Source organism: Crinia signifera, chromosome 12, assembly GCF_055691185.1.
Source record: "Crinia signifera chromosome 12, ASM5569118v1, whole genome shotgun sequence".
Classification (NCBI taxonomy): domain Eukaryota; kingdom Metazoa; phylum Chordata; class Amphibia; order Anura; family Myobatrachidae; genus Crinia; species Crinia signifera.
The window spans coordinates 37,915,474-38,059,652 of NC_139228.1; the positions used below are offsets into that span (position 1 = coordinate 37,915,474).

A 144,179-nucleotide genomic window follows, 5' to 3' on the forward strand; every position below is an offset into this window, starting at 1 on the left:
ATGTGATGCAATCCAAGATGATGTCATCCATGTTTCAGGACAGCAGGAACTGGCAGAAGGAGAACGCCAGCCACATTAATAGATAAGGGGTCTATTTTCTAAGCCTTGGGAAGACATAAAGTGGATGCAGAAAAAGTACCAACCAGCTGGTGACTATAATTTTCCAAACACAGCTTGTAACATGACAGTAACGAGCTGATTGGTTGGTAATTTATCTAGGTCCATTTTATCACTCTCCAAGGCTTGGTAAATATATCCCTTTGGGGGTACCACAGGTGGCCAGTAGGAACACAAAGGGACACAAAATGACAGCAACAAACCCAGTAACGGTCTAGGAAGCCGATGTGTGTCAGATGCTAACTTTAACCTACAGTGTATAATACAAAAGTAAACAATATATTTATCAATATAGATAACTAAATCAATAATATAAAGTGTGCTGTAAAAGTTCCAATTTATGAATGAAATTAATTAATTTAAGCCCTTCCCTTTTATGCTGGGTACACACCTAAAGATTTATCTGTCCAATCTGTCTGGTGGAAACAAAAATCTGGGTACAAATGGCAATCAAAATTTTGCTGGGAAACAGTCAGAAATGGTTGTTTGGATACATTTATTGAATCTAACGGATTTAAACAATTTGTTTGAATGGCCATTGTCTGTTTTCCATTGTTTGGGAGCAAATGGTTTATTAGCGTATGGTGTCATACATTACCATGTTTTTGTTCCCACCAGACACTGTAAATGCTTAATTAATTCATTAATGGGGGGGCTGGAGCCAGAATTCCAACTGCCATCATCACAAACGTAAGTTTACAGGGCAGGATAGCATTAGGCCAGTGGGGTGGGGGGAAAGGCTTAGCCACTAGCGGTGGACTTAGGGTTATGCACTAAAAGGGGGCTTAGGGTAAGGCTGCAGGGTGGTAGGTTTAGGTACTAGTAGGGGGGTAGGGTTAGCATGTGAAAGGTTTAGGTCTAGGCTGTAGGAAGGTTGGGGTAGGGGACAGTAATTATACTTACGGAACACCTGACGGGATTGTATCTATTGGTATGCTGGCGTCGGTAATCTGAGCATCCCATATTCCAGTCATCTGTATGTATTCCATATATTATGAAATTAAAATAAGAAAAAGCATGCTTACCAAACAGACACATATATTATGGTTTACCTAAGTGTTGGGATCCTGTGTTTTACACACCATATAGAGACAGGGTTCAAGAGACCAGCAGCCATCAGAGAATGGTACCATAACAATCCAGCTGATTGCACAGGCTGTAACTAGGGGCTGGACAGGAGGACACTCTGCAAGTGACCTACTGTGCTGAAATGGGGTGCTGCAGAAATGCTAACTGGCAGATTTACACACTGGCAACAAGATAATCTGTTATAGGATGGTATGTACAAATGACCACATCATATATACCTATTTGCTCTTCACCGGTGACCTTTGTAGGCTTGAGATAATGGAAGGTAAATTACAGAACTATTGCATTGCAGCAGGCACTACCAATGAGCCCATAGTCCGGCATTTCTTGGACATGGCCAACAGGCAACAACCCTTAGGAACATGGTCATTGACTAGCAGCCCCCACTAACTAGCGGAGGAAACCTTGACAGAAACGAGTATTCAAATAAATCCATAGGTTGGATAACATCATGCATGAGATCTCAATAAGCACAACTGCTTTAATATTTTTTTGCAATAAAGATTTAATTATATTGATTTGATGGATGGATGTCTGGATAATTATCAGTTTATTGTCAATGTGATGGACTGCCTTCTGTCCGTTACCATCTTGATGAACATTTTTGAATGGACCCAAGTCACTGGGGTTTATGCCCATATGTCCTGTATGTATGGATAATTACTGATATCTATGACTTACAGTATAAGGCTATAATTAGGCTATAGGTAACCAAAGTTTAGTGACAGGGCATGGTAAATTGAAGTTGATGTATATAGGTACTATTATTTGGGGGCATTTTTTCCTGTTGCTACGCATACCTTTACATTGTCCTTTATGTGTTTGATCATTTCTTGAACTGTTTTGATTGTGTTTACTCATAGCTTTATCAAGGTTTATCAACACACCTTGATAAAGCTGTGAGTAAACACAGCGAAACGCGTTGGTGTTGCTTGACCTGACTTTGGAGAACTAACATCCACTACCATCTGGAGAAGAGGTTGACCACCTGCTTATTATTGGATCGCGTCCTTCAAACCTAAAGGCATTGCACCGTTTTCAAATACCTGACCTATTGGACTGCCGTGTATAGGTCCCCCCGGGCTGGCTATACAACATCTTTTGCCAACGGGTTCGGAACCAGGAGACCATAGGACACTCAGGATTACCATTTAACGGACTCATTGTACAACTGGACGTCATTCCCGATCCACGCAGGTTATATCAATCCCCCATTGGTGATTATTGATACTCCACAGGTCCTTAATCCTACCTAAACTAGGTCCTCTATTTTTAAATTGTGTTATATATGTATGTCTAAATGTGAATAAATTGTTATTATTATTTTTAAATTGATGCATACACCTTTTAAATTGGTATAGCGCTGCTCCTCTTTTTTCTTTCTTCTATATGTTTTCATTGGGGAACTGACCACCCCCGGTAGCAGCTGCTTATTAGAAACCAACCCATATTGAGGCGCTCTAAAAATTAACCTTGGTTAATTACTTGCATCTTTCTGATTCCCTTACCTCCTTCAAGCGCTCCCTCAAAACCCACTTTTTTCGACTAGCCTATCCCTCCTTCTAACCTTTTTTGAGCCTCCTATCCTGCCTCCGTTCCCATCCGTTCCTACTTATCCTATTGTTTTTCATTCGTCCACCCACCTCCTTTTATACCCCTTTCAGACAGAAAAAAAGACCCGGGAATTTCCCTGCTCTTGCCGTGTCGAACCGGGTTTTTCTTCTGTCTGAAAGGGTCAACACGGGTCTAAAGTTCCGGGACTTCGACCCAGGTATTTAACTGGGTTTTTCCCGGGTCTGTATTCCAAAAACCCGGGTCGCCGGCTGTCTGAACAGAAACGACCCGGGTTTTTGGGATTATTACACATTGTTAGGCACTGATTGGCTCTCCTGGTGGGGTGCTGGCTGATTGGTTGTGAGGATAGGCTTCTCTGATTGGCTGGGAGGGCATGGCAATGGAGCTGGCCTCTGAGGTCATTAGGGAGCTGAAAAAAGGATAGCATGGCCCACTGGTAGAAGCAAGAGGTGAGAGCTGCTGGCAGTGAGAGGGGAGGAGGATATCGGCAAACAGATGACTGGGACAGTCAAAGATGCCACAGTGTGCTCTCATTTCAAGAGCTTTCAGCTAAATAATCTTTACCAAATAGGGACTTTTTTATGTATTTGCAAATCAGACATTTTATTCAGTCAAAAGGAAACCCAATGATAGACACTGAAAGACAAGACATAATGCAGCAAGTATTTGCTTTAAGTTCTACTGGGCCATTCCGAATTAATAACGTGGTAGAATGGGGAGAGGGGGAAGCTAGGGGAGAACCCACGCACAAGTTACACCTTACAGTAATATAATTTATGTGGTATCAATTAATCAGTCAATATTTCAGTCCACAATACGAGAAGATTTATTTATTTAAATTGTTTGGTCACTCATATTTATTTAAATTGTTTGGTCACTCACTGACCTGCACAATTATATCTACCGCCGCCTGACGGTCACTTTGATCACCTTTTCTGCTGATTGTTGGTAATTATTCTCTATTTGTAGACGCAAACCCCCAACATCAATCTTGATTGTGGGCAGTATATAAATACTTATGCTTTCACTTGAACGCCAGACCTTTTCTATGCACTGAAACAATTTTGTTTGCAATACTATATAATTAGTACAACTATTATTAGTATATCAGTGCATTTTTCCCTATTTATTTTTCCCTTCTCCACATCTTTTATTCAAGAGATTCCCTACCCACCTCATGTGAAATTTGGCAAGACCCTGCACTGTCCACTGCGCAACAGGGCACCATATATTTGCATGAAGGGAAGGAGACATCCCTTTCTGTTATTTAACGCTATCTTGTGGTGTGTACCGCTCACTTCCCACCAATGCTGTAGCATATGGGAAGCAGCAGCCTACCAATCTACCTGATAGGGTGTATAGAGACGACTTCTATCTGGGCACTCTTGTCACATTTCCATATCATTAGCACTCTCATCTCTACCGAAAGGATTTCGGCTAGACCCTGCTCTGATATACTATCAACAGGGCACCTTATCCAGGGGCAAGAGACAGCAGATGCTTGTTCATTTTTTCACTCTCTAAACTCTACAATTCTGGCTTCATAGCACTGAAATATTGCCTCGACCCAGAACCATTACTAATTGGTCGGGACAACATCAGTGAAGGTAAAAATTTACCTTATTATACCTTGGCATAAGCTGATACAACAATCACTAGACTCTGTGGCTACCATCGCTTTCCTGTATGCTTAAATTTCAGATAAAAACTGTACCCAGAGAATTACTGCACTCTGAGATAAATTGTAAAATTTGAAAATTGTATGTGGGTACACACCATACAATTATTGGTGTTGATCAAATTGTAAAATCTGAAAATTGCATGTGGGTACCACACCATACAATCAGTGGTGTTGACCATATCTATAATACGTCTTTTTCATTTCGCTACAAAAATACCAGCAGTATACAATAGACTTATCCACTGGGATTAAATTGTTATATTAGTCTATTTAGTATACAAACCTGGTAACCTATTGCCTTAACGTCAGACATTTTTGACGAGACTCGAGTGAGTCACTATTGGTTACACCAACCAATCATATATGTTTTGTGTAGTTTGTCTGTGTCCTTGTCTTTCAACAATCTTTTATTAGTACCTAGATTAAAAGTTATGTTTTAAATTCTATCATACTACACAGAAATTTCTTTTTCTACAAAAGCGTGCCCCCAAACAAAGGAGAGTACTTTTTCTCCCCCTTTTTCCCATTCCGAATTAAGTATATATATGGCGATATACTACCAGTCACACCTGAAGCAATATGGCAAGCAATGGGGCTTAAGTGGCAGGCAGACATTCCGGGAGTGGGCTCGGGAGATATACTACATAAACACATGGAAAAAACATTGAAGGTGTTGCAGTCGGCCATGCTGCAGGAGGTGCACATAAAGACGCTACATAGAGCGTATATCTCACAAGCTCAGAGAAAGCACTTTGTCCCGGAAGAACTGGGGAAATGTCTTAAATGTAAAAGCTCAAACGCAACGTTCTTCCATCATTTGTGGGAATGCGGGAGAGTCAGAAAATTTTGGGACAAGGTGATGATGTATATAAATAATATATGTGGGTTGCGCCTAGTTAAAGATCCGTTGGCTATGTTATGTGCGAATTTCTCACAATGGAATCTTCACGGCAGGAAAACAGAATTGTTTCCATTTCTCACCATGATAGTGACAGTTGCGAAGAAAGTAATCTTACGCAACTGGACTACCTCAGCATCCCCATTATTACATGATGTTAAGTCTACGCTAACGCAACTGTTGTATTTTGATAGAAAAGCCACTCTGCCGATGGTGGAGGAAGGAGTCAAGAAATTTCATGCTAAATGGGGGGTATACATAGCGTCAATGGAGGAAAATGAAAACACGTTATGAAGGTGTTTGAAGGCACAACCTGGTACCTGCTTAGATCACTAACAGATAGTTGAGGCGCACCGAGTCTTAGTTGTGGGTGGGCAAGGGAGGGGGGGGGTAGTTAATGTTGTAGGGGTAGTTGATTGGTTGTTGAAATTCATAAAGGAATAAGTTGTATTAGACATGTAATAAGGCGAATGTATGTAGAGACGAGGAAACTAAAAGGGTTACTCTTTTGAACACACTTCTAAATAAGAAAGAGGGGTCAAATACTGAGAAGGGAAAGTGGTGCAATAGGAAAAGTGGGTTCTCAGGGATTGAAGAAAGGAAATGTTATACATCTGACATGAATACACCCATGGAAAGAAATACCAATTATGCACAGTTTTTATATGGTAATGTACTTTATTTGCTGAATGTTTTCATACAAGAGATTGATGTTTAGTTATGTACAACAACTATTACATGCAAAACTTTAATAAAAACGTTTTGAAAAAAAAAGATGCCACAGTGTACTCAAACATTGCAAATATACTGACAGCCATGTGAGGTAACATGTACCTTCCAGTATATAAAAACAATAAAACTTGTTTACAACATATCCTTGTGTCATGCCATGGTTAATGCAATGCAGTGAGCAGACACCTCCCACTTTTGATGACCTCATCTCTGTGTGCCTTTAAAACTGTCCTATTCTTATGACACACAGAGTTTTGCAGGAAAAATCCAGCTTCTGTGTGAAAGGGGTCGACACGGGAAATACCCGGGTTTTTGCTCCTGTGTGAAAGGGGGTTAGCCCCTTGCTGCCTAGTTGTACCTGGGTTTTTGTATCCGGGAAATACCTGGGTTTTGGGGATTTTTCTGTCTGAAAGGGGTATTAGTCTGTTAACTCTTATGAGTAGGGTCCTCCTTCCTCACGTACTCAGCCAACCTCTTTACCTCACCTGTGCTCCTGTCCTGTTCTTCCCTTCCTCTACTTCATCTTCAGTCTCCTCTACAATTTCGACACCTACTTCAGAACTGATGATGATTCTACTAGCTATACCCCTATTTATGCTGTATTTTATCAACACACCCTGTACGTTACCTTGTAATTTGTTTTTTTGTTTGCTATGTACGGCGCTGCGGACACTTTGTGGCGCCTTTATAAATAAACGTACTACTAGGACATGATGGATCCTGCTTGATGAGGGTGGTACACTAGGGTATGTTGGACCCTACCTGATGAAGGTACTACAGTAGGACATGAGGTACCTTGCCTGATGAAGGTGGTAAACTATGATATGTTAGTCCCTACCTGATGAATGTACTACAGTAGCAAATTATGGACCTTGCCAGATGAAGGTGGTACAGTAGGACATGATGGATCTTGCTTGATGAGGGGGACACATTAGGACATGATGGACCCTACCTGATGAAGGCAGCATACTAGGACATGTCCCACAGACCCTACTAGATGAAGGTGGTACTGACAGCATGGACCCTACCTGATGAAGGTGGTCTTTCCAGAGCTGTAATGTCCCACCATGAGAACCATGGGCACGTTCTTGAAGTCCGCTTCCTCCAGGGCCGGGGAGTGGAAGTCATGGAAGCGGTAGTATTTCTCCAGAGGCAGCAGGTTCCCGGAGTACAGAGTCTGCAGGCCGCCGGTCACTGTCTGCAGCACGTGGCGTGAGCCGCTCAATTTTCCGAGAAATCTGAGCATGTCTGTGGCTGGGATCCGGTGTCACGCTGTCAGCGCTGGCTGCTGGGACTCGGGAGAGTTGCGGCTTCCTCGCTGTCCTGTCAGGGCGGCTGAGCCTATTTCCCCTTGGACCAGGATGTGACAGTGGAAGGCAGAACCACGGTTCTAAGCAATTATGGAGCTGACCAATAACTCTGCTGTCTCCTGTGGTCCTGCATGAACACGTCACTCACCTCACCAGCGGTTTCCGGGCCTGTGATGTCACTCAGTGGTGACGCGGGATATCTCTTTTAGGGTGGCTCACAACTCACACCTGACACCCCACCCCAGTATTTACTAGAAATCCTGTACAGTCCGTGATAGCCCTAAAGTCCTTCCTTGTCTTCTCTGGAATATTTGGTGTATATAGCCGAGCAGTATTAGAATATATAACACACGTGACCTGCTATGTGCAATCACTGAGCAAAAACATTTCTAGGGTCCCTGGGAGGGGAGATGAGGGCAGGCAGCAGTGAGGACAGTGCTGGGGTCAGGAGGCAGCAGTAATGCTACCCATACACTTATGCGATCGGATTCGATGCAACATCGGAGTGCGATGTCCATCTAACCTGATTCCATCTTGTCGTGCAAAAAGTGCCCCCCTTACAACACCCGATGTCGCATGCCATCTTGAGTTGGCACATTGGGTGCTGGCAGAGGGCAGTAGCGCACGCAGGGGGGGTTTCTGGGTACCCAGAAACCCCCCCAGGAGTCTAAGGGCCCTAGCCTGAAAGCTGAGGGTCTCCTCTTTCCATGGGTACAAGAATTTTAAAAATCGGCCCTTGGGAACCGGAGATATCGGACTTCAAAGCAGTGGTCCCCATCCAAGCCTGTTAATTGCTCTTCCCAGTCAGATATTTCAGGTTCTGTCTCACTTAGAGTTTTTCTGAGGGTATATTCCAAAAGCTGGGACTCTCCCCCTTTGAAGGACACTAGTAGCTTGTCTCTTCTGTTCCCAGAACCATAGATGTCAGCCTTCTAGCAGATGGTTACTGCTCCAGCTCCACACACCTGGTATGTAGTTTTATACACTCATTGGCAGATTGCTCTGAAGTCTGATCCTCTAGTCTCCCCCTTGTAAAGTGCGGCTCCTGCTCCCACTGCTGCCCACCGTCTGTCCCAGTCCCCCCTGCTGCCGGATCCCTGAATCCCTTCTCCTTCTGAGGGGAGGAGAGCGCGCATCGCGCATCTCTCCTACCCCTTACTGTGCATCCTTGTGACTGGGCCGTCTGCCAATCAGAGCTTGGTGGCCAGCAGCCAATCAGGAGCCGGCCAGCGAGCTTTGAATGGTGGACGGCCCAGTCACAGGGAAGTAAGGGGGAAGGAGATGCGTGCTGTGCTGTGCTCTCCTCCCATCGGTGACATGACAGGAGGACTGCAGGGGGACACCAGACTGTCCTCTCCCCGCCCGGCAGCAGCAGCAACAATGGTGAGTGCTGCTGCTGGGGAATTTGCACTGTGGGGGCATAGCAGTTTGTGGCACTGTGGGGGCATAGCAGTTTGTGGCACTGTGGGGGCATAGCAGTTTGTGGCACTGTGGGGGCATACCAGCTTTCTTGCACCGTAGGGGCATACCAGCTTTCTTGCACCGTAGGGGCATACCAGCTTTCTGGCACCGTAGGGGCATACCCGGCACCGTGTGGTGTATACCTGGCACCGTGGGGGGCATATGTGTATCTGGCACTATTGGGGGCATATGTATATATGGCACTGCACTATTGGAGGCATATTTGTATCACACCCACCCAAGGGGTCAAAATAGACTACGCCCCCTTTTTTGGCACATGCACCTTCGGCGCGTGCATGATGTCGGCTCTTTAGCTTGACTACCGATATTTTTTGGCTCTTTACCTCTGACCGGTTGGCCACCCCTGCTCTAGTCTATTTTACCATTTGGTAGGTGGAATTCTCTAGTTTTTAATTCCATTAAAATCTAAGAAATCTATTTCCGGGAACTGGAGATATCTGCAGTCAAGCAAGCTGTCCTCCCACCAGAAAATTATGAATAATAAGCCCACTCCACTATACACCCCTCCTCTGCTTATTAAACATCCTCTACCACCCTGGAAGTTATGTGTCAGGGCCCCTTCATTCAGCCCAATGCCCCCTTCTCCCACCCCATCTCCCACCATCTGTGCAGTACAGGGGTAATTAGTGGAAATTACTGATCCAGGCCCTACATGCTGAGCGGTTGATATAATACCCCCTACCACCCGCGGGACATCAAAACTTCCCCCACCCCTACCACTGGAGGATCGGTAGGGGCCCCAATACATTGCTATTCCCAGGGGCCTACACTGTTGTTGATGCCCTTGTATGTATATATATATGTATGTATGTATATGAACAATAAATGGAAGAAAGAAACTGGCACTCCTGGGACTTGTGCTTAAATTTTGTATTCAAAAGTACAACAACCAATGTTTCGGGGCAGATGCCCCTTTGTCAAGGTGTAGGTGACAAAGTATACGTATATGTATATATATATATATATATATATATATTTTTTTTATTATTATTATTATTATTTATATACATTTGGTCTATCTATAATACTTTAACTGACCCGGCATATACTGGGTCACCTAAGTGTCCATCTCCGTGCTTTGCTCCGCCCCTTTGGAAACCCCCTTCTGAAAATCCTGCGTTTGCCACTGGAGGGGGGCGTTGTAGTGTAACGCTAGAAGTAGCGCTAGCAGGCGGCGGGGGTCGGTGGCGGCAGAAGTGTTTTAAACACTTCTGCCGCCACCGCTGACCAACCCCCGCCACCCGCTAGTGCAACACAGCTACAATGACGCCCTCTCCCACGCCACCTTCGGTCCCTCCGGCCCCCTCTCCCCAAACCCCTTGCCGCTGAAAAAGCGTTCCCTCCGCCCCCCACCCGCGGATTGCATTTGAGCATCGCATGTGGTTAAAAACCACATGTGATTGCTCCTGCAATTCCATAAATATTATGTGCAGCACGTAAGACGCGTCATTCGACCGGCGTGCCAGCGCATCGCGTCGAATGGTACACATTTTGTGCATACAATCATTCGATTTATCGGCCATATGTGGTCAAAATCAAATGATTGCATGCAATATCACACAGGTGTATGGGCAGCATAAGGGCAGTGATGGGGTCAGGTGGCAGCGGTGAAGGCAGTGCTGGGGTCAGGAGCAATGTTCCCTCTAATTTTACGAAGGCTGTGTGCGGCTAAAGATTTTGGCTGTGCAACTTTGGAATGAAATTTAAATTTTTGTGCGTCACTTATATATAACTGGAAAATGACGTTCAGCATTTGTGTTAACTTTACTTCAAAATTATATTAAACATTTAAACATTCAAAATACAGTACACAATGTAGTTAATGGGTGAAACACACATTGAGTCCACAACTGCAAAAAGGGTCCACTGCTGCTTTGTGCGCTCAGTTGTAATGTCTGTGCGCACGCTCGTCAAGGTGTGTGCGCGCGCACGTGCGCACAGCTTAGAGGGAACACTGGTCAGGAGGCAGCTGTGAGAGGACAGTGCTGGGGTCAGGTGGCAGCAGTGGGGACAGGTGGCAGCAGTGAGGAAACTACGTGGCCGTCCACTCACCCGACCGCCTCCTGGCTTCATCTCCCGGCCGCACCGCACATGTAAGTAAATTTGCAGGGCGGCCGGGTGGGTTTTTCAAATTAGGGAAACCAATCCCGGGATTGAAAAAATGCCCCGGAATTGGCAACCCTAGGTGGCAGCAGTGAGGACAGTGCCGAGGACAGGTGGCAGCAGTGAGGACAGTGTCAGGGTCAGGTGGTAGAAGCGGGGACAGGGCCAGGTGGCAGCAGTGAGGACAGTGCCGAGGACAGGTGGCAGCAGTGAGGACAGTGTCAGGGTCAGGTGGTAGAAGCGGGGACAGGGCCAGGTGACAGCAGTGGGGACAGTGCCGGGGTCAGGTGACAGCAGTGGGAACAGTGTCTGGGACAGATGGCAGCAGTGGGGACAGTGCCGGGGTCAGGTGACAGCAGTGAGGACAGTGCCGATGACAGGTGACAGCAGTGGGGACAGTGCTGGGGTCAGGTGGTAGAAGTGGGGACAGTGTCGGGGTCAGGTGACAGTAGGGGGACAGTGCCGAGGACAGGTGGCAGCAGTGGGGACAGTGCCGGGGACAGGTGGCAGCGGTGGGGACCATGGCCCTTATTCTGATTGACGCGGACTTTACCGCATACTTTCGGATCGCGTGTTTTCGGCGTCTGCGCATGCGTGGAGAACGCAACGCGCATGTGCCACGCCTTGACTCCGTACCAGTTCGGCCAAATCCCGTCCAAAACTGTTCCCCGCAATCAGTCGGGAAATATGGGCGTATTATGGGCGTCATGCGGAATGACACATGGGCGTAGTTTCAAAGTGGGCAAAACGGGGCGGAAACATGGGCGGATACGGGGGAGTACACTTATGTTGGGGGGCGTACATTCGGATAGCACTCCGAATGCACGCGATCAAAAAGGGCAGAAATGTGCGGTGTCCACAAGTGTACTATTGCTTAGCGGACACCACTCGTTCATGCGGTAGGCGAACGTACGCCTAATGACTACAAGCATTAACACCTGAACCCAATAGAATCGACTCCTTTACTCATTACTCACTAATAGGACGCTTGTCAGTGCTTTAATTGAAACCATTGCACTTCAATTGCTGTAAGGGTTAATGTGTGCAATGCATGTGTTAGGCATGCTTGTAAGGATATATTGGCATCTAATTGATTCCAATTCCAAATAAGAAGTTTTTTATGAGGATAGGTATTTGAATAAGTGGGTCATGTGATGTCTTGCAGAAGATACATAATAGTGGGTTGTTTGGCGTAAATACTCCGCTTACGTGCGGTAGCACCGCTTGGCTCCCGTTCGGATGCGGTATTCCCGAGCATACTCTGTAATACTCTGTAATACCGTGCAGAATCGGAGTGTTTCTCCCGCACACGCATGGTTTGTATGTCGTCCGTAAACACGCCCTGTTCTTAAAGAGTGAGTCCGTCCGAATGCGGAGGACCCGTGGGCGTTTCTACGGACGATGGCCGCACGCGGCAGAACACCGTGGCGTGCGGACCGCACCGTAAGAATGCGGGAATATCCGCACCGATCAGAATAAGGGCCCATGTCGGGGACAACTGTCAGTCCTGGATGAAAGCTGTGTCTGTTGAGGGGTGAAGTTTTTCAAGAGAGGTGGGATACACCCTCCTGATACGGCCTGACTCTGAGTTGGACACAGTTGCGGCCTTCCTTGCGTCTTTAGTTGCAGTTGCATACATAACATTATGCTAATGCCGCTACCAAGCCCTTCCTTGGTATCCAATTGTGTGTCTTAATATACAAGGTCTGAGACAAACACTTTCACACAGTTGTCCAATGGGGCCCCCTCTTCTCCCATTGGATTAAAAAAAAAAAAACCTCATGCACTCCCTCTTCTGGGGGCCTATGCTGTATCACACTAACATGCTCTCTCACCCTGAGGTTTACCTGGGACGGGTGCAAATGGGTAACACGGGTCAGGCAACCTGGGTCTTGTTTACACTATAGGGAGAAGGCCGCGTCAGCTCCAAGCGCTGACTCCTCCTCAGCCCCAACTGAGTTGAGCCGATGCTCCATCCCTCCCCCCAATGACATCAGTGACCCGGCTCATTGCCAGGTCGCTGAGGGGAGCTTCACCTCGCAAATGCTGGGTCTCTCCCTAGATGGACCCCTGTCCAAATCCTGGGTCCAACCCGGCATTTGCGAGGTGAAAGGGGTATTAGTAGATTCTGATTAGTTACCCATAGCAACATCCCATGTGAAATAGAACTCCCATCTAATACCGTGTTTTCACTGCCAGTGAGAAATACATGGCTTTTCCCCAGCATTAAAATGCCGGGGACTGCAGGGACAGACCCCCGTTCTCACTGCTAGGCAAATTCCTGATTGAAGAAGTTCTACCTGGTAATTTGCCTTTTAACACGGGTTTTTCTGCAGTGAGAATGGGTCAACCCGTGTCTGCATACCCGGATCTTAAACACGGGTAAAAAAGAAGGGTTTTACCCGTGTATGAGATCCGGGTATGCGACCCGTTCAAACTGCAGAAAAACCTGTGTTAAAAGGCAAATTTCCGGGTCGACATGCTCGACCCGGATATTTGCCTGCAGTGAGAATGGGGTATTAGTAAATTTACTCCTTAGAGTTAACTGCAATATGGTGTGGTTTTATTATTCTTATCTGATTACTAATACCCCTTTCACATCGCATAAATAACCCGAGTCAGACACGGGTTATTGCTGATTCGACCCGGGTCGATGTGCAATGTGAAAGTACCACAGTCAATAACCCGGTCGAATAACCCAGTATTTCAACACGGGAAAAAAAGAAGGGTTATACACGGCTTATTGTGCATTTAAAATGGCAGACCCAGGTTATTAGTAAAGAGTACTGATAGATTCAATTTCAGTGGCCAGTCAGCGGAGGCCTGCAGAGCACACAATACTTTTCTGCATTGCACAGTGAGGACGGGTGCCGGACGGGGTCCCGACAGTTATTTACCCGACGTTGGGATCCGGACTGTTAAAATACCAACGCACGGGTTCCCAATGACCACCGGCTATTCTCCCTCGTGGGGGTCCACGACCCCCATAGAGGGAGAATAGAATAGGTGTCGAGCGCAGCAAGCAGCAAGCACTGTGCCCGCAAGGGGCTTTGTTGCGCTCGCCACGCTGTCTGAGTCCGGCCAGTCAGGACATCGGGCTAATGACTATCGGGATCCCGACTGTCGGACCCCTGTACCACACCCGTGAGGACAAACTAAAATGTGGCAACCAGAAGTGTACTATACTGCAGGGGCGGATCCAGGAAAAAATGACAGGGGGGCACCACAATCAGTAAAGGGGGAGTCGTGTGAGCAGGTTTCTAGTGGGCTTGTGGCCTAATAAAACATGGTTGTTTCCTTAAAAGGGAATGAAGTAGGGCAATTAGAAATGATTTCATAGTGGTACTAACACATGGTCACGTGTTGTGATAAGGCATGGTTATATGAAACTAGAGGAGTGGTTACATCATAATAGGGGTTATGGCCACTTTACGCCACACACTGTAATGCCCATTACCATACCTTCCAACTTTGAGGAGGGAGGAGGAGGGACGTCCATGCGCGCCAAAGGCGTGCCGAAACTTTTGGGGTGTGGCCTAGCATGAAGGGGTGTGGCTTATACACATGCTGCTCCCGCAAGGCCATGCCCCATTTTCACCGCTGTGGAGCCATAAATAGATGCTGATGTACGTATATTTGCAGATGACAAGGGGAACTCCCAACAGACCCCCCCGCTGCGGTACTCTGCCGCCCCAGCGGAAAGCAGGACAGTTGGGAGGTATGCATTACACCAGGCATGTCCATCTATGGCCCTCCAGCTGTTGTGAAACTACAAGTCCCAGCATGCCTTGCTACAGTTTTGCTATTAGGGAATGCTAAAAGTATTGCAAGTCATTCTGGAATGTGTAGTTTCACAACAGCTGGAGGGCCACAGTTTGGACATGCGTGCATTACACATTATGCTACACGCCATAATGATTCTTACACATTATGCCCCACACCATTATGTCCATTACACTTTATGCCACAAACCTTTATGCCTATAACACTTTATGGCACATGCCATAATGCCCATTACACATTATGCCACAAGCCATAGTGCCCACTACACATTATGCCACAAGCTGTAATGCCCACTATACCTTATGTCACACTCCATAATGCCCCCTACACCTTATGGCACATGCCATAATGCCCACTATACATCCTAGTCCTCAAGGTTGCAAACAGACATGTACATGGAGGGAGCTCTCTAAATAAAACTTGCAGCTGAGCTCCTCCCATAAGATAATGTAGCATTCATCCTCATCCATATAGACCTCCTCATAGTCACTTAGTGCGTACTGCTGAGGCTCCTGGCTCCTAGCTCCTGCCTCTCCCTTTTCCAGCGCTGCTGCTGGCCAGTGCTGCAGCTCCCGGCTCCTGCCTCTCCCCTTTTACAGGGCTGCAGCTGCCTACCTCGCCTCCATCTCCTCCTGGCGCAATCCGCTCTTCCCTCTGCGGCAGACGCGTGGGCGGCGCAGCATCGTGATGTCAATAGCAAGCTGAGAAGCTGAGAGTCCCAGCGGCCGGGCCCCGCGGCAACATACAGTATTAGGTCTTAACTGCTGCAGCCCGCTTCCGCAGGCGGCTGCTGCGCCCGGCCCCGGCAATCTTTATAAATAGAAAAAAAACTATATGACAGGGGGGGCACGTGCCCCGGTGTGTCCCCCCCCTAAATCCGCCCATGCTGTACTGTACTGTACTTTTTACCTACTATACTGTACTGTACAGCAATGTCAAACTGGAAAGATGAAGAAATCATGGAGTTGCTGCAGCTCAGGGGTGTAGGCAAATCACGGGCACAGTCAGGGATGCGATAATTTATCACAATATCAGTAAAATCTGGCTCTATTAGGACCTAACATCAAACATTCCCCAGCCCCCTCCTTTGTAAAGCTATCACTTGGGGCGGATCTAGACTTTTCTTCTAGGGCGGGTGGTTTATGGTTTTATTTTGACCCTCCCCCGTCCAGTCCGACCACTCCCCTTCCCAGTCCAGACTCCACCCCTTCCCAGTCCGGACCCACAAACTGAACTTCCATAACAGTTGCAATTAACCAGGGCTATTCAAGATCCCAGAGATCACCCCTATACACTGAGCACAGCAGTGTACACTGCACATACCATCGCCCCCTCTGTAGCCGCACCTGCTTCCCTATCCTGTATCATACAATAAACATGACAAATCTATTCAACTACCCTGTATTAGTGAGCCGAAAATTCCTTCCTATCTCCAGCCTGCATCATGGGGATGCCTCCCCCCCCCCCCCCCCGGGCCCTCAATGGCTGATGGTAAAGGGAGGCTGGCTGACACCCAGCCACTGACACTCGTCACACGGTGTTGGGGCTGGCAGCTGCAAGCTTGTGTGCTGCCTGTCTGACACCTGACCGCTGACACTAACCACGTGGGGCTGGAGCTGGCCACTCCAGGGCACCGCTTGTGTGTGGCGGCTGCCTTTATGACACCCAGCCGCTGATGTCCTGAGGCTGCCTGGATGACACTCGCCGCGCAGGGCTGGGGCTGGCCACTCCGGGCCGCAGGAAACTCGTGTGCTGAACAGACATCTTGGGCGTATATAGACTTTTCCTAGGAGGGGACCCCCCTCTGTCGCCGCGCCTGGACATCACCCCCTCCTTTGTTCAGACCTCAGAGATCAATGATGTACTTTAAAAAATGACATCACGCTTGTTTTAACATGGGTGACCCGGGTTGAGTAAAAATGCACCAACGGATCAGTGTGGACAAGGGGGCGTGTGGCCGAAGACTGGAGTCGCACCCATGGGAAAGCCCAGCATTTCCTGGGCAACCCCATGAAAATGCTGGGCATTCCCATGGTAATTCGCCCATGACGCAGGGGGCTGTTGTTAGATTGCAGCGCTCAGCGCCTGTCTCCGCATACACTGCTTAGTGTAAGACTTACAGTCTTCCTTTTCCCCCTTGCAGCCAACGTAGTTAAGCGTCACCCTGAGTGACAAGTCGCTTAAGCGAATAGCAGGGCAGAGACCCCTGACCCTGCTGGCAGCGTTACTCTTTCCTGTGAGGAAGTCCCCGCGTTAGAGTGTGCCTCAGATCGTGTGTGACTCCGTCCATGCTGTTTGTAGCTCCACGTGCACCGGAGCGCATAGGAGCAAGCCCCCGCTGTAATCCCGTTACCAGCGTGACCTTTTGCACAGGGAGATCAGTCATCATTGGCAGCAGCGAGACTGGGAGAGATACCGCAGCGTAAACCAGCAGACTGTCATTTACCCTGCACGCGCCAAAACGCTACAGCTAAGTAACAACCAGAGACTGTCGTTACCAAATGTACAAGTTGTATTACTGCTTGAAGTTAACTCATGAAGTACTGTTGTAACCTACAAGCCTGCCACTTGAATAAACCCTTCAAACTGGTTATATCTTCTAAGTGTGAGGTCTAACAACCACACTGCACGTACTTATATACACTCTGCCAATAGGTTATGGGCCCAGCACGTCACGTGCGCGAAGATTAACCCCCTGAAGACAAAGTGCTAGCGCAGTACATAAAAGAACACAAAGGAATTATTTCTAAATTGCCATTTGTGGAAGAGTTAACGAGAATGCACAGTACAGGGCATAGCATGAACTTTCCAAAGCTCAAAGGCTCAGAGAATTACACTACATGGAAGTTCGCTATGGAAATGCAGCTTAAGAGGGAGAAGCTATGGAAAGTCACAATAGCCCCAGGAGAAAGTCCAAACCCAGAAGAGGTAGACAAGGCCATTGGCACAATAGGCCTGGCTGTGGAGCAGCATGTTTATTCTACTATCTGTGGGAAGGAGTCCGCTAAGGACATGTGGACAACTCTACAAGGTGCTTATGAAAATAAAGGCTTAATGAGAAGGATAAGTCTGAGACGCACACTGTATGGAACAAAATTGAATGCATGCAAGGACATGAACGATTATATTGATAAAATACTATCGATAGCTCAGCAATTGGCGTGTGTAGGAGCAAAAGTGGATGAGGAAGAAGTAGCAATGGTAATGCTGCAGAATTTGACAGAGGAATTTGACTTTCTGGTTGTCGCACTAGAGTCAAATGAGACCAAGCTTACAACTGAAGTTGTGAGAGCCAAACTACTACAGTTCCAAGAGAGAATCCACAAGGATGCCATAGCTGAAGGTTCTGCCTTAGTAGCAAAGGGTGCGAAACCCAAGAAATGCACATTCAAATGTTATGTGTGCCACAAAGTAGGGCACAAGGCTTCAGAATGCAGGCTGAAGAACACTAGTGGCATGCACAAGCGGCATGATAAAAAGAACGAGTCAGCACTGAATGTAACAGACAAGCCAAGGAGGGATCTCTGGTACATGGACTCGGGAGCCTCTAGACACTTCAGCTGCAACAAGGAGTGGTTCAATTCTTTAACACAGTGTAACCCCACAACAGTTACCGGGATTGGTGAAAAGATCCTTACTGCTTCAAGTGTTGGGACAATCACAGTGAGACTAAGAATTGAGGGACAGACAGTAGTCACAGATATCCAAGACGTCCTGTATGTACCAGAATTGGGAAGTAACCTCATCGCTATCAGCGTACTCGAGGCAAAAGGCTACAGAGTCCAGTTTGCAAAGGGCAAGTGCATGGTGCATAATGAAAGAGGGACTGTAATTGCTTCAGCAACCCGATGCAACCAACTATACGTCCTAGACACAGATGAATGTGTAGCTTTGGCAGCCTCTGCTGAAAATGAGTCCATGGAGCTCTGGCACAGACGTTTGGGACACTTAGGATATGATAATGTCCAGAAATTAGCTGATGGGATGGCAACAGGAATCACAGTGAAAGACACCGGAAGACCTGTGTGCGAGAGTTGCATAAAAGGCAAGCAGACCCGCAACCCATTTCCCAAGTCAGCAGGCAGAGCAGAAACACAACTAGCTCTGGTACACACAGATGTGTGCGGACCAATGGAAGAGGAGTCAACCAGTGGTTACAAATACTTCATGACTCTCATCGATGACGCCACAAGAATGACACACGTATACTTCATAAAGAAGAAAAGTGAGGTGGTCAAGAAAATTGTGGAGTACAAGAACCTAGTGGAAACTCAGACGGGCCTAAAACTAAAGGTCCTGAGATCCGACAATGGGGGAGAGTACGAAAATGAAGTACTAACCGACTTCCTAAAAGGGCATGGCATAAAGCATCAGCTGACGATGGCCTACACGCCTGAACAGAATGGCGTAAGTGAAAGGGCGAACAGAACAATCGTTGAAAGAGCACGAGCGATGGTGAACGATGCTGGCCTGGAGAAGAGTTTTTGGGCAGAAGCTGTATCTACTGCAGTATACCTGAAAAACAGAACACCTACAGTGGCCGTGAAGGGAAAAACCCCCTTAGAGGCCTGGTCTGGGAAGAAGCCAGACATCAGTCACCTCCGTGTCTTTGGGAGCAGAGCTTATGCACATATACCAAAGGAGAGAAGGAAGAAACTTGACCCAAAATCAAGACAGTGCATATTGCTAGGCTATTGTGAGGAGAGCAAAGGGTACAGGCTCTGGGATGCAGAGAACAGACGTCTCCTGAAATCAAGAGATGTGATATTTCAAGAAACAGCATCACCCACAAAAGCAAAAGAGCAAGAAAAGCAAGCACTAGTAGAGGTATGTGAAATAGAAAGCATACCTGCAACAGAAAATACTGAAGAAGGAAGCGAACCAACTAAAAGAGCTTCTGTGAGAAGAAACAAGGGCATACCAGCCAGAAGATATGAGGAAGAATATGCGAATATTGCTTTCAGTGAACCTCAGAGTATTCAAGAAGCGAAAGCGTGCAGTGATTGGGCGAAATGGAAATCTGCAATAGACACAGTACTGCTTGAAATGAATTTTATTAGATCAGAGACTGACCACTGCCTTTATCACAAAACTCTGGGAGAAAAGTTGTTCATCATAGCAGTCTATGTGGATGATATACTTATAGCAGGTCACGAAGATCACATCACAAGTGTAAGAGATCAACTGAAACAGAGATTCAAGTTGAAAGACTTAGGTCCAGCCAATCATCTGTTGGGCATGAGGATTGTTCAAAACTTGCAAAAGGGAACAGTCACAGTCGACCAACAAACGTACATCGAGGCAACAATCTTGAAGTATGGGATGGCAGACTCCAAGTCAGTGAATACACCAATTGACAAAAGCATCAAGATTACAAAAGGTATGTCACCAACCACACAAGAAGAAATAGAGGAAATGCAAGATGTTCCTTACAAGAACGTGGTTGGAAGTCTTATGTATGCAAGTATTGGAACTCGTCCAGACATCACTCATGCAGTCAGTCGGGTGAGCCAATTTGCAATAAATCCTGGAAGACAACACTGGATCGCAGTGAAGAGGATTCTGAGATACCTAAAAGGTACAAGTTCCTTGAAATTAAAATTCGCCAAGACAAGCAATTCAAATTTGAAAGTCTTCTGCGATGCCGACTGGGGAGCAGATGAAGATGATCGTCGTTCCCACACCGGTTACCTGTTCACACTGGCCGGAGCAGCAGTTAGTTGGGCGAGTAGAAAACAACCGACCGTTGCTCTCTCAACAACCGAGGCCGAATACATGGCTCTTACAGAGACATCAAAAGAAGCACTCTGGATCAAAGAGACTTTGTGTGAGTTAGGTCTACTTTATGAAGAAGAGACTATCAGTATCGCATGTGATAACAGGGGAGCAATAGATCTTTCCTGTACTACCAAGCACCATGGAAGGTCAAAGCACATCGCGATAAGACATCACTTCATCAGAGAACTAGTGGAGAACAAGTCCATCGATGTTGAATACATTGCAAGTGAACAGAATGTCGCTGACATGCTTACTAAAGGACTGTCGGGAAACTTGCTTACTAAGTTCGTGAAGGACTGTGGACTTGTCTAAGTTCAAAAATGTTGATTTGAAGTTTTTGATGTTCTGAATGTCTTTTTCTCTCTAACCATATTTTCGGTTACAGGTATTACAAAAGGACAAAGCATTGTATTGAGTTCTTTTATGTAGCCGAAGACAGCCTTAAGCGAGGGGGAGTGTTAGATTGCAGCGCTCAGCGCCTGTCTCCGCATACACTGCTTAGTGTAAGACTTACAGTCTTCCTTTTCCCCCTTGCAGCCAACGTAGTTAAGCGTCACCCTGAGTGACAAGTCGCTTAAGCGAATAGCAGGGCAGAGACCCCTGACCCTGCTGGCAGCGTTACTCTTTCCTGTGAGGAAGTCCCCGCGTTAGAGTGTGCCTCAGATCGTGTGTGACTCCGTCCATGCTGTTTGTAGCTCCACGTGCACCGGAGCGCATAGGAGCAAGCCCCCGCTGTAATCCCGTTACCAGCGTGACCTTTTGCACAGGGAGATCAGTCATCATTGGCAGCAGCGAGACTGGGAGAGATACCGCAGCGTAAACCAGCAGACTGTCATTTACCCTGCACGCGCCAAAACGCTACAGCTAAGTAACAACCAGAGACTGTCGTTACCAAATGTACAAGTTGTATTACTGCTTGAAGTTAACTCATGAAGTACTGTTGTAACCTACAAGCCTGCCACTTGAATAAACCCTTCAAACTGGTTATATCTTCTAAGTGTGAGGTCTAACAACCACACTGCACGTACTTATATACACTCTGCCAATAGCTGTCACCGGATGTCAGCTTGCCTGCCCTCTTCCCGTACCAAGACGCTGCATCCACACACACAAGCTGCGAATGGGTGTTTATGTAAAACATCCATTTGCAAGCGTGCAGGTGAAATTGGAGTGCGTGCAGCGGGCGAGAGTTCGTGTGGGTGGCGTTTACTTGACTTGCAAAGCTGCAAATTTTGAAGCTTTGCGAGTCAATCAGAATGACCTCCAGAGTGCATAGTGCGGCAGACAAATGTCCTGTATGCATATATGCCGACCAGACACTAACACATGTTAGAGCTCTAGGGCACAGACCAGAGCAAAGATAACATTAATAATATCGTGTTCTCACTGCCAGTGAGAAATATATGGCTTTTACCTGGCATTATAATGCTGGGGACTGCAGGGACGGACCCCCGTTCTCACTGCAAGGCAAATTCCCGGGTGAAGAAGTTCTACCCATTAATTTGCCTTTTAACACAGGTTTTTATACAATGAGAACGGGTCAAACCGTGTCTGCATACCCAGATCTCAAACACGGGTAAAAAAGGGTTTTACCCGTGTATGAGATCCGGCTATGCGACCCGTTCACACTGCAAAAAAACCTGTGTTAAAAGGCAAATTTCCAGGTCAACATGCTAGACCCGGGAATTTGCCTGCAGTGAGAATGGGGTATAATACATATATATTTGTTTAATTAGATCATTCTTGCAATACATTTTTAATTTACACATACAAACATACAAAGTATAACATCATGTGAGAAAAATATTTCTCATCATGTGAGAAAAATATGAGCACAGACCTGGAAGACGACAACTCAGAGACAGTGTGGGCAGAGATAACCGACAATAATAAGAAACCAAAAAACAAATTTATAATAGGGGTATGCTATAGACCACCAAATATAAATGAAAGGGAAGAGTCTCTTCTTTTAAACCAAATCAAACAAGCATCAAATCAGGGTCAGGTATTAATTATGGGGGATTTTAATTTACCCGACATTGATTGGGAAAACGAAACAGGTAAATCAGCAAGAAGCAATGGGTTCTTAAGCTTACTTAAATACCAGTTTATTACACAAACGGTAGAAACTCCAACTCGTGATGAGGCGCTCTTGGACTTAGTATTAACAAATAACACAGACTTAGTTTCAAACACAAAAGTAATTGAACAATTAGGGAATAGTGATCACAATATGGTTTCACTGGAAATCAACTTCAGTAAATTACATCAAAAAGGATCTGCAAAAATACTAAACTTCAGAAAAGCGAACTTTGAATTATTCAGGGAAGCCCTTACAGGAATTGGGTGGGAAACGGTTATGGAGGGAAAAAATGCAGAGGAAATGTGGGATACTCTAAAAAAGGTGCTTGATTCACTAACTATTGAATACATTCCTAAAGTAATTAAAGGTAAATTCAACAAAAAAAACCACCATGGTTGGACAAAGAAGTAAGGTCAGCTATCAACAATAAAACCAGAGCCTTTAAATTCTATAAAAATAACTTGAATGAGGAGGCGTTCGCAAAATACAAAGAATCAAACAAAACTTGTAAAGGGGTAATCAAAGCAGCTAAAATATTATATGAAGAGTGCATAGCCACTGAAAGCAAAACCAACCCAAAGAAGTTTTTAAATACATAAATAGTAAACGTTTAATTAAGGAAAACATAGGCCCACTAACTGATACTAGTGGAAAAAGTGTTACTGAGGACAAGGGAAAAGCAAAACTGTTAAATGAGTTCTTCTCATCAGTATTTACTAAGGGAGAGCAGACTGTGGAACGAACATTTACCACAAACGGGACAAATAAGCCAGATCTCATTGTGGATTTCACGCCGAAGGAAATAATACTGAGGCTAAGCAAACTCAAAACAAATAAGTCACCAGGGCCAGATGGGATTCATCCGAGGGTATTAATGGAATTAAGGGATGAACTAGCTACCCCCCTACATTATATCTTTAGCAAGTCACTATCATCAGGTATAGTACCAAAAGATTGGAGAATAGCAGAGGTAGTGCCAATATTCAAAAAAGGAAAAAAGGAAGATCCCGCTAATTACAGACCCGTTAGTTTAACATCAATTGTGGGTAAACTATTTGAAGGATTTTTAAGGGATGGTATCCAGGAATATTTAGATCATCACCGTCTACTCAGTACTAACCAACATGGGTTCGTGAAAATTCGTTCATGCCAAACTAATCTACTAGGGTTCTATGAAGAGGTTAGCAAAAACCTCGATAATGGAAATGCTGTAGATGTGATTTTCCTAGATTTCGCTAAAGCATTTGATACTGTCCCACACAAGAGATTGATTAATAAAATGGAGAACCTAGGATTGGGTGAAAATATCTGCAGATGGGTAGGGAATTGGCTATGTAATAGAGAACATTGGGCCTTATTCTGGTTGGAGCGTCCGGGCCGTACGCGTACGTCCCAGGGTTTTTTACGATCTGCGCATGTGCAGATACGCTAATGCGCCGGCGCGAACACTCCACAACGCTTACGGCCGGTGTCACAACGTGCGAAAAAACATGTACGCGAGCGTACGGGTAATGGGGCGGCATAGGGGCGTGTTGATGGGAGCGGCCGAAATAATGAGGGAAAATGGGCGTAAATATGGGCGTACACGGGGGTGTGCACCCAAAATGAGCGGTGCTACTACCGCACGATCGACTAAGGCACCGTTCGTTTCGGACACCAAACAGGCGGCCGCCAACCGCCAGCTAAAACCACCCCTACAGATACCGCTTGCCAGCGTGCGCCTGAGTTGGCTAATTAACGCTGATTACTACTCAAACACATACACCTGAATGTAATAAGCAATGCTGCAGTCTATTAACTCCAAACCATGATTTCACTGCCTGCAAGCCACACATGCAGCACGCAAACACATTGGAAGCTTATGTTTCTATACTTCTCCACATTTAAAGGTTTGTTTAATTTAAGGTAAGAATCTTTTTATATGCTAAGGTAGGTATTTGCTAAACAGACACATTCACTACCTGCTTTCATAGACTTTACGCAGTAGCACACTCAATATAAACAAGTCGACATGTGTCAACGTGTTCACTCCAATACTAACATAGGTTTTGTATTTAGGATACAATAACATAAACCACATCTAACACCTACAAAGGATGTTTCAGCAATGTTTGAAGCCCATGACCACTATTTATCTTTATTAAGGTAGACAATTGAGTTAATAGAAAACAATAAGTGAATAACAAATAGATTAATTAATCAATTGTCAGATTAGTAGTTGAGAGGCAAGATTTGCAGGTCCATATATGTGAAGGGTATGCCAGCGTGCACGGACGTACGCTCACTCTCACGAGCGGTGACATAAGCTGAGTTTTCCATTGAAAACAATAGGGACCCGTCCGTGCAAACTGGCGTACGCTCAGATCTCCGCAAGAAGGCGGTGGGGAGACGGAGGAAAGACGGCCGTAGACGGCGCCGTACGCTCAGTTGTACGCCTGTTGTCGGAGTGCAAGGGCTGGCCCGTCCGCGTACGTTGCCGTACGCTCATTTGTACGACACTCCCCTTCTACGGTATTTCTGGCCGTACGTAAGCGGCTGATTTGTGGGTGGACTTAACCCTAACGGCCGCGTACGGCTAGCGTGCGGTAATGGCGAACGTACGCACGTTTGGCCGCTCCGATCAGAATAACCTCCAAAGAGTGGTTGTGAATGGTGCCGTATCAGATATGATACCGGTACTAAGTGGAGTGCCCCAGGGCTCGGTTTTGGGGCCCATTTTGTTTAACATTTTTATTAACGATATTGGGATAGGGTTACTCAGCAATGTATCCATCTTTGCGGACGATACAAAACTTAGCAAAGTCATCAAATCACCAGAAGATGTCACCATGCTTCAAAATGATCTTGCAATTCTAGATGAGTGGGCTAAAAAATGGAAGATGAGGTTCAATGTAGATAAATGTAAGGTTATGCACCTTGGGAGACACAACCAGTGTGCAAGTTACAACCTTAGCGGAGAGGAACTGGGTAATTCCAAACTTGAAAAGGATCTAGGAGTCCAAATAGACAGCAATCTAGGATGTAGTGCCCATTGTAATGTAGCTACAAAAAAGGCCAACAAAATTCTGGCATGTATTAAGAGGGGAATGGAAACTAGGGACTCAAGGGTAATTATGCCACTATATAAAGCATTGGTGAGACCTCACCTAGAGTATGGAGTACAGTTCTGGGCCCCACACTATAAAAAGGACATCATAGAATTAGAAAAAGTCCAAAGGCGAGCAACAAAGCTTATTAGGGGAATGGAGAATTTAAGCTACGGGGAGAGATTAAGCAATTTGGGACTATTTACATTAGAAAAGAGACGTTTAAGGGGGGACATGCTCAACATGTACAAGTATATCAAGGGCCAATATAAGGAACGGTCACACACCCTATTTTCTACTAGAAAGGAATCTAGGACGCGAGGGCATGAGTATAGATTAGAAGAAAAAAGATTTCATTCAGCTAGTAGAAAGAATTTCTTTACGGTCAGAACAGTCAAACTCTGGAACTCTCTTCCCAGAGAGGTGGTAATGGCTGGCTCATTAAATGCGTTCAAGGCAAAGTTGGACAAACATTTACTGGAGAAAAACATCCATGGGTACAAATAAGAAATATAATTTGTCTGTAAAATACCAGAACCTACCAAATCAGCAATGGATATCTATACCAGGTTGAACTAGATGGACGCAAGTCTTTTTTCAGCCTTACCTACTATATAATGTAACAATAATAATAATAATACATATACAGGGAGTTTAGCTTTCACATCACATAAAACATTTTGAAACGTTTTGAAAAACTGTCATTTTAAATGGTATTTTAAACGGGTCTAGTGTTCATATTGCAGCAGATTACCATTTAAAAATACAGTTTAAGTACCATTCACATCACCAGTCAAGCCGTTTAACCTCTGAACACGTTTCTACCCACAGCTTATTTCCTGGTTCAGGGAAGGGACACAAGACAAGGGACAGCCTATCACAGTGCTCTAACCTTTATTTTTTACTAAATACCATTTCAGTGCCATTAATGCTGCTTTCAGACCGCATAACTGGCTTTGACCCTGTATTTGAAAACGTTTCCAAAAACGGGTCTGCCAGATAAAACCCCTTTCACACCGCAGCTCTTAAACGGTATATTACCGTTTAAGTGCCGATTTTTTGACACTGGTAGAACCGTTTTTGGAAACTTTCCAAATACAGGGTCAAAGCCAGTGCAGCCTTCAGCCCTCCCCTCCGTGCAGCTCCCCCCGCGTGTCGACCGCGCGCGTGTCGACCGTGCGAGTGTCGACACCCCTCCCCCGCGCGTGTCGACGCCCCCCCCCCCCCCCCCCCCCCGTGTCGACCTACCCCCCGTGCAGCCGGTACCTCCGTTGTGGATCCCGGCACTGCAGTTGAGTATGGTCGGAAGCACTTATGAAAAAAAGTGTCTTTCAGAAAATGTCTGCCCCATAGGAAAACCTGTTTAAAAAAACTGTCTTTCGTACGGGGGCAGCCATTTTTCAAAAGTCACTTTTCTTATAAGAAAGACAGGATTATATGCAACATAAAAAGCTTGAAATATGCATGAAAAGTGTTAAAATATGCTACATTAAATAATAAAAAAAGTAATTTTTTACTTATTTATTTAAAAATCAGCATAAAATTAGTTGCAAATAAACCTCAAAAATAGGCCCACAGCATCTGCAGATGTCTAGCGCTATACACAGGATTTTTTTCTTACTGGCTGCTACAGCAGACTGCAGCGTCCAAAGCTCTTCTTGCATCAACTACACGGACCCTCATCTCCAGCGCCGATGGATCAAATGTCAGCACAGCGTGTGACGACGGCGCAGTGGAAGGCTTCCTCCCTGCGCCGCCTACTCACTGTGACACGGCATTTCCTCCACGCCGTGTGATGTCACAGCCCTTCTGCCTGCCTCCTCTGCTGCAGAAGTCTGTCTCTTGGTGTATAGTCCCAGGCCAGGGGCACGCAAAGGTTCAGGAGCTTCGTAATGGCATCCGCCCTGACTGACTTTTATCAACATGGATTGGCAACCTAGAGCAGTGTCAGACATATCGTACATCCAAGGTTCCCCACACTGCGCACATATTGCACCAGCCTGCACACTCTAACACTACCTGGCCAGCAGCAGCAGGGCAAAGCAGTGCTGTGACTCGTGGGTGGGAAGAGGACGGGGCCTAAAATATACACCATCACTAGATTTTTGGTAAAATATGCAATATCCAGTGAGAGAATGGGTAAAATATGCAAATGCATATAATCCTGTCTCTATTGATGAGCCTTAGAGAAAAGCGCGGATGATGGTTCTGACTCAGAATCAGCGGGATGGGGTCATTAGGTCCACCCTATTAAGGTCAACATGTATCAGATCGACCACTGAAGGTCGACAGCGCTTAGGTGGACACCTGAAATAAGTCGACATGGCTAAATCTGTGTGTGGGCGGTGTTTAGATGACCCGCAAATCTGTGAATTCCGCATCTTTGCGGGTCAATCAGAATGAGGGCCAATGATTGTAGTTTGTAAATGACATTCCTACCTTTCACCTAATCTGGATGCAAACTAAAATCCATGTAGTAACTGCCACTGAGAAGTAATGCAAATTGAATATGGAAATGTCACAGCCACAACTTTGTAACACAAGGGTCAGGTTTATGGCTAATTGAATTCAGCCCTAAAAGTCTATTATGCTTTAAACCAATAGGAAGCTTCTATCGGAAGGCTTATAGCTTCCCATTGGTCTGCAGAGTCACGCCCCACTCCATAGGCGTGCGCAAGGGGGGTGCCGGGGGTGCACAGGCACCTCCTAATGACCCCCAGCACAATTGCAGGCAGCACCTCCTATGACCGGCAGTGCCCCCTCCCCTGGCCGGCTAGCAGTTGCTGCGTTGGGCTGGCCTGGCTGGCTGCGTTCCTTCAGGATTCAGCAGTCAGCACGAGTCTATTCAAAAGGGGGCGGGGCCACGGGGTCCGTGATTAGGCCACGCCCCCTGTATTTTCCTGTGCCCGGGTGGACTCGTGCAGCAGCTGCAGGCTTAGCTGGCTCCTGGTTGAAGATGTGTGCAGAGACTGGGGACCAGTGAGTAAGTGTGTGTGAGTGTGACATATATTGCGAGGGAGTGGACTGTGTGTGAGAATGTAGTGAGGGGAACAGGGGGCCTAATTCAGGATTGCTCACTAAGCAGCAATCTTTTGCTGCTTAGCAAGCAGAACACCGCCTGCCGAACCCCTGTGTAATGTGAATATGGGTCAGTATGCAGTGGCGTAGCTACGTTTTGGGCGCCCCCCCCCCCGTCGCCACCACGCCGAGCACCCCTACCCCGCCGCCCCGCCGAGCACCCCTACCCCGACGCCCCGCTGCCCATGCAAACCCCCCTCAATCCCCCACAGCCTTACCTATCGCGCTGGTCCCGGCGGCTCCGTTCTTCTGCTGAGGACCACCAGAAAATGGCCGCCCCCATACAGCAGACAGTTTCAGAGAACTGTGTGCTATATGGGGGCGGCCATTTTGTGGTGGTCCTCAGCAGAAGAACGGAGCCGCCGGGACCAGCGCGATAGGTAAGTCTGCGGGGGGATTGAGGGGGGGGTTTAACTATAGCACCGCAGCCCCCGGTGCCCCCACATGCACAGCGTCCCCCCGCGGTGGCGGGGGCTGCAGTGCTATAGTTACGCCCCTGTCAGTATGTGCTAATATTATTTACTACGCTCTGTGTAAAGTGAATATGGGTCACTATGTGCTAATATTAGTCACTATGGGCCTTATTTTGGTTCACTCATTCTGACAAAATCCTTCTTAGATGGACAAAACCATGTGCACTGAAGGGGAGCATATGCAAAATGTGCAGAGAGAGTTAGATTTGGTGGGATTTTACTTCAAAGTGAGATCTATATTGAAGTGTAAAAATAAAGCAGCCAGTATTTTCCCTGCACAGAAACAAAATTACTCACCCAAATCTAATTCTCTCTGCACATGTTACATCTGCCCCCCTGCAGTGCACATGGTTTTGTCCATCTAAGAAGTATTTTGTCAGAAAGAGTGAACCAAAATAAGGCCCTATGTGCTGTGTAATATGAATATGGGTCACTACGTGCGAATATTGGTCACTGCGCACTGTATAATGTAAATATGTGTCACTATGCGCAGTGTAATGTGAATATCGGTCACTATGTGCGAATATTGGTCATTACATGCTGTGTAATGTGAATATCGGTCAATATTGGTCACTGTGTAATGTGACTATGGGCCAAAGCGCTGTGTAATGTGACATTTACCGCTGCTCTGCCGGACCGATGATGAGGTGAGTAGAATTAAATGGGTGAACAGTGTACAGCGTGTGGGGCCCCCAGCGACATTTATGTGGTAGCATATGTAATAGCCATTACAGTGTGTGATATAATATGTAATGGGCATTATGGTGTGTGGCATAATGTGTAATGGGCATGGCATAATGTGTAATGGGCATCACGGTGTGAGGCGTAATGGGCATCACGTTATGAGGCATAATGTGTAATGGACATCACGGTGTGAGGCGTAATGGGCATCATGGTCTGAGTCATAATATGTAAGGGGCATCATGGTGTGAGGTGTAATGGGCATCACAGTGTGAGGTGCAACATGTAATGGGCATCACAGTGTGTGGTGCAACATGTAACGGGCATCACAGTGTGAGGTGTAATGGGCATCACGGTGTGAGGCGTAATATGTAATGGGCCTTACAGTGTGTGGCATAATGTGTAATGGGAATTACAGTGTTTGGTATGTGTATTGGGAATTACAGTGTGTGGCATAATGTGTATTGGGCATTATGGCATGTGGTATACTATGTAATGGGTGTGTGACGTGTAATAGGCATTACGTTGTAAATTTTTGGCACGCGCCTTCAGCACGCACTGTCCCTATTATCCCTATTTTACAAAAATTTGTCAACCCCTGGCATAATGTGGAATGTCCATTAATGTGTGTGGCATTATGTTTGATGGGCATTATGGTGTGTGGCATTATATGTAATGGGCATTATGCTGGGTAGCATTATGTGGAATGGGCATTACTGTGTGGCATTATGTGTGATAGGCATTATAGTGTGTGGCATTATGTGGAATGGGCATTACGGTGAGTGGCATTATGTGTAATGGGCATTACGGTGAGTGGCATTATGTGTAATGGGCGTTACAGTGTGTGGCATTATGTGTAATGGGCATTACTGTGATAGGCATTATGTGTGATAGGCATTATGGTGTGTGGCATTATGTGTAATGGGCATTACGGTGAGTGGCATTATGTGAAATGGGCAGTACAGATGGTGTAATGGTTAACATTACTGCCTCACAACCCTGAGATCATGGGTTCAATTCCTACAATGGCTCTAACTGTGCGGAGTTTGTTTACTCCGGGTATTCTGGTTTCCTCCCACAATCCAAAAATATACTGGTAGATTAATTGGCTCCCAACAAAATTTAACCCTAGAATGTCTGTGTGTGCGTGTATATGTGTTAGGGTGTTTCTGGTGGGAATGATTAATTCTGAAGCCCATATACATAAATAAGTCACCTTCTATTTAGTTTGCATTGGTGCCCAGTAGGCGGTGATGGACACGCCCAGTAGGCGTGATGTACACACCCCTCCAATGGTGCACCCCCTAATAAAATGGGCTGCCCACGCCTATGCCCAACTATTGGAGACTTGTTCGGCTGGCTAACCAACCAGCTGAATATTTACAGGAGTGTTGATCAATAATGCTGCAGCCCCTGGGGAAAACTGCTGGAGTATGTAATTCCCAGGGACCAGCACTGGCCAACCAGAGCATGACCCTGCTGAAATGAAATACTGAGCATGTATAGTGTGTAGTAGAGTGCAATATACATGCTCTACTCCAGGGATGGGGAACCTTCGGCCCTCCAGCTATTGTTGCACTGCACGCCCCAGCATGCCCTGCAAGAGATTTAGCATGGCCAAACAGCAAAACTGTAGCAGGGCATGCTGGGATGTGAAGTTTAACAACAGCTGGTGGGTGGAAGGTTCCCCATTCCTGCTCTACTCGGATGCACCAGGAACATGGCGCTTGTGTTATGCTGGGTCAGGTAGCTGGAGGTATATATATCAGGGACATTACTGAACTGTGAGCGCAATTTGTTTTATAAATGTAGACTTTCGGCTGCACAAGGTTATTATGTTATTAATTATTAAAGTTATTTAGTCATAATTAATTTCTTAATAATGAATAAATAATTCATTATTTAATAACTATTAAAGTTATTATACATTGCAGTCAGCCATCGATATCACAGAGTCGGTATGCGGTCAGTAGGCCGACAGAGTCTAGGTTCGACAGTCAATAGGCCGGCCAGTGTTGGTCGACAGGCAGAAGAGTGACACATGAAAAAGGTCGACGTGCATTATGTCAACATAGTAAAAAGGTCGATATGGGACATTATTTTTTTATGATTTTTTTTTTTTTTAATTTACATTACCATCCCAGTGGGCAAACAGTGAGACTATAATGGTTTGCCCAAAAGCATGGTGAGTGCAGGGAGGGGATGCAGTAAACTAATACGATGTCTATGTCAACCTATGTCGACAAAAACTGAAAAAAACTCATGTCGATCTTTTTCCATGTCGATGGTCAGTCTGAGCCAGCAGTGTTCATGTAGATTGTGTGCACAATATAAATATGCATCTGTGGTTGGTAAATGCTCATCTCCGGCTGCAATGAGTTGCTGATGTTTGACATAGTAGCACCCAGGCATTACGCCTAGGCCTTAGTGTTTAGGATGAACTTGGTACATTTGACTTAAAAGGTTCCTTGCTTTCCTCCTCCTCACGGCGGAGTGCAGAGCATCTATTAGCAGCTGTTTGTTGTTCAGGAGATTGTACTCTGTGAGTTTCATCAGCCTATCAAAGTCACCATCACTGTATGTAAAGTTTGTCAGATAATAAGGGGACCGGGATCCCGTCACTTCCACATTCCCATCCGGCAGCTCTTGTGGAGATCGCAACACCCCTAAAACAAGACACATTGAATTTAGGAGAGATCTGAGACATGCAATTGGGATATGCCTGATGATTCTGCTTGCAAAATATTGTGTGGTGCCCGGAACTCAGCTCATCCCATATAGGGGGTCGGTTCAGACCTGTTTGCTAGGCAGGGTATATAGCAGGGCTGGGCAATTGCGGCCCTCCAGATGTTGAGGAACTACACATCCCAGCATCAGCATGCCTTGCATCAGTTTCAGCATGGCCACATAGCAAAACTAATGCAAAGCATCCTGGGATGTGTATTTCCTCAACATCTGTAGGGCCGCAATTGTCCAGCCCTGGTATATAGTATATACTCGTGGGTGACAACCCGGAGACAACACATTACTTAGTTGACTTCCCACTGGCAATACTAGGGAATGACAAATGCAGTGTGCATTTGGAATCTATTGTATCGGATCTACTATACCTACATGATAAATGTTGCTTTTTATCGGAGAAAGTCCCCCATCCCCATGACAATTCTATATTTGGGGCCAATTTATCATTGGTCACGTGTGCAGTGAAATCTGGGTGCATATCAGCTCCCAGGAATGCATTGCATAATGTAATTACATAAGTCACGTCACGTGTATCATCTGGCACAAGCAGGGAAAGGCTATTGCCACCTACTGGCAATGCATAGTCCCGGATTACCACACAGGTACTGTGGGTACTAATGGGGAAGGTTCTGTGAGAACCCTCTGCCAGGTACAAAGTGTAGCTCTTACACTACAATGGGCTACCGCCTTCTTCAGTTGGCGTTAGCTATGGGGGCCAATATTTCGCACTCCTGGGAAATCTGACACACTTATATTTCGCTGAAAATCTGTTCTCGATGGGAGGTATTAGTTATGATTATTAAATATCAGGCTCAAAACCACATGCTGAAAATGACATACCTGGATCTTTAAATTCTTTGAAGGTGTCGTTCACAAGAGGGAAGTGAAGCACGATGGGAGTGTTAGGGTTGTCTTTATCATTAAAAATATAGCACTCTTTGTGTTTCTTTCTTTCCTCCTCACTCAACGATACTTTTGGGAATCCGATGCCCTGCGTTGTACAGTAAGTACAGGTCTGCTCTACACTCTGCAGATGGAAAGGAGGGGTGAAGATTCAACTTTCAGTCTTCATTACTTTTTCAAGAGGTTTTGACTTTGAAGTATTTATTTCCTAATGTCCTTGCTAACTAAGGCACAGACACTTTGTACAAATGTACAATGTCCAAGGTGTTTTTTGTTTTGATGTATGGATTAAATCAGGTTTATTTTGTTTGTTTGTTTGTTTGTTTTGTTTTAAATGTTCACATTTGCTTTTACTAGGTACTGTATATTATGCTTTATTTTCTGGCTTCCCTCCATTACTGCACTATCAATTATCAGAGCCTGTCTCCTGTCTAAAGCATTTTAATACATTATCTTGAAGATGTTAATTTTCAGATAGCAAATATTATCACATCTGCATTTAAAATGAGGATCAAGCTAAATATGCCCCATTGTTACAGCATGCCGTCATTCACTGAGGCTGGAACACAGTAAAAGTGGCCACACTTCCAAAAAGTTCTGTCTTTGTGCCCACACACATGCCGCTCAACCGTCGGTCGTAGGCTGCCCCACAACACCACTCCCCTCACCGATTGTCTGGGTAAGCTCGAACACTCAAGAGTCCGAGCGCCCCAATACCCCAGCACTTGAGCATGCCCGAACACCTGTGCGCCTGAACGCACCTGAGCCCCCGAACTCTGAAGCTCACCCACACATGTACAAGAGCTGGAACATACTCTAATGCCTCCGAGCATCTCAACTCCCAAGTAACCGACCGCTCGAACACCTAAGCGACAAAACACACCAGAGCATCCAAACGTACCCGAGCACCCAAACACACTCGAGTATGCCAAGAACCTCAACTCCCAAATACCCAATTGCCTGAGGTCCTGAATACCTGAGTGCCTGAACACCTGAGCACCCAAACGCCCGAATACCCAAACACCTAAAGGTGCCCACACACTAGAAAGATCTGCGATCATAAGATGTGCGCATAAATTAGCCTTCAAATCTTTTGTCCGATCTGGACAAAAGATTTCAGGCAAGTGCACATCTTTACCAAAGATTTTTCTTAAGATCCCGTGTGCGTTCCTATGGATCTTTTGTTAAATCTTCTGATCTTTTGTGCAGCACGTAAGATCAGAAGATTTAGCAAAAGATCCACGGGAGCGAGCATCGGCCGATTTATCGAAAATCGGCCAATCGGCCCAAAAATCGTTCTAGTGTGTGGGCACCTTAAGTCCCAAAGATCTTTAACTGCATTGTCTGATCTTCCCTGCAGCACAGAAGATCAGAAAATGCAGCTAATGATCTGCGGGAGCGTGCCCATTGGATACCGATCTATAAAATCATCCGAAAGGAAATGGCACGGAAGAAAGCCACTGGCCCCTTACACTAGACTCAAAGTCATAATCACCTGCATGGAAGAATGCCTGGCCACTGGCCTTTTACAAGAGACAAAGGGGCAGATTTATTAAGTTTGGAGAAGAGATAAACTGGAGATAAAGCAGAGAAAAGGTAAAAGGAGATAAAGCACCAGCCAATCAGCTGTGTTTGGAAAAGACAGTTGGGAGTTGATTGGCTGGTGCTTTATCTCCTTTTACCTTTTCTCCGCTTTATCTCGAGTTTATCTCTTCTCCAAGCTTAATAAATCTGCCCCTCAGAGTCATAACCACCTTCATGGAAAAAAAGCTGACCACTGGCCACTGGGCTCTTAAACTAGACTCAGAGTCATAACCACCTTCATGGGAAAAAATCTGGCCACTGGCCTCTTAAACTAGACTCAGAGTCATAACCACCTTCATGGAAGAAAGCTGGCCACTGGCCCCTTATATTATATTCAGAGTCCTGTACTAGGTATTCATGTCCCGGAGAATGAAACATTGCCTGCAACCTAGACATTCAGTAGAAGAATAGTGACTTACCAGAAGTGGTGTATCTAGAGTATAATCAAAAGATATAATGATGTCCACTTTCCTCTCCGGTCTGAGTAATGGGGGGAAGCTGGCATTAATGAAATAGCCAGCATCCACAAGACACAGGTTGTCCGCCAATGTAGTCAGCTGATTAGGGAAGATATCTAAATTGGAATCTGTAAGACAATAATAAACATAAAATAATTTCTGATCCCAGATTTATGGGCGTGTTTTGGGTACGCTCCATTGGTTTTTCCATGTGGTTGGTTAATGACAGTCATCACACAGTTACCCTTTCATGTTGGTACTACGGGCATGGAAGATCATTTAAGTGCATGAAGGAATTTTCCACATTGACTTTGTAAAACCTTTTCCTCTCCCAATGGTCCTACAGTAATACTACAGCCACATAATATTTATTTTATTTATTTAATTACAGTTTCTTATATAGCGCAGCAGATTCCGTTGCACTTTACAATGGTAGACCGTGATAAAACAAACTGGGTAACAACAGACAGACTTGGAGGTAGGAGGGCCCTGCTGCAAGCTTAAAATCTATAGGGATATAGGGGGGATACACAAGGACAGGCACCAGTAATAGCATAGCAGTCCTACCAAGTTACAAGTCCTGAAGGGAAGCTATATAATACATAAGTGCCTCAGAGGGTTATGCGTGCGGTATATAAATATGATAGGCTTGCCTGAAGAGGTGAGTTTTCAGGGAACACTTGAAAGTTTGGAGGCTAGTGGAGAGTGTTATTGTGCGTGGAAGGACATTCCATAGGATGGGAGCAGCCCGATGAAAGTCCTGTAATAGTAAATGGGAGCTACTGACCAGTGAAGAAGAGAGACGCAGATCTTGTGTAGAGCGTAGTGGTCGAGATGGGAGATATTTTGTGATAAGTAGAGAGATATAAGCTGGTGCAGTATGGTTAATAGCTTTATATGTTAGTAGAAATGTTTTATATTGAATACGGTAAGATACAGGCAACCAGTGGAGGGACTGGCAGATAATACATGTATTACATGCATCGCCTTCGCCTGTCTGCTGTTACGGGAACATAACCTACTGGAATATACCACATTCTGGATCTAGTTCTCTTTCTCAGGTGTGTATAGCAAGTCGACAATGTCTAGGTCTGCCTCAAAAGATCAACAATGGAAAAAAGTTGACACAAGGAAAATTTAGAAACATAAAAGTTCAACACATGAAAAGGTTGACATGAATTTTTTAAATTTCTAGGTGTTAATGTTGACACCTTCGGTCCAGCTGCCTCCTTTTACTGTTCTCCATAGGAGTCCACGTGGAAAATAAAGTATGAAAAAAAAAAAATGGGAACAAAACATGAAAAACTCAGATCGACCTTTTCACATTGACCTGTTGACTTATTGCTTGTCTTGACCATTTGACAAAGTCGACTATATGTATGTCGACCATATTGTGTCGACCAATTGACTGCCAACCTAGGCATTGTATGTCAGCTATCTGGTTCCCTTCTTTCTCTAGTACAATTGTTGGCAATTGTTATTCTCTCACCTTTCATTTTTCGTTCTGTTCAAATTTATTCAATTCTATATCACTAAATGCGTTAAATAAATATATGTCATCATGAACATGTTACCTCCCCGCCTTTACCCCTCCCCCTTTCCTTCCTGTCTCTACTTCCCTCTAGATCTTTTAAACTTTTGAATTTTTTTTTATCATCTTAGTAGATGATTCCAATGTATTCAGAGAAGTACTTAGTAGATGATTCCAATGTGTGCAGAGAAGCACTTAGTAGATGATTCCAATGTGTGCAGAGAAGCACTTAGAAGATGATTCCAATGTGTGCAGAGAAGCACTTAGTAGATGATTCCAATGTGTGCAGAGAAGCACTTAGTAGTTGATTACTGTATGCAGATATAATGTCGTCAATCACCAGGTCGATATTCACAAGGTCAGAAGGTCAACATTGACAGAATATCAACATTTCCGTTAGGGTTTCAATAAGGGCTGCTTTTAAGGTTTGTGTTTTCTGTTTGTGTTGCTGTTAGAGTTCTGCTGGAGACTCCCTGAAACAACAGCAATCTCCATCTCTCCCTAATTAGTCTAGCAATCTCCCTCATGTCAGCTAGCCCACATTACACGGTTACATTTTTTGGGGAAAAAGGAATGAGAGATAGATACATTGAATCATCAGCGCCATTTCCCAGCACTTTACCAAGTATAGTAGCTCTTACTAACTGCTTTGGGGCTCATCTACATTTGGATATTTAATTTTAAAAGATTCCTCTCAGATGTAGCAGTACACACCCACGCTTCTAGGGGCCACGTTCACATCTTTTTACAATCTCGCCATATATGGAAATAGACACGCCCTTTGGGTGGAGCATGACACGCCCCCTCAATGGGGCGCTGTGCAAAATTCTATTACCAACTATAATCTCCCTGAAACTAGTTTTCAGAAGTAGGCAAGTATGGCAGGGGTGCCTATGTTGGTGGGTCAGGCCCAATGCTAATTATTTATGGTAATTAAAATTGGCAAAACCAGTGCTGGTGGCTGCTAATTATAAACTATGTCAGGGATGGGGAACCTTTGGCCCTCTAGCTGTTGTTGAACTACACATCCCAGCATGCCCTGCAATAGCTTTACAAATACCAAAACTGTAGCAGAGCATGCTGGGATGTGTAGTGCAACAACAGCTGGAGGGCCAAAGGTTCCCCATCACTGAACTATGTGGACAAACATTAGTAAATCCTGACCCTTCCCACATAATTAAACCTAAAGATGACCTATAAATACTTAATTCAAAAATAAATTATAAGTTTTGAGTAAGAAACTTTTTTATCCTAGGGGTGAAGGGGAACAAATTCTGATACTCCAGGGTGCCGTGCGTCAGAAAAGTTTGGGAACCGCTGGGTTAGGGTTAGCTTTAGCTTAGAGTTATTTACAGCACTAGAAGAAAACCAGCATGTCAACATTTTAACAATGTAGACATAACATCAGCATTGACATGTTTAAGGTGCCCATACATTAATGCGATTTCAATGGATCGGACAAGAAATCAAGTAAAAAGTGTCAAATCACATGTGTCCTATCACGGATTCCAATCTGATGAGCGGTCCCATGCAGATCAGAACCAAAGATCGCAAGTGCTGCAATAAAGATTTGTCAATCCATCGTATGCAAAAGGAACGTATACAGGTATTCTCACTGGGGATACACCTAGCTCCTGACTCTCTGAAGTATACCTTTGAGAATTGACCTGAAAATAATCCACTCCATATCGATTGTCCACAATCGCCAATGTATGTCTACATCTTCGCCAAACATTAAGTGCAATTCTTGGTTATTATGGAGCCTTTGTGACACTTCGTCCAAGAATCAAAGCTCCAAATTCTATTAGACCGTTCATAAACGGCATCCCCTTTTGTTTTACGCTGGAAAATAATCTCAGCTTTTCGATTTATAAGATCAAATTGGATCCAGATCACCCCTGAGGAAGTCCTAACGGACGAAACGCGTAGGGTCGTATCTGTACAAGTCCCATTCTGGTGTTGGATCATTCTGTTGGATCTACTGATCAAATTTTATGTAAAACCGTATTATTGTACTATTAATTTTTATGCATCAATAACTGTAATAAATACAGATGTTTTAACTGTGTATAATTTCTGTGGTGAAAAAAACTGTATTTGGGCGCACTCCTATTCTTTTTCTTGTTTCTATTTGTATACAGGTCCTTATTCAGATCTGATCGCAGTACAAATTTGTTCTCAAAATGGGAAAAACCATGCTGCACTGCAGGTGGGGCAGATGTAACATGTGCAGAGATAGTTAAATTTGGGTGGGGTGTGTTGAAACTGAAATCTAAATTGCAGTGTAAATATAATGCAGCCAGTATTTACCCTGCACAGAAACAAAATAACTCACCCAAATTTAACTCTCTCTACACATGTTACATCTGCCCCACCTGCAGTGCACATGGTTTTGCCCATTTTGAGAACAAATTTGTACTGCAATCAGATCTGAATAAGGGCCACAGTGTATTTTATGCGTTCCTCACACCCGGGGAGCTGTTGGGAAATTCCATAGTTTATGACTTCTACCTCCAAGACGGCAAGGTGTAAAGGTGCATACGCATAAGATGATATATGAAACGGTTGTGGTATAGCGGGTCGAAGGGGTTTAGGTTGACCACCCTTTGTCGGCCCGGCTTAGTTAGAGGCGTAAAGATAGTGGGCTGTTGCTAGAGCGGCAATAACACTAGATAGACATCGGTGACTGATTGGCGCGACTATGGACAAAGTACACATTGTCGTCTGGGCGTTTTTTGGTGATGAATATCACAGGGGTCCCTGGGGACACTGTATATATGCACAGTGTCCCCATACACGCCATACTTTGGGCACACTCTTCTATTCTAACTCTATGTCCACTTGGATAGTAAAGAATGATCCAAGTGGACCGGAACCAAAAAATCCTGAAAAAGTCCAGTTGACCATGGTCCCGCTGATCAGCCGCCGCTGTCTACCTAGCGTTACTGCCACCAACTATCTTTACGCGTCTAATTAAGGGTGGTCGACCATACCATGGTCAATCTAAACCCCATTGACCCAGATACCATATTAAACAATATACATGATAATGGCCATCATTAACAATATTTTTGTGCATATCATCTAGTGTGTAAGCACTATATCGTTAACAATGTCCTCTATCGTCTTTACATAGAGGACGACGGAGCATATCGCTTGCGTCATGCATCCCCGCATGTCGTTTTACTTCTCGCACTCGGCAATGGCAAGTGTGTATGCACTAGTGGCTCCCAATATTCAGCTGCATACATATCTAATGCAGTGATTTTCAACCTTTTTACCTTTGGGCGCACTAAATAAGATTTTTAAATTGCCAAACAGGTTTGGGCAACTCTAGATCTGGGGCACACTTGAGAACAGCTCAATGCCACAGCACAGTGGTAGAAAAACACTGATCTAATGTGTACCTGTGGGGCTGTGCAGTCTGTGAGGAGAAGATGGAGAGTCTCTGTGGAGAGGGGCAGTGAGTAGGAGTTGAGCCCGGCAGCAGTCCAAAAGAAGAGAGGGGTGTGGTGAGTACGGAGCCAGCCCCCAAAGCAGTATAGTGCAGCCTCCGGACAGCCCCTTACAGATTAAAGCCTGGCTGCAAGTCTCCATAGAGACATTGATGGACAGCTAAAGGGACACCTTTAGTGATTACTTTGCGGAGGGATATATATATATATATATATATATATATATATATATATTAATCAGTATCCTCCCAGTATAAATCTCAGCTGTACAGTATAAATACAGACTACTTCACAACCAGCTGATGTTGTCAGGGAAATACAGTTTCTCCAGGGACAGTTTACAGAGCACCCTCACAGGCAGTCTAGGCCATCCCCAGTTCTGCCTACTGCACTAGACACAGAGCAGCTAAAACAGTGCAGACTGACAGCTTATACCAGGGGTGGCCAAACCGGTCCTCGAGATCTACCAACGGTCCACGTTTTCCACATCACCTAGCTGGTGCACAGCTGCAGTCATTACTAACTGTCACATTTTCAAACCTGCTGCATTCATTCCTACTATAGATCCACAGGCGGTCTGAAAAACATGCACCGTAGGTAGATCTTGAGGACAGGTTTGGCCACCCCTGGCTTATACCCACGCCCCGGCTGCAGCACCTTAGGAGATGGTAATACAGTGCAGACTGACAGCTTATACCCACGCCCCGGCTGCAGCACCTTAGGAGATGTTAATACAGTACAAGCGGTGATGGTTAATACAGATTTACTAAAGTAAAAGTGCATATGAAAGGCTTCAGAAACAGTTACAGTGAACTTATGACTAAACTCGCTGACAGTTGCAGAGCTTGAGAAAAATGAGAATTAACCCTTTGAATAGGTATATATTTATCCGAGAATATGGAGTGAAGAAAGTTTATATTAGCAAGCCCTTCAGTCAACCAAGTTAAACCCTTTTGGATTACAAAAGTTAACCATTAACTAGTCCATCCTATAGTGAAACCGTCCCATTTGTCTTATCGGAGAGAGAGAGATGGTCAAGTAGACTTTGGACACCCAACATCTCCCTAAAAATTCAGGAAAACATTTCCTTCAATTGTAACGGGAAAAAAGGGGTGTCGGTCAACAGGCTAGGCGCTCGATATTTCCAAAGTGGATATGATAATGATCTGGACCCACAGTTGGGAATTTTTACCAGAACAAAAATTTATTATACATAAAATTTACAATTAAAAGTGCAAATGCAAAAGACAGGTGATTTAAAGTGCAAGTGCAACAGCAGTACATTTGATGATTTCCAAAGTGACAATGCATAAATATTTCAAAGTGCATTAACAATGGATACGACGGGGAAATCTGATGTCTTATCTCACCATTCCAGGGAAGTGCGGTGGGCTAGGTGCTATAGATGGTGGGTCCCGGGTAGCAGGAAAGAAAGCACCACCGCACAGGCTTTGGATGGGGATACACAGGTATAACAGCAGAGTCCTCCCGTCAGAGCGTTGGCATCCTCATAACATGTTTCGGAATCAGGTTCCTTCTTCAGATGTGGATGCCAACACACTGAAGGACAGGGTTTTTATACCCTAGGTAATTGGCTAATCCAAATCACCTGTACAACACACCTCCGTTTTTCAGGAAGTGACTTTTTTTTTTTTTTTTTTTTTTTTTTTTTTTTTTTTTTTTTTTTTTTTTGAAAAACGGAGGTGTGTTGTACAGGTGATTTGGATTAGCCAATTACCTAGGGTATAAAAACCCTGTCCTTCAGTGTGTTGGCATCCACATCTGAAGAAGGAACCTGATTCCGAAACATGTTATGAGGATGCCAACGCTCTGACGGGAGGACTCTGCTGTTATACCTGTGTATCCCCATCCAAAGCCTGTGCGGTGGTGCTTTCTTTCCTGCTACCCGGGACCCACCATCTATAGCACCTAGCCCACCGCACTTCCCTGGAATGGTGAGATAAGACATCAGATTTCCCCGTCGTATCCATTGTTAATGCACTTTGAAATATTTATGCATTGTCACTTTGGAAATCATCAAATGTACTGCTGTTGCACTTGCACTTTAAATCACCTGTCTTTTGCATTTGCACTTTTAATTGTAAATTTTATGTATAATAAATTTTTGTTCTGGTAAAAATTCCCAACTGTGGGTCCAGATCATTATCATATCCACTTTGGAAATATCGAGCGCCTAGCCTGTTGACCGACACCCCTTTTTTCCATATCCATCTAAGAGTCGGTGTTACTCTTATATTTGGCAACAGAGGGCTGCAGATATTCCTAGAGTAAAATAGTGCGCACAGGTTACCACCCTACCCCCTTTCTATTGTTCAATTGTAACGGGAACAAGTTTATAATCAGCAGTAAAAGTGAAATTATTATTGCGCTTGTAAAGTGCACACAGTGACTTCAGGGACAATTAACGAGTACCTTCCTTCCAAAGTACTTTGCTTAGTGGATTACAAATTAATTGAGGAACCTGTTCTCCCTCAGAATCTGGAGTTCTACAAGATCGAAAGACTTTACACATTATAAGCGCTTGACTAAGGGCAGTATTCAATTAGAAAAATTCGCTGTGATTTCTGGAGAGTTTGTGCTTTTCACGCGGTGGAGAGAGGTTTTTTTTCTCCAAAGGCGAGCCACCCTATTCAATGTGAAATATTCTCCGTCTTTCTAGGTGATTCTCGCCGTCTCTCTCCGTGTAGAAATTCTCCATCTTTTGATGGAGAGCAGGAATGTGAACTTTTAAACTAAAAGGGTGTTTTTTTTAATTTTGGTGTCAAAAAATCAGGTTTTTTTTTTCTGTGAAGGGCCATGTTATTTTTATTCATGTGCCTATAGCACATGAATATATATTTAATTTTAAAAAAAATATTTTTTTACATTTTTTTTTTACACAGTGCAGCCAGCAGGGGGCCGGAGCGCTCGAGCCGCTCATTAGATATTCATATATTCACTGCACCCGATGCACGTTCGGGTACAGTGAATACTGGGTCCCCCGCTGGCTATAGGGGGGGCAGCCTGTGCTGCCTGGGTCCAGGGGAGCCCTGCTCCCCTCCCCATATCCCCTGCAGCAGCCAAGAGAGACTTTAATCTCTCTTGGCTGCTACGTCCCCCGGCTCCCTGACAGCTCCCTGCCGCGGACGCTCGTCCGCTGCAGGGGTTAAGACTCGCCGCGAGTGGCGGCGAGTCTTTAACACGTTGAATAGGGGGAGCAGGAGTGGCAGCGAGCCCTCCGGAACACGAAGAGTGCACGGCGAGCAAAAAAAAATGCTCGCCGTGCACGGAGAATATTTTCATTGAATACTGCCCTAAAAGGAGAGTAACTGCAGTTAAGTCATAGACACTAAGGGTAAAATGAACTCATTATTGCGCAATAATAACAAACTATAGTAATTGAATTAGTAGAGGTCTCTTAGAAATTGTTATTGAAATGAATTATTTTACATTGTAACAGTTTAATATATATGGTAGATGTATCTGTAGTCTGTAATAACTTGATTATCTTATCGCAAGAAGGTAGGGTATTTGTTATAGGTATTCTAGGAATTGAGGAGTAGGATGTGGAGGAGACAGTTGAAGTACAGACGTCCGCAGTTCCAGCTAAATAAAACTTTCATCCCTGATTGTTATTTGTGAATACTTTGAATGTGAAATGTATTAAATTGACCAATATTGTTATTCAGTGAAATAAAATGTTTTACATTATTTGACTGAGAATGGTCTTCAAGTATTATATGGAGAATCTGTAAAGAAAGGGAACAACAGAAATACTTACCCGTGATAGATTTCACATACCCAGCCTAAGATAATTACTTCTAGGACTATCAAGGTACCTGATATCAATAGTTCACCACTCTGCTAAGTGAAGAGGCTGCATAACCTTACCATATCTCCTTACCTTTCCATGTGCAATACTGTGAGTTTTTGTGATATTCTTTGTGTAAGTGAAGTCCCCGCAGGAAATTTTGCTGCTCCCCATCTATGGGCCTGTTGGTTAATACGCCCTTCAAAATGCGACTAAAGGGGCCAGCTGGAGTGAACAGGCGGGTTTTCGTGTGAGCAGATTCCCTTCTCAGACGGATATCCTCGTTGTCTTTCGGAGGAAAGGAGAAAAAAAATCTGCATTAATATTATTAACCTTTTGCAGAAGTTCAGAATAGCATTCCTCCAGTGGTGAGATCATTCCTACTATACTATCTACAGGTGGAACTCTATGCAAAAAGGACCATTGGTTAAGGAACACCGTCATATACCAAAGTTTCTTTGGTTATTGCCGTAGACCCTATGTAGTGAGGACTGCACTACTAATAGTGGCATCATGGACAGTGTAATGGTTAGACCTCAGTGCCTCACAGCACTGAGGTCATGGGTTCGATTCCCACCATGGTCCTAACTGTGCGGATTTTGTATATTCTCCCCGTACTTGCGTGGGTTTCCTCCGGGTACTCCGGTTTCCTCCCACAATCCAAAAATATACTGGTAGAGTCAATTGGCTTCCAATAAATTTTTTTACCATAGAATCTCTGCGTGTACATGTGGTAGGGAATATAGATTGTAAGCTCCACTGGGGCAGGGACTGATGTGAATGTTCAACTATACTCTATGCGGAATATGTGTGCGCTATATAAGAAACTGTTAATAATAATAATAATAATAATACCTGCTGTATTTTCTTAGAAAATAAATCTAGTCCGTTCCAACAGGGTTAGAGCACATTACAGCCTAAAAAAATATATAAATCAGTCAAATATAAATACAATTATTTGTACATAGAAAATATCGCACCAATATCCTTAATTCTGTCTTTGACCCAGGTGTCCCAGAAGGTGTCCAGCTGTGTAGTCAGATACCAGGTGTCCACTAAATTCAAGGAGAAGACATTTCCCCATAAACCTAAACAAAGAAACAGTAATACACAATCAGATAGGTACAACATTCCCAAAATATTGTTACATTAAATGTTGTTAAATGCTGTTGATTCGCTACCAAGGGAGGTGTCACTGGCTGGTACAATAAGTGTATTACCGTAGATCAGGTCGTGGCCCGTGAACACCTTCAGACTAAGGCCCTCATTCTGATCTGCTCGGTAAGCTGTGAAGTTTGTAGCTTACCGGGCAGTTGTTGCACCACCCACCAAATCCCCCCACCACCACCACCGTATCTCCTCGTATGTGCCCGCTGCTGGAGAAATCAATCCATGGTCGTCGACCATGGAATGATTTCTCCAGTGCTTGCAAATATAAGTCACTGCCCTGTCTGCCCCCCCCCCCCCCTCCTGTGCGATCCACACGCCGACAGTGCCGGTTGGCAAGGGCGCTCGCACAGAAGCCCTGCATATGCGCATATGACAATATGCACACACACAGAACTTCACCATCAGTCCACCGTGCAAACCCGTAGGGGATGCTCGTAGTTAGAATGAGAGCCTTAACCCAAGCATGTTCTTCAGGAACAAAGTCTTTCCGATCAATCAGAAAGTAGAGGAATCTATGACAACGTGATGACATCAGAACTCCAGTTTCATGACTTATGTGCTATATCTGCACATAGAAACATAGACAGCACAAGACTGAGTGCTACCTTGCAGATAGCAAATACGAGGCTCCGGGTGTTTTTTCATTAACCTTCCCATGTAGAATTCACTTCCAAAGTCCTCTGTTCGGATGAAAGCACCGTATTTCAGGAGTCCTACTTCATATGGGGTGAACTCGCACCACTCTGAAATGACATATACCGATTACAGAATAGCTTTCACACTTTATTTTATTATTTTACAAACCTTGCACATTAGACAATGGGCATCATTTAACTTCACTCAGAACCGAGCAAATTTGACCTTGTTCCGATGTTTGGGATCTGCGCAATCGTGTATTTGCACATTTGCAGACCCACCAACGAACGGATTCAGGACCTTTCGTTGCAGGGAGGTAGGGATGGGGCCCGCGCGGCACCGGACCAAGGGAACGCCAAGCGTTTTATGGGCAGTCCCATGAAAACGCTGGACTTTCCCATGGGATTGCAGACGGGCCGACGTCACAGGATGTCAGCATCCGGCCCTTCTTTGGTGATTTGCAGAGGAAATAAAAGTCAGTTTCTTTCTACTGACTTTTATTATCGGCGACCATCAAATAATTTCTCTGGCTAACGGATGCATGCGAGGGTATGTGTGATTGATTCGGCGGTGGGGACGATTGCTGCTTACCATGCAGTGTTGAATAACCCCCAATATTTCTTGACTTTAGAAAACCCCACCACTGAATAGGCATTGCTATGGGTGGGAAATTGGCGTTGTGCATCAATATTAAACTTAACTTTACAAAAAAAGTATTAGTAGTATCCCTAATATTTATAGAGAATGTCTTAGGATGAGCTGCTGGGACGTCTTCTGAGAAATCTAAATCCCAAATTTCTATTAGTCCAATCTTTCCACATCACTATTCTGGGTCCAACCTGGGTCCGGCCCTTTCACATTAAAACTGGGTCACCCATTATACAGAGGGTGACCCAGGTTTAACCCTTCTTATATCCGGGGCGAACTAACGCAAATTGACACGTCAGCAACTCGGCAATTACCGGGTACGAGGTGCAGTGTGAAAGGGGTATAAGTTTGCAGAGATTTTGTTGCACTGTGTATGTGTTACCCCCTTCCCAGCTCCAAACTAATCCAGGCTGCCAATGCTGTGTCAGTATAGGACTCCTTTTTAAAATATGTTTCTACCCCTGTCCAAAGGAGGTTGCCTATCCTAATATTACTTTGTTCACAGAAGTTTACAATCTTATGAATATATGATTGCATTGAATCGGGATTAGGAAATTTTAGTTTAAGGGGCACATTTGAAAATTGGGAGGCTGGATAATAGTCTTATAAATGGGAAGGTATCAGAGAAGGGAGTAGCCAAGGAAATATCCTGAATATGAGAGTGGGAAGAGGCAATCAGGGAGGGAGAGAGGTGGCAGTCATTGGCAGAGTGTAGGGGGCGTGAGGGATTATGGGGTCTATTCCTGGAGCAGCCAAAAAAGTGGAGATATGAACCAATGCACTTTAATTAATGTCACTTGAAAGTTGATTGGTTGTCATATCCAATCAACTTTCAAGTGACATTCATTAGAGTGCATTCTATAAACGTATATGTACCAGCTGGTTGGTTGCAATGGGCAACTTCTCCACTCTTTACGCAGCTTCATGAATAGACCCCTATGTGAGGGAATGAGGCTGGAGCATAGGGAGGAGAGGTGTGACTAAGGTTAAAGGAGAGACTTGACTTTTGTGGGTCACCAAGTGGGGTGTACCCCTATCAGACCCTTTTACAACTTGCTCCACGCTGTGTGTTCCATGTTCTCTATCACATTCCAACATTCCTACACTGAGATCCGCATGATAGGTGGACAATGTCTAGGTGGACAGTCCATAGGTCTACAACAGAAGGTCGACGCCCACAAGTGTAACATTGACAAAAAGTTGACTTGCAAAAGGTCATCAGATGAAAAGATCAATGTCCATTTTTCACAAGTTTTTGTTTTCATAAAAAAAAAAAAAAAAAAAGATTCCCCAGGCCTGAGACATGTGAGCGAAGCCAGGATATGCAGTACATTAATTGGGGATCCACGTGCTCGGGAGTCAACATTGACACAAAAACCCCTGAACACTACTGCTGACCTTTTCCATGTCAACATTTTCTTGTGTCTACCTTTTGGCAATGTGAAACTTTTGGTGTTCCCATCATCCATCCCCCCCGTAGTCAGACCTGGCCAACCTGTGGCTGTCTAGCTGTTGTGAAACTGCACATCCCAGCATGCCTTGCCAGCAGTTTTAGTATTCCATAATAGCAAAACGGAGGAAGGGCATGCTGGGACTTATAGTTCACAACAGCTGGAAAGCCACAGGTTAGCCAGACCTGCCCTAAACCAATATTGCCACGTCCTCTGTTGACTGAAATAAAAGACCGATACGTGTCCAAATCTGTGCTCAACAAGCGTCAGTTCCTCACTGGGAGCCTGCACCATCCATGCAAGCTCCTCTACTAGCAGTTACAGACAACACTCCAGCATTCTAATAGTTCTCTGGCATATATTACAAGTGTCAGCTATGACTAAGGTCCTATATGGTGAGTAAATGTAGCAGCGCACAACTTTAAAAATGAATAAAAAAAAAATATTAAAAATTGGATGATCCAATTTTTAATTGTTATTTTTTTAATTGTTTTTATTTATTTTTTTTATTCATTTTCAAAGTTGTGCGCTGCTACATCTGTTCTTTTTGCATCTTTTCACGGGACCAACTATCCCCATCAAAAAGCAGCTGCAGGAAATAGCACTCCTGGTGAGCGCCCCCCAGCTCTGCCCTTAGGGTCAGTTCTACTATTTTTCTTCTCAACCTATATGGTGAGTACCTTTGAAATCCAGGGTGCTGATTGTGTTCTGTTTAACATTCATAGCAAGGTAAATGGGTAACGGATTCTGACCCTTTTCCAGTGCCGCCTGCTGATCAGAAAGCCTGCTCTCGTTCCTCTGGAAGAGTAAAATAAACACGGTGAATAATCTGCTGTTACACACTAACACACTGTGCAATAATCCACCTCTTCCAGCTTCCGGAAGCGGTACATCTGTCAGAATGAACTTAGGTCTACAGTCATTAGGTCGACCGGCAGGAAGGTCGACCTGATTTAAGGTCGACATGGGCCAAGGTCGACATGACTTAAGGTCGAATTTGCATAAAGGTCGACATGAGGAAGGTCGACTGGTCATAAGGTCGACATGGGTTTTTCACTGTTTTTTTTTATCCGAATGTCGACACAGTCGACATGGACACAGTTGGCAATGAGAATCGGACCCTCGCATCGCTCGCAATGCTTCGGGCACGGTGCCTCGCTGCGCTCGGCACACTATTTTATTCTCCCACCACGCCCTAGTGGATGGTAGGGCATGAAATACTGCCTGTCGGCACATGTCGGCTCAAAAAACAGTGAAAAACCCATGTCGACCTTATGACCAGTCGACCTTCCTCATGTTGACCTTTATGCAAATTCGACCTTAAGTCATGTCGACCTTGGCCCATGTCGACCTTAAGTCAGGTCGACCTTCCTGCCAGTCGACCTAGTGGGGTCGACCTAATGACTGTAGACCTAAGTTCATTCTAATAGATGACCGCTTCCCCAGCTTCCAGCTGGTGGATGTATTGTTAGTCAGGCTCATTCTGACTGCACAGCTGCGGAGTCACATTCTCAGCCCTTTGTATGGTACTGTACATTAATAGTTACCTTTCCTGCTATGTCAGTACTGCTCATGGTAATGGGCTCTGGGAAATATTATTTATGCTGCTTCAATATATCTAAATAGCAAGTGCCTAAGCCACTGTATCCTAATGACACTTGGAATTTGGGATACAGGGCCTGATTGAGAAAGAAAGGAGATATGTAATACCACTAGGGTGAATACCAGGCGCTGCTTAGGGCTTAGTTCAAATTTAGCTGCAGTTTAGGTTAGGGATAGTCAGTCCCTTAACGCATAACAAAGGAAAAGAAGGGAACTGCGCTTCTTTTCCTTTTGTCTAATTCAGGAAGACTCGCTTATTAGCGGTCGTACGCTGCTTAGGGAGCCCTGAAAACGACGCCCAGCTGAATGTCTGTCCTATCCAACGCGGAACCACGGTAACATGTGAGGGGATGTATGCGAGCACTTCCCCTCGCATGTTTGGGCTCTGTGCTTTGTTGTTGAAAATGAATCCTACTGGCTGCATCTTAGGGTCTGATGGGATCTAGGGGGGAGCTGTTCGCTTCATATAAGTTTATGTCCATGAACCAGCTCCTAATACCGCTCTCTTCACACCATATTTGCCAGTGTCCCCCAGATGGACTGAGGGAAACTGAAATAACGGTGATATCCAAAAAGCCTGTACATTTTCATGTCCTTTTGATGTGATCTGAATCGTTCCATTAAATAGCCAGCAGATGTCCCTGTAGCCACAGAAGACGTCAGGCCACATCACTGTCAGCATCCATTACAACAGTGATATTTCATGGTATAACAATAGCCTTTGTGGGACTAATATCATTTGTGATTGAGGTTACGTTGCATGTTCATGAAACACTCATTAACAGATTAACCAACTTCATAACTAAACAATGTAACTGTTTTATGTTTTGTCTAATTGGACTTTATCCAATATTTCCCTTTTAGCAAGTTCAGTGTTTCTTACCCCATCGTGGAACATGGATTCAATCATCAGCCCCCAGAGGTCGGTAAAGGAGGTTTTCTGCCCATCTGTAGCTGCCTGTTGGAGCTCCCTGCGATAGTATTTCAGCCTCTCCATTGAAAAAGTGCTCATCTTTGTCCTCGTCACTTGATCCTTAGTGGTCCTTATAGACTCGGATAGCTGGTTCTGTGACCACTCTGGGTCCTCATAAAGCTTGCTCATGGTCCTAATTAAAAGGCAATAATAAAGATGCCAATAAGCAATAACCAAGTGGTTAAGTAACGCTGTTAGTTGTAGGTGGTAGTGTGACCATGCTAACAGATTCATGAAGGACCCATGGGGGTTATTTAGAGCTGGTTGCAGTTTTGTAAAATGTTCACAAAACTGCAACCACCGGCGGTAGCCTGCAGGTGAGGGGGCACCCAGCACAGGGCAGGGCCACCCCACTCGCAATGGGCAAAGCGCTCGGACATGACTAGCAGCTCCTTGACTGTGCAGCCTAGCCCTGAAGCCAAACGAAGGCCGGCCATGTTTTGGGTCTCAGTGGCCGTGTGTAACATTACGCAGCTGTCATGGCCCTCTCCCGGAACGGCCCGGACACATCTTCATTTTCCAGGCTGCTCCCAGAAAACATTGAGTCCTGCCCCCTGTAATGTCACCCTGTGCCTTCAGCTAGTGACCACTCTGTGCCTCCGGCTAGTGACCACCATGTGCCTCCAGCTAGTGACCACCCTGTGCCCACAGCGAATGGCCACCCTGTGCCCACAGCTAATGGCCACCCTGTGCCCACAGCTAATGGCCACCCTGTGCCCACAGCTAATGGCCACCCTGTGCCCACAGCTAATGGCCACCCTGTGCCTCCTATGCCTTTATCGTTATTTTAGATTTTTTATAATTTTTTATTTGATTTCTATACGCACATTGAATATCTATTGAGTCATATTAAAGATATTTAGAATTTTTCTAAGCATTTATTAAGTTTTTCCTGCAAATGTTAGAAATTAGTTAGGCTTTACTGTGTTAAGTTCCCCAAATTCGAGTTACATTATGGAAGTAGGAAAAAATTGAATATTCATTTTTTTAGACACTGAGAATTATGAATTATCCAATTTATGCAATATATTTTTTACTTCCAAAATACAGTCATTACCATGTAGAGCCAGAGGCACCTGCAATATAGGAGACACAGTCCAGCAGACCCATCTTCTGAAGGCCGTTCAGGTGGCTGTACAAACAGGACATAGCTCGTGCTCCTCCCCCTGTTGCCATGACCGCCACAACAGGAATCTACACAACAGAAGAACACAGCAAATTTTGGTAAATTCTCTTGATTTGTTTTGAGAGATTTTAAGTGACTGTCCAGTGTAGGTGATAATAACGATACATCTTCTCAGTTGTCTGAGTAATTTAGAAGGAAGAGAATCTCTTTGACAGTGGTGCAAGTAGAAAAAATGACTTAGTGGTACTGTGCTGCGCGCCGAAGGCGCGCGTCAAAAAATGGGCGTGGTCATATGACACAAGGGGGAGTGGCTACATGACAAAACTTTATGCCCCCAGTGCCAGATATGCCCCACAGTGCTAGGTATGCCCCCAGTGCCACACATATGCCCCACAGTGCCACAGATATGCCCCCACAGTGCCACACATATGCCCCCACAGTGCTAGTTATGCCCCCAGTGCCAGATATGCCCCCACAATGCCACACATATGCCCCCACAGTGCAAAGTATGCCCCCAATGCCAGATATGCCCCCACAGTGCCACACATATGCCCCCACAGTGAGAAGTATGCCCCCAATGCCAGATATGCCCCCACAGTGCCACACATATACCCCCACAGTGCGAAGTATGCCCCCAATGCCAGATATGCCCCCACAGTGCCACACATATACCCCCAGTCTTTTTACGGTATGTTTAGCAAAGCTGCAAAGAAGGAGCGAACTGGTGCAAGAAAACTGCACAACATCCATATTAACTAAAGCAAGTGGAAATAACTGCATGTCATTAGCTGTGTAGTTTGTGGTCACTGCATTGAATGAGTTCTGCAATGCACACATGTTATCCCAGTTACTTACACCCAAGGTGCTGAGATAATGATGTCACTTGCTTAATGTGATCATGGGAACTACTCCGAAATCACAAGGACTCCCCTTTGCTAAAACTGGCACTTTTATGGCTTTTCTTCTGGAAAGTCCCTGTCCGTCCAGAGCACACCGCCGAGCCTCTTCCATGAGAATAGCAAATACTCCCACTGGCATCTATTGGTATTCTAACTCTCCTAATCCACCTCTTAGCAGATGCTCACCCTGACCACAGGCGAGGAAAGCATCCCCTCAAGTTAGCTGGCAACAATAGGGAACGAGAGTCTACTTTTGAAAATCAGTTTCAGGGAGATTGCAGGTGTTAGATGAATGCTGCGCACATTTGCAGGAGTATCAAGCTCGGCCCAAGGCCACCTTTTTATTGCCACTCAGGTGTGCATCCTGCAATGGCAGGTAAAATCTATCTGTCTTTGTCTAATGCAAAAACAAATCTGTATGCATTGGTGTGGGATTCTGTGTTTGTATGTCCCCTAATACCCCATTCACACCAGCCTAAATTCCCAGGTTGAGTCCGGGAACAACCCGGTACTAGCGCTGGTGAGAAAGGTTCCCGGGACAAAATCCCGGGCAAATTTTAACCCGGCTAGGTACCAGGGTTGTTCCCGGGTTCAACCCAGGGACCTGGCTGGTGTGAAAGGTAGAGGGTATACTTACCCGGGTCGCCATGTCCTCCGTGTCCTGTCCGACGGGAATTAATGCAGGCGGCGGGCGCAAATGACGGGACAGCCGGTGGATGATGATGACGCAGCTCTCCGGTGGCAGTGAGGACGCCGGAGAGATGCGTCATCTTCATCCGCAGCCTGTCCCGTCATATGCGCCGCCGCCTGTGTGGATCCCTGGCCTGCACGGAGGACCAGCAACCGGGGTGAGTATTCTCCCCACCTCCTGCCCACCTCCGCCGCCATCCCGCCGCCATCCCACCGACTGCCCGCCTCCTCCCCACCTCCTGCCGGCCTCCTTCCCGCCCCCTTCTCACACCAGAAAATGCAGGGACATTTCTGGTGTGAATGGGTCCAAACCCGGGAATGTCCCTGCTTGTCCCGTGAACTGAATTCCCGGGTTTGTCCCTGCATTTCTGGTGTGAATGGGGTATTATGAAGGGGAGCACATCCCCGAAACATTGAATAAATAGGAGTGTATTTTTTTGTTGCCGTTACACCTAATATACATAGCACCAAACAACATTATACACAGCCCCTGCATATTACACCTAGTATACATAGCACCAAACAACATTATACACAGCCCCTGCATATTACACCTAGTATACACAGCACAATACTACATTATACACAGCCCCAAAATTACACCTAGTATACACAGCACAATACTACATTATACACAGCCCCTGCATATTACACCTAGTATACACAGCACAATACTACATTATACACTGCCCCTGCATATTACACCTAGTATACACAGCACAATACTACATTATACACAGCCCCTGCATATTACACCTAGTATACACAGCACAATACTACATTATACACTGCCCCTGCATATTACACCTAGTATACACAGCACAATACTACATTATACACAGCCCCTGCATATTACACCTAGTATACACAGCACAATACTACATTATACACTGCCCCTGCATATTACACCTAGTATACACAGCACAATACTACATTATACACTGCCCCTGCATATTACACCTAGTATACACAGCACAATACTACATTATACACAGCCCCTGCATATTACACCTAGTATACACAGCACAATACTACATTATACACAGCCCCTGCATATTACACCTAGTATACACAGCACAATACTACATTATACACAGCCCCTGCATATTACACCTAGTATACACAGCACAATACTACATTATACACAGCCCCAAAATTACACATAGTATACATAGCACCAAACAACATTATACACAGCCCCAAAATTACACATAGTATACATAGCACCAAACAACATTATACACAGCCCCTGCATATTACACCTAGTATACACAGCACCAAACAACACAACACCCCCCCCCCCTATAACACCTAGTAGTACACACAGCACAATAAAACAATATACACAGCAAACACCCCCCCCCCCCCCCCAACCCTATTACATTACACACACATCTGCTCTCCCAGTACACAACACTCACCCATATTTTTGGATCCTTCCTGGGAAGAACATGGAACAGGCCCCAGGCAGTGTGGTGGAGGGAGGCTGTCCCTCAGCAGGCAGAGGAGCAGGAAGTGAAACTGCAGAGCTGGGCAGGGCTGAAGCACGGAGACCACACTGACAGTGTGGCTGCCTCAGCAGGCAGAGGGCTGGCCAGGCAGGGCTAAATCACGGAGCAGGCAGAGGAGCAGGAACTTTGAACAGCAGACGGCAGGTAGGGCTGATAGCACGGAGACCGGTGGGCGGAGTCAGCTTCACAGAAGCTGAACTCCTGGCAGCTGAGCCGGGTCACTAACTGCTATAGCTGACGAACAACCCTGCGGTGCCTATCTGCGACGTATCCCGGCAGGCCCCGCCCCCAGCTTTACTTACCACACTGTGGCCTGGCGGCAGAGGCCACGCCCCCCGACAATTACATATGCGCGCATGCGCAGTAAGCAGTTCAGGGGGTATTTGTTATGGCGGTACGGGGTACCGGCACAATATGTTTTACTGGTACGCCGTACCACCCCGTACCGCCATACTTGCACCCCTGCTCTTTGACCTTTTAAAGTAAAGCCGCGGACACATGGGACTCAAGGTGCCCACAGACGCTACAATTGTACTGTGCTATGCGTTTTTGACTGTACAATGGTTCTATACAATTTTTCTTCCAGCTTGCTATGAGATGTGCACTTGGATGCATGTGATGAACCCATGTTTGTAATGTTAAATTTCAGATGTAGTCTAAAAAGTACGTGCAGCACGTACTTTTTTAGACATACAATATCGGGCTTATCGCATCGCACAAGCCTATAAACACCATCCAATAATTGTACATAAGATGCAATTTGTGCTTAAAAAGTACAAAACGCATTCGATAATTGATGTGTCTGTGGGCACCTTAAGTGCTGGTGATATCGTCGCAGTGTGTATCAAGATGTAGTTAAGCCGTCAGAGAGACAGCTAACTACATCCCACAAGCCCCGGGAGCTGTGGCTCAATATACAGTCTAGCAAGAATATTCTGCCTGCACTATTTGGCTGGACGATGGCGACGCCGCACATTGCTATCGACCGTGGAGATTCAGGCAAATATTTGAAGTGATTTTTGACATTGCAATTAAAAATCGCTTTGAAGAATCACCCCATGTGTACACCCCTTATGTTTGGAAGTGGAGTGAAGAACAAGAAAAATAAGAGTGGAGGGTGGCTAATTTGGAGGCCAAAAAAGAGGAATTGCTGAGGGGCATGGCAATGGAGATTAGACACACTGCTTGTACAGTATCTGTGGATGATAGTTAGTATATAGTCCTCTGGAGGGGATACATATGATATCCCAGCCGTGGGGATGCCGGCATTCAAAAGACCGACCCCGGCATCTCGATATAAAGAATGCCGACAGCGGCTCCGTATGAAGGCTAACTCTCCCCCTAACCCTCTCTGCTTGCAGCTTAACCTTAACCACCCCGCACACACACACACAGTCTAATCCTCCCTGCTAGTGCCTAACTGTAAGCCTCCTCATACCCTGCCTCCTAAATGTTCCCCGCAGTCTAACCCTAAATCCCTCCTTCTAAGTGCCTATACCTAATCTCCTCCCCATAGCCTTACCTAACCAACACACAGCCTAACCCTAAGGCTGCGGCCATGCATTGCGGCGCAGTGGGTCCCATTCAGTGTGAACTGCTGCTCCGCAAGGAGGCTGTTTTAGGCCACACATAGCGGTGTGGCTGGATCAGGCAGAACAGGATCCGCCCACTCCCAACCACGTTTCATTGAAATGTATGTGTTCACATTGAAATTCAATCGTCCCACCATCTGGTCCTAATGCAACATGCTGCGGTAGCACCCGACTGTGGCCACACCGCTAATGTTTGACCAGCCGCTGAACAGGACCCCCTGTGCCGCTATGTGTGGCTGCAGCCTAAGTCCCACACTAGTGCCTACACCTACTCCCCCCCCCCCCCCCCCCCTCCCCGGCCTGACCCTAACCCTCCTCGGCATACTTCGGATGCCAACTTTTGGTATTCCAGCATTGGCATTCTCCCCCATGTTGAAGCTCCAGCGCCAGTATTCTGGCAGTCGGGATTCCGACAGCTGGCATCCCCAATTATAACTACAACCCCTCTGTGGTGCCATAAAGGTGCTCATAAAACTTCATATAATTTCAATTCTATCAAAGTATATATTATAATGTTACAGTCTTATATAATTATATATATTATAATGTTACAGTATTCTTACCTCTTCACCCACCAGGTTCCCCTCTAACTGCAGGACCTTCTTTAGTGCATCAGCTACCACTTGTTGCCTTTTGCTCAGAAATAGCTTCTCCTTATCACACAGATCGAACCCCAGCCTCACATCCAGCTTTTCTGGACTGAAAACAAGAGGAATTCATGTAAACAAACACCAGGTTCCTGAATTTAAAGGCGCTGTATCCTTTTACATAAGAGTGTGATTGAGAGGCCAAGGTTGGGTAAGGTCTTTCCTCTAATCTTATATAGACAAAAATGTTGAACCTTATTGTCTGGCCATTCCTTACATTAGAATGACTCTGGTATTCTTTACCCCTACCATATAAAGAGGGGGTTTCAGTAGCGCACGCAGGGGGGGTTTCTGAGTACCCAGAAACCCTCTCAGGAGTCTAAGGGCCCTAGTCTGAAAGCTGAGGGTCCCCTCTTTCTATGGGTACAATAATTTAAAAATTTGGCCCTTGGGAACCGGAGATATCTGACTTCAAAGCAGTGGTCCCCATCCAAGCCTGTTAATTGCTATTCCCAGTCAGATATTTCAGGTTCTGTCAGACTTAAAGTTTTTCTGAGGGTATATTCCAAAAGCTGTGACTCTCCCCCTTTGATGGACACTAGTAGCTTGTATCTACTGTTCCCAGAACCAGAGATATCAGCCTTCCAGGTAAGATTCTCTAGTTTTTAATTACATGAAAATCTAAGAAATCTATTTCTGGGAACTGGAGATATCTGCAGTCAAGCAAGCTGTCCTCTAATTATGAATAATAAGCCCACTCCACTATACACCCCTCCTCTGCATATTAAACATCCTCTACCACCCTGGAAGTTATGTATCAGGGCCCCTTCATTCAGCCCAATGCCCCCTTCTCCCACCCCATCTCCCATCTGTACAGTAAAGGGGTAATTAGTGGAAATTACTGATCCAGGCCCTACATGCTGAGCGGTTGATATAATACCCCTTACCACCCGGTGGGACATCAAAGCTTCTCCCACCCCTACCACTGGAGGATCGGTAGGGGCCCCAATACATTGCTATGAACAGGGTTCTACACTGCTGTTGACACCCCTGTGTGTGTGTATGTATATATATATATATATATATATATATATATATATATATACAGTATGTTACTACTGCCATCCTTGCTGGCGGGTCGCCAGAACGTACGCGCTGGCGACCCGCCAGCAGCCACGCCAGCGAGGAGACTGAGACGCGCGTGCGTCTCACGCGCACGCGCGTCTCAGTCTCACGCCTCAGGGAGACGGACAGGGTTAGGGGGGGGGGGTGCGGGCAGGCGGCGGGGACCCCGGGTTACCGCCGGCAAGCCGGCGGGGACCCGGGGAAACGGATGGAAGCGCCGTCGGAAGGGGACGCGCACGCCTCTCGTGCGCGCGCGTCCCCTTCTCACCGTCGCCATGGCGCTGGCGGGGGATGGCGGCTGGCGACGCCAGCGCCATCCCCTGCCAAGATGGGAGAAGACCCATCTGTATATATATATATATATATATTATTTTTTTTTTTAATTAATATTATTATTATTTATATACATTTGGTCTATCTGTAATACTTTAACTGACCCGGCATATACTGGGTCACCTAAGTGTCCATCTCTGTGCTTTGCTCCGCCCCTCTGGAAACCCCCTTCTGAAAATCCTGCGTTTGCCCCTGGGTTTGCAGGTGCACTATGCACTCATTACTGCTAACATATATTCCTTTTATATTTCATTTATGAGGTTGTTAGCATACATTTGGCCAAAGATATGTACCTGCCCACCGCATTAAGGTCACCTCTTTTGGGCAGGTCCCTAGCACTATGGGGTTCACACCTGGGGTGCGGGGCACCCCCAAACCGGTCCAGCAAAACCACCCCAGGGCATCACATAAATAAAATATAGTTGTGTAGCGTAATATAGTGTAAAGTGTCATAGAATGTAAGGTATGTGAAAGCAACTAATAGTGATAAAGCGATGCAGTTACCATCCCGGCGGTCGGGATCCCGGCGTTCAGAATCCCGACGCCGGAATCCCGACCGCCGAAATGCCGACACTTTCTCCCTCCTGGGGTGTCCACGACACCCCTGGAGGGAGAATAAATTAGTGTGCCGAGCGTAGCGAGGCACCGGGCCCGCTGCGTGGCAAGCGCAGCGAGCCCGCAAGGGGGGGCGATCCACGTCCCCCCCCTTGTCGGCATTTCGGCTGTCGGGATTCCGGCGTCGGGATTCTGAACGCCGGGATCCCGACCGCCGGGATTCAATACTGAATCCGTGATAAAGGGAGTGTCAAACACAAACAAAAGTCTTGTGAAAAAATACATATAAAAATCTATATATAAAAAAATTTTGTAATCTGCTAATGGGGCCGATTCTGTGTCAGACGCAGCCGTGTCTTCTGACACAGTCGCAACTACGGCATACCTTATTCTAATGCCAGAGCCAATTTTCACCCACTTGCAGCAACTTGAGAAATTGCATTTTCCTCTGTGTTCCATGACTGCACCATCAGTCTCACCAGGGAAACCTGTACTAGGCCTAACGTAGGTGCAGTTTCTCCATATAAATATGGCCTCCTGCATGAGCGTCTTTTGGATGCAGAAGAGCCCAGCGTTCAGCCTGCGACACACCTGTTCTGGTATAGCCACCTCGCCTGGTGCGTCCCTGGAACGCTCTTTAAAATTCACAGACCTTGCACCTGGTTGTGTACTGTGTCTCTGAGTGCTAGCAATCTGGATGCAAGCGTTGTGCTACTGGGACGTTTGGGCAGACTTAATACTTTTCCCAACAGCTGCAGCATTATTATTTATATTATTATCACCATTATCATCATCATTATTATTTTTAGAATTATTATTATTATTATTATTATTATTACTACTTTTCTACTACTACAATAATGACAGCCAGAGACGTCAGAGTAATTACATTACTTCAACATGTCACTAGATGGCGCTACATTACCCAGTATTACTGTGCAGCTCCATATTATATATGTGTTATCTTGAACTAGTACAAGTGGATGAAGTTTAGTTACTTTTTCTAACTATTATCTACCCAGGGCAGTAAAGAGCCTGTCTGGACCCAGGTAATTTTTCAGTGGGCATGGCCTAATTGTGGTAGGCGTGGCCATGCCCTCATAGAATAAAATACAGAAAAAAAAATAGTACATTAAGCCATTTCCTTGGCACATTGCAACCCAGCACACAGCTCAATGAATAACTAAGACAAATCTATATTTAAGGTTAATTATTCTAAAGGTAATTTTGAAATAAAAAAAATTAAATCCATTTAGCTTTTGGGAAGTTCTTTGAGGAAATACTTTGTTATATATCTTAAATAAATCATGTCAGTAAGCGGACATTGGGACTGACTGTCTTCAGTGAATATAGTATACACAAAGAATCCTGCACCAGGATAATATATTATTGTTATCAAAAGTTGAGGAATATATATTACTTAATCCAGTGTGATTATATTATCACACGGACAGTTGAGGGTGCTATCTACTGGATTTGTATACTACAACAATCAAAACAAAAGAGACCAGAAAAAGAGTTTCTTAAGTATAAAATCAAGAGTGATAAAGTGTGCAGAAAAAAAGTATTTTGTGCAAGAAATAAAGATTTTAAAAAACAGTTTCTGACTGTCGCTTTATTGTGTCTTTATCAGTGAAATTCGATTAATTTGGACACTACTAAGTCATATACTAAATATTTTAAATTCACATTGAAGCAAATAAAGATATACTAGGTGGCCCATGAGGAAATTTCAGTAAGAAGAATTCTGGATGTAATTAGGGCCATAGTACAGTAAGAAGAGGCACCAGTTGTAATGCAGGCCTGAGGGTGTGCTGCTTCATAAATCACTATCTAGGTATACAAAGTACTAGTGAACAAATAACCAAATGTTGTTAGAATATACTGTACCATTCTTTCAATTTAATCTGCATTTCCAAAGGCCTGACCTATAAAAAAATGAAAAAATAAATAATGATATTCATTCATGTTTACCACAACGCTCACATACTTCGCTAAGGCAATGGTTCCCATACTGTGTGCCGCGGCATGATTGGGTGCCTTGGGGGACTTGCAGGGGTGCCCTGGATTGGTGGTCCATGACCAATTCAAGTTAGTTATGGCCAAATGTAATAGTCAAAATGTGGACATACAGAAGTGAATCCTGTCCATCATCACATAACTGACCCGTATGCTGGGTACACACCAGAATGATTTGGCCTCAATTCCCCCAATTTTGATACAATCTTGATCCGATGCGCGTCCCCGCTGGTCGTTTGCTCGTTTTTCAGACTCTACCTGCTACCTGTTGTATTTGAAAACGATCCCTTCAACTGAGTACAGATGGTGATCGAATCGTGTGTGCAGATTGTGAGCAGATCATGTGCTCCGACAGATCGTGCGACCAGCGTATGATCGTCTCGCGATCTGCTCACGATTATGATCATTCAGGTGTGTACCCTACATTAGGTAGAGATATAAACACAATTTACTTCAGCATACCTCCCAACTTCTGTCCGTATGAAATAGGGACACTCGCGCCCGAAAAGGGGGCGGGCGTATGCAAATAAGGGCGCGGCTTATGCTAATTAGCCACGACCTCATTTTCATACGAGAATAGACGCTGTGCGCATGCGCACAGCGTCTATTCTACTAGATTGGGGGTCTCCCAACTGCCACCCCCCGCAGCGGGACAATGCCTGCCGCGGGTGGGACAGCGGGACAGGACCCGAAAATCGGGACTGTCCCTCTAAAATCGTGACAGTTGGGAGGTATGCTTCAGAATATTTTTTTCTGACTTTCTCAGGGGGGTTGTGATTAAAAACAGTTTGGGAACCCCTGCACTAAGGGTTTTATTTACTAAGATGGGAGTTTTATTGAAGATGGGATGTTGCTATGGGTACCCAATCAGAATCTACTTTTTATTTATTTAGCACCATCTGAAAATAGATTGAATCTGATTGGTTGCCCATAGCAACATTCCAGCTTCAATAGAACTCCCATCTTAGTAAATAAACCACTCTGGTGGTATTCATTTAAGTGCCTTTTTATTTTTTTGACTAGCAACGACCTTGCACTCTCTGTTGGATACCCGAGCCGCTATGGAGGCTGGACACACCCCCTCCAGAGGCTGACCACACCCCTATGTATGGGCCATGCCACAGCATTCCCCACTGGGCCCTTTGTGGCACCCCAGAACTTGGGGGTACCCCGTTTTCAGCCCCATCAGGGGTCTGCATTGCTGCATCATTGGTGGCCAGTGCTGCCGTTAACTAAGATGGTGGCCGGACATTCGTGCCTGGGGGTTGCCAGGCGACCACCAGAGGAGCTACTTGAGACCTGGAGGGCGAGGAGGGCCAGTTTCTCATTGGTGGCTCAGCAGGGCGCCAAGCTAAGGGGGACAATCCGGCCTGTTGCCGGGCAGAACAAGCTGTAACGAGTGTCCCGGGGGCAGAGAGTGCCCTCACCAGCTCCCTCCACCTCCTAATCACCAACCTCCCAGTGCCTGCCTTTACCTCCTCCCCACAGCCTACAGCCCCGTGTCAGCAGGAAAAGGGCTCCCCCTCTATGGACACCTAGCTGCAACTGAGCCCCTGTAAGCCCCTGTGACCTTGTATAAAGACAGGTGCCCAGCAGCGTGACAGGTGCCCAGCAGCGTGACAAGTGCCCAGCAGCGTGACAAGTGCCCAGCAGCGTGACAAGTGCCCAGCAGTGTGCCCTTGGTTCAGCAGTGACCGGCAGGAGCTGGCAACGGCACCAGTACCCCAGGTATCACCGTGTTACCCTTCCTGGTCGCCTCACCTTTCCCCTGAGCCCTCACTACCTCCTAATCCTGAGCCTCAGTGACCCTTGCCCTCACGGCCTCCCATTTCAGGATACCAGGGGCCCATGCCCTGATTACCTCCTCACACCCGCAGCTACAAACCCCACCGTGGATATTTGGCCGCTGTTGTACTAGAGGCCTTACTGCACAGCCCCTTGTTGACAGGCCCGCAGGAATTACCATCCCACTTGCTCTCCAGTGATTCACCAGGACCAATTGGAGACTATACGGGCCCAAGCCTGTAAATCCCATTGTTAGATTGCTATCCTCCACTTAGCAGTGGATTGGTGCACCTAGGCCAAAGGTACCTAGCAGTAAGGGCAAAACTGCGCAGTTTTTCAGGGAAATTGATATTGTAATTTATGTATTGAGAAAGTTTGATGTTTGCACTTCTTTGCACGGTGGGTTGACTGTATAGCGGTACTTTTGTCGGAGTGTACAGTGCGAATTGTGGCCTGTCAGTACCCTAGACGGCCCCATCGCGCACGATACCTTCCTTTATTGGGTCCTCTTATCATTCTTGCATTATTGCGTAAAGTTATTTATAGACAACGGTGTATTGCATTTATTGTAGTGGTGCTGCGTGAGGTGCGGCCTATGGTGCCTCAGTGACCCCATTGCGCACAGCATCACCTAGGTGGAAATTTCTCTAAAATCCTCATTCATCGAATGTGAATTGTTCTCATCCAATTTATTATAATTGCGTTTCTTTATTGTTGTGAAATATTCTTCATCATTCCTCAAAGCAGTGATCCAGTTTCCTTGGAGCTAAATAAAATCTTTGATCACCGTCCTAACGTGTGGTGACCATTTTGTGGGGTGTTTTGGGGTATTGTCTCCCTGGGGTGCCCTTGTCCCTCCGCCCTCTGAATTGCAGGCGAGTGAAGCAGGCAGGGAACAGCCGAGCGGTGCCGGAAAGGAGACCAGGAATAGCAGGTACCCAACTACACATAGGCCCTTATTCTGATCGGTGCGGATATATCCGCGTGCGTTCGGCCCGCCGATGTTTTGTGTCTGCGCATGTGCAGAGGCGTCTCTGCGCATGTGCGAGCGGGGCGTACGGCCAAATCCCGCATGATATGTGAACACTCCGAACAGGGGGTGGAGAGGGGCGTGAAGGGCTATTTGGGCTCATTACCATATGCATACGCCCCGCGTTTCATGGGAGTTCCCATGAAAACGCTGGGCGTACGTATGGTAATGCGGCCGTGACGCACGTGTAGGGGGCGGACATATGACATCGCCGGATGTCAGCTGCCCGCCCAGATCCCTGCTTTTGCACGGAAAAATGTCCGTGTGGTCTGAGGTTGCGGGTGCTGGTGGGGGTCGAATGATGGGGGAGGTTCCCTTAGATGGAGGAGGCGTATTCCGTGAAAAATACACGTGCGGTCCGTTCGGACAGCTTCTTACTGCATACGGACGGAGTTGGCGATCCGTATGGAAGGCGGGGTTTCGCACGCACGGTCCTGGCCGCATAATCGGCTCCGGCCGCACCGATCAGAATAAGGGCCATAGTCTGACAACATTACACTTTCATATCCCAGTCCGACACTGTATGTGCTTCTCCAACTTAGGCATGCAGGTTCTACAGTAGCTGGAGAGCCACAGCATATGGATAATGAATTACCTACTACACAGGGGCGTAACTAGATATTCGTAGGCCCCATAGCAAAAATTTGTAAGGGCCCCCTATTTAGCAAGTGATGGTGACAAATGTATGTAAAATATATTGCTTAAACAGTAAAGGTGGGCCCCCTTCAGCTCTGGGCCCCATAGCAGCTGCACCCCTTGCACCTATGGTAGTTACGCCCTTGCTACTACACCCGGTAATGGTGCGTCCTCTGAGCATGGACAGCAGAGTGGGGTCCTCTACTGAGCATGTATTAAACCCAAAGCAGCGATAGCCCAAGCACATGCTCAGAAGAGTGTGGGTCTTAGGGGGTCAAACTAAGGGACCAGGAAAAAATCTGGTCTCTTGGAACTACCTCTTTTTTTAATGCTCTGCCAATTTGCAAAAATATAAAGGATGAGGATCTGATTACAATATTGTTATCACATATAAAAAGGTTGACACTTGCCTCCATTGCAGGTAGCTGGACATTAACCTCTTTCTCCATGGGAGATAGTAAGGTAAGTGGCACCGTGGTTTGGCTTATACTGTCATTTTCAGTTTCATTACTCTAAAAATGGGAGAAATAAAACCTGTAGTTAATTATGAAAAGCACTAGTAATATTACACACAGGCTACATGCAGATATATACTTCTTAAATAATTCCATCCTGTAAAACTAAGTACAGTCTTGCACATAGGACCTTATTCTGGTTGACTCGCAAATCCACCAGACGGCCGCCCCCCCTCGCACGCCACAATCACCCGCAAATGACGAGCGGAGGGGGAACGGGAGCCGGGAGCCTGCTTGAAGGCCCATGGGAGGTGCTGTGCGCTGTAGTTTTTAATGAGTTTTGGGCCAGCCCACCGGGAAATGGCCTGGTTTCCCGGTGGCCCAATCCGCCCCTGATCATACTTGCCGACTTTTCAGTGCCCCTCTCCGGGAGAAGCCCGGAGAGGACAACAAAATGTGCAGGTCGGGGGGCGGGGACAAGGCTGCCGTATCAAAGCCCCGCTCCCAATCCACGCAAACAACATGATTAGGGGGCGGGGCTAAAATGCTGCAAAATGCCGCGATTTGCATCATTTTAGTCCCGCCCCGGATCCACGATTTATGGCACTTCTTTCCCCAGCTCGGGGGGGGGGGGGGGCAGGGGCTCTGGGGGGAATGCAGGAGCCTTGCCCACCATTATTTGCATAATCATCCATTCCCACCCAGGGTGAAATCATTCGATGGTTGCTCGCTCGCAGATCAGAGATACCTCTATGGTGTGCGAGGACAGGGCGGGCAACTAACATTCGGTGAGGTCAGCTGCCCGCTCCCCCCCTGCGCAACCAAATGAAACGCTGGACGTTCCCATTGGCGTTCCCCCAGCCCACCTCCCCACGACCCCCGGCCACACTGTTGTATGCGAGCACCTGGCGAATATTCTATTCACCACAGCAGCTGCACATGCGCATAAATAACTATGCACATGCTCAGTTGCAAAAAATAGGACCCCATTCGGCAAGTATTTGGTAGTTGTATGTGAACAATAGCACAGCGGGTGTATGATGCCAGAGCAATTGTACTGACGTTTTCTATCATTGTAAATCAATCATAGACCGTACATAATAACTATCACAAGCATGAAACACTGCGACACACTATTGACATCTGTATAATCTGCACCATAACGGCAGGACTTACAAAGGTGAGATCAAAAGAGGAGTAGACTCTGTGCAGGCTGGCTGACATTTCTGTGCCCCAATCTCTTGGATAATGGAAAATGACGGATTCATGTGAGCTGGAGTCTGAAGGCAATAATATCCTGTGGGTGTCTTCATAGGAGCCTCTGACAGTGAGAGCCAGCTCGGTTTTCTCTGGGGATGCAAAACATCACAGTGACTTTCAATATTAGTAGTGTTTATTCATACAAAGGTCCACACTGAATGCGCTCCGCCTGGAGTCCACTCGCTAGAATGCAAGTGTGTTCTACTGGAGTCCACTCGCTAGCATGCGAGTGGATGTGTTCTCATACACATCCACGCGCATGCGGCTGAACGGAGGATAAATCATTCATTGGTCGCTCACAATCTAATGATTTCTCTTTAGTTTGCTAATAAGTCAGTTTAGACTTAATTTTATTTAAGTCCGCGCCCGTCCCGAATTCGGCCATCTCTGTCGGAAATAAAAGTCAGTCTAGACTCAAGAACCTCGGCATATATATGGTTCACAGTATAGTAAATACCCCCAGGCCTGGTCTCCCCTACTTATTGGTTATTCGGGGGTTGTCAGTTGCTGTATTGCCTGTCTGTGGATTAAATGCTGGCTAGTAGGTGGTTTGTGAGCCAAAGTAAATCTGATATAACACCTTGCGGCTTTCTCCAAATTTTCTCTAATGATCTTTGAGACTTTTTATAACAGTGTAAGATGTAGTTCCACCCAGGGCTGACCGAGGGGGGCAGGTACTAATTACCTGGGCCCGGGCTTGCTGGAGGGGCCCTGGGGGGGCCCTGGTGTGACTCCCCCCACCCCCAGTCCCCCTCCATCCTTCCCAGGCAGCAGCAGCAGCACACACCTACAGCATGTGCCGTGCTGACAGCAGGCTCAGCATGAGCGTCTCACTGACAGCGTGGCCTAATCGCAGGAGGTGGCCAAGCTTCCCGTGATTAGGCTACACCCAAAGTTTTACTGGGGCCCAGCATACCACTCGGCATCCGTGGTTCCAACCTTAGTCGTTTCTTAAAGGAACAATCAGTTTTAAACACATAAATAAAAGAGCAAAGGCAAAAACTGATTATTCCTTTAAAGGAACAACTAAGGTTGGTAGGTGGAACTACAGTATACATCCTACACTGTTATAAAGAGTCTCAAAGATCCTTAAATAAATCTTTGAGAAAGCTGCCGACGTACATAGCATCGCTCGGCGATAAGAGCTGCTTTGTGGTTAGGTAAAAGTGAGCAGTCAGTGGCGAGACATGAAGAAAGGATCACTCTGTGTGTATGCCCCATAACGATGGCAATCCGCGTTCCCTCATGTCACACATTCCCCTTCGGAGCGCCCAATAGTGGATCCCTACACCCACTTTGCATCACTTTAACTATTTGGGGTGAATCTTGGGATACACCTCCAGGGATCCACCAGGCAGATCCTCCAAGGTAGTGCTCCGTTACTCCTCTAACTATTTTTACTGTCCAAGACCCGTAACATCAGTCCCCGGACCAAATTTGTCGCTTAGTGTATGACCTGAATCGCCCCCACAGTGTGAAGCTCACTTCACTTTACTGAGTCAACATGAGCTTTGAGATCATCTTATGTACATGCACTTTCAGGTATACAGCTACTTACTTTTAAAGGCTTCTTTCCTTTGTTTCTCCACCTCAACCTCTAGAGCCACCATCTCTGGACACTGAAAGGAAGAGTCATCATGTTACATATATCCAATGATCACATGCATTTCTGTCATTTTATTTCCCTCCATGGCTGCTACTAGGAATTTTGGGGCCTGGGACTGATCCCCCCCCCCCCCTCATCTCCCCCTCATCTCCCCCCTCCCTTCACTTACCACCCAACTCCTGCTCCCTCATTATCTCCTGCTGAATGCAGCAGGTCCCGAAGCACAGGCTTCGTCAATGCAGGACGCCTGCGGCCAATTTAAATGCAGCACCGGCTGGTGAGCCAATCAGAGCTTGTGCTGGCAGCCACTTTGATTGGCTAACGGTACACGAACTCTGATTGGCTCAAAAGCCAGTGCAGCATTTTAATTGGGTGGCGGCGTCCTGCATTGAAGAAGCCTGTGCTCCGTTCAGTGCACTAAGCGTGGCGCAGGCAGCACAGCGGAGGCAGTCGTGGGGATTGCGGTGGGTAAAATGAGCTGCCCGGGCCCTTTCAGAGGCCGGGGCCTGGGAAAGCTGTACCCACAGCACCCCCTATTGGCGGCCCTGATTCCCTTAGCCCAGTAGCGATACAAACAGGACTGTGCATACCTCTCAACATGGTCCATTGCAGGAGGGACAATTGCTCTCTATACGGAATTTAATTTTAATATATGATTGCCATTTATTGTGTTGAACTTTTTAATTGATATTAAAAAGTGATTGTAATGATAAATTAAGGAGGTAGAGAAAATGTTTCCCTCATTGATCTAGGTCATGTTGGGAGGTATAGATTTTGCATATTAAATTTAAACCACTGGAGGATATTAGATTAAAACTAATAGTCCGCCCCGATGTGTCCAAACACCTCGGCGACTGTAAAAGTCACCAAAGGTGTTCACACAGCGCATAATCGGGCATGCTCAGTCCCCAAAACAGCGGAATAGGGCCGAATTCAGCCAAAAACGAATGAAGTTGAACCACCCCCTATATTTGGATTATGATATTTGTTAACTTACCACCAAGACTCCATTAGTTGTGACTCTTTTCTGTGTTTCGGGACTGTAAAAACAGGAAATGCCGCATTAGACACGTTTCGGTGGTTGGCCCTCACTGATTCTATTTCCCATGGTGCTAAATTCTTATCTAAACCTGGTCCTGAATTTCATCTCTACCAGAATTAATCTATTGTTTTATAAATGAGTCATTGTTTTATTAATGCCTAAAACCTATCAATTCATTTCTGAGTGACAAAATAATTCATAACCAGGTCCCCACTAGCTGGTACATGCAGTTATCACTGTAAATACTCACATGGTGACCAGATGAAATTCTACGTGAAGCTCTTCCTGAAACTTAAAAAAAATTATATTTTATATACCGTACCTCAATATAATTAACCTATAATAGAATGCTTAAAGAAATTATTCCCTTATTATCTTCCCTTATTTATGTCCGATACGTTATACAGTTCAGTGCATTTGTAGTAACGCTAATTTTTTACTTAAACACCTCAATTATTTATTTACAGTTTCTTAAATAGCGCAGCATATTCCGTTGCGCTTTACAATTGGTAACAACAGTGATAAAACAAACTGGGTAGATACAAACCGACATAGAGGTAGGAGGGTCCTGCTCGCAAATTTCCAATCAATAGGGATTCATGGCGTAGCCGAGAGAGTCAGCAACAGAAGCAATATTGATGGCTTTCAATTAACTGATTCAAACTCGCAGGGGAGGAGAGATGCCCCCTTGGGAGCAGGGGCCCAGCGGTAGATGACTACATTGCCTCCCAGAGTTACGCCTCTGATAGGGATACTAGGATACACAAGGATAGGAATACTGTATATAGCATGGCAGTCCCACCAGATTGCATAACAGTCCTGATGGGATGCAATTAGATATGAATGCTACTATAGGTTGTGTGTGGGGGTCCTGAATATGATAAGCTTGCCTGAAGAGGTGAGTTTTCAGGGAACGCTTGAAAGTTTAGAGGCTTGAGGAGAGTCTAATGTGCGTGGATGGGTATTTCATAAGGTGGGTGCTGCCCGACGAAAGTCCTGCAATTGTGAATGGGATCTTGTAATGAGTGTGACTGATATGTATATATATATATATATATCAGTTATATACTGTACATTCAATTTAAACAACAAATTTACAAATAAAAAGTAGGGATGTAATACTTAATCATGAAAGCCTGGGGCAAGATGTTGGTGAGGATCTGCAAAGTTGAGAGAAGTAGATATTGGGCCTAATTCAGACCTGATCGCAGGACAAATTTGTACTTAAAATGGACAAAACCATGCTGCACTGCAGGTGGGGCAGATGTTACATGTGCAGAGAGAGTTACATTTGGAGGAGTTATATTGTTTCTGTGCAGGGTAAATACTGGCTGCTTTATTTTTACAAGTTAGATTTCTCTGCACATATTACATCTGCCCCACCTGCAGTGCAGCATAGTTTTGCCCATTTTGAGAAAAAAAATTCCTGCAATCAGGTCTGAATTAGGCCCATTGTTTGTATAGCATTAAATCAAGTTAGAGGGATGATTTGTGGTTGAAGTTTTTATTTTTTTTGGTCCTAAAAAAAAAAAAGCTTTAGGTCGACAGTGAAAAGGTCGACATGAGTTTTTCACAGTTTTTAGCCGACATGTGCCAAAAAGCGGTATTTCCTGCCCTACCATCCACTACAGTGTGGTGGAAGAATAAAATAGGGCTCGAGACACCATGCCTAAAGTGAGGGGACGCCGTACACTTATTGTCGACATTCGGGACAAAAAAAAAGTGAAAAACTCATGTCGACATTTTGACTGTCAACCTTCCCATTGTTGACCTAATGCTTGTATTGACCTTCCAAGCCTGTTGACTTAACAATGTCGATCTATTTCAGGTGTCAACCTAAGGCCAGTCAACCTTCAGTGGCCGACCCAGTGCATTTCGATCTAAATTGGGTTGCCCCAATGCCACATACCCGTCTGCAGATGTTAGTGGTATGCTACCAAACCCAGTGGCTGGTGTAATGCGTCACAGCCTAGGACTGCCACACACGTGCCATGTTCTATAATAAATACAGTTTGGCTTTAATAAAAAATGTCATGGGAGATATCTGTAAATATTCTGCTCTGATATATCCACCATCCCTGCAGAATGTAAGCTCTTGGGCAGGGCATTGTTACCCCCTGTGCCCCCTTGTCTTTTGTCTTCACAGAGACCTATATGATGGATACAGGATCACGGAGAGCTGTCCGCTGACTCCAAGTACAAGTCCATCCCCGCCTGTGCTTTTACTGCAATGTTTACTGTACTTATGCCCTGTACCACTGTTTTGGCATTAAATATATAATAATTACTATTTTTATGTCTACTTATTGTACAGCACTGTGTACACCTTGTGCAGCTTAGTACATAAAAGATCATAATAATACAGTGTTCCTTCTTATGACAGCTTGCAGGAGAGCAGAAGAGAAGAAATAACAGAGAGGTTCTTCAGACAGGGTAACCTCACAGTCGTAACCTTGTACTTAATCGAATCTGAGGTCGCTTTGCCCCCTCAGCTCTGATAAACACATCTAGGAGAAGTTTCACCAATTGGTGAATTATTGAATTAGGAAAAATAAGCTGAGGTATAGTGACATTATTATTATTATTATTATTATTATTATTATTATACTTTAGTTATATGCTGACAGTACCCGAAGACAGAGCACATAAATGAGTAAGAAAAACTGAAAACAGTGACTTGCAGTTGGAGATAATAGAGGACAAGTACAGGATATATAAACACTCAGATGGAGCAGCTCTCAATGGATTTGCTCCTCGCGATAGAATCGCAAATCGCCACCTCGTTCCAGCCAAAGAAGGGGGCGCACGTGCAGGAGACGCTCATGTGCCCGTCCTAGTTAATTTTCCATTAAAGAAGGAGTTTGCTTTTGCGAGTGAACCAGAATCAGGCCCAATGAGAAATGTACATAAGCCTATTGTGGGCACCAATTTCTGCATCCCAACACCTTTACTGCAATGATGTGTCTGTCCTGCGTTACTGATCACACATTGCTCTGAAATGAGCACAACTCCAGCATTGCCAAGTTATGTATATACTGTGCAACACGGAATTTCATATTTCCCCATTCCTTTACAAAATGATTACAATGCCACACAAAATCAGTACATTTCTCTCAGATACGCACAACTTTGTACTACTTGGTACATGTATTCACAACATAAATGTAACTGGGTGATGTGTACTCTTGCACTTACCTCTTTATCAAGGGTGAAGGTTTCCGCCACTGTTTCATTGAGCGGAACATTTCCCAAATCATAGCTCACTGTGAACAGATGATCATCCCCGGTCCCTATGTCCTCGTCGTGCAAGGACAACTCCAGTATGTTCTATGGATAATAGGATGTATTCAGAAATGTTAACCTTTGAATATTCTGATATAATCTCTTGCAATACAGTTGCAATACTTAACACGCTCTACATCTAATAAAGTGTTCTCCTCTTTGTAGATGTGAATACATTTGTTGTATTGTTTGCACCCATGTGAACGGGGTAGTTGCTAAATCGAAGTTGGAGAAAGGACCTTTCACGCCTACGGGGAGGAGCAAGGCCAGCGGCTTCACACTGTCACTATCCACACCACCACCTATTGCTCTTAGGAACCAGGTGGCGAGCGAGCCACCGTGCCGAAAGCTTGCCAAGCAAAGCGAGCCTACGAGTGCCCATTTGGACTCACATGGTTAGACCTTGCTCCTCCCCCTGTGACATCAGAGGTCTTGCCTCAACCTTGGATCTAGAACTAACATGTGACCTGACACTTTTTTTTTTTTTGCAACTTTACCAATATATTATAATGTATTATCACTTCCAGTTATTCCATGCACATATCATGTTCATTGTGTTCTCTTGTTTCTGTTTCTACCTTAACTTGGCTGTGGATCCTGATGTGAAAAGATTCATCCCAAAAAGGATTCCTGGTGTTCCATACGGTTCTTGTTCTCTTGTTATCCGTAAAAGCCGTTGGAAGACACAAACTGATATAGCAATCCGGTTCGCTCACTGTGTGGAAATAGAACACGTAGTTTTATATCTATATGTAGAATACCTCTCTCTGCCCAGCTGAATCTCTACTCTCACATTGGTCAGCATATGCCCGTCTGGGGCTGTCAGAACATTAATAAATTATAATTAACTTTATTCTTCTTAGCTGGAAGAACAAAGCCTCCCTTTTGTATCCTGACATTTTCAAAACAGAATAATTCGCTGCCTAGGTATCATCCTTGACTCTGGACTGTCCTTTGTGCCTCACATTCAATCTGTCCATAAATCATGTTACATGCACCTAAAAAGAAACCTATCTAAAATTCAACCTTATCTCCAGTGGATGTAGCTGGGGCTATGCAGCCCTAGCTGTGGCGGGGGGGGGAGCCGGCACCACAGGGGTGCAGGACAGGGATTGCCTGACCATTACGCCGGGTACCCGGCTGAGTAGGGAGCCTGGCCAACTGACATACAACACCATTTCTTTTAAAATTTTGAAGTGGCCATAAGCTGCTCGGAGCTCTGCAGTCAGTCAGGCAGGGGTGGCTCGGCTCTTGAGTCAGCTACTGCACATTTCAAATGGCTGCAATGCTCCGGGACCAAGGAGTAGCGGCACCAGAGACCGAGGAGAGCAGCAGCGGCGGCAGCTTCCGCAAACTAGGTAGCAGGAGAGGAGTTGCAGCAGGTGAGAAGGAAGGCCATGACGGCGGAGCCGGGGAACGGTAGACCTTCCGATCAAGGGCCCTTATTCTGGTTGGTGCGGTCGAGCCGCATATGCGGCTCCGACCGCACCAGACGAATCCCCGCCCACGCTACGGATCGCCACGGCCGTCCGTACACGGACGGCTGGCGATCCGCACGAAAATGGTGGAGGCGTACGCCTCCACCATGGTGGGAGCTGCCCCCTGCATTCGATGGTCGACGACCATCGAAGGCAGGGCCGCACGCCGCGGCAGCTCCCGCAAGCTGAGACCACACGGACGATTGTCCGTGTGGTAGCTTGTATAGGGGCTGAAAGCTGACATCCGCCGACGTCAGCTTTCCGCCCCCATGAGTGGCGTCATGCCCTCATTACCATGCGTACGCCCCGCGTTTGCATGGGAACGCCCATGAAACGCAGGGCGTATACATAGGGAAATGAGGGACTGAAGCCCCTCACGCCCCTATACGCCCCCTTTGCGGCGTCTAATTTTTTTAAACGGAGATTTCCCCTGCACATGCGCAGAGTGACCTCTGCGCATGTGCAGAGAGAAAACATCGGCGGTACGGCCGCATGCGGGCCGTACCGCTTCAATCTGAATAAGGGCCTAGGTGAGAATGAGACCTGCCTCCTCTCTCCCCACCACTCTCTCCTCTTCCACCTGTCAGCTCGCCACCATCAGCTCGCCCCCCATCACCTTGCACACCACTATCTTTTGCTCCAGTCACCTCACCCTCTCTCGCCCCCTGTCAGCTTGCCCCCCGTCACCTCACCCCCTGCCAACAAGCAGCATGTAATTCCAAGTAACCCCTGGCAATGATCAACAAACCCCTGGCAATGTGCATTTAGGTAACAAAATGTTTAATGTTGGAGGGGGGCGCAAAATTTCAAGTTACGCCACTGCTTATCTCACATAAAATCTCTAATACATGCACTCATTATATCCCGCATTGATTATTGCAATAGTCTTCTTACTCGACTCTCACCCCACTACAATCCATTTTGAATGCTGCTGCTAGGCTGATCTTCCTGGCTAGACTTCAACGTCTGCTGATCCGCTCTGCCAGTTCCTCCATTGGTTGCCCATATTCTACCGTATTCAATATAGAATACTTCTACACGCATACAAAGTCATTAACCTGAATACACCAACATATATCTCTTCGCTTATATATATATCCCCACCCGACCTCTCTGCTCTACACAAGATCTGTGTTTCTCATCCACACTCATTACTAGATCCCATTCACTATTACAGGACTTTCATTGGGCAGCACCCACCATATGGAATGCCCTTCCACGCACACTAAAACTCTCCTCTAGCCTCCAAACTTTTAAGTGTTCTCTGAAAACTCACTCTTCAGGCAAGCTTATTGCACCCCATCAGGACTGTCTTGCAATTTGGTGGGACTGCCACGCTATAGATTCTTCTCTTTATGTATCAATTCTATTATCCCTATAGATTGTAAGCTTGCGAGCAGGGCCCTCCTACCTCTATATCGGTCTCTTACTACCCAGTTTTTGTATCACTGTTGCTTCCAATTGTGAAGCGCAACTGAAAATACTGCTCAAAATATATATAAGTGTAAATAAATAACAATTTGCTGAGACAAAGCCTGTGTAATATCCCATCATGCTTGGTTTATTCACACTGGTCTCATTTTGATACACATATTTGTTGGTGCTATTCTGTCACACGCCGTCGCAGCGGTACACGGTGGGTACTGTACTCACCCGTCCGTGCCCGCCGCCGACTGGCGTGTGTCGGCCTCTATGTCAGGTGAGGCGGCAGACAGAGGTCCGGCAGTGTGGAAGTCAGCATGGGAGTCTGCAGCGTGGTCCCGCTCTAGGCTATAGACGCCGGGAGACCAGCGCCGCCATCTTGCTTAAGGGCAAACAGGGGATTGGGCCAGGTCAAGTATTCTCACCTGTTTCACTGTGACAGCCAATGGCAGCCACCCTCTATGCATATAGGGGATCTGCCTAGGTAGCACAATGTCAGTGCAAAAAGTCTTCTGTGCCGTGCACTTCCTGGAAGGCTCCTGACTCATTGTGCCCTTGCTATTCCCGCTGTGTCCGTCAGCTTGCTATTGGCTATTTGACCCCATCGCTCATTCCAGTCACGCTGGTCACCAGCTTCTCCCTGGTACTCTTGGGTGCTACCTCCTGGATTCCTAACTCCGGCCCCGCTCCTGGATCTTCCAAGAATCCGTCTCCAGCATCCTCAGGTCTCAGCCATTCCTCCTAATTCTTTCAGTCTACAGATCCATTATTGTTGCCATCTTTCCACTTCTTTATCAGGACATTCCTCATCATTGTGATCTGGGCATTCCTCATCATTGTTATCTGGACTTTCCTCATCATTGTTATCTGGATATTCCTCATCATTGCTATCTAGACATTCATTACCTTTGCTATTTATTATTATTTTGCCTGCCTTTTTCTCAAATAAGTATTTGAGTCCCTGTATGAAATAATTTATTAAACCTGCTCGTTTTAACCCTACTACTGCTGCCTCGTCTCCAGTCCCTGAACACCACACGACCCCATCAGAACCTTCAACCGTGACATATTCACTATTGTGAACTGTTCTGCGCTAGGTGATAGACCCAAAGTTCATATACTGTATGCAATTTACATTTGTTACCCATCGGATCTGTAGTGTTATATAGATTCCATAGACCAGGCGTATTCAACATGCAGCCTTCCATCTGCTGTGGAACTACACATACAGTACCAAAATGTCATCCCATAGTTTTAGAAAGGTCTAATTGTAAAACTGACAGGGCATTCTGGGATCTACAGCTCCCATTCATACAAAAAATGTCCACAATAGCGACCCCCATCCTGCGAAGGTTTCCAATAGCGAACCCCCGTAAATATAAGATTGTCGATAAACACAAATTTTTATGCAATGTCAATTATTATTGCTACGTTAACATACCAAATAATTTATGATAGTCATAACTGTTCTATATGATTTCTTTACGTGCAAGAACTTAGGGGCGGCACTTGCTGGTGGGCAGCAAACCAGTCTGGTGAGATCAGTTGATTGTTGTTGTTTTTTGTCATTACGATATTTGTTTTTACATATTATTTTTACATAACATTGTGGTCTGGGAGGTGGTAGTAGGGTTAGGATAAAGCTACTTTGGTGGTCTTGAAACCTCTGGACTGGCCCTGAAAGAAGGAGTCCGTGAAGTGATTGGTGGAGGGGGGCAATAATGTGAATAGGGTCAGCTTGACCCCTAAATACGCCTCAGTCTTCTGCATAATAAATTCACATAAGCCAATATTAGATCTTCATAAATTAACATTAGCGGCTGATCAATCATATGATTGGACAAGCAGATGGAGGAGGCTTAGTTATGGTATGAAGTTTTAGTGATATAGCAGTTACCAATAAATGACCAATAAGAATCAACTGATAAATTTGATCATCATAATAATCTTATTTATGTAGTGCACTTCTTCCCAATCAGACTCAAGGAATTGACATTAAATAATATGCCTACATATAATAAATAAGATGTCAAATGAAAATCTACCATTTTGACCCAGTTTTTGGTTAATGAATCTTTTACGAAGACCACAATCCCAATAGAAAAAGACTTTCATTTGCCAAGTGCTTCTTAATATACAGGATCAGTTAGGATCAATATTTACAGCAATGCTGTGCATACGGTGCTGTTCACACACTCGATCCCACCGTCCGCCCACCCCCCACCCTGTCACTCCATCCCTGCCGGGTCCCGGCGGCCACCAATATCAAATCGATATCGATGGCCGCCACATCGCACAGTGGCCCTTATTCTGGTTGACTCGCTCGGGCGCAAATTCGCACTTGGAACGATGTTTTGCGTGTGCGCATGCTCAGCAGCATTTCTGCGCATGTGTATACGCTGGGAGCGTGCGAACTCGGCGCAAAATCTGTTGCTCGAGTGCACGCTCCCTGCCTTTCGAGCGGGGGGTGGAGAGGGGCGTGGCGTGCCGGCCTGGGCCATTAGCATGTGTGAACGCCCAGCATTTCATGGGTGTTACCAAGAAAACGCTGGGCATACACATGCTAACACATGTTCGTGTGTGTGTGTGGGTGTGTGGGGGCGGACAATTCCCTGGAATTCTACGAGTGGAATTCTACGAGTGGAATTCTACGAGTGGTCCGGCCCACCCTTACATATGCGTGCGCCTTTACCATCATTCGATGGTCAGAGACCAACGAAAGATGGGGGAGATTCCCACTGGCATGCGAATGGATGTTTATGTAAAACATCCATTCGCATGCCGGCCGAACAAACCTGGCGTGCAAAGGGGGGGCAGGTGTACCACCATTCACAGGGCGGATTCTGGGTGACTCGCAAGGGTGAGAATTCATGCCCAAGCGAGTCAACCAGAAAAAGGGCCAGTGGGGCAGATGTATTAAGCCTTAACAAGAGATAAATGCAAGGGTGATAAGGAGAGATAAACGTCCAGCCAATCACCTGCTAACTGCCATGTTACAGGCTGTGTTTGAAAAAAGTCAGTAAGGAGCTGATTGGCTGGACGTTTATCTCTCCTGATCACCCTTGCATTTATCTCTTGTTAAGGCTTAATACATCTGCCCCAGTGTGTACAAACCTTTAGATTTTCAGCACAGATTAGAATCCTACACCAGACACACTAATATTTACCAATGTCTGTCCCATGGATATTCCGAGCTTTTATAATCCTGACTGTTAGTTCACAACTTGATGCTTCTTCCTGTAATTCAAAGTGCAAAAATAAGATTTATTTTAGTACAAGCCCATAGGTTACTGCTACTAGATATATGTATGGACTAATTTTTTTCTTTTACATCTTGTTCCAACTTCCAGGACATGTAGGAGGGGGTGCCGGACGCGGTCCCGACAGTTGGGATCTCAACAGTCATTTATCCGACGTCGGGATCCCGACTGTCAAATATTTTTTTATATATATATTTATTTATAAAGAAAATACACCATAGTCCTGTACAGTATAATGTAACATAAATATAATGCATCATTCTAGTTTAGAACCTGATCCCTAGAAGAAGGGGGTTTCCCCTGTACTCCTGTGGGCCAGTCCAATCCTGCTTCTCATAGTAGCATACCTCCCAACTGTCACGATTACAGCGGGACAGTCCCGATTTTCGGGTCCTGTCCCGCTGTCCCACCCGCGTCAGGCATTGTCCCGCTGTGGGGGGTGGCAGTTGGGAGACCCCCCAATCTAATAGAATAGACGCTGTGCGCATGCGCACAGCGTCTATTCTCGTATGAAAATGAGGTTGCGGCTAATTAGCATAAGCAGCACCCTTATTTGCATACGTCCCGCCCCCTTTTCAGACGCTCGCGTCGAGTGTCCCTATTTCATCAGCACAGAAGTTGGGAGGTATGTAGTAGATGCTGCAATAATTGCCAGGGAGATACTCATGTAGGTAAGAGAAAGGTAAATATTGGGAAACACCTGTCTATTTTTAGGAACACCCATACACTAGTATTCCCTGCTATAATGTTTGCATGTAATTTGTGACACATACAGAGAAGCAAAAACAAAGCAATCATTTGTATTCTTAATATAGAATTTCTCAATGTAGTATTGTTAGGAAATTCTGTAGACATGTGAATAAAGAGAGGAAACCAGATTACTTATGTTCCAAACAAGAGTAACCGACATCTGTGTACAATACATATACACAAAAGAAATGGAAAAAGTATTGCTTCCCAAAATATTAATTTGAACATCAATTTGTTAAGATGTATGGGACTAAGGGTGGGATGTACTAAGAGGAAAATGCGGTAAAACCCCCGTTTTCCCGCATTTTCAAATGTACTATTACCCGGCCGCCGCGGCATCGCAGGGCAGGGTATCGCCACCTTTGGTGATACCCTATAGAAGCCTATGGGCTTCTATCACCGTCCGCTTCCCACCATCCGCCGCAAACTCCTACCCCCCCTCCCCATCCTCCTGGAAACTCCTCCTCCCCCTAGCTAATGTCACAGACAGGGATGTCTTTTGGCTGCAGGGGGGAGGAGGAGACGCCGGAGACTGCCTCAGAGCCCAGGAGGTGACGGAGACCCCCCCCCACCCCCACATCACAGGGGGCCTCCATCACCGCACCTCGATGCTAGCGGCGGGGGCATGGTAAGGGAGGCAATGTATGTTAATACACCCCACCCTAATTTTTTAAAAAATGGAACTGGACCTATTAAGCTGGACCAGACTATTCATCAAACTGTGCCATTCCTGAAATGGAAGTAGAGAATACAGCCTCTCCATATGGTTCGGATCGTTCCGGGTTTTACTCAATCCCCAGATAATACAGGGAGACTGTTATTTCTACCTCCTGGTCTTTCTGGTGTCACAGGCGCCCCCACCGGACGGGAAACACCCAGACAGGCACCCCCGCCAGACCTTGACAACCCTCTAGGCCAATGGTTCTCTAACTGTGTGCCATGGCATCCTGGGGTGCCTTGGGGGGGCTTGCAGGGGTGTCCTGGATTGGTGGTTGATGACCAACTCAATTTATTTACGGCCAATGTAATAGTCATATTGTGGACAAATATAAGTGAATCCTGTTCATTACATAACTCAGGATGAGATATAAACACAATATACTTAACGTATTATTTTTTTCTGACCATCATAATGAGAAACTTTGGCCTAGGTTTGCCATGAAAAATTTTTGATACTCCAGGGTTCCGTGATCCAAAAGAGTTTGAGGTACTTATGTAATATCTGGGCTCCCTTTTTCTTATGAGACCGCGTCCCTTTGCGGGACCCACTGCGCTCGCCACGCTTCGGGCACGGTGGCTCGCTGCGCTCGCCACACTATATAAAATCAACTCCATGCGTAGTTGGATAGTAGGGGTATGAAAAAATGGGGTGCATTTAACATGGGAGCCCAGATAATACATAAGTACCGAGTTTGGGAACCCCTGCTCTAGGCTATGTCAAATACTACAAATTGCTTTCCTATATACAGACTGTACCTACCAAGATTTAGGCACGTGCCAGATTGGGACAAAGTAAGCCACACCCCCTATCTACACAAACACCACACTGATCTGTCTAAAGTCCATATCTATATGCCCTCTTGTGGGTGATACCCAACTGTCCTGCCACAATCGGTTCATTATGGAGACTGAGGTATGTTTGTATCTCCTAATGCCGCATGATGGCTCAATCTGAGAGGAACAATTAGTAATTCATAATCACTAGATCGTTAAACCAACACAATGTACAGTGGTAAAGGAGCAGTGATTCATACATACATTGCTTATGGTCTTGTAAAACATTAAATGACAGATGCATACTTCAAAGTGCTGCACATATATGAGCGAAATAATGACAGTATAGTAGATCCTCACACTCCTCGTTTATATACTTCAAGAATGAGCCAAGAACAATTTATTAGGTCACTCTAACTCAAGCATGATGCCACAAATAACACTACGGGGTTTGTTTACTAAGATGGGAGTTCTATTTCAGATGGGGTGTTGGGGCAACCAATCAGATACTATTATCGTCTAGAAGGTGCTAAATAAATAGGAAGTCAATTCTGATTGGTTGCTACGTCCCATCTGAAATAGCACTCCCACCTTAGTAAACATGCCCCTATGTCCTGTAAATAAGTGTGTATGGAGGTTTTTTTTATCAACTTCTGTAAATAACTAAGTAAAAATATAAAAGAAAAATGAAACAATATATGCATGTACTATAGGTTTTCTTTGTTTATTGTATTAGTGAACATTCCAACCAGGGCCCACGCTACCCGCTCAGCGCAGCCTGCAATGCAGGTAGGCGCCGGCCCTGAGAGGCGCTCCGAGTCCTGCCCGCCAGCTTCCTCTAACAGCGCTGCTGCTGCCGGGTGCCACAGTCGCTTCCTCTAACAGCGTTGCTGCTGCCGGGTGACAGTACACCTGTCAAAATATATGACAGCCTCGGCGCCGGCAGCAGGCTCAGCGCGCCACGCAGGCAGCACAGCGGAGCCCTGGCCTGTACCACTTTGAGCCGTCGCTGCTGTCAGCGTCAGAGAGTGGTCAGCCAGGAGAAAGCTGGTGCCAGGAAGTCACTCCTAATAATGGAGACTGGAGGTGCTGCTGAGTGTCAGGAATAAGGTAATAACCACAGACCATATAATTTTGGTGTGCGGCTTCCCCCCCCCCCCCCCCCCCAACCATATATATATTTGTTGTTTTTTTTAAGAGTGCAGGGACACATATATTATAATACATCCAGAACTGCTGTGCTATCTGACTGGACAATATATATATATATATATATATATATATATATATATATATATATATATTTAAAAAAAAAAACTTCCTTGTGCTCTACAGAAAGTGGTACCCCTGCTACCTTCCAGAACACTGACAAGTAGCAGCATCAGCTCCCACCCAGATACTTCTCGTCGGCAACTGTTACCAGGTGCTACTACTGTCAGCAATTGGTGTGGGCGTTACCAGGTGCTACTACTGTCAGCAATTGGTGTGGGCGTTACACGGTGCTACTACTGTCAGCAACTGGTGTGGGCGTTACACGGTGCTACTTCTGTCGGCAGCTGGTGTGGGCATTACACGGTACTACTTCTGTCAGCAACTGGTGTGGGCTTTACACGGTGCTACTACTGTCGGCAACTGGTGCGGGCGTTAAGGGCCCCATACATCAGCAATTAATTGTGACAATTTTCAGATATGGAGATGATTGCCACAATTAATTTTAGATGTGTGGGCTCCCCCTTTTGGCAATCCCAATCAAAATCGCCAATCGATTGCTTAATCAGGTTTTTAAACATGCTTAATAATCTGGTATTATCTGCAGATCTTTTTTATATGTGTGGGCATTCCCAATTTGTCTTCTTCATCTATTTACATTATGAACAGCAATCGATTGGGCAATTTCCAGATATGAAGATGCAATCTTTAGATGGAAAAATCTGCCGATCACTGAAATGAATCTGTAATATGTGGGCAAAGTCAGATAGATTGTAAAATCCATTTATCTGGCCAAAAAATCCCTGTATCTGGAAATCCATAAATTGTGATTGCTGATGTATGGGGCCCATTACACGGTGCTACTACGGTCGGTAACCGGTGTGGGTGTTACACGGTGCTACTATTGTTGGAAACCAGTGCGGCTTTACACAGTGCTACTGCTGTCGGCAGCTGGTGTGACATTACATATAATCAGCGCTTCTAATGAGGGCAACAGTGAGCTTTATGTATAAGCATTGCTACTACTGTAGAATACATTGGGCATTATGTATAAGCAATACTACTACTGTAGGATACATTGGGCATTATGTATAAGCAATGCTACTACTATCAGAGCTTGTGGTCCGGCAGCTGCAGTTATTGATTGGCTGTCGGACCAAGAGCTCCAATTGGCTCATGAGCTGGCACCATATTTGAAAATCAATTCCATGCCTATGTAGGCTCTGCTGGTCTCAGGGCTAGACTGGACTTGATTACACAGCAGGACTCTTGGCATTATGTGTATAAGCAGAAGTACTTGGGGCATTACGCATAGCATAATGTGTAAGGTGCATCACGATGTGTGGCATAATTTGTAATTGACATTACTGTGAAGCATAATGAGGAATGGCCATTATGGCATGTGGCATAATGTGTAATAACGGTGTTATTGGTACTGTTATGTAGCCATGCCCCTACATTTTTTTGCGCGCGCCTTCGGGGCGCACTCTCCCTGTTTCCTCTGTAGGGGTGGTGGTGTCACAATTCCTCTGGTGCAGTGTAATGAGAATAAGATTGTGCTACTGTGTGTCATGATTTGAACTGGGAGTACTATTGTGTACACATGCCCTTCCTTGTGAAACCACACATCTTTTTTTGGTGTGCGCTGTCTCTTTGTAAAGTATGAGGGGGCGCAAATGTAAAGTTTGCAGGAGGGCGCCAAACACCCTAGCACCGGCCCTGATTCCAACCTTCCCAATTTTATGGGGCTGTAGGAGAATCCTGCATCACAGGGGATAACAAAGGTACAGACAGTAGTCAAGGGTAACAGTCATCACATTTATAAAGTAAATGTCAGATTATGATACATAATTGGCAATCAGTGCACAGCAATCAGTACACAGCAATCAGAGCACAGCAGTCAGTACATAGCAGTCAGTGCACAGCAATCAGTACACAGCTCACCAGAATATCTAAGTGGAGAAATTTCGAAAGTAAACATAATTTTCAGTGAATTCACTTCTATAGCTGGAACCCACAATCCCTGAGGTAAAGAGAGAGAATAATCATGAGCAAGACACAGGACCAGATGCACTAAGCTTCAAACAGTGATAAAATGGAGAGTGATAAACAACCAACCAATCAGCTCCTCTCTGACATTTTTCAAACCCAGCCTGTGACATGTCAGGCAGGAGCCGATTGGCTGGCTGTTTATCACTCTCCATTTTATCACTTTTTGAAGCTTAGTGTATCTGGCCCTTTAACATGGGGCCTTATTCAGCAACAGCCGTTGTGTCTTCTCTGATCCGCTGACAGACATTGGGTTTCGTACATCCCTGAATGAAGCCCATTGTCATCAAGATTTAGGGGCTCATTTTTGTACATCAGATTTAAATACAACCAGCAGATGCTTACATTTACCCTAAAAAAAGCCATTTTCAGGGGATTTCTCTCACTTTTTTCTATTAAAATGCCACTTAATGATAGTTTAAGCATCAATCAGAACCTCGTCATGTGACGTCAGCCACCAAATCCAAGCAGGCATCGACACGCCTGCGTTCACAGGGGTACGCCCAGCGTTTCTATGGTCCCCTCAGCTAATGTGAACCTCACAGAAGGTGTTCCCTCCAGGGGTCTGCACATAGGCATCTGATGGTGTATATACTGTTACCAGCAGTACCCTGGGCTGCTACACTCTATAATAACATACAGATGTAGCTGGTATGTCATTTGTTTCTGATACCTCTAATACATAAATAGCTGATGTTATTGTAGTGACAGCAGCAAACCAGAAATGTGGATTTGATGGAAGTGATGCCAGTCGGATGCTTACCTTATAGAAGGTTGAAGAAGAAGTTATATTCATCCTATTGTGGTTTGCGTCCCATAGGTACAGTAGCAGGTGTCAGAGTGAGCACAGCAGTTCTCCGTATCGTGTCTCAGTCTGCTGGTTCATTTACTGTATATGTCATATTACACAATCACATTATTAAATGTCCCTCCCATCAATATAATTGTTTTCCTAGTCCCATCTTCAATGTGCAGGTGACACACAGACAATTCCAAACCTATGACTTAACACGAGGAAGGGATAACTGAGCCTGAATTGTGCTCAGAAGGGTGGAGGACATGTGTGGGCGTACAGGTTGTACTGGGCCAAGTCCCTGAGGGGATGTCCAAGTGGCAGGTGTGGGGAGAGTGGAGGACACCATTACTATCATGTCTGAGGCGTCCGGTAGAGTAAACATAATTCATATGAAGTACAGTAACGCACCAGGGCAGAAACAAACTATAGAGTTGCGGAGTAAAATAAAATTGTAATAAGATAGGTTGCGCTCTATGAAAGGTTGCACTTTACGGCATGTACAGCTCTTCCACCCATGAAAAATAGGAAAGGAAATCTGTACAGGCCATAGCAGGGTGGAGTTTGGGTTCTGTGCTATAAACTATGTAATACAATGTGGACACTAGGGAAAACACCAATATTCAACTCCTGGAGGTTTCCAAGACTCCATTTTACTCCTTAAAATCTTCTTCCGCCATTTTCTTGTTTTTTTGCTCATATTTTGCACAATAATTATCACATTAGGCATTCTGGGGGCTGAGTGTACAGGTGATGCCAAGTAATAAGAAAGAAAGGGAGGGGGTCCCGACGCCGAAATCCCAACAAGGGGGGATGTGGATCGCCATGCAGCGGGCCCGGTGCCTCGCTACGCTCGGCACACTAATTTGTTCTCCCTCTATGGGTGTCGTGGTCCGTGAACACCCACAGAGGGAGAAAGTGTTGGGATTTCGTTGGTCGGGATTTCGTCGGTCGGGATTACGGCAACCGGATTTTGAACGCCGGGATTCTGACTGCCGGGATTGTAACTGCATCCCGTTCCCACCACTAGCGCTATTATAGATGTGGAATACTACGTCCCTGAATATTGGGATACAATCCTCTTCTCCAAATCTCAGAAACAGATGGTGTGTATGATAAATACCGTACGTCCCTCCTTGTATAATGGATGCTATTCTTCTCTGCATTATGTATCAATTTCAAATCAAAGGGGTCCCCTGCACCAAATCAGGTATCAGATGTCAGCCGTACTCAATGATGGTAGACAGTCAGTGACAGTTGCCCCCCCAAAAAATTATATAATGGCATATAGTGTAATACCATTTAATATAAACAGATACAATAACAAAATACACAACAACAATAATAGGACTGGGAGATGAGTGAAAAAGGGCCTATTACCATAGATGGTGGAGAACTTGAAAAAGATAAGTCCTCAAAAATCACATAGTACAACGGTGATACTCGGGATTCGCTATCGACATCTGGAAATGGTAGGTAAAAGGTCCAAGGTCCAAACCACACTCCAAAAATCCTCACTCCAAATGAGCTTTCAAGCTCTACTGATGTCTATATCAAAGAGAATAAACATTAGTCCTAGTGGTAAGTTTTAAATAACCTCAAACACCAATCTTTTGGTTCCTTGAGAATGATTGACATGGGTAATACCTAGGGTTGCCACCTCCAGGACATTTTTGCAATCTCCCGGATTCTGGGATTCTCCCGGAACCCGGATGACTTTGAAAGCATCCACAGCCTCCCAACTGACTGTGCACACTGTCAGGGGCATAGGGAGGGTGGTTCCAGCGGAGTGCGAGCTCCGGGTGCCAGAAAGGCCACAGGGCATGCACAGCTCCAGCACTTGCGAGTTGCTGCCCGCCCCACAGCTCCCTCTACCTCCAGAAATATTTAAACTGGGCCGCAGGAGAGGAGAGGACAGAGGAGCAGTGTGCAGCCAACAGCTTAGGATGCTGCAGCAGTTTTTCCTCCCAAACTGAGCCTCAGAGGAGAGATAAACCGGCTGCTACTGTGTATCAGTCCCAAGGGACCTCTGCCGTCTGTGCTGTCAGCTGAGGAAAGGGTGAGGCCAGTGTTGAAGGGGGGATTTGTGTGTGTGGATGGTCAGTGTGTGGGGCAAATATGCATGTTAGAGAAGTGAGGGGGTAGGGGAAGTTGTTGTCACTGGTGTCGGGGTGAGGGGAGGATGTATGAGGTATCTCTGTGTAGGAATTGTCAGTAGGGGAAATGTGTTATCAAATGTAACAATAGGGACTTCAATACATGTCTGTATTAGAGGCCATGCCCACTTTTCTGAAGAGGCCACGCCCGTTTTATAAAGCCACCCCCACTTTTCTGGGAGCGCGCGCAAATGAAGGTGTATGTGGGGGGAATCTCCAGGGATCGAAGATGCCTGCGGTGGCAACCCCAGTAATACCCAATAATAAGTCTGAAGCAATTCTCTGTAGGATTAGCAATGGACCAGACATCACTTCCGGTCCGTGGCATTGTACTTCCGGTCGGGTGTTGGGCAGAATAAGCATTATGCCACACTTCTGGTCGGTGGCATTTGGAAGCTCCCTCCTCTAGCAATCGCTGTCAGACCCCCCCCCCCCCCCACAGCACATTAACATAGTGCCGATGCACTGTGTCGCTAGCTATCTGACGCCTGCAGCTATATATAGCTGCAGGTGTCATAACAGTCAGTGCTGCTGACCATTCATACATTGCGAGTCATGTTGTAGAGGGCAGTGCCAATATGGACAGGGCTGCAGACTAGTGCAATCTTCTAATCTTTCATACATGGGGAAGAAGCAGTATCAGAGCATGTAATGGTGCTGATACCGCTTATATCCCATAATGACATTTTTGGCGTTACGATAGTCGGCATCTCAATCGTAAGTATCCCGGGTAGGGTTAGGTTCAAGCTGTGGAGGAAGGGAGGTTAGGTTTAGGCACTAGAGAGAGTGATAGGGCTAGGCTGTGTGAGGAGGATAGATTTAGGCACTACAAAGGAAATGTAAGGTACTAGGGGTATGGTTAGGGATAGGTTGTGGGGGTTGGTTAAGGTTAAGAACCAAGGGGGAATGTTTAGGCTGCAGGTAGGAAAGGTTACCATACATACCTAAAAGGCGTTGGAGTCTGACACCTCTCATACCTCTCACTTGTCTTTAACTGAAGAAAATATAAGTTGGCTTCCTTCTGTTTTATATCAATATTGTGATAATAGCAGTTGTATGTTGTACTATCCTTATAATCAGTACATGAATATTCCAATAATATTAATTATTGTGTAATTATCTGCATGTTATAGCATTAATAACGAATCACATAATTAGTGATCTATTACAATGTGTCAGTTTGACATCTGTAAAGAGATTACCGATTTAGAAAATGAAATGACTGTATATAGATTGTGAGCTTGCGAGCAGGGCCCTCCTACCCCTATGTCGGTTTGTTTCTACCCAGTTTGTTGTATCACTGTTGTTTCCAATTGTATAGTGCAATGGAATATGCTGCGCTATATAAGAAACTGTAAATAAATAAACTGTAACGTTCTTATATTTTGCCTTTTTCCGCAGGCGATGGGACGCGATGGGGGAGCGGGCATTGGCAAGTGCATACACACTGCCACACATAAGTGGGGCGGGGCCATGCTGCATGCAGGGCCAATGGGGGATGGCGCATTATCAGCAGCATAGCGAGTATACAGCAGGGCAGATCCAGAAGGAAATTAAAGGTGGGGCACCACAGTAGGGGAGAGGGTGCAAGGTACTTTTGGAAAAGGATTGTGACAAACGAAAAGTGTGAAACTGGGTGGAAGAATCTCTGTCTAATAGATATACAAATGTTATATATCTCAAATACAAATTTTGGGGGATTCTGGCCCTTATTCAACGTTATTAGACCTTGCCCTGTGCTGGGAGGCCCCCTGCATGATAGTGCCGGGTAGAGTCATTTTGGGATTACTCGCAAAGCCGTAACTCATACTGAATTAGGACCTCGGTCAACAAAACAATGCTAGGGGTTGCCGTTGCCCTAAAGGGTATGCGGTCATTAGGGCAAAGTGTTTAGGTCGACACTTGAAAAAGGTCGACATGCATTAGGTTGATCTATTCAAAAGGTTGACACAAGCAAAAGGTTGACATTGGAAAAAGGTTGAGAAGCGTTTTACATTTTTTTTAAACGACTTTACCATCCCAGCGGGCGTAGAGGGAGAATATAATAGTGTGCCAAGCGCAGCAAGGCATCATGCCCAAAACATGACGTGGGCAGCAATACATATACGGTGTCCATGACGATCTATATCGACAAAGACACCCCCCAAAAAATAAAAAACTCATGTAGAGCTTTTAACCACGTCGACCTAATGAAAGTCGACCTTTTTCATGTGTCAACCTTTTGACCGTCGATGAATAGTGCTAGACCTTTTTACTGTTGACCAAATGACCCATACCATCCTCTTTCTTTACGCGTGTGTGTGTGTGTAAGGGGTGGAATGCTTAGGATAATCACTAAGACCACTGCTATAACTGTACACCAGCATTTGGTGTCACTGAACAGCAAGTGACCCCCAAAAGCGGCCTGCATGAATGTTAAGCTCCCTGCTTTTATCAAACATCAAAAAAAGTAAAAAAGCTATTTCCAGCGCTTTGGCTCTCCATTTTTGTCACTGGCAGGGCCGGCGCCACCACTAGGCAGCTCTAGGCATTTGCCTAGGGCGCCGGCACCTGAAGGGCGGCAGTTCGCCCCTCACCCCCAGCATGGAGGGTTAGCGAACTGTGTAAAAAACTTGCGGCGTCGGTGTCCCTGCAGTGCTGGAGCGGGCAGGGGTGTCCGTGCTGCGGGGGTTCCTGCGGCGCTGTCATTGTGTACAAAGCTGGCTGCGGCCGGCGGGGTCCCTGCAGTAAATAGAAAATAACTAGAGCTATGCGCGCGGCGGTGCGGCGCCGCAAGTTTTTTACACAGGTACCCCACCACCACCGCCCTCCCGGCACCGGGGCGGCCCCACCCCGACTCGCCTGGGGCGCTCCGGCGCCTTGCACCGGCCCTGGTCACTGGAATGGGCAAAACTGCGGGGTATGGATCATTAGGTCTACAGCATGTGGGTCGACAGTCATTAGGTCGACACCACTAGGTCGACATACTGAAAGGTCAACATGGGTGTCAACTAGGGTGACCAACTCATCCCTTTAATCCGGGACACATATTAATTACACAGGTTCTGTGGCTGGCTTTCACCTGGTTTTAAACGGCCACACCTCAAGACTCCATTTCACCTGGTTTTAAACTGCCACAGAACCTGTGTTATTCATATGTGTCCCAGATTAAAGGGATGAGTTGGTCACCCTAGTGTCAACCTAATGACTGCGGACCAAGATACTGTTGACCAATCGACCGTATCCCAAACTGCGATATATGAAGAGTAAGGGCTACATCCATTGGGCTAAACTTACTTAGATGAGAGTTCTATTGAAGATGGGATGTTTCCCTAGCAACCAATAATATTTTACCTCTTATTTATTTAGCACCTAGATAGAAGATAATAGATGTAATTTGATTGGTTGGTATGGGCACCTCCCATCTTCAATAGAACTCTCATCTTAGTAAATTGACCCCATTAAGGAGGTTATTCTGATCGTAGCGGCCAAACGTGCGTACGTTCGCTATTAACGTACGCTATCCGTACGCGGCCGTTGGGGTCAAGTCCACCCACAACTCAGCCGCATACGTACGGCCAGAAACAACGGCAAAGGGGAGTGGCGTACAATTGAGCGTACGCCAACGTACACGGACGGGCCAGCCCTTACACTCCGACAACTGGCGTACAATTGAGCGTACGCCACCGTTTACGGACGTCTCTCGTCCGTCTTCCTACCGACTTCTTGCTGCTATCTGAGCGTACGCCAGCTTGCACGGACGGGTCCCTATTGTTTTCAATAGAAAACTCAGCTTATGTCACCGCTCGTGAGAGTGAGCGTACGTCCGTGTACGCTGGCATACCCTTCACATATATGGACCTGCAAATCTTGCCTTTCAACTATAATTATGAAAATTAATTAATTGATTGAATTAATTAATGTGCAAAATAGTGGGCATGGGCTTAAAACATTGCTGAAACATCCTTTGTAGGTGTTAGATGTGGTTTATGTTATTGTATCATAAATACAAAACATATGTTTGTATTAGAGTGAACACGTTGACACATGTCGACTTGTGTAGATTGAGTGTGCTACTGTGTAAAGTCTATGAAAGCACGTAGTGAATGTGTCTAACTGTTTAACAAATACCTACCTTAGCATATATAAGCAGGTCTTACAAAGATTCTTACCTTAAATTAAATAAACCTTTAAATGTAGAGAAGTATAGAAAGATAAGCTTCCAATGTGTTTGAGTGCTGTGTGTGGCTTGCAGGTAGTGAAATCATGGTTTGGACTTAATAGACTGCAGCATTGGTTATTACATTCAGGTGTATGTGTTTGGTAGTAATCAGCGTAAATTAGCAAACCCAGGCGCACGCTGGCATGCGGTATCTGTAGGGGTGGTTTGAGATGGCGGTTGGCGGCCGCCTGTTTTGTGTCCGAAATGAACGGTGCTTTAGTCGATCGTGCGGTAGTAGCACCGCTCATTTTTGGTGCACACCCCCGTGTACGCCCATATTTACGCCCATTTTCCCTCATTATTTCGGCCGCTCCCCTCATCACGCCCCTATGCCGCCCCCAATGCCCGTACACTCGCGTATAGGTTTTTTCGCACGTAGAGACCCGTCCGTAAGCGTTGTGAAGTGTTCGCGCCTGCGCATTAGCGAATGTACGCATGCGCAGATCATAAAAAACCCCGGGACGTACGCATACGGCCCGGCCGCACCAACCAGAATAAGGCCCTAAGTGTAGTTTTTGTAAGGCACAGATTCTCTGCACTCTCGACCAGCGGCGGTTTTTACCTATAGGCTGCAGGGCTTTTGCTCTAAATATCAGTCTTGCTCCTTCATTTAATGGGTTTCCAATACCACTTATAAACTAATCCTAATCTCTTTCTTTTACATTTTTAAATCTGATCATTAGAGACAGGATTATATGCACCATAAAAAGCTTGAAATATGCATGAAAAATACTCAAAATATGCATGAAAAGTGTTAAAATATGCAACATTAAATAATAAAAAAAGTAATTTTTAACTTATTTATTTACAAAATCAACATAAAATTAGTTGCAAGTAAACCTCAAAAATAGGCCCACAGCATCTGCAGATGTCTAGTGCTGTACACAGAACTTTTTTTCTCCCTGGCTGCTACAGCAGACCGCAGCGTCCTAGGCTCTTCTTGCATCAACTACACGGACCCTCATCTCCAGAGCCGATGGATCAAATGTCAGCATAGCATGAGAAAGCGGCGCAGTGGAAGGCTTCCTCCCTGCGCCGCATACTCACTGTGACACGGCATTTCCTCCGCGCCGCGTGATGTCACAACCATTCTGCCCACCTCCTCTGCTGCAGAAGTCTGTCTCTTGGTGTAAAGTCCCAGGCCAGGGGCAGGCAAAGGTTCAGGAGCTTCGTAATGGCATCCGCCTCGACTGACTTTTATCAACATGGATTGGCAGCCTAGAACAGTGGCAGACATATCGTACATCCAAGGTTCCCCACACTGCACACATATTGCACCAGCCTGCACACTCTACCACTACCTGGCCAGCAGCAGCAGGGCAAAGCAGTGCTGTGACTCATGGGTGGAAAGTGGGCAGGGCCTAAAACATGCACCATCACTAGATTTTAGGTAAAATATGCAATAACCAGTGAGAATGGGCAAAATATGCAAATGCATATGCAAATATGCAAATGCATATAATCCTGTCTCTACTGATCATCATTGGGCCAATTTTGGTGGAAGATTTTCCATGTTGCAGATTAGATTGCTTGGACAAACAATTCACAATTTGTTTTTGACCAATTTAAAAAAAGTTATTTTCATTTATATAAAAGGTAAAAAGGGTAAGCAATAAGACACTTGAATGGACCATTGCTTATTCATTTTTTAATCGATAGCTTGGAGGAAATTTACTAAAATGGGAGTTCTATTTCAGATGGGATGTTGCTATGGACAGCCAATCAGATGCTAGCTATAATCTTCTAGAAGGTGCTAAATAAATACAGTAAGAAGTTGATTCTGATTGGTTGCCCATAGCAACATCCCATGTGAAATAGAAATCCCATCTTAGTAAATTTCCTCCAAACTATCGATTAAAAAATTTCCCCCTTTAAGTCTGTGTTAGGTATCGGGTGTTACCCCGCAGCCGGGACTGCTGTTCAGGACAGCCACGGCAAAACCCTATTCTGACTCTGTTATACCCCCCAGGCTGGGTGGCCGACTCCTGCAGGTGTTCTAGTCTTCGCCTGTAGCCGTCACGTTTGGAAGGGCGAGTTAAGCCCGCCCTAACTCCGGTACAGCCAGGTGTTACATATAAACAAGGAGCCGGGGACCCCCCCCAGGGTACAGTAAACAGGAAAAACTAACAAAGGAGCCTAACTAAAGTTTAACCAAATGGCAACTAGCCAGGCCCTGGCTAACGCTACTATGCGCCAGCGACCTAGTCGCTACGACTTTGCGATACCTGTTGCAAACACAATAACCAAACAGCAAAAACACAGTAAAGAAGAACCAGGGGAAGGAATGTCCCATGGGAACGGGGGCAGGAAGGAAAAGCCTGCTAGGCCCGAAAAATAAACAAGACTAGCCTGACCGGCTGCGAATAAATAGCAATGCAAGGAATGAATACAGGAACTAAGGGTAACCCCCTGCTGGGGTAACTCACGAAACCAGGGGTATCGAGGGAACAGCGTTCCACGGGGAAGATCCACAAGGAACACAGAGAAGGACACCGGCAGGTGGATAGTCAGGCAGAAGCTATCACGGGCGGGGTACTGCTGGGCTGGCTCCCTTAAATGACCCTGAGGGACCAATGAGAATGGGGAGTCCAGCCCCACCTACATTAATTGCCCCCTCCGGACACCTGTGGTCCGTTTGTGATTAGGCCGAATAGAGGCTGCCCTATTAGTCTGCCCGGCGGCGTCATCCGTTGCTAAGCAACGGCGCCGCAGTGAGCAGGAAGTCTCTCCGGCGGCTGACAGCATCCCAGGTTGCTGGGAGATGCTGGGTTGAAGGGCGGGCGTTGCGTCCTGCCGCCGCGTCCTCCGGCGTCCCTGGTTGCCTAGCAACCGGACGTCAGCCCCGGAAGGACAGGCGGCTGAACGGACGCGTCGCCCTGTCCTTCTACCGCCCATAACAGTCTGCTTGCCTTTTAAAATTTCCTAAAAAACATACCCTACATTCATACATGTTTTATAAAATATGGCCCATAGGCTGTGGATTTTTGGGGGAAGGCCCCCCACAGCTCCGGAAGAGTAGGTGACTTTCCCGCATCCCAATCGTATCCTAGTGAAGAATGCAGGATGAGGATAAAACCAGTACTGGTTCGGCGGCTGTGTGAAGGAGGTGGAGCTAAAATATGTGATTGCGTAATCTAGACCCACCCCTACCCAAAGATTCAGCGAATTGTGGGAATTTCCTCATCTTAGAGGCAGGGTCTAAGACGCGCTTGCTATCGTTGAACCTCTTCTTGATGTTGCTGACTTCACAGCAGCAGGAGTTGACCAGATTCACAGCATCTGTGATGAGTAGCCACATTTGCTTCTTGTTGTTGTTGTCGTGGTTGCCTTGTGAAGGCTGAGCACCAAGGAGCCGTAGAAAAAACACACACCATCACATAGACCAGTGCGCTGTGTTCACTGTATGAAAAAACACACATTTCTTCCCAGGGAAGCTCCTGCTACACAGTACTAGCCACCTCCATACTGTCATACTGGGTGAGGATCATCTCTTCCTCCTGTTTCTCCTCCAGGGCTTCCATCAGAAATGGTGCAGCCCAGGACTGACAAAACATGGCAGGGCCCCAATAGATAAAGTGATAACAGATGGGGAGCAGTTTATTACAGAAGCAGATGGAAGAAAACATGGAGGGCAGTACATAGAAGCTCTGTCCTAGCCCATAAAGGCTTCATCCCTCTTTACCAGAACTCCCAAGAGTTTAGGAGAGATAAAACATTAATTGCCCGTTGTCTTTTCTCTCAGTTGAAAATAACACCCCACTCATTCCCTGTCTACTTTACACATATGAAAGGTCAAAATGGCCGAGCTGGGACTTGTACAGGGGATGTGCCACCGGCATTATGAAAAATTAGGATTCCCGCATTCTTGCAGGCATCCCCATGATAAATCTGGTGTGATGTTTCTTGTGCGAACTTAGATCCATGAAAACGCTTAAATAAGTTGTGGGACAAACTCGCACCAAAATCACAGAGAGCAGCATTACTCGCTCCCTATTACATTCCGCCCCATGTAGCCATATTTCCGGAGCCAGTTCTCCGCTCCTTTTTGCGCTGCCCTCATGCTGTTCGATATATTCTATTGTACGATAAACACGCATCTCTGACATTTTTTTCCTTTTGCTAACACAATTGATAGAAAAGCAGTAATCACAAAAACCTCACCCCTAGGTTGGTCTGTTGATTCTTGTAAAATATCCCTCCTAAAATCTAATTTCGCTTCCTTGTGTCTAACAGGAACACCCAGTTATGTGGCAATTTGGCACCCTGTCTGGGGATTACGTAATGCGTCACTGATACATTAATCTATGAAGAAACAAAGTACTCTAAGTGACAGCTCTATTGTGGCTGCGCCCGGGGATCACGCCTCAATTCCCATTGCTGTTTAAGTGGTCTCACAGGTATCAGTTTGTTAGCATCCATTCGGGCAGGGCCGCCGACAGGGGGGTGCCGTGAGTACAGCTGTCCCGGGCCTCACCAGCCAGCCAGGCACGCCACACAGGGCGCCGAACCCAGGACACAGAGGGGGAGCGACGATCAGCATCATCCGGGTTCTCCCCTCTGTGTCCCAGGCTCGGCGCTCTGCAGGCTGCACTGTGCAATGTGCACTCACGGCCAAGGAGATGCCGAGTGGGACAGAGGGGATGCAGAAGGGTGATGCCACTGCTGATGCCACCGGGTGAGAAATTGGGGGGGGCGGACTAAATATCAGTCCCGGTCCCCAAACTTCCGAGCGGCAGCCCTGCATTTGGGGAAATGCTTTCATAGGCAAGTGATCAGATTGGCGGGCGGCTGATGTCACAGGACAGTTCTCGGACCTGGATGTCGCAAGTCTGTCAGCCCAGATGCTCTTGGCGGGCAGTGTTAAAAGTCCTGCTAAGCAGCGAAATACAGCTACTTAGCGTGTCAACTACAGGGAAATCCTGGGCTGTATAGGCATCTTTTGGGTCCCAGCAGTGATGTGACTTCCGGGTCAGACATCAGATCCTGCAGAGTTCCAGTATCCCTCCACAATTATAACTGTAATTTCTACAACCCTGTGCTTAGTGCCTAACGCCCCCTCTTATCGCCTAACTAACCTCACCCAGCTGTGTGGACATCAGTCGGTACTTGTGTAGTGTTCCTGTCAGAATCAGCGTAGTGTTCCCGCGGCCAGCGTAGTTAGCGTAGTCAGTCAGAATTAGCATAGTGTTCCCGCGGCTGCTTAAGCGTCCCTGGCTACGTTATCAGTGTAGGCTGCCGCTGTGAAACTACACAAGCAACTACCACACTGTTGCTGGGAACTGCATCTCTGTCCCCGGTAAGCCTACTTAGCGACTCTCTCACACCGCCGGCGCCAGCATGATCCCCTCTCTTTGGCGTGTCAAGTGCAGAGAGCCCCGCAAGGGGACGCGGCTTACCTTACATGTAAACCGAGTCCCATTGCGGGGCTCGGTGGATCGCTGCGCTCGCCACACTATATAAAATCTACTCCACGCCAACGTGGATAGTGGGGGTATGAAAAGGGTATGTAACACGTCCCCTCATGGGTCACGCTGTGCTCACCACACTTCGGGCTGCGGTGGATAGTGGGGGTTTCCTAAGGTGCTACAGAACACCTAACCCTGTAGGCAGGGTTGCTGTACCCTGCCATAATAGTCGTAATAGCCACTCAGACGCAGGAACATGTCATTGCTGGAGCGTCTGAGACGCTCCTGTGTGTCAAACAGATGGAGCGCCTCTCCGCCAGCACCAGCATGATCCCCTCTCCGCCAAAGAGAAGGGATCATGCTGGCGCCACCGGTGTGAGAGAGGCGCTGAGAAGGCTTGCCAGGGACACCGGGTACACCGGGGACAGACGTGCAGTTCCTGGCAATAGTACGGTAGTTACTTGTGTAATTTCACAGCAGCGGCCTACTCTGATAACGTAGCTTAGGCTGCCGCCGTGAAACTACACAAGTAAGGCCAGTGGCGGAACTTGTGAGTGGTGGGCCCAGGTGCAAAAGTATCATTTGGGCTCCACTCCAGTGGGTGGCAGGGGTACAAGCTGCTGGTCTGGGCAGCAGTGGGCCCCTTAGTACTCAGGGGCCCCGGTGCTATGCACCTGCTGCGCCAATGGTAGTTCCGCCTCTGAGTAAGGGAGCCGCTGGGCTGCCGCCGTGAAACTACACAAGTGCCCATCAGTCTAGTGTCAACAGTCAGTAGGTAAAATCCAAAAGATTGCCAGGCACAAGGTCTACATGGATAAAATGTCAAAATTGACAAAAGGTCGACAGGGGGGAAAAAGTAGACACAGTGTATCACGTACCTTTGCACGGCTCAATTCACTCACCAGGCTTTACGGTTACCAGTTGTAGTCCATGTGGATAGAAAAGCATGAGAAAGTCCCAAAAAACTAAAACTGAGAAAAACTCATGTTGACCTTTTCATGTGTCGACCTTTTGCTTGTATTGACTGATTGTCAATGTCGACTTAGTGCATGTTACCGATTGGCTGTCATCCGGATACCGTCGACATTTCACCTATTGACATTTTAACATCATGATTGTCGACATTACAGATGACTGTTGACAGAAATAAAACCCGCCCTGTGCAATTCTACAAGTGAATTGCGGAGATATCGCTATCTGTTATCCCGTGGCTCATCCATACACAATTCACCCACCATCCAATGATTTCACAGTCTGTGCCAATGTGAGTAACTCTGACCCTTCCACAACTCTGTGCCAGAGACCGGCCGTTCGAGGCCTGCACTGACGTCACACACCCTCCCTTGAAACGCCTGGGCACGCCGGCATTTCTCTGACACTCCCAGAATGTCCACCCCCAAACGCCAGCTTCCTGTCCACCAATTGCGAGGGGATTGTGATTGTGTATTCGTCACTGTTTTGGCTCGCATATGCGCACTATGATCCATTCTCATTAGCGGTCATTAGATATTGTGATTCGCACAAGAGCGATCAACTCTGAATCAGACCCTTTGTGCGGTATACCAGGGTTGCCGACTTTTAAATGCTCCTCTCCGGGAGATGCCCGGAGAGGAGACTTTTCTTACCCAATCGGGGGGTGGGGCTTGACTGTGACGTCATTAAACCCCACCCCCATTAGGGAAATAGGAGAAATAACTGATCTCCATGGAGGGGTCCGGGCTAAAATTGCACGATTGTGCCATTTTAGTTCCGCCCCCTCCTCTGAGACCCACGGATTGCGGCATTTACATGCCGTGATTCAGGGGGGCTCAGGGGGGTCCCCCAGATTCCGGGAGGGTTGCCCACCCGATTTTCAGGAGACTCCCGGGAATTCCGGGAGGGTCGGCAACCCTGCGGTATACAGTATAATTATGTCTCTTTATTTTAGTGTTGACAAGCATCTTTTAGTGATGATGAATCAGCACAAGTAATACTGTACATACAAGATATTTACGTGTTTACGTGGATTACGTACTGTATGTACTGAGCAAACCAGTTTGTCAGCTGTTACAATAAAAGAGGGAGTGTCCAGGAGAGGAAAGGAAACAGGTCATTATATAAAATATATAAATGTATACAAAAAACCATCTCCGACATATCCCCAGCTTCAGTTACGTCCCTCAGCTGCACCGAGAAAAGGCACATGTACCGACCGAAACATAACACTAATAAATGCCAGAATACCCTGCCATACCCAGGGAAAACTAGTCAGACACAGATGTGCTTGAGGCATTCATTTATTTATTACCAGTTATTTATATAGCGCGCACATATTCCGCAGCGCTTTACAGAGAATATTTTAACATATCAGTCCCTGCCCCAGTGGAGTTTACAATCTATGGGGGTTATTCTGGTTGACACGCATTGAAGTTCACAGCAGTGCTTGTTATTTTTCGCCCGCCCTCTATTTGCATATGTCGCTGCCCCCTTTGCAGAGCGAATTCACCTGCATGGCTTCAAATGGGTGTTTTGCATAAAAATCAATTTTCAGCCTACGGGAGAAACACCCACATCATTCGATGGTCACACACAAATCTAAGACACTCTCAGGTGTTTTAGGTTCGAATGTGCGAGACAGGGCGGGCAGCTGACAACTGGTGATGTCAGCTGCCTGACACTGGCACCCATGTTACTGGGTGATTACCATTGGGAGCCTAAATTTTCAAATTTGTCACCACAAGAAGTTAGTGAAGAATTGTGTTTCTTGTGACGCCTCAGTTTATGTAGCTTCCAAAGAGAGATTCAATCCTCCAGCACAAAAAAGGGCATCTAGTATCCTAGCTCCGTGGTACCCCCTGGGGGTACACGTCCACACGCTTGGGGGTAGGCCGCGGCCCGGCCTGTAATGGTGGCCGCGGAAGACAGACAGGTCGCTGGAGGGGAGGAGAGTGCATTGCGCATCTCTCCTACCCCTCAGTGTGCTTCCCTGTGACTGGCCGCCCGTCCGCCAATCAATCAGAGCTTGCGGGCGGGCAGCCAATCAGGAGCTGGCCCACGAACTTTGATTGGCGGGCAGCCCAGTCACAGTGAAGGAGAGATACGCAGTGTGCTGTACTCTCCTTCCCTGTGAGAAGCAGCGCGGCAGCTACATAGCAGGGGGACACTGGACTGTCCTATCCCCAGCAGCAGCGTCAATGGTGAGTGTGCTGCTGCTGGGAAATACTATGGGGGCATTGCTGGAACTGTGGGGGCATATTTATTGCTGGCACTGTGGGGGCATTGCTGGCACTGTGGGGCATACTTGTTGCTGGCACTGTGGGGCATTGCTGGCACTGTGGGGCATACTTGTTGCTGGCACTGTGGGGTATTGCTGGCACTGTGGGGCATACTTGTTGCTGGCACTGTGGGGCATTGCTGGCACTGTGGGGCATACTTGTTGCTGGCACTGTGGGGCATTGCTGGCACTGTGGGGCATTGCTGGCACTGTGGGGCATACTTGTTGCTGGCACTGTGGGGCATTGCTGGCACTGTGGGGCATTGTTGGCACTGTGGGGCATTGCTGGCACTGTGGGGCATACTTGTTACTGGCACTGTGGGGCATTGCTGGCACTGTGGGGCATTGCTGGCACTGTGGGGCATACTTTTTGCTGGCAATGTGGGGCATTGCTGGCACTGTGGGGCATACTTGTTGCTGGCACTGTGGGGCATTGCTGGCACTGTGGGGCATACTTGTTGCTGGCACTGTGGGGCATTGCTGGCACTGTGGGGCATACTTGTTGCTGGCACTGTGGGGCATTGCTGGCACTGTGGGGCATTGTTGGCACTGTGGGGCATTGCTGGCACTGTGGGGCATACTTGTTACTGGCACTGTGGGGCATTGCTGGCACTGTGGGGCATTGCTGGCACTGTGGGGCATACTTGTTGCTGGCACTGTGGGGCATTGCTGGCACTGTGGGGCATACTTGTTGCTGGCACTGTGGGGCATTGCTGGCACTGTGGGGCATACTTGTTGCTGGCACTATGGGGGGTATACTTGTTGCTGGCACTGTAGGGGCATTGTTGGCACATACCCAGTACCATGGGGTCATACCTGGCACCGTGGTGGCATTCCCGTTTCTGGCACTGTGCGGGCATACCTGGCACCATTGGAGCATATGTGTATCTGGCACTTTTGGGGGCATATGTGTATCTGGCACTATTGGAAGGCTAACGTGATCCGTTGGAATGTCTGTTGCTTCCGTAATAGAGATTTGACAAGGTTCTGTTATTTTATATGCTGTCCGCAGAATGGGCTGAGCTTATATTGTGGTCAAGTGGTTGCACTTTTTTTTTTCTCGTCATTGCCAGTATGACTTGCCCCTGTTAAGCCACACCCCTTTTAGGCCACGCCCCCTAAAAATTACACGATGGGGTACTCATAAATGAAAAGCCTAATCAAGGGGTATGGGAGACAAAAAAGGTTGGGAACCACTGTCCTAGCTTCTAAAGAATCGTCCGTTCTGCCAGGTCAGGGCCGGCGCCACCACTAGGCAGGTCTAGGCATTTGCCTAGGGCGCCGCCACTGGAGGGCAGCAGTTCGCCCCTCGCCCCCCCCCCCCGTGCAAAGGATGTACCTGCTGCGCCGTCTGGGGAGCGGGCAGGGGGGTCCATGCCGGCTTCTGACAGGAGCCTGCAGTGGTGTCCTTGCCGCGCGGGTATTTGCAGCGCTGTGTATAAAGCTGGCGGCGGTAGGGGGTCCCTGCAGTGAATAAGAAATAACTAGCGCTATGCGGGTTTGAAAACACTGGCCGCATGCTGATTGGCTGAGATTCAGCCAATCAGCGTGCGGCCAGTGTTTTCAAAACAGAAGCGTTTACCCCGCCGCCGCATAGCGCTAGTTATTTCTTATTCACTTCAGGGACCCCCCACCACCGCTAGCTTTATACATAGCGCCGCAGGTACCTGCGCGGCAAGGACACCACTGCAGGCTCCTGTCAGACGCCAGCATGGACCCCCCTGGCCGCTCCCCAGACGGCGCAACAGGTACCCCCCGCCCCCACCCCCGGCACCGGGGCGCCCCCACCCCGACTCGCCTGGGGCGCTCCGGTGCCTTGCACCGGCCCTGTCCAGGATTCAGACTCAAGAACTGGAATCTAAATCGTCTAGTCTGCTATCCCCAGTAGGGGTACTGGATCTACAAGCTCCAAAAGGGAGCTCCATTATTTCATCCCCAATGGAGGTATCCAGGGCTAAAACCCCAAATGGGAGTTATAAAGATGTAAAGAAAGACATGGACATTTGTCAGTTATCTCCTCAAAGTTAATTCAACACAGTCCAGCTTCCAGATGGGCTACCGGTACATCCTGATTTGGAGGTCTATGGGGTTGGATTCAGTATTGAATCCCGGCGGTCGGGATCCCGGCGTTCAGAATCCCGACGCCGGAATCCCGACAGCCGAAATGCCGACAAGGGGAGGACGTGGATCGCCCCCCCTTGCGGGCTCGCTGCGCTCGCCACGCAGCGGGCCCGGTGCCTCGCTACGCTCGGCACGCTATTTTATTCTCCCTCCAGGGGTGTCGTGGACACCCCAGGAGGGACAAAGTGTCGGCATTTTGGCGGTCGGGATTCCGGCGTCGGGATTCTGAACGCCGGGATCCTGACCGCCGGGATCTTAACTGCATCCCATGGGGTTAACTCTGGTCTACTCATCAGTTCTGAGTTTCCGCCGGTCCCAGCCGGATCAAGCACATCCAGACGTCTCCCATATCCAGCTCCAAGTAGGGGTTCTCAGTCGTCAGCCCCAAGTGGGGGTTCTCAGTCATCAGCCCCAAGTGGGGGTTATCAGTCGTCAGCCCCAAGTGGGGGTTCTCAGTCGTTAGCCCCTAGTGGGGGTTCTCAGTCGTCAGCCCCAAGTGGGGGTTCTCAGTCGTCAGCCCCAAGTGGGGGTTCTCAGTCATCAGCCCCAAGTGGAGGTCTCCAGTCATCAGCCCCAAGTGGGGGTCTCCAGTCATCAGCCCCAAGTGGGGGTCTCCAGTCGTCAGCCCCAAGTAGGGGTCTCCAGTCATCAGCCCCAAATGGGGGTCACCAGTCTCCAGCCCCAAGTAGGGGTCCACAGTCTCCAGCCCCAAGTGAGAGTTCTCAGCCGGTCTCACCCGTAGGTCTACAGACCTCACTGATTCCAGTCAGCCCAAGCTCATCCGTACTTAATCCTAAATCGTCCATTGGTCCGGTCCAGACTTCACTGGTTCCAACCAGCTCAGGTCTATCGAGATCCAATTCTGTGCCCACCGTCAACTCAGGGACTTCATCAGTGTTAACTGATTTAAATGACTGCAAGTACATTCCTGGTCCTTCTCATAATTCGGGTCAAGAAGTTATATCAGTGTGTACTAATACTGATTCGTCATCTTCTAAATGATGTCTTCAATCTGCAAATCCAAGTGGGAGCTGCCATTCTGCTGCCACCGCTACATGCTTTGGTTCATCAAGTTCAGTGTGTATCTCAGGTGCTGGTGGTGTTGTGCCACTGTGAGCAGCAGCATAGATTCAAACGGAGGCATGGCAGTCTAGCTGTCAGGAGGCCGGCACTGGAGTACGGTGTCACCATCTTGCTTGAGGGCAAAAGCAGTGGTTGGCCAGGTCAGGCCTTCTCCTCCCATTCTGTCCAGTCGGCCTATTGCAATCCTTCCCTTGCTATAAAGGGGATCTGCCTAAGGCAATCTGGGTCAGTGCAAAGTGTTTCTTCAGCCTGCAAGCATGGGGAAGTTCTGGCCATGCTAGTGCCTATGCACACTGCGCTCTCCAGCTGGTTGTCCCTGCTGGCCTCTGACCCCATCACTGCTGTCTCTGGTATGCCACACTCTCCCTTCCTGGATCTTTCCTGGCTCATCACAATACCCTTCTGGTCTGATTCTGATCCTGGTTCCAATCTTCAATCATTCAATCTTCAATCATCCAATCATTCGATCTTCAATCATCCAATCATTCGATCTTCAATCATCCAATCATTCTTATTCTTCAAATCCAAATCACCTGAACCTTGTCTTGTCTTCTAAGAATTACCTGCTTGAATTATATTGTTTATGCAAAGGACTGCCATCTTCGTTTACCTTGTTTAAGCAAGACTTGCTTATCATTATTATTATTATTTAATCCACTCAAGAAGTATGTTGGTTATGTTATTTTGTGTTTGAGTTCATTCATTAAACCTGCTCGTTTTAACCCATCTCCTGCTGGTCACGCCTCTCTTCCTGAAATCCGCACGACACCATCAAATCCACCCCGTGTGACAGTGGAGTCGACCCCCTCCAAACAGTTGGGACACTCCTGCTTTGTCCAGACCACAACACAGAAACACTCGGTTGCCACCATCGCAACTCTCGGTCACCACTCCCCATCGTCACTTAGACTGCAGTCACATTTTTCACATTGCGACTGCAGTTTAAGAGGTTGCGTGCAGGCATGCCCATTTTTGCAACAGATGCTAAAAAAAGCTATCAAAGCTGAATGATGGCCATAATGCCACACAGTTATACCCTGATACCCATACAGCTACAGTATATGAGTGTGCTTGATTAATCATGTAAAAACATGTGCCCCTACTTACAAATGCCTTTTGGTGCTCTACTTGGTCCACATCCTGCACTGCCAGGGGCGGATTGGGATGTAAAGCAGCCTGGGAATGTAATACGGCAGAATCTTTTGAGAGGGTGGGATCACTCCTCATAGGGCCTATTTCTGAGTCGGACACAATTGCAGCCTTAATTCAGACTGCTGCATATCTACCCCTCTATACCCGCCACTATATTACTGACCCCTCTATAGCCGCCACTATATTACTGACCCCTCTATACCCGCCACTATATTACTGACCCCTCTATACCCGCCACTATATTACTGACCCCTCTATACCCGCCACTATATTATTGACCCTCTATACCCGCCACTACACCACTGACCCCTCTATACCCGCCACTATATTACTGACCCCTCTATACCCGCCACTATATTACTGACCCCTCTATACCCGCCACTATATTACTGACCCCTCTATACCCGCCACTACACCACTGACCCCTCTATACCCGCCACTATATTACTGACCCCTCTATACCCGCCACTACACCACTGACCGCTCTATACCCACCACTACACCACTGACCCCTCTATACCCGCCACTACACTATTGACCCCTCTATACTCACCACTATATTATTGACCCTCTATACCCGCCACTACACGATTGACCCCTCTATACCCACCACTACACCACTGACCCCTCTATACCCGCCACTATATTACTGACCCCTCTATACCCGCCACTACACCACTGACCCCTCTATACCCGCCACTACACTATTGACCCCTCTATACCCGCCACTACACCACTGACCCCTCTATACCCGCCACTATATTACTGACCCCTCTATACCCGCCATTACACTATTGACCCCACTATACCCGCCACTATATTACTGACTCCTCAATACCCACCACTACACTATTGACCCCTCTATACCCACCACTAAACCACTGACTCCTCTATACCCGCCACTATATTACTGACCCCTCTATACCCGCCACTACACCACTGACTCCTCTATACCCGCCACTATATTACTGACCCCTCTATACCCGCCACTACACCACTGACCCCTCTATACCCGCCACTATATTACTGACCCCTCTATACCCGCCACTACACTATTGACTCCTCTATACCCGCCACTATATTACTGACCCCTCTATACCCGCCACTACACTATTGACCCCTCTATACTCACCACTATATTATTGACCCTCTATACCCGCCACTACACGATTGACCCCTCTATACCCACCACTACACCACTGACCCCTCTATACCCGCCACTATATTACTGACCCCTCTATACCCGCCACTACACCACTGACCCCTCTATACCCGCCACTACACTATTGACCCCTCTATACCCGCCACTACACCACTGACCCCTCTATACCCGCCACTATATTACTGACCCCTCTATACCCACCACTACACTATTGACTCCTCTATACCCGCCACTATATTACTGACTCCTCTATACCCACCACTACACTATTGACTCCTCTATACCCGCCACTATATTACTGACTCCTCTATACCCACCACTATATTACTGACCCCTCTATACCCGCCACTATATTACTGACTCCTCTATACCCGCCACTATACTACTGACCCCTCTATACCCACCACTAGATTACTGACTCCTCTATACCCGCCACTACACCACTGACTCCTCTATACCCGCCACTATATTACTGACCCCTCTATACCCGCCACTACACTATTGACTCCTCTATACCCGCCACTATATTACTGACCCCTCTATACCCGCCACTACACCACTGACCCCTCTATACCCGCCACTATATTACTGACTCCTCTATACCCACCACTATATTACTGACCCCTCTATACCCGCCACTATATTACTGACTCCTCTATACCCGCCACTATACTACTGACCCCTCTATACCCGCCACTAGATTACTGACTCCTCTATACCCGCCACTATACTACTGACCCCTCTATACCCGCCACTAGATTACTGACTCCTCTATGCCCACAACTATACTACCAACCCCTCTATACCCACCACTATGTTACTGACCCCTAAATACCGGACATTACAGACCCCTCTATAATCCCCATTACATCATTGCTGAAAGGCAGGGTTAGTGTACCTATGGAGCCCCAGATGGAATTCTCCATATTGTGATGCCAGGGCTGGTCTTTTTGACTGTTGGCACCCTGATTGCGGTATCCCCTACTGACACTGACATCTTTCTCATACACACTGAAAGCAGACAGAACACATACTGTACTGTACTGTACTGTAGACATCCTCCACTCTTCACATGACACTGACTACCCCTTCTTCTTATACACAGCAACCCCCCCCCCCTTCCCCCTTCCCACACCTCTCCCTAACACACACTAACAGCACACAAGTGACACAACTGTCACAGACTCTATGGGAGTTCACAATAAGCTCACCGTGCTATTTCAGTAGAATGATTTCCCGACAGAGGGCCTTATTTTGGTTCACTCTTTCTGACAAAATCCTTCTTAGATGGACAAAACCATGTGCACTGCAGGTGGGGCAGATGTAACTTGTGCAGATATAATTAGATTTGGGTGGGGTTTTACTTCAAAGTGAGATCTATATTGCAGTGTAAAAATAAAGCAGCCAGTATTTTCCCTTCACAGAAACAAAATAACTCACCCAAATCTAATTCTCTCTGCACATTTTACATCTGCCCCCCTGCAGTGCACATGGTTTTGTCCATCTAAGAAGGATTTTGTCAGAAAGAGTGAACCAAAATAAGGCCCAGAGTGTGCACACACAGCTCTGGAACAGCCCAGGTATTCTCCCCTCTCCAGCAGGCTGCAACGCACAGGAGTGGAGGCTCCGCCCACCGCTGACAGCTCCAAGTCTCGCTATACTGTTGATGTTTGCTACAACTCAATGCTAGTGGCACCAGGAAATGCCTGTTAGCTGTAGCAGTGGTGGCTTCAGGTGACCAAACTAGGGGGAACAGCTAAGGGGGCTGTGGGTCCATCCCGGTAGGACTATCCGCCCCTGTACAATGCTTCCACCCATTGGAGGAGGAGCTTCTTCTGCTTGTCAAGCACAGCAGACCTCCTCCAGCAGTAGCAGCAGTCATACTCATTACCAGATTAATCCTTCGGGGGGCCTGGGGCACTTTAGACAGGAGGCCCCCTTGCACTTGTCATTACTGACCACAAACTGCATGGGAGAATATTACACTGTCAAAACACAGAGTAACGGCAGTATACAGTAAACTGGGTCAATGGGTAACAAGGGATATAGATAGATAGATAGATAGATAGATAGATAGATAGATAGATAGATATACAAACAAACCACATGAAAAGCCTGTGTTTGTCCTTCTGCACCTTAGACTGTAGGAGACTTCCCAGTACCAGTGCTGACTCTGATTAAAAATCCTCCCATGACTAGGCTGCTGCTGCTGTCCTCCATGGGCCTGAGAAGCATGTAATGAGCTCCACCAATCAGAGCTCAGCACACACCTCTCAGCCTCTGCCTTCTTTTGCAAGGTGTCATGGGACTTAGTCAATTCCCAGCAATGCACTGCACACTTGAGCAGTCAGTGTACCTTGGCACCCCATGCTCAGCACCATTAATCATTGTCACATTGGCAGATAGGTGAAGCTGCAGCACTACCCCACTCCCATGCACAGAACCTTTAGCCAGAAAAAAAACAACAACATGGCAACAACAGGGGGCCCCTAGCTAGAGGGGGCCCATGGGTACTGACTCATTTTGCCCCTGCTTTAATACAGCCCTGGTCATATTTGTTAGGAGCAGGCAACCAGGAGCCCCATACCCCCCACTTTGAAATACCCGGCACACTGCTCTTGGTCCGGGCGCTACTACTGGTGGCTTACAGAAGTCAGCAGTAACGATAACCATCAGATGCCTTGTTAGCTTAGTCGCCCCTAGGCATAGGCAAATGCCCTAGGCAATTGCCTAGTTTGCCAATGCCTAAGGCCAGCTCTGATTATTTAATACCTATCTTTTATTCATAAAATACCACATAAAAAGTCTGTGTTTGTCCCTCTGTACCTTACTCTGTAGGAGCCCTGACAGGCTCAGCACTGCCTCTAATTAAAAACCCTCCCATGACAAGGCCGCTGCTGCTGCTGCTGCTGCTATCTTCCATGGGCCTGAGAAGCATATGATGAGCTCCACCAAGCACCAAGCAGAGCTCAGCACAAACCTCTCAGCCTCTGCCCTCTTGTGCAAAGTCTCATGGGAATTAGTGAACTCCCAGTAATGCACTGCACACTTGTGCATTCAGTTTTTTTATATATATATATATATATATATATATATATATATATATATATATATATATATATATATAAAAATACATGCCAACCCTAGATAGAGGGGGGGGGGGGGGGCAGGGGTACTGACCCCCTGTGCCTCCCCCCTTAATCCGGCCCTGGTTTCATATATTGGAATATTCTAGCTAATTTATATAAAGCATTTACATATATGGTGGAACACATCTTCAGCACTCAGCCACATGTTGACGTAGAGCTTCCATGCTGCAATGTATATATTCAAAGACTATACAGTAGCTCTTATATTGACAGGAGCAGTTGATGAGGTTTGGAATAGTTTCTCACTTTAAGTCCTTGAAATTATTTCTCAATGCTGCATATAATGTCCATTAACTTAAATCTTCATCTTTGCATGCAAACATAAATAAAGTCCATATTAACAACAGGCAAAACTAACAGCTAATGAGTGTGTTGTAGGATTAAGAAAGCAATAAGTTATGGATGACCCTTTGTAATGTAATCCATCCTCAATTATTACATAAACAGCACTTAAAAAAGGGATCTGGAAGCCATTTTCCGGGTGATTTCTGTAGTGTGCATGCACAGATCTCTGTAACCAAGTTGTTTGATACCTTAGCAGAGAGGGAGGTTGGTGTGTACCTTACACCCTGACCCATTATTGATACGCCCATGATGTCAGTCGATGTGAATGGAACAATGCCGGCCCACAATATACTGAACGGGATATAAGTGACGATGTTAATTATATGCTGCCTGCGGTGAGTCATAGCTAATGGTTTCACTAAATCAGGTGGAAAGTAATATGAAGAATGACTCCAGAGATAAGAATTTTCAGTATTTTATCACAGCTGCGGAGGAATAACAAGATGATCCTATATGTACAGTCAGACGTATTTAGGATATTAATAGATCCACTGTGCAACCAGGACGAGCTCACACAGGACTCTGCTACTGAGAATTATACAGTGCCTTCATTTACCTGTTACCAAAGCAGAATCATCGCCAGTTCTTACTAGCTGGCTTATAACTGTGGATTACTTCATGGCGAAAGAGAAGATCGCAATGGCGTTAGAAATGTTTTTTTATGATCTAAAAAACTTTTTTAGCTAGTACAAATACAAGCGCACAGTCATGAACAGCAGCAAACCATCTTGATCTGGGGTGCACCTGCATGTCCACTTCCTGTATTAGTTCCCAACAAGCCCTGTTATTTTTGTTACACAGAGTGTATTTCATCCTGTGCAGGTTAAGGGCCAGGTGTACTAAGCTTGAAAAGTGATAAAATGGAGAGTGGTAAACCACCAGCCAATCAGCTCCTACCTGTTGTCACAGGCTAGGTTTGAACAATGACAGGTAGGAGCTGATTGGTTGGTGGTTTATCACTCTCCATTTGATCACTTTTCAAGGCTTAGTACATCTCGCTCTTAGCATCCTAAACAGAATTATCTGAGCGACATCTTCTACCGGGGTCCACGGTGCTGTTTTCACTCCTATCTCTCTAACTATTGGTCTATCTCTCAGCTCCCATGCCTCTCCAAGCTACTGGAGAGACTTGTCGGTACTTATATGTTAGTTGGGCACTCACTATAGTAAGTACGCTCATACCCCCACTATCCATGTTGGCATGGAGTTGATTTTATATAGTGTGGCGAGAGCAGCGAGCCACCAAACCCGAAGCGTGGCGAGCCCCGCGTAAAACTAAGCAAATAGATTAGTGGGCGCCCAACTAACATATAAGTACCGACTTGTCTACTCTCGCCTCACAAACTTTCTTAACTCTCACACCCTATTAGACCCGCTTCAGTCAGGCTTTCGCTCTCAACACTCCACTGAGACAGCACTGACTAAAGTGGTGAATGATCTGGTAACTGCTAAGTCTAAAGGCCATTACTCACTACTTATTCTTCTAGATCTTTCTGCTGCGTTTGACACTGTGGATCACACTGTTCTCTTACAAACACTACACTTCCTAGGTCTTAATGATACAGCCCTTTCCTGGTTCACAGCTTACCTATCTGATCACTCTGTCAGTGTTCGCTTCTCTGACTCTACTTCCTCTTCATTACCTCTGTCAGACGCAGTTCCGCAAGGCTCAGTCTTAGGTCCTCTGCTTTTCTCAATCTATACTTCCTCTATTGGCAAACTAATCAGCTCTTTCGGATTTCAGTATCACTTGTATGCGGATGATACTCAAATCTATCTATCAACCCCAGAGTTGTCACCAGTGGTCTTGGGCCGAGTCTCTGAATGTCTCTCTGCCATCTCATCTTGGATGTCTTCTCGCCAACTCAAAGTCAATATTTCCAAAATGGAATTACTTATATTCCCGCCAACTAAGAACAGTTACCATACTGATATCTCCATTGCTGTTGACAACTCAACAATCTACCCTACCCCACAAGCTCGCTGCTTAGGGGTCATCCTAGACTCTGAACTGTCCTTTCTTTCCCACATTCAATCTGTCTCCAAATGTTACTTGCATCTAAAAAACATATCCAAATATGTCTGTATTTCACACAAGACACTACCAAATCTCTTATCCATGCATTTATTATATCCTGCATTGATTATTGCAATGGTCTCCTAACTGGTCTTCCCAAGAACAGACTCTCGTCTCTGCAATCCATTATAAATGCTGCTGCTAGGCTAATCTTCCTAGCAAGACGCTCATCGTCCGCTGATCCGCTCTGCCAGTCCCTCCATTGGTTGCCCGTATCTTACCATATTCAATATAAAACCCTTCTACTCACATATAAAGCATTACCCATACTGCACCAGCATATATCTCTTTACTTATAAAAAAATATCTCCCATCTTGACCACTCCGCTCTGCACAAGATCTCTCTTCTGCACGGATCACCAGCTCCCATTCACTATTACAGGACTTTCATCGGGCTGCTCCCACCCTATGGAATGCCCTTCCACGCACAATAAGACTCTCCACTATCCTCCAAACTTTCAGGTGTTCCCTGAAAACTCACCTCTTCAGGCAAGCCTCTCATATTTATGTACCACACACACCTAACCCTCTGAGGCACTTATGTATTATATAGCTTCCCTTCTGGACCTACAAGCTATGCTATTACTGGTGCCCGTCCTTGTGGTTCCCTCCTATATCCCTATAGATTGTAAGCTTGCAGCAGGGCCCTCCTACCTCCAAGTCTGTCTGTTGTTACCCAGTTTGTTTTATCACTGTCTACCATTGTAAAGTGCAACGGAATCTGCTGCGCTACATAAGAAACTGTAATTAAATAAATAAATATAGTGTATGGACTGGGAATAAGTTCTGTGGGATCTATTTGACAAATACACCAGACCATACGTCCTTCATTTATTCATGCTAGCTAGTCTGCAGTCCCTGAGGGCCCAGTGTTGCATAGGGCCCGATTCAGACCGACTCAGTAGGATGCGCATATTTATTTCTTGATGAGCAGGTTATCGCCACCCCGCCGAACACACGACCCCACCAGTCAGTATGCTGCGAGCGGATGTGTATACTTACACACCTGCTCGCATGCCCCCGCACAGAGGAAAGATCATTTGATGGTTACTCACCACTGAATGATTTTCTTCTGTTTGCAGATAACAAAACAGGACTTACTTGTAAAATGGATGGTGTTCTGCTAATTGGGGGCGGGCGCTGACATCATGTGATGTCATCCACCCACCTCGAGCAGGCAGGGACACTCCTGCATATGATTGGGTCCGCCCATTATTTCTAAGGGCACCGCCACCATTTTTCTGGGCACGCCATTGAAACGTTCGGTACTCCAGAATGCCCCCTGCCTGTCAATCAGGCAGCGAGCCCCCCAACAAATGACAAATTTGCCTAAGGCGCTCACTGGGGAGGTTTGGACATGCGCATTATCGCCTATGCGCAGACCCCACCAATCGGGGATGTGGCTTAATTCAGGCCTGTGCGCACTGGTCTGAATCAGACCCATAGTTGGCTATTTCTAGTAAAGGTTACCGTCCTGCATGACAAATATATATATATCTAGCAAGAAATGCTGAATCCAAGTTCCAGCGCGTTTGGGCTAAATGGTTGGATTTGGTTTTGTGAGGGCCGCCATGGGTGTGGACCCTGTACCCACACCAATTCCCCTGCCTGATCATTACCGGCCCCTGGAGTGTTGTATTATACTGGTTATACGTATCCCCTGTGATATCTATAGAAGATACCACTGTCATTCCTGTTCGAATGCTAAATTAATGGTATAATATCTGTACATTTCACATTCTATGTTCTATTCAGAACTATTGCCAATATCTATTTATCTTAATTACATATTGTGTGGTAAGCAATTTTATACCTATTATCGTTTCTTTTTCTTTGTATTGTTGTAGATCAATTCAGTGTTGGAATCACCCGCTGGTGAGCTAATGAGAGCTCGCGTACCAACAGCCACTCAGGCTCAAAAGCCAGTGCAGCATTTCAATTGGCCACCGGCGTCCTGGGTTGAAAAAGCCTGCACTCCGGGACCTGCTTTGTTCAGCGCACTGAGCGCATGCAGCAGAGGCAGTCGGGGGGCTGCGGTGGGCAAAATGAGCTGCCCAGGCCCTTCCAGAGGGCGGGGCCAGGGACAGCTGTAACCACAGCACCACCCTATTGGCAGCCCTGCACACACACACAGATTTTGTCAGCAGCAAAGAACAGCAATCTTTGGGATTGGTTCAGGGACAGTGTTGATGTTTCTGCAGTGGGACAATCTGTACGTACTGCGGAAACTCCTGGAACTCACTCTCGAACCCAAGTGTCTGATGGCAATTATGGATGACATCACTTACACTTGAGAAGGGGCATATGATTCCTGGGCTATTCATTGTGGACTAAAGTGAGTGCAAAAAGGGACCATTTCATGGCGCGGTTATGACAGGGTCACAGACGGATCTGAGAGCGCTGATATTCCCAAATGCACATCCACTGCTTTAGAGGCCATGCTTAGTTGGATTTGAAAGGGGTATCAATATCACCGTAAGGGAAAAATACTGAGCAGTCAAGGACACAAAAGCTTTTGCCATCTCCCGTGCTGGAGCTTCACTGCTGGAAACAAGGTGCCACAAGCAAAAAAAATATGAAGGAGGTGGTGGTGGGGATTGGTGCCACATAGGCACAGTGGTCAACCTGGCCCCCCTTGACCCGCATGCCACAGGTGACTTAATTAGTACACCAATCATTTTGATTTGTCACCTGTGCTCAAGCATGGAGACCCATAAAACATAAACTGAGGATATGAACCTTTGAACTAGAGTATATATTTTATATGAATTTCCCTTAAAAATTTCCCTTAAAATAAATGAAACAATATTACATTATATCAATTCTAATATATTCTTTACTTGGTGTTTATGGGGGAACAGCGCCGGTGATCACCCATTTTTTGTGTATATTGTATTTTCGGATGTGGTACAGTTCCTGGGGTGCAGTCAATATCCTGTATTCTACTGTAATATTACATTTCTGCCAGATATAGCGACCCCAGCGCCTCTTTCCTGAATTCTCCGACCTCTGAGACATCTGCTACAGCGATAGCCCTTCCTACAATCTGCCACATGTTGTTCTGTCCACCCAATTTCTGATATGCCCACATATACCCAGGAACACACAAGTCATCCCTTTCACATCGCACCTTGGACCCGAGTTACTTCCTGGTTGGGGACATTTGGACCCGGGTCGAAATGCGGTACGAAAACACCACAGATTATAACCCATGTCAACCAACCCAGCAATTGGACCCAGGTTATAAGACAGGTTAAACCCATGTCGTCCTGTTTATAATGGGCAACCCGGGTTTAATGTGACAGCGCTCTACCCGGGTCGGTTCCGGGTTAGAACCGGGATCGCAATCCAGGGTGCCTTGCTGCGATTGGCACACTGTTATTCTCCCATTACGCCATAATGGATGGTAGGGCATGAAATACCGCCTGTCAAAAACTCAAGAAAACAAACAAACTTATATTGTCCTTTTGACTGTCAACCTTTCCATTGTCGAACTTCAGTGGTCGACTTAAGGCCCATCAATCCCTCAGTGTCCGTATTTCATTCCCATTCCTATCCTCCTAATGCTGAATTTTTTTTTTCATGTACGTTTCCTTGTGTGACAGTTTAATCAAACTGTCTCTGAGCCGTCATCCTTGGCCATGAGTCCCTGCGCTACCTGTTACTACATTGTTCTTAAAATACCTTGTTTTGTTTTTGTATCTGGTCGGTTCCGCAATATGCTGACTCCGTCCCACACCCTTCTTTCTTCCTGAATGTTTGTGTTCCTAGAAACCTCATTAAATACAATATTTTAAAAATAATAAAGAGTATGATTGATGAAAGATGTTTTATTTGGTCTTTTTTCCCCCCCATTTAGCACAATCAATGAAATTTGTAAGACTACAATCTGATGAAAAATAAATGAAGCATCATACAAGGATTAGACTTTATTTTTGTGATCCCTTTTTCAATTTCTATTCCACAGTTTGAATTATTAGAAATACGCATTATTGTACAAACTTACAACATCAATAACATACATTTATATACGGTCAATGTACAGCATAATACTGGCGCCACTCAGACATGGATAAAGTGATTTATAAAATGTGTTTTTATCCCTATTCATCAGTGTTCCGGATTCCTGCTCTAAAACATAAGGAAAGTTTGGGAAAAGTCCGTGTGACTCTGGGATCCTGGATCAGAGCAGGAGAGGATAGTTTTACTGGCAAACATGAACAGAAATAATGTTCTAGAGCAGTGGCGTCAACCTCATGGCCCTCCAGCTGTTGTGGAACTACACGTCCCAGCATGCCCTGACACAGATTTTAGATAATGGATTGCTAAAACGGTGGCAGGGCATGCTGTGATGTGTAGTTCCAGAACAGCTGGAGGGCCATGAGTTTGACACCACTGTTCAACACTGGACCAAGTACATACTGTAGAGCAGTGGTGTCAAACTCCCTCTAGCTGTTGTGGAACTACATGTCCCAGCATGCCCTGCCACATTTTCTATAATGGATTGCTAAAACTGTGGCAGGGCATGTTGGAACATGTAGTTCCACAACAGCTGGAGGGCCATAAATGTGACACCCCTGCTGTAGAGATTGCAGCTTCTGATGGAGTTGCATTTACTACAATCGCACCACGGCCCTCATTCAGCTTTAGATGTTTTGAGAATTCTGTGCAAAATTACAACTACCAGCGGTAGCCTGCCAGGGGGCGCTCAAGGCCTCCCAAAAGCCATGCGATGAGCCTGCCATATTGTGCGAGAGCTTCACTATATAGTACTTGCAAATTGGGCAGTATTCAATCATCGGATGGTGAGCAATGATGGCTAGCATTGCTGATAGCTCACCCCCAGAATATTCAACTCCCTCCCTTTCAATAGCCATATCCACCTGGCTGGTGTCATTCAGTGACATGGAAATGGCGAGTCTGGCCATTAAAACAACATGGCTCGCCTCAAAATGTAGCAGACTGGCTGCATTTACGGCAAAGCTCGCCATCCTCTCATGGAGGATTAGTCCCTTAGCGCTCAGCCCCTACTGCACATGCGCAAATCTCTGGAAAAATTAGGTGGCAACCATTTCTGTATCGCTGCTGCCGGCAGTAGCGCAGCATTATGGAGTCTGAGTCCTAAAACACTCAGACTCCACTGTTTACAGTGCCATAAAAATGGCCACAGCTCCTTTTTTCTGGAGATTACCGCAGCGCTCCTTCCTCCACCGCTGGATGCCAGGGAATAAGTATTAGAGAAATGGGTGCAGCATGCATTGTGTGGGCCCCCTGGGACTCAGGGATCCATTTGCACTGCACACAATACGCCTTTTCTGCTTAGGTAAGCAGCTACAACGGATATCCTGTAATGCGAACAGCTGTGAGGGACATAGAATATGCCACAAAATCTGGGTTATCAAAACTGTACGTAACGGATTCACATGTTGTCCTCTCAGTGAACATCAGTAACATACAAGCTCACCTTACTGAACTGATAGCTGTTGCACAAAAAACTTTTATCCAGAACATAAATGCGCCGTACACACTATTTTATATCGCTATTTTATGGCCTAGTGCGTATGCCCTGCCTGACGGACTATGAATGCACCCCCATGTTAACAATCCCCTCCGTCATCTGTGCATGTACAGACAAGGGAGCACATAGTTAACGAAGGCCATGCTGCAGAATGCAGCATTGCCCCTGCATCGGCAACTGTGTATGCAATTGCTGATGCTATAAACCTGCCACTGCAGATATCAGCAGGGGCAGGAGTCGGTAGTTGTGTACGCAACTTTACAAATGTCTGGATTAGGGTTTTATTCCCCCTTCTTTTTGGGGTAAATTGGTGCACCATGTCTGAAAATCAATGAAACATTTAAAAATACTGTATATATATAATTCTGCCCCTTGACCACCCTTTCCCCCCACTCCTGTCCTTGTGTGGCAGTGCTGCGGACAATGACTGGAAGAATTACTCAGTGATGACATTGGTGCATATGACACAGCAGCAGCAGCAGCAGCGATTATATTTTCCCGTTTTCTCGTTTGTGAGATTCTGGATAAAAGAGGATTAATAGCACCATTACACAACAAGCATTATAAAGACAAAATTCCTATCAAATCTCATAGCAAAGATGCTCGAAACCAAAGTGTTACTCTAAATTAAATATATTTTGTTCTCTGGCATGACAGTCCTATGTAACCGCAGTAATTATATCTTTTCATACGTACATATACACACAAACATACATGTACGGTTCATACGGGCGACAGTGTCTGGGTCAACACAAAAAAAGGTTAATTTGCACAAGGTCGGCATGACAAAACTTTGACACAGGCAAAAAAGGTAGACCTAAAAATAGTTGACACAAAAAACGTCAAACATGAGTTTTTGGAGTGTCAGTTTGTAACTTTTACCACAGGAACCCCCAATCAGTGGAAGCCTTCACTCATAATGATATGGTATGAATAAGTCATAAAAATTAAAATAAAAACTCATGTCGACAATTGTCACGTCAACCTAAAGTATGTTGACTAATAGTGTTCGACTTAACTATCGACCAAGAGAAAGGATACTATATACGTTTACACACAAATATATATGCAGATATAAATATAAAGCATTTCAAGCCATCCAGTCTGATCCATCCATAGATCTATCTTATTTAGTTTGCAAGGATCTTTGCTTGATGTATCTGCCTCATGCAGAGCCATCACTAGGCGGAACAACAAGGTCAGCTGATTTTGTAGGTGAAGACGTCGATCACAATTTGAATTAAATTTCCACTAGATAATAAATTGCTCTTTTTAAATTTTTCTGTTAAAGGCTAAACACTTTTATGCCCCATTGCATCTGCAGGCATTCAGGGTGTGTGGCGGCCATATTGTCCCAACAGTAAGGCAATCTGTCAGCTGTGATAACTTTCCCTAGTCTGCGAGCTTCCTCACTCACTTTCCAGTTCCTTAGTACATGCTACTAAGGCTGTAACGGAAGTTTCCTGATGCATTCAACATGGTAATGTGCTTGTGTACACATTTTAGTGTAGTCTTGTAATTCCTTAGATGATTAGGGAAATTAAAAAAAATATTCCTGATGCGAGTGTTTAAGAGGCAAATTTGTTCAGTTCGCGGTGAGTCACTGAAATGCAGGTAAGCAGCTTATTAGCCAGCCGAGGAATGATACATTATAATATTATGTGATGATTTGTAGTCAGTCAGTTATGTTTGGGAAATGGTTCCTCGTGTGCTACAACTTCTGAATCATGACTTGGAATTTACCTATAAAAGAGAAACCCGTTAATCATCCGTGTTCTAAACATTCTCAGTCGATTAAGTATGTTAACATTAATTTATAATTCCTGTGCCAATGTAATGACAAAAGAACATCTGTCCAATCAAAACGCTGCACTCTGTGTTTTTAAACTTTTCTCATGTTGGTCAATGAATTATTTAGCTTTGGAACAATAACAACGTCTCATCGCAAAGTGGTGGTTAAAAGCCCCATAAGACACTATCCCCCAACTGGACATTTCCACCACAAAGATCATCATTTATATATTATATTTTTAGAACTTTTCCTGAAAATCCTTTTTCAATGTCTCATGCTGTGAGAATCATAAAAACAATAAAAGGGGAGGGTGTGTTAGGATGTAGCAGCAGGATAGAGTGTGTAGGAAGTGCTTGTAAGTACAGCTGTGTACTGTATGTATACATCAAATACTGAAACCTTGTCAAACATTAATCAGAGTTATCATAGCAAAGCATCATATATTCACAGGCTAATATTGTTATCACTAGTTAAAGGCCCATCAAAATGACGGCTTCTGCAACGTACTTTCACTTTGAGCTGTGCCAGTTTTTAGCCCAAAAACTCTCCACCCCCAGTCCTTATCTGCTCCTATCTTTAATCTCTGTCTTCACGGTTCCCTCTCTACATTTCAAGATTAAGATATTGAAACAGATTAGTGTCCCGGCAAAAATTGCTTTCACTTTCTGTTAAGGTGTCATTTGGTCCATCGAGTGACCACTGGTGGTACTTGGCATTATAGAGGGGAGGAGTAGTTAGCCATTGTGGCAGGGACATACTTCCACATGAAGATAATTGTGAAGGATTCGGTCCAGGTTTTAGAACACTAGCAGCAGGAAAACTGATGTGATCAGGGTTGGGCTTCTTAGAAGCACCTGTGCTTTCCTGATAGAAGTGTTTCCAGAGCAGGAGGTTATTGTTTCTGATGGTGGAATAGCCACTGGGACATACTGAAGAGTATGTACTATGCTGTGACATAGATAGATAGATAGATAGATAGATAGATAGATAGATAGATAGATAGATAGGCAGGCAGACAGAGACTTCTATGACTTGACGCATTCCAAGCATGGTATCAAATTTATAATCTAATGCAGTGTTTCCTAACCCCCGGTAATTTGCATTTACATTTTATGTGCGTACTTATGAAGAACAGCTATGCTTTAACCCATGGGTGGGGAACCTCAGGCCTGGGGGCCGTATGTGGCCCCCGTAGCCGGTCTGAGTGGCCCTCCCACCCACCCGGCGGCTCTGCTGGGAGTCAAGTACAGGGGAATTATCGCGAGAGTTCAGTAGTTCTCGCAAGATTCCACTTAATCAGCAGCAGCCGGAGACTGTCAGTCCTATTCAGCGGCAGCAGCGGAGCGTGGGACGGCTGCAGCAGGACAATTTGTAAGAGACATTTTTACATATGGCCCTCAAAGGATTTTTTTCCCCCCATACAAACGGCCCTTGGCACAAAAAAGGCTCCCCACCCCTGCTTTAACCCTTTGAGTGCCAAGTGAATTTGTCAAAATTGGTGTGAAAATTTCCAAGCAAACATTTGTATTCATCACAATGACCTGTAAAGTTACCTTTTATAAGAAATACAGTATAATCTTTTTTTTATTATTTGACTTGATTTTATATAACAAATGTGAGCAACACTGGAAATTTTAGCGGATATTTTGGGCATCTCACAGAGATGTTGGCACTCAAAGGGTCAAACGAGAAAATACATTAATCAACCAGTCAGAGATGCAACACATTTCATGGAATAATGAGGTGTAATCCTACAAAATATTTAACTAGGACTTATTATAAAGGCACAAAGTCTGACCTGCTCATAGTAATGAGACCGGGAGAAGAGCCGCTAGCCAGCACATGTACCACCTCTGGAGGGCGGCACTTACTGTACTATCAGTAGCTGTCCCTGGGGAGTAGTCATCTGCATTTGGTCAGTGACACACTGCACTACATAGACAATAGCTGCCAGTTATTACGCTACTTTTATTATTGTCATTTGCCTGAGCAGCAGAATGGACATTGGCCCAGATACTCACATGCAGGCATGACGGAGACTTCTGCTGTAACTATACTTCTTATTCCCAGATTAGAGAGACCACCTCGGATTAACCCACATGTGAATGCCAAATACTGCAAGGAAAGGGAAAAGGACGACATTAGCACTTATCAAACCAGCTTACAGAAGGTGAATAGGCGAGTGGGTCCCTTGATACGAGGGACCTTATTCTGGTCCACAGGCAACGCTGCGAATTTTGCAGCATTGCATGTGGACTGAACACCCCCCCCCCCCCCCCCACCATCGAATCTGAGACACCTCTGTCAAACATTTATGCAACAATTGCTGGGTACACGCTGGGCGATAGATCATTAACAATATGGATGATATCGTTAACAAAATCTAGTAATAATCCGCTAGCATGTAACAATGCGCACCCCCATGCATCGTTACCGACCCCTCCCCTGTCGTCTGTACATACAGCCCAATATTGATTATCTAGTGAATGCATGTATGGGGGCAGGATACTGGCGATGTCTCTGACCAATGCCGTTAATGATATCGGTCAGTGTGCATGTGCTATATCGCTTGCCTGCGGCATCCCTGAATTAACAATATCAGCAGTGCTGGGAACCGCGCAGTGTGCACCCAACATACAGCCTCTGATTTTATCATTTTTTGAAATATATTAAAAGTATTAGCTCTCAAGTAATCAGATTAGGAGGGTCCTTATACCTACTGTACAGTAATTAATGCTGCCATAGTTGTACATTGGATCACGGTGTACATTGTTGACCTACAAATCCTCTAATTGTTTTAACCGATTTCATGAGTACAACGATGTTTTACAAATCAAAGAAGAAAAACGAACCACATCATTTTATTAGACTTACGCTTTTTTTTTTTTTTTTTTAAAGGAAAATAGAAGATAAATAGTATTATAATAAATATTTCATACTGCCAAAACATTAACGGTCACGCTTGCAATAGACGTTAAGTTTAAGGTGCTGCACATGAAACCAAGCGATATCACTTCTGACCTAATGCATGCTTATGAAGAATGGAAAGTGATTGTTCCGTCCTTTATTAACATCGCTCCAGTGTGTACGGCAATCTGGGCTGACATGGATTCATTCCGATGCCAATACAGATACAGTCTCTTCTGTGTGTACCCAGCTTAAGGTTATAGGAGACATACAGTACGTATGTAAAGGTGTTTGCAGTCTTTCAGGTAGGGATGGCCATCATTGCCATCGATGGCAAAAGTGCAACTGGCTATCGATGTTGTATAAGTATTCAATGGATGACCATCAATGTTTTTACATATCGATGGTGATCCATTTGCTTTGAAAGATTGGCCTGTGGGCCAATCAAAATATGGGGGTGAGGCTTCATGGGTGTTGTAGGCGGAGCTATGCTCTGTGTCCTAGGCCCTTGATAAAAAAAAAAAAAAAAAAACTATTCAGTTAAGCCTAACATCAATGGAGGGAAACCATCCGGTTCTCCCCCATCAATATCAAAACTATTCGACATCGGCCATAAACCATCAATGATTTCTAATCATCGCTGGTCGATGGCTATCCCTACTTCCATGCAAAACTTGTTTTCAACCCACGGGCAGGTGAGACCGGAGTATTGTTGGGGGATGAACCTACCCCAGTGTAGTCACTATGGTGGTTTATTTTTACGGTGGCGATCAGGGGCAACCTACACGGACTTGAGGCACTGTACAATTGCACTATATATTATTACATAGCAATAGATGTAAAGATGTACACACACCCCATACTGAAGCCAGATCACTAAGGCACTGACACATGCGCAGTACAACCACTGTGCATGCGCAATCTGCCATTAATCCCTCACTTGCGCACCACAGCATGCAATCATTAATTGTTTGGGGAACATGGGCCCCAAAGCAGTCTCTTGCTTAGGGTCTCAAGATTTAAAGGTCCATACACACTTTTTGCCAAAACGTGTCAGCTGACCAATAATGGGGGAAATCACTGTGCTGCAAAATGCTCAGATTTGTGCTCCTTTTAGCGATTAACCTCAGGGTGGACGACTGACTCAGTTGCTCATCTGCTAGTAATACCAGCAGATGAGCGGCTGGGCCAGTGCTGATGCGGGAGACTGCCCCGCACACACTGGGTGACTTTGGAGCTGTAAGCAGCTCAAATGAGTAAGCGGAGTGGCTTTCAGCTCCAAGTGTCCCAGTGTGTATAGGACTTAACTCGGCCTCTGTGCTGAACCTTCAGGATGAGGGTGAACTAGATGGACTTCAGACCTATTTTCCTTTGTTTTAATGGTTTGAACTCTACACAACATAGGTTACAGACACAAAGGCTTGTTCTACCATCTACAAGAAATCACTACATACAGAGCGAGTGCAGGGCACAGAGTAGATAACTGACTGACAAAGATGATAAAATGTTAGCACTTGGGGTCAAGGAGCATATTCTCTGGCAAGGTGAAGTATGAACACATATTGGGCCACATCACAGGAAGTTTACAGCATGTCTTACTAGTGCGTCTGTATGACAGCTACAGTACAATATTGCTTAGATAACTTGAAGATGCACCCTGCACCTAGATATAGCGCTAGGGACCCCCAATATACTGAGAAGCCTTGACGCGGCTTGGGGGGCATATCATACACCTGCGCAGGTATATGTAACCAATATCTCTGAATTCTATTATCATGTAGTGTTCAAGATTGGTTACTAATACCATTCAGTGTGCTGGGGGAACCAATGTCTTTTTTTCCTTACTCAGTATTAACCTCTCCCTTGCATGCACCTGAGTGGTATTACTGAACTAATTGAGCATCTACCACTATCTGTATGTATATTGTGGGAGGCAGAAGGGAGCTTGTATTAGGAGGAGATGCAGGTCCTGATATGCCACATGGAGTAGTCTGGGGTTGCGCCAAGGTAGGTAGCTCTTAGTTCAGATATATCAAGTAAGGAGCCATTATCATGTGGCTTCTTGCTGGTTAATCGTAGACCCAATGTAGGGTAACGGTGGTGTGGGGTGCGGTGCCACTGGACTGGCTGGGCGGCTTTAGTGCGGCATGCCCTTACATTCTATTAACACTTTACCCTCACTAACACAATCTCTCTTCTATTTGAATTACATTTCATTTTTTTTTTTTTTATCTCTCTCTTCATATATAGCTTCGGCTTTCTATCACTAATATTTATTAACACTATAGTATCTCGCTGGTGTGCCGCACTGGGCTTTCTAGCTTATGACAGTTTTTGGGGTGCCACACCCTGCACCTAGATATAGCGCTAGGGACCCCCAAAACACAGAGAAGCCTTGACGTGGCTTGGGGGCATATCATACACCTGCGCAGGTATCTGTAACCAATATCTCTGAATTATATTATCACGTAGTGTTCAAGATTGATTACTAATACCACTCAGTGAGCTGGGGAAAACCATGTATTTTTTTTACTTACTCAGTATTAACCCCTCCCTCATGCACCTGAGTGGTATTACTGAACTAACTGAGCATCTACCATTATCTGTATATAACTTGAAGGTGTGCATAGTGTAAACGGAATAGGCGGCCTGTGTTGAACTCCCGTTGTATGTTTGGAAGCAGACTCCGTTAAAAGGGACTCGAAAAGAACTTCAAGTATATAATAATAACTAAAGATCATGTTTTCCAAGTTTTCAGATTCTCAACAGCTCTGAGGGTTGATTTAAAAAAAGTGCAATAGTAATACACTGAGAATCAGGCTGGTTTTGCATGTATTATTATTTCCCTATAAAATGCAATCACCAAAGCCACTGAGACTCTTTACTCTGTATCCCTAAGTGCACATTAGACTGACCAGTTTAGAATGAGCATTGCTGTTTCCAGTCTCCAATAGATCAGACAAGCATGCACTTGCACAGTTGGCTGTGCAGGGGCGGCTATACTATTAGGAGAACCAAAGGGTTTGACTATTATAACAATATTTCATTAGCATTAGAATGAATTGTAGCTAATTAATAAATATATCCATTTATTTTTATTCATGTATTTTCCAGATGTGTGGCGCTCTCTTTTACATTGACATGCATTTATAGATATACGTGTGTATACATTTTATTGTTTGTAGTTAATTATAAATTCCACATCTGTATAGGAGTCTATTCTGCAACTGGACTGCAAAATGCATGGAAAATACAGGAATTCATTAGAGAGGATCTAAACCTTTGACTAATTTTTGCCAACAAAAAGATACAAAACATGTAATACATAAAAAAAAAAAAAAAAAGTCTAAATTGGCATATAGCGTTGTGGTCACACCGCTAACATTATAGTATACATTGTAGTGGAAACTGAAATGAGCGTTTATTTGCCTCCTAAGTTCCCCTTGCATCATGTAATATATCTGAGTATACTATAATGCGTTTATTATCACTACAAGGTATATCCTTACCTTGGGGGCATGCTCCATATATTGTTTCCCAGCAGACATCTGAGTGATGAGACGGAACTTGTTGTCCTGGAGCACATATATTCCCTAGGCAAAGAGAAAAGTCCAGAAGAGTAAGCAGAAGTCCTGGGCACGTAGAAAGTAAAAATGTGAAACAGTGCTGAAATAAAAAGACATAAGAACAGGGAATTCCATCTGAAAAACAGTAAGCAGCACTGAGTATGTCTATTTCTATAGTTAATCCCACTACACAAGACATGAACATACAGCTCAACTAATTCATATATATGAATTCTTCTAGCACCCCCACACCTTTCAAAACTCATGCAGTTCCTCTTTCCTGCCTGGGGTGTCACTGTCTGCTGTCATGTATAGCACAATGTGGCCTGTATCTCAATATAGACTGTACTAGAAAGCGACAAGCAGACAGCGACACCCCAGGCAGGAAAGAGGAACTGTACAGGTTTTGAAAGGTGCAGGATGCCTAAAAGCAGACTGTAGGACCCTATCCAGGCGCAAATCACCATACATCTTATAAAACTAAACAAAAAGGAAAAAAGAAAGTCCCAAGGCGCAATGAGAGTCCGTGCAGCCTCACAGTTGATAGAGGATCACTGGAAATGCCTCCTTTGTGGGTACTGGGTTCGAGAAAACAACCGGATGGCGATTGACTCCAAAAAGTGGGTGAATCGATCAAACGATGTGGTATTCGTGTATCATAAAAAAAATTTAAACCAAAAAAACAAACTGTCAGAAATTTTGTGGTAAATGGATGGTTTAAGTGAAAGAAAAGTAGTAGCTAAAAGCGTACTGAACTCACAAAGATTTTTGCTAGATCCCGTGCATAAAGGTTTCTTTATAAGATTTCCCAATGTCTATAGTGTAGAGATTTGAAGGGTGGGAACTGCGTACCGTACTCACTAGAAGAAAAAACTTTATATGTCTATAACGGTTTCTTTTGGTCCCATCACATCAAATTTTCCCTTGTGCTCGTGAATGTGGATCGTGTGAAAGCCGGAAAAAAAGGGGAAAAGATGTGTTGTAGTATCTTAAGTATACTTTAGTATTGAGGGTACAGTAGGAACCACTAGGGGCGTACCGGAACTCACAGGGGAGATAATATCACCGTGCTCATCAAGGTATCTTTTTAGGGGATATCACCAATGGTGTGGATTCCCTTTTTAACAGTGGTGCGTACCGTACTTACAGCCAATAAGGTGTTAGAAGCACATTGGGAGATCTTTTAAAGAAACCTTTATGCACGGGATCTTATAAAACTGCTGCCTCCCACTAGTTTAGATCCTCATGCTTCTCTATAGGTTATCTCTACAACTAGACTTTAACTTTCAATATGGCTACTTAGGAACCCTGTGCTAAAGCATTTGTTCTTCATTAGTGATTGCTATAGCTGCTTATTCTCACAGAGAATGCAACGTGTACATAGAGAAGCTGAGCAAACAGCCCTGGATGCCTATGGAAAAACATACAGGACGCTAGTGCTTCACCTGGTGGTTCGTCCGGAGGTTGTCAATCTGCTTCTTGAACACTGTGGTCCAAAAGTCTTTGCAGACAAACTTCATGATATCTAATTCATCTTTGAACCTGGCTGTGTCCTTAGTAAATCTGAGAGAATGAGGGGAAGGATTCAAATGACAAATCAGTTCTATATAGTGGGGTTGATTAAATAAATTAATCACATCATAATTAAAGTTTGGACAATGGTAAAAAAAATCTATAAAATATATAACCAAGGGGTGGATGATGGCTATTATAGACTACCAAATAGCAACAACAATGACACTAGAATGAATATTAATGCAATTAAGTAAAACTAATTATTACTCAATCATACTCTTGTCATATAGGATTTATTTTTCTAGTGGCCGATTGAACAGAAGTACAACAGCAATTTTCATGGAGATGCCGTTAATTAAATAGGATCCACGCACATACGGTGCACCAATTGCAGTAGAGCACCCGGTGGGGACCCCTCCTGTTACCTCAAGCGGAGAGTATGTGTTTGTGTTGGGTTTATGTCCTCTGCAGGTTAATTACTCTGAAGCCATTTACCCTACATAATGAAAGGCTAATGCTGCTCCTCACCTCTATGGGGGATTCAATTGTTTTTGCACTGTCTGCCAACAGATGGCGACGTGCGAATTCAAGTGTTGCTCCATTGGGACGCAAACAGCCTCCAGCACCGTTACGGTTATGTTGTTCCTGGTTACTAGTAGCTCATAATAGTGCTTTGATGTTTGGCTATGGGCCCACATTAGACCTCCTGCACAGACAGCTGGGGCGCGCCAGATCAGGGACATGTGCATGTGTAGGACATTTTGCAGCACAAAAAAGAATATTGAGATGAGGTCTTACCTGAGCTCAAAGTCTATCCTCCAGGAACACTACTTACCGTTCTATTAATCCTTGTCCTACTCGAAAGCCCATGTTCTCCAACTTAGTAATACACCTTCCATTTTCCTAGAGCAAACATGTGTCAGAAACATTTTCTCCAGCACACGATAAAGCAGCTCAAATCTGACACTTGCAAAGGACGTAGACAGAATAAAAAAAAAAGTATGCAAATCCACACTGGTATATGCCGCCACATTTCTACTCTCATAGCAGCGAGACAGTCGCTAGGTCGACACTAAGAAAGTCAACATACATTAGATCGACCACTAAAGGTAGTGGACAGGGTCGATAGATTGACACAAGCATTAGGTCAACAGTCAAAAGGTCAACATACGTTTTTCATAAGAATGTTAGATTTTACAGATGACGCAACACTTTTGCTGGGCACTTAGATACGCAGTTTCATTAATTCAGCTTACCGCGTGCCCTCCCTTAGCATGGGTAGGTATAGAGGAGTAGGTCCGGCGGCACTCACGCTCTTAAAGCAATACAACCACTCAGGGTATATATATATATATATATATATATATATATATATATATATATATATATATAATTTTAAAAATATGTCAAAATATTTTTTCAACTGCTACACAACTATAATATACAAATTATTTTAGAAAGATTTTTTGTTACTTTACACCTGCGACTTATGTATACACACACACTGGTATACACTATGTGACACTAAACATGCAGTGCTGGTGCTGATACAGCAAAGCGGACACTCACCACATCCCCCTGCTCCGGGGACTTGTACACACAGGAGACGATCTCATTGTGCAGCAGCAGAAACAGAGCCTCATCAGCCATGTCCTGCTTGTTCATGTCTGTGGCTGTAATAGGGTGCACTGACCAGCCCGGGGCCCTGTGTTACTATTTGCAGTGCTGCTGTAGCCTAGGGGCAAAGCTAAGAGCTCATCCGGGTGAGTCGGTGACAGCGACTAGCTCCACTACGGTAGATGCTAAATTATAGTGGGCTAAAGGACCTGTGATGACATCACACCCACGTGACCCGCAGTGATCAGTGGGAGGAGTCAGTACACTGAGTTCCATTTCCTCCTTCCTTTCCTACTGCAGGCAGGAGCAGCATGTGCTGCGGACTGGGTGTGAGACATCCCAATTATCAGGTACACCCAGCGGCACCCCCTCCCCTCTCACCTGCCCGGTGGGCACCCCCTACGTTACCTGCTCTTACCACCCACCTTACCCGGCGGAACAAAACACCCCCCACCCCTCCTTCGACGGGCACCTTCTCGCCCGGCAGCACCCTCCGCTCCCGTTCTTACCCTGCTCCACCACCCGCACATTCTGCCCCCACACTGTCCCCCCCTGCACATCCTGCCCCCACAATGTCCCCACACTGCCCACCCTGCACATAATACCCCACACTGCCCACCCATCACATAATACCCCACCCTGCACATACTGCCCCCACACTGCCCACCCTGCATATACTGCCCCCACACTGCCCACCCTGCACATAATACCCCACACTGCACATCCTGCCCCCACACTGTCCCCACACTGCCCACCCTGCACATAATACCCCACACTGCCCACCCTGCACATACTGCCCCCACACTGCCCACCCTGCATATACTGCCCCCACGCTGTCCGCCCCTGCGCATACTGCCCCCACACTGTCCGCCCCTGCGCATACTGCCCCCACACTGTCCGCCCCTGCGCATACTGCCCCCACACTGTCCGCCCCTGCGCATACTGCCCCCACACTGTCCGCCCCTGCGCATACTGCCCCCACACTGTCCGCCCCTGCGCATACTGCCCCCACACTGTCCGCCCCTGCGCATACTGCCCCCACACTGTCCGCCCCTGCGCATACTGCCCCCACACTGTCCGCCCCTGCGCATACTGCCCCCACACTGTCCGCCCCTGCGCATGCTGCCTCCACACTGTCCGCCCCTGCGCATGCTGCCCCCACACTGTCCGCCCCTGCGCATACTGCCCCACACTGTCCGCCCCTGCGCATACTGCCCCCACACTGTCCGCCCCTGCGCATACTGCCCCCACACTGTCCGCCCCTGCGCATACTGCCCCCACACTGTCCGCCCCTGCGCATACTGCCCCCACACTGTCCGCCCCTGCGCATACTGCCCCCACACTGTCCGCCCCTGCGCATACTGCCCCCACACTGTCCGCCCCTGCGCATACTGCCCCCACACTGTCCGCCCCTGCGCATACTGCCCCCACACTGTCCGCCCCTGCGCATACTGCCCCCACACTGTCCGCCCCTGCGCATACTGCCCCCACACTGTCCGCCCCTGCGCATACTGCCCCAACACTGTCCGCCCCTGCGCATACTGCCCCCACACTGTCCGCCCCTGCGCATACTGCCCCCACACTGTCCGCCCCTGCGCATACTGCCCCCACACTGTCCGCCCCTGCGCATACTGCCCCCACACTGTCCGCCCCTGCGCATACTGCCCCCACACTGTCCGCCCCTGCGCATACTGCCCCCACACTGTCCGCCCCTGCGCATACTGCCCCCACACTGTCCGCCCCTGCGCATACTGCCCCCACACTGTCCGCCCCTGCGCATACTGCCCCCACACTGTCCGCCCCTGCGCATACTGCCCCCACACTGTCCGCCCCTGCGCATACTGCCCCCACACTGTCCGCCCCTGCGCATACTGCCCCCACACTGTCCGCCCCTGCGCATACTGCCCCCACACTGTCCGCCCCTGCGCATACTGCCCCCACACTGTCTCGCCCCTGCGCATACTGCCCCCACACTGTCTCGCCCCTGCGCATACTGCCCCCACACTGTCTCGCCCCTGCGCATACTGCCCCCACACTGTCTCGCCCCTGCGCATACTGCCCCCACACTGTCTCGCCCCTGCGCATACTGCCCCCACACTGTCTCGCCCCTGCGCATACTGCCCCCACACTGTCTCGCCCCTGCGCATACTGCCCCCACACTGTCTCGCCCCTGCGCATACTGCCCCCACACTGTCTCGCCCCTGCGCATACTGCCCCCACACTGTCTCGCCCCTGCGCATACTGCCCCCACACTGTCTCGCCCCTGCGCATACTGCCCCCACACTGTCTCGCCCCTGCGCATACTGCCCCCACACTGTCTCGCCCCTGCGCATACTGCCCCCACACTGTCTCGCCCCTGCGCATACTGCCCCCACACTGTCTCGCCCCTGCGCATACTGCCCCCACACTGTCTCGCCCCTGCGCATACTGCCCCCACACTGTCTCGCCCCTGCGCATACTGCCCCCACACTGTCTCGCCCCTGCGCATACTGCCCCCACACTGTCTCGCCCCTGCGCATACTGCCCCCACACTGTCTCGCCCCTGCGCATACTGCCCCCACACTGTCTCGCCCCTGCGCATACTGCCCCCACACTGTCTCGCCCCTGCGCATACTGCCCCCACACTGTCTCGCCCCTGCGCATACTGCCCCCACACTGTCTCGCCCCTGCGCATACTGCCCCCACACTGTCTCGCCCCTGCGCATACTGCCCCCACACTGTCTCGCCCCTGCGCATACTGCCCCCACACTGTCTCGCCCCTGCGCATACTGCCCCCACACTGTCTCGCCCCTGCGCATACTGCCCCCACACTGTCTCGCCCCTGCGCATACTGCCCCCACACTGTCTCGCCCCTGCGCATACTGCCCCCACACTGTCTCGCCCCTGCGCATACTGCCCCCACACTGTCTCGCCCCTGCGCATACTGCCCCCACACTGTCTCGCCCCTGCGCATACTGCCCCCACACTGTCTCGCCCCTGCGCATACTGCCCCCACACTGTCTCGCCCCTGCGCATACTGCCCCCACACTGTCTCGCCCCTGCGCATACTGCCCCCACACTGTCTCGCCCCTGCGCATACTGCCCCCACACTGTCTCGCCCCTGCGCATACTGCCCCCACACTGTCTCGCCCCTGCGCATACTGCCCCCACACTGTCTCGCCCCTGCGCATACTGCCCCCACACTGTCTCCCCCCTGCGCATACTGCCCCCACACTGTCTCCCCCCTGCGCATACTGCCCCCACACTGTCTCCCCCCTGCGCATACTGCCCCCACACTCTCCCCCCTGCGCATACTGCCCCCACACTCTCCCCCCTGCGCATACTGCCCCCACACTGTCTCCCCCCTGCGCATACTGCCCCCACACTGTCTCCCCCCTGCGCATACTGCCCCCACACTGTCCGCCCCTGCGCATACTGCCCCCACACTGTCCGCCCCTGCGCATACTGCCCCCACACTGTCCGCCCCTGCGCATACTGCCCCCACACTGTCTCGCCCCTGCGCATACTGCCCCCACACTGTCTCGCCCCTGCGCATACTGCCCCCACACTGTCTCCCCCCTGCGCATACTGCCCCCACACTGTCTCCCCCCTGCGCATACTGCCCCCACACTGTCTCCCCCCTGCGCATACTGCCCCCACACTCTCCCCCCTGCGCATACTGCCCCCACACTCTCCCCCCTGCGCATACTGCCCCCACACTGTCTCCCCCCTGCGCATACTGCCCCCACACTGTCTCCCCCCTGCGCATACTGCCCCCACACTGTCCGCCCCTGCGCATACTGCCCCCACACTGTCCGCCCCTGCGCATACTGCCCCCACACTGTCCGCCCCTGCGCATACTGCCCCCACACTGTCCGCCCCTGCGCATACTGCCCCCACACTGTCCGCCCCTGCGCATACTGCCCCCACACTGTCCGCCCCTGCGCATACTGCCCCCACACTGTCCGCCCCTGCGCATACTGCCCCCACACTGTCCGCCCCTGCGCATACTGCCCCCACACTGTCCGCCCCTGCGCATACTGCCCCCACACTGTCCGCCCCTGCGCATACTGCCCCCACACTGTCCGCCCCTGCGCATACTGCCCCCACACTGTCCGCCCCTGCGCATACTGCCCCCACACTGTCCGCCCCTGCGCATACTGCCCCCACACTGTCCGCCCCTGCGCATACTGCCCCCACACTGTCCGCCCCTGCGCATACTGCCCCCACACTGTCCGCCCCTGCGCATACTGCCCCCACACTGTCCGCCCCTGCGCATACTGCCCCCACACTGTCCGCCCCTGCGCATACTGCCCCCACACTGTCCGCCCCTGCGCATACTGCCCCCACACTGTCCGCCCCTGCGCATACTGCCCCCACACTGTCCGCCCCTGCGCATACTGCCCCCACACTGTCCGCCCCTGCGCATACTGCCCCCACACTGTCCGCCCCTGCGCATACTGCCCCCACACTGTCCGCCCCTGCGCATACTGCCCCCACACTGTCCGCCCCTGCGCATACTGCCCCCACACTGTCCGCCCCTGCGCATACTGCCCCCACACTGTCCGCCCCTGCGCATACTGCCCCCACACTGTCTCGCCCCTGCGCATACTGCCCCCACACTGTCTCGCCCCTGCGCATACTGCCCCCACACTGTCTCGCCCCTGCGCATACTGCCCCCACACTGTCTCGCCCCTGCGCATACTGCCCCCACACTGTCTCGCCCCTGCGCATACTGCCCCCACACTGTCTCGCCCCTGCGCATACTGCCCCCACACTGTCTCGCCCCTGCGCATACTGCCCCCACACTGTCTCGCCCCTGCGCATACTGCCCCCACACTGTCTCGCCCCTGCGCATACTGCCCCCACACTGTCTCGCCCCTGCGCATACTGCCCCCACACTGTCTCGCCCCTGCGCATACTGCCCCCACACTGTCTCGCCCCTGCGCATACTGCCCCCACACTGTCTCGCCCCTGCGCATACTGCCCCCACACTGTCTCGCCCCTGCGCATACTGCCCCCACACTGTCTCGCCCCTGCGCATACTGCCCCCACACTGTCTCGCCCCTGCGCATACTGCCCCCACACTGTCTCGCCCCTGCGCATACTGCCCCCACACTGTCTCGCCCCTGCGCATACTGCCCCCACACTGTCTCGCCCCTGCGCATACTGCCCCCACACTGTCTCGCCCCTGCGCATACTGCCCCCACACTGTCTCGCCCCTGCGCATACTGCCCCCACACTGTCTCGCCCCTGCGCATACTGCCCCCACACTGTCTCGCCCCTGCGCATACTGCCCCCACACTGTCTCGCCCCTGCGCATACTGCCCCCACACTGTCTCGCCCCTGCGCATACTGCCCCCACACTGTCTCGCCCCTGCGCATACTGCCCCCACACTGTCTCGCCCCTGCGCATACTGCCCCCACACTGTTCTCGCCCCTGCGCATACTGCCCCCACACTGTCTCGCCCCTGCGCATACTGCCCCCACACTGTCTCGCCCCTGCGCATACTGCCCCCACACTGTCTCGCCCCTGCGCATACTGCCCCCACACTGTCTCGCCCCTGCGCATACTGCCCCCACACTGTCTCGCCCCTGCGCATACTGCCCCCACACTGTCTCGCCCCTGCGCATACTGCCCCCACACTGTCTCGCCCCTGCGCATACTGCCCCCACACTGTCTCGCCCCTGCGCATACTGCCCCCACACTGTCTCGCCCCTGCGCATACTGCCCCCACACTGTCTCGCCCCTGCGCATACTGCCCCCACACTGTCTCGCCCCTGCGCATACTGCCCCCACACTGTCTCGCCCCTGCGCATACTGCCCCCACACTGTCTCCCCCCTGCGCATACTGCCCCCACACTGTCTCCCCCCTGCGCATACTGCCCCCACACTGTCTCCCCCCTGCGCATACTGCCCCCACACTCTCCCCCCTGCGCATACTGCCCCCACACTCTCCCCCCTGCGCATACTGCCCCCACACTGTCTCCCCCCTGCGCATACTGCCCCCACACTGTCTCCCCCCTGCGCATACTGCCCCCACACTGTCTCCCCCCTGCGCATACTGCCCCCACACTGTCTCCCCCCTGCGCATACTGCCCCCACACTGTCTCCCCCCTGCGCATACTGCCCCCACACTGTCTCCCCCCTGCGCATACTGCCCCCACACTGTCTCCCCCCTGCGCATACTGCCCCCACACTGTCTCCCCCCTGCGCATACTGCCCCCACTGTCTCCCCCCTGCGCATACTGCCCCCACACTGTCTCCCCCCTGCGCATACTGCCCCCACACTGTCTCCCCCCTGCGCATACTGCCCCCACACTGTCTCCCCCCTGCGCATACTGCCCCCACACTGTCTCCCCCCTGCGCATACTGCCCCCACACTGTCTCCCCCCTGCGCATACTGGCCCCACACTGTCCCCCTTGCGCATACTGCCCCGACACTGTCCCCCCTGCGCATACTGCCATAAGTCCCACGGGCTTCTCACCCCCTGAGCCCCGCCCTCCCCCCCACTTACCTGGTCATCCTCCCTGCTTCTTACTCGACCGGGGCATGCCCCCCCCCCCACCTTACCTCTGTCCTGTCTGGCTGGCACACCACCAGCTTCTCGCCCATCTTGCGGCACCCCTTCCCCCCTTTACTTACCCAGGCACCCAAAATCCTCTGCTTCCTGACGGCATCCCCACCAGCATCTCACGCGGCAGCACACACACACACACACCCCTTCTTACCCTGTGGCGACCCCTTCTTCCCGCTCGACGGACCACCCCCCACTTTACCTGGCGTGCCCCCTCCCCGCCTGATGGAACCTCCTGCCCGGCGGCACCCCCCGCACTTGCCTGGCGGCACACTCCCCCTACTTACCCAGGCACCCCAAACCCCCTGCTTCTCGCCCATCCGGGGGCAGCCCCTCACTGCTTCTACCTTACTTACCCAGGTGCCCCCTCCTCCATGCTTCTCACCCGCCCGGTGGGCACTCCCCCCTGACCTCTGTTCTTACCACCCACCCCCATTCCTTATCCCGGCGGCACAATTCCCCCCCCCTCTCGACGGGCACCTTCTAGGCCGTCTGCACCCTCCACTCCCGTTCTTACCCTTCGCCACCACCCCCTTCCCACCCGCCCGGCCAGGGGCTCCCCCCCCCCCTTTCCTCTCTCCTGTACGGTTGGCACCCCACCAGCTTCTCACCGGGCAGCACCCCCCACGCCCCCCCCATTCTTATCCTATGGCACCCCTTTCTTCCGGCCCGACGGGCACCCCCTCCCCGCTTCTTACCTGGCATACCCGCTTCTCACCCGACAGCATCTCCTGACCCGGCCACCCCCCGCAATTCTCACCCATCTTACGGCGCCCCCCCCTTCTTACCTAGGCACCCCAAACCCCCTGCTTATCTCCCCTCCAGCGTCATCCCCCCTCTGCTTCTACCGTACTTACCCAGGCACCCCCCTTGCCTCTCACCTGCACGGTGAAACCCCCTGTCCCCTGTTCTTACCCTGTGGCCCCTCCTGCTTCTCACCACACACATCCCCCCCCCCCCCCCACCCGCTTCTCACCTATCTGGCGGACACTCACAACCCCCTCCCCCCCCCCACTTACCCGGTCATCCCCCCGCCTCTCAACTCCCCACACACCCCTTCCCGCACCCGCCCAGCGGGCATCTCAAACCCCCTGCCTGCTTACCTGGGCACCACCCCTTGCTTCTCACCTACTCGGCATACCCCCCTTGCACTCCCTGCTTCCCACCAACCCCCACTTCTCACCTGTCTGGCGGGCACCCCCCAGCTTCTCAACCGGTGGGCACCCCCCACCACTTACTTCCTGTTTCTAACCCGGTGGCAAGCTTCTCCCAAACCCGCCTGGTTCTTAACCTGTGTGGCACTCCCCGTTCTCACCTGGCGGCACACCCCCATCCGCTTCTCACTCCCTGGACACCCAACAGCTGCACCCTTCCCTCCTCCTCCATCCAACACCCGGCGCCTGCACCCTGCCCCTCCATTCATCTCCTACCTGGTGCTAGCAGCCTGCACACACAGCGTCCTTCCCATATTTCACACCCAGCACCAGCAACCTTTCTCCTTCCATTTCACACCCGGTGCCAGCAGCCTTCACACCAAAAGAGTGCCGGGACTTACTTTTACAAAATTGGTGGGTCCCCGGGATGCGCTGTTCTATAGCACAGCAGAAGAGCCAGGGGCCAGCTGTGCGGGGGTCCTCGGGGATGCACTGTGTTCTGACCAGCTGCAAAGCAGGAGAGCCCAGGGGACAGTGCTGGTGAAAGGGAACCCCACCAATGCTGGTGAGAATGAGACCTGCCTCCTCTCCCCCTTTTGTGTTGCCCCCTCTTGCCTTCTTCACCCTTCTTTTTCCCTCTTTCCTCTTTTTCTCACCCTCTCTCTCTTCCCTGCTGCTGACTTTTTTTTCTCTCCTCTGCTCTCTTCACCCCTGCCCCCTCTTTCTCAACCCTCACTCTGCCACAGTCTGTCTCTTTCCTCCCCATCTTTCACCACGCTTCCTCTCTCTCCCTGGCGCTGTCTCTTTCGTTCTCTTCCTGACACCATCTCTTACTTCATCTTTGACACTCTCTCGTTTTCTTTCCCAGGCACCTTCTCTCCCCATTCTCTCCCTGACATGCTCACTCTTGCTCCCATCTTTCTCTCTCTCTCCCTCCCTGACGTTCTTACTCCTGCTTGTAACTCTGTCCCTCTTTTGCTCTTCTTCCTTTCTCTGACACCCTACCCCTCACACCACTTTTTCCAAGAAGCCCCCTCCCTTTCTTGCACCCCTTGCCCTTTCTTGCTCCTCTTTTGCTGTGTTTCCCCAACACCCTCTTTGACATCACTCCACTCACTCTATCTTCTGACCCCCCCCACCCAAGAGACTGCACCCTATCACAACCGACCAGTGTTTCATTCCCCTTCCCACTAGCTTCACACCCAGTTGCATTGTCCCCCCCTTCTCCTAACTGTGCCTCACCTCTGGTCTCCTACTCGGCAGCAGTGTCCCCCCTCCCTCCTAGTCACAGTAATCGCACTCAGTGAAAAAAAAAGTATGTGTCCCCGGGACCCCTCTTTGTTAAGTTGAGGTCCTACTCCACAGTTTTTGGGTCCCATCACATAACGCTTTTGAGCAGTGGCGTAACTACAGAGGGTACAGGGGGATGGCACCGCTATGGGTCACGGCCGCTTGGGGGGGCCCCATGGCCCTGGAAGGCAATCCCCTGCACCCTTTTTATTCTCCAGGTGTTTTTTTATATTAATATTGCCGATCGGGCATGGCTGCTCTGCCAACCGACTGCCCAACCCCCCCCTTAATTACCTGCCCCCTCCCTTCAGTGGCTGTACAAGAGACCCTGCACTACTAGTGAGGATGATGGCACACGAGACCTGCGCCATCGGTGCCTGGGCAGAGGAGACCTACTACACTACTGTTTGTACTGGGGGGGCTCCCCTCGAAACACAAACACCTACTCTCCCTCACCACCCTTCTTGCCTCCCCTCCTCCCTCCTTCTCCTCCCCAACACTGCCTCCTATCCCCTCTCTCTCACCCGCCTCTGTCAACTCTCCCTTCCTTTTTTTTGCTGACTCCTCAACCCCTTTTCTCTCTCCCTCCCCTTCTCTTATGTGCTCTCGCTTGTCGCTCCCCTACTGCCTCTCCTCTCTCCCCTGCGCCTCTCTTTCTGTCAGCAATATCTCTCATCTCCTCTTTATTTCTCTCTCTGCCCCTAGTCTTTCTCCTTCCCGCTCTTTCCCTTTCTGACACTCATAAAACACTGCTGCCTCTCCCTCTTATTCCTCTCCCACTGCTGGCTGTGAGTGGGGCACTGCTGCCTCTCCCTCTTATTCCTCTCCCGCTGCTGGCTGTGAGTGGGGCACTGCTGCCTCTCCCTCTTATTCCTCTCCCGCTGCTGGCTGTGAGTGGGGCACTTCTGCTTCTCCCTCTTATTCCTCCCCCACTGCTGGCTGTGAGTGGGGCACTGCTGCCTCTGCCAACTGAACTAATGGGCCCTACACACGGACCGATAATCAGCCACTTTCTGAGCAATTTTACATAATTTTACTAAACCGCTTAGAAAGTGGCTGAATATCGCTGTGTGTGTAACCCACAAAGCGATATGGATGCGCAGCCCCGCGGGACCCCGATGAATAACAGCCCTGCCTGTAAATTTAAAGTGATCACTCAGAACGCCTTGTACATCTCTGCTGTGTGGTGGCTTCTGAGTGATCACTGAAGGGGTCAGCCCGGCCGGTCACACAGCCACCTCATTCCTATAATGTCTCAGGTACCTGGCCACCCACCTCTCACTGTCTGCCTGCAGCAGGAAGCTCTGACCAGCGGTAACTTCCTGTCTGGACTCTGCAGCATGTCCCAGGAGGCTGATGGGTGGCATGCAGCGGTCTCTGGCAGCGCAGGGTTAGGCGGGGTAGCGCTGGTGGACATTGGGTCCCTGCAGCGTATGTGAGATTATCAGCAGTGTTCCTGCAGTGGATGGGAACTACTAGTTCCCATCTGCCGCAGAGACCCTGCCGCTGACTTCACATACGCTGCAGGGACCTCCTGCCCGCCAGCGCTACCCCGCCTAACCCTGCGCTGCCAGAGACCGCTGCATGCCACCCACCAGCAGGCAGGGGGTCCCTGCAGCTTATGTGAGATCAGCGACGGGGACCCTGCAGCTTATGTGAGATCAGCGGCGGGGTTCCTGCGGCGGATGGGAACTACTAGTTCCCATCTGCCGCAGGGACTCCGTGGTGACTTCTCATACGCAACAGGGATCCCCTGCCCGCTAGCGCTAACCGCTAGAAGCACCCCTCTACCTCTAAGATGCCCTGTGCACCTCTTCCAAGATGCCCAGCTCCCTCCTCACCCTGAGATGCCCAGATGCAGCACCCGGACCCCTTCCCCACTCACGGCAATTCCGCCCCCACTCGTGGCACTTCCGAACCCCTCCTCACCCTAAATAAACTGACCCTTGTGTTGGCCTTGTCTCAGCGGTGGTCTTGGTCTCCCTCATCCAGCGGTGCGGAGGAAATAAAAATTCAAAATGGCCACGGCCTGACAATCATGGCTTGTCATTGCCCCAACCCCTGGAGCTGGCTATATTAACCAATTCAAGACGGGGCAGCCAGTCCGATGGCGGAGGGGGAGCAGAGAAGAGCTCCAGAAGAACAATCCCTGAGAGGTGGTGGAGGCCATGCAAAAGAGCTGCCCCAGGTGAAGACTCCGCAAAAGCCCTGGGGGGGCAGGAGCCCCCCTGGGTGAAGACAAGATGAAGTTTAATAAAATATTTAAAAACCTGTGTTTTTTTATATTTCCTTTACAGGGGGGCTATAGGTACCAGCAAGGGCGTAACTACCATAGGTGCAGGGGGGTGCAGCTGCTATGGGGCCTACTTTGCCTGTCAAAGTATCATGTGCTGTATACATTTTTCAGCATTAGATGATAAATAGGGATCCTTAAAAACTTTTGCTATGGGGCCCACATGTATCTAGTTACGCCACTGGGTACCGGTGAGCCATTAATGCCCCACATGCTGGTACCTGTGGTTCTCCCAAGTGGGATACTGGGAAAAGTCTTCAGACCTTGCGGGTACCCTCTAATACCCAAGGTCTTAAGACGATGCCCAGTATCCCATAAGGACTTTGTGAAAAGGAATTACCGGTAGGTATTAAATTCCTATTTTTACGGTTTAAACAAGCTATCAACCCTGCACCCACCGCTCAGGGGTGCAGGGTATAGCCTCGGGCTTCAGCCCAGGCCTGGGTTGATTAGTTAGGGTGGGTAATGTTTTGGCCATGGGACCCCATCGACCCCTGGCTACGGCATTACACCCCCTTCTAGTGGAGCCTAGTGCTGGTCCCCAAAATACGGGGGACCCCTATTCATTTTATCCCCTGTATTTTGGAAACCAGGGCCGGCTCAAGAGCCTGGTGCGTGTCCTCCATATCTTGGGAATCAGGACCACTCTGGGCTGGTCATGAGGGGGGGGGGGGGGCAGGAGGAGAAGAACCCCACGACATTTTTTTTTTAGATTCAGGGTATGGCCGCGTAATAGTACAAATTCACATTACACCACACAGTAGTGCCACTTAATCACACTACACCAGCTAAAACCACTTGGACACACTGAGCCAGGGTTACGCACACCATAATGCCTGTTAGGCATTATGCCACGCACAGTCATGCCCATAACACAACATGCCACACACCGTAATGCCCACAATTTATGCCACACACCGTAGTGCCCCAGTACTCCTGCTTATACATACTGTATGATGCCTCCAGTAGTGTCCCCCCCACACACACACAATTCCTAAAGTAACGCCATTACAGATAATGTCCACAAATGTTCCACCACATAGGGGCAGATTTATTAATGGGGCTATATACGTTTAAAATAACAGGTCCCGCTTCTCCTGCATAACGAAGAGAAGTGGGCACGCTTATAACTTTGATGTATGATGCAGGCGGCTGTCGATAAGGAGAGATGTTACTTCCTGTCTCCTCAGCTCTCCTTATTGGCGGCCAGGCAGCACTGCGCGAGCGCATTGTAAAAAAAAAAAAACCTCCCCTGGCCGGCTCTGTGGGCATGCGCAAGATTTTGTTATCGCAAGATCTCCAGCGCAGCCCACAGCCAGCAGCAGGGCTAGTGCTGTCCCCACAGTGGGGAAAGGACAACACTAGCCCTAAGCTGAAGAAGCGGCTGTTAATACATCGCCCCGGCCGCTAATTGCTGAGGGGGATTACAGAGGACAGCCGCGCCGAGCGTTACTCTTCAGGCTGTCCCTAGAGCCCATTAGGCGTGCTGTTAATACATATAAAAAAACGTAATCCCCCCAGTTAACATTGGTTGATACTTCTGCCCTATAGCAACGCTCCTGCTCCCCTCTTAGCAGACATTTCAAATGTGGTCACTGCCGGACATTAGAGATAGAAAAAGAGTAAAGAGATGGGGTGAGGGGAGGGGGTGAGGCGAAGGCAGGTCTTGCTCCAGCATCAATAATACCTGTAATAGCACCAGCTGCCAGCACTGGGGAGCAGTAGAGCACTGGTGGCAGGTAGAATCGGGAGCAGCAGTACTCCGACAGCAGGCCCCCAGTTGCAGTAGCGGATGACCCAGGGAGGAGAGTTCAGACAGCAGTGGCGGGTGGTCCAGGGAGCAGGAGTGCTCCGGCAGAGAGACCTAGGGAGCAGAGCTCTGGCAGCAGTGGTTGGCCCAGGGAGGAGAGCTCCAGCAGGCCCTGGGGAGCAGCGTGGGTGTCCGGCTCTGCCATGCTGCAGATCAGGGCACAAGAGCACAGGATGGCGGCTGCAGCACTCTTCCCACATGGGACACTGGGGGGGGGGGGATTTATCAGTTTTCCTTATACACCAGCTGCAGCAGTGCGCGAGGCATCCCTGGGGACCCACTCAGTTTAGGGCTAAAATTTTGCGAACTCTGCTTTCAACCTATTACATTTGGCCCTCTGTCTTTCCTTTCTGTCTCTCCCTCATTGACATTCTCTCTGCTCGCACTCCTCCCTTTATCTTGATATTCCCCTTTCGCATTTCTTTTTCTTGAATCCCCCTCTCCCTCTTTCTAGCTCCTCTCAATTTTTTGCTCTTTCCCAGACACCCTTTTTGTCTATCAAACCACTTACTCTTTCTTCTGCCCCACCTAAGAGGCATTGTAGTGACGGTAGATTGGGTAGATCAAAGGCAGACTATGTAATGGAACCCATAAACAGTGAAGTGGGGTCCCAACTGTATAAAGTGAGGGGTACCTGGGCCCCACACATTTTTGCACCTAGCACGATCACTGGTTGTGTAAGAGGCATTACGGTGTTGGGCATAATGTGTAAGGGGCATTACTTTGTGTGTGGCATATTGTTTAAGGGTCATTAATAATAATAAAATAACGAGGGGAGCTTGAATGGAAATATAGAGCTATGGATTGTTTGGATAACCCCCCAAACCGGTTTCTTGCCTAGGGCCCCATTGAGCCTAAATCCGTCTCTGCCTCCTTCCCACCACCCCTTCCTGCTCTCACAATCATAGGCATGTCCCTCAAAGCCTGCACATCCTACCTGCTATAGCATGTAGTATTTGACCCTAAATTGTGACCTGGAACTCATTTTAAAAAGAAAATTAGGGTCCCCGGGGACGAGCTCTTCTGACCCTGACATGAGCTGGCAATGGTGGGCAAGGGGAGGGAGACATGCAGGAGCAGTTAGGGAGATGGGGAGCAGCGGAGCCAGGCAGATGGTTACTTGCATGAGAGCACAGAGCTCTTCTGACCCTGACATGAGCTGGCAATGGTGGGCAAGGGGAGGGAGACATGCAGGAGCAGTTAGGGAGATGGGGAGCAGCGGAGCCAGGCAGATGGTTACTTGCATGAGAGCACAGCGCTAATGTATGGGATACCTATTGATGCTGGTAAAAGGAGATCTGCCTTCTATTCCCACATCGCCCTTTCACATCATCTCACTGCCCAGCCCTCTAGCCCACTGTCACCTCAATCCATTTCACCTTGCCCCTTGTTACATTACCACTTCCCATCGCCCTCTTCAACTCACCCCCATCACCACCCCTCTGCGCCATGTTTTTGCTCTTTCTTGCTCTCTACCAGTTCTCTTTTCTCTAGCCTATGCTCTCTCTCTCCAACCCTCCGTCACCCTCTCGCCCCTTCTGTCCATCCTCTTTTTCTCTCCCCCTGCTCGCCTCTCTCTCCCTCTGACAGGCTCTCTCTTCCCCCTCTCCACCTGGTGCAGCCTCTCTCCCTAAAAAACACTTACTCCATCTTTAACCATCAATTGTGCACTGAAAATCTTCATTGAATTCTACTTTTTGAAAAAAAAAAGACTAATAAAAATGATTGTATGGACTTCGTTTGTATACATCATTTGAAATAACAGTTAAAGGAGGCTTGAAAAGACCAATTAGGAGATCACGTAACCCCACAAGTTGGCCAGGCCAGGCGCCACCGCTAGGCAACTTTAGGCATTAGCCTGGGGTACCGCCCACTGGAGGGCGGCACTTGGGCGCTGGACCCCCCCCCCTGGCTCAAGGTAAGCAGTGCAACTCTCCCCCACCCCCTGCTACCCCCATGGATTAACACAGCTGCCCTCGCCGCATCAACTGCCAGCCCCTTCCCATGGAGCAATGCGGCAACTGCATCACAACCCTCCCCCCCCCCCCACGCGGTCCTATAACACCCCCCTGTGGTGCAACGTGGCGGCGGCGGATGCATCACCCACGCCTGGGCCGCTCCGGTGCCTTGCACCGTCCCTGAAGGTGCCATCCCACAACTGACAGATGTCTGATTCAAACCTCTGTGTATAGGCACACTTGGATTTATACCATTTTTATTTAGAAATATATATATATCTGTGAAGTGACCCATTTACAACTTTTAAGTAATTTATTGTGCCACCTAAACCAATCAGTTACACAATTTGTGTCCCATAGTTCCTTTTGTATCCGTCCCCCATTCTGCCTCCTTGTGCCTCTAAAATCCAAGTCTGACCTGATTACCCTGGCAGCTCCTCGGGAGAGCTCACATACTATATGGCACTGGATGTAATAAATCCCTGGAAGCTGCAGGCGGAGGTTTCATAATTTCATTCATCCGCCTGGCTCTTAGTGCCCCCCCTCCCCCTACATCGGATGTGATACATTGTGGATGCTGAGCAGCACCCTCGATGTGCCGCTGACGGCTGCACATAAGGGTTATCTGCTGTATGTATGTGTGTGTATGTATGTATGCTCTCCAGCTCTGACCTGAACGCACGGGACCGCGCATCGGATCAGATGTCATTCACATGCAATTTGGGCAAGATTCGAGTGAAATCGGGCCAAAATCACATAGGGTATGGGGGCCTTGACTGTGCCCTGTTATGACTATCTGTTCCTCTTCTGGCTCTCAGAGCCTTTGTCTGTGCCCCTTCTACCTAAATGTGCCAATATATGTATCCTTTCAGCCAGTTTTCCTTTCCGTATCCTCTCCTGTTTTTTGTATTATCCTGTCTTTATTTCGCTCCCTCTCTTCTCGCCTCTATGTTCCATCCCTTGCCCCCACCACTTGTTGTATGCAACCTCATCTGTTTCAGTAGCACCCACAGCTTGTTCCATTCTCTGATCTGTGGTGCTTCAGTCAGTGCATACCAATTGCCCGCTATTCAGTGTCCCACTGGTTACCCATGAGTACAGCTGATTCGCTTCTCCTCATCTGTGAGAACCAAGCTAGTCCCATAACCGGTTCCTGCCATGGATCTACACTTGCTGGCAGTGGCACCCTGTAGTAA

At 47.4% G+C, this 144,179-nt stretch overlaps 2 protein-coding genes across 2 annotated transcripts; both read right to left on the reverse strand.

Moving 5' to 3' along the window:
- Positions 1–31,838: 31,838 nt before the first annotated feature.
- Positions 31,839–102,963, reverse strand: LOC146049528 (cytosolic phospholipase A2 delta-like). The gene is made up of 22 exons (XM_083166064.1): positions 102,790–102,963; positions 94,409–94,595; positions 84,078–84,082; positions 78,514–78,583; positions 73,025–73,161; positions 72,360–72,491; positions 69,415–69,455; positions 69,120–69,162; positions 68,075–68,135; positions 66,433–66,605; positions 65,212–65,313; positions 61,222–61,259; positions 57,295–57,430; positions 51,971–52,107; positions 50,824–51,046; positions 49,019–49,136; positions 46,209–46,346; positions 45,414–45,521; positions 44,527–44,721; positions 35,598–35,764; positions 33,532–33,718; positions 31,839–32,615 (listed from the first exon to the last, which is right to left on the reverse strand). Exons 1-22 carry the CDS (start codon positions 102,961–102,963, stop codon positions 32,374–32,376), a joined length of 2,814 nt encoding a protein of 937 aa, XP_083022190.1. The 3' UTR covers positions 31,839–32,373.
- An 11,893-nt stretch (positions 102,964–114,856) lies between these two features.
- TRAPPC6B (trafficking protein particle complex subunit 6B) lies at positions 114,857–128,146 on the reverse strand. Its single transcript, XM_083167537.1, has 6 exons — positions 127,873–128,146; positions 127,139–127,206; positions 126,234–126,351; positions 124,732–124,815; positions 120,337–120,430; positions 114,857–118,266 (listed from the first exon to the last, which is right to left on the reverse strand). Exons 1-6 carry the CDS (start codon positions 127,966–127,968, stop codon positions 118,235–118,237), a joined length of 492 nt encoding a protein of 163 aa, XP_083023663.1. The 5' UTR covers positions 127,969–128,146; the 3' UTR covers positions 114,857–118,234.
- Between the last annotated feature and the right edge of the window lie 16,033 nt (positions 128,147–144,179).

What these genes read in the sequence shown, in the direction of transcription:
- LOC146049528 (XM_083166064.1), bottom strand. Translation starts at nt 102,963, where the DNA reads ATGTACTTGCAGTCATTTAAATCAGTTAACACTGATGAAGTCCCTGAG. An exon ending in CAGATTAAATTGAAAGAATG is followed by an intron (nt 57,431 to 61,221) that starts GTACAGTATATT and finishes TCTTGTTTTCAG; the next exon opens with TCCAGAAAAGCTGGATGTGA. An exon ending in CTCTAGATACACCACTTCTG is followed by an intron (nt 33,719 to 35,597) that starts GTAAGTCACTAT and finishes TTCCATCTGCAG; the next exon opens with AGTGTAGAGCAGACCTGTAC.
- TRAPPC6B (XM_083167537.1), bottom strand. Translation starts at nt 127,968, where the DNA reads ATGAACAAGCAGGACATGGCTGATGAGGCTCTGTTTCTGCTGCTGCAC. An exon ending in ACCTCCGGACGAACCACCAG is followed by an intron (nt 124,816 to 126,233) that starts GTGAAGCACTAG and finishes CTCTTTGCCTAG; the next exon opens with GGAATATATGTGCTCCAGGA. An exon ending in AGTCTCCGTCATGCCTGCAT is followed by an intron (nt 118,267 to 120,336) that starts GTGAGTATCTGG and finishes TCTCTTTTATAG; the next exon opens with GTAAATTCCAAGTCATGATT.